The 144,179-nt window shown below is 37.9% G+C and overlaps 5 protein-coding genes and 1 long non-coding RNA gene across 17 annotated transcripts; 3 read left to right on the top strand and 3 right to left on the bottom strand.

Moving 5' to 3' along the window:
* Positions 1–24,528: 24,528 nt before the first annotated feature.
* Positions 24,529–26,501, bottom strand: LOC110600752 (glycine-rich protein A3). 5 transcript variants are annotated; one of them, XM_043951460.1, is made up of 4 exons: positions 26,344–26,500; positions 25,743–25,906; positions 25,497–25,682; positions 24,529–24,917 (listed from the first exon to the last, which is right to left on the bottom strand). In XM_043951460.1, exons 2-4 carry the CDS (start codon positions 25,888–25,890, stop codon positions 24,682–24,684), a joined length of 570 nt encoding a protein of 189 aa, XP_043807395.1. In that variant the 5' UTR covers positions 25,891–25,906; positions 26,344–26,500; the 3' UTR covers positions 24,529–24,681. The 5 variants fall into 5 exon arrangements, with proteins under 5 accessions (XP_043807395.1, XP_021593306.1, XP_043807396.1 ...); XM_021737614.2 differs by having other exon boundaries at positions 25,497–25,655; positions 25,731–25,906; XM_043951461.1 differs by having other exon boundaries at positions 26,304–26,446.
* A 6,267-nt stretch (positions 26,502–32,768) lies between these two features.
* On the bottom strand, positions 32,769–75,823 carry LOC110602407 (arabinosyltransferase XEG113). Of its 6 annotated transcripts, XM_021739910.2 has the most exons (15): positions 75,745–75,823; positions 75,308–75,546; positions 74,937–75,224; positions 74,651–74,856; positions 73,801–73,906; positions 72,419–72,675; positions 72,117–72,252; positions 54,419–54,513; positions 54,277–54,330; positions 53,638–53,678; positions 49,082–49,172; positions 48,700–48,798; positions 47,927–48,058; positions 38,800–38,886; positions 32,769–33,061 (listed from the first exon to the last, which is right to left on the bottom strand). In XM_021739910.2, the coding sequence occupies exons 2-15, from the start codon at positions 75,504–75,506 to the stop codon at positions 32,894–32,896; spliced, it is 1,959 nt and encodes a 652-aa protein (XP_021595602.1). In that variant the 5' UTR covers positions 75,507–75,546; positions 75,745–75,823; the 3' UTR covers positions 32,769–32,893. The 6 variants fall into 6 exon arrangements, with proteins under 6 accessions (XP_021595602.1, XP_021595603.1, XP_021595601.1 ...); XM_021739911.2 differs by lacking the exon at positions 75,745–75,823 and having other exon boundaries at positions 47,939–48,058; positions 75,308–75,738; XM_021739909.2 differs by lacking the exon at positions 75,745–75,823 and having other exon boundaries at positions 75,308–75,738.
* A 34,875-nt stretch (positions 75,824–110,698) lies between these two features.
* LOC122721887 lies at positions 110,699–119,668 on the top strand. Of its 3 annotated transcripts, none has more exons than XM_043950885.1 (6): positions 110,699–111,155; positions 117,870–118,181; positions 118,271–118,397; positions 118,471–118,764; positions 118,873–118,977; positions 119,057–119,668. In XM_043950885.1, exons 2-6 carry the CDS (start codon positions 117,871–117,873, stop codon positions 119,531–119,533), a joined length of 1,314 nt encoding a protein of 437 aa, XP_043806820.1. In that variant the 5' UTR covers positions 110,699–111,155; position 117,870; the 3' UTR covers positions 119,534–119,668. The 3 variants fall into 3 exon arrangements, with proteins under 3 accessions (XP_043806820.1, XP_043806822.1, XP_043806821.1); XM_043950886.1 differs by lacking the exon at positions 110,699–111,155 and adding an exon at positions 117,643–117,784; XM_043950887.1 differs by lacking the exons at positions 110,699–111,155; positions 118,271–118,397; positions 118,471–118,764; positions 118,873–118,977; positions 119,057–119,668 and adding exons at positions 116,539–116,888; positions 116,965–117,784 and having other exon boundaries at positions 117,870–118,012.
* On the bottom strand, positions 112,039–112,913 carry LOC122721888. The gene is made up of 5 exons (XR_006348674.1): positions 112,844–112,913; positions 112,536–112,582; positions 112,373–112,418; positions 112,169–112,249; positions 112,039–112,080 (listed from the first exon to the last, which is right to left on the bottom strand). It is a non-coding gene; the product is annotated as an uncharacterized LOC122721888 (long non-coding RNA).
* Positions 114,217–116,502, top strand: LOC122721980. Its single transcript, XM_043951404.1, has one exon. It carries the CDS (start codon positions 114,217–114,219, stop codon positions 116,500–116,502), a length of 2,286 nt encoding a protein of 761 aa, XP_043807339.1.
* A 4,542-nt stretch (positions 119,669–124,210) lies between the features above and the next one.
* Positions 124,211–126,561, top strand: LOC110608174 (pto-interacting protein 1). The gene is made up of 2 exons (XM_021747385.2): positions 124,211–124,648; positions 125,894–126,561. Exons 1-2 carry the CDS (start codon positions 124,228–124,230, stop codon positions 126,559–126,561), a joined length of 1,089 nt encoding a protein of 362 aa, XP_021603077.1. The 5' UTR covers positions 124,211–124,227.
* The last annotated feature ends 17,618 nt before the right edge of the window (positions 126,562–144,179 follow it).

A 144,179-nucleotide genomic window follows, 5' to 3' on the forward strand; every position in this document is an offset into this window, starting at 1 on the left:
AACTGCCATCCCTCCTTTGATCAACATCCATCTGATCCCCCATATCCTCTGACATACCTCCCTGCACTGTTCCTCTGACTGATCTGCTCCTTCCCAGATCTAAAGACCTTCTAGGGTCTCTCACTGCTCGGTCCCTGTTGGACCTACTTGACATTGCCCTAGGCAATGTTGAAGGACGGGCACCAATGCCCTCGTCCTGAGGTGGTATTCCAGTCAATCGTGCAGATCGACGGGTTCCTCTCATCCTGTTTTCTGAGAAACAGTAAACATCACATAAACATTAGCATTAAATGGTTCATGTCGGCAAGCATGAACCTCACAGCTACATTACACACATAGCATATCATCATGGTATATCATACAATCATAGCAAGACAGGACTCTACATCCTATCCTAGTGGACATGATTTTTGCCTATTGTGCTTGACCTTCTATAACATCTATGAGCCCGACACTCTAGGTCCGACCATATGAACCTAGGGCTCTGATACCACTCTGTAACGCCCCGGAAATCCGGACCGCTACCGGCGCTAGGATTCAGGTCGGCTTAAGGCCGCCGGAACCCGTAGCAAGCCTACATACATCCTGTTCACCTGTTTAATCCCATACATGATCATCAAACATACATAAGAATTAAAACCTTTTCTTTTTCTTCATTCACCAAACTCAACCTGTGCATGCACAATATTCATCATATACATAAACATTAATCCCTCTGTGGGATTTCATCAAAGCCTCAAGGGCTATACATCATATGGTGAGTTGGTTTACATCAATATCAAAACACAAGATCATGTACATACCAAGGGATTAACATATACTATGGTCAAGCACAACTCTATCCTCAATAACATAATTACATTACATTCTTATCATTTTTCATGTCCACATACTCTAGCTATTACATACATATGACTTTTCTCTTCTTTTCTTCTCTATCACTCCCGTACCTGCAAACCTGGGGTTAGGGGAGAGGGGTGAGCTAAAAGCCCAGTGAGCAGAAACTAAAAACATTATATTAAGGTTCATGCTTTCATGAAATGCATCATATCACAGACAATCCACATCAAGGGTGAACCTGTCACCAATTAGTCCCAACATAGTCTCATGCCAGGCCGTAGCATGGGGTCCTGGTCTTCCTGTCATAACATACATAAAGTCTCGTGCCAGGCCGTAGCATGGGGTCCTGGTCTTCCTGTCATATCATAAATAAAGCCTCGTGCCAGGCCGTAGCATGGGGTCCTGGTCTTCCTGTCATATCATATATAAAGCCTCGTGCCAGGCCGTAGCATGGGGTCCTGGTCTTCCTGTCATAACATACATAAAGTCTCGTGCCAGGCCGTAGCATGGGGTCCTGGTCTTCCTGTTATAACATACATAAAGTCTCGTGGACTAATTGGATCATACAGCATTCACCCACAACCACAAAATAAAATGCAATGCGACATATTCGTGAACTAATGCAATCAGCCTATTACATGTCATTATGATGCATGAAACATGCTCAAAACATTTAATTGCTTGATTTAAAACATTAAGCTTGTTTCCACTCACCTCTGGTTAGCTCTGACCAGACACTGAAGCAGCTCACTCACTGCTGGGGTCCTCGGTTCCTCGGGTCCGAACCTACACAGGTGGACTCCAATGAGGGACCAAACATATATAAACACAACTCTAATACATCCCCCAAAAACCCCTAAAACATCATGAAAACATCACAGAAAATATGCATGAAACGGCTGAACAGGGCACCTTCGGCGGCACCTTCGGCGGCCGAAAGTCCTGGACAGAGACGAAACTCAGCTAGGTTCGGCGGCACCTTCGGCGGCCGAAAGTGCCAGACAGAGACGAAAGTCTCTTTTCGGGGGCACCTTCGGCAGCCGAAAGCTGCCTTCACAAGAGGGGTTCGGCGGCCGAAACTCCCTTCGGCTGCCGAACCTGGGTTCTGCCAAACGGCAGAAACTTGGTTCAAATGAACCTCCTGCCTCCCAAAACCATAGATCATGCATATTTCTCAACCAAAACACACATACAAGTTCCTAGGGGTCTCAAACATGCATATACCCCATCTACAACACTTCATTCACACACAATCAAGCTACATTGCTCAAACATCATCAAAACCCCATAAACTCAACATATGTCCTAACATGCATTTCTACCCATAGATCTTACTTAAAACTTGTTTAAAACATAAAAAGGGTTCAAGATCGACCCTTACCTCTTGAAGAAACGAGAGGAAAGCGATCCTAGCTTGGAGATGGAGAGATTAAGCTCTTTGAACCTCCAAGCACTCAAAGCTTGCTCAAAGCTCACAAATCTTCAAAACAAGGTTATAAACTTGTTAAAACATGAAAGATCTAGAGGAAACACTCAAGATCGAGGGAGGAACGGTGGAGACTCACCTTGGCCGACAATGGGAGAGAAAAAGCTCGCCCGTGCGGACCAAGGGGACCCTTTTATAGTGGCTGGCCAGGCCACGTTCGGGGGCCGAATGTGCCTCCGCATCCATGCAATGTTCGGCGGCCGAACATGAGGTTCGGCGGCCGAACCTGCACTTCCCTCACTTAGACTTTCGGGGGCCTAACGTGCCTCCCAAAGTCCATGCATGTTCGGCGGCCGAAAGTGAGTTTCGGCGGCCGAACCTGGGTTTTTCCTTAAAGAATTTTCATGCAAAAACTTATTTAAGATCATGCTTAAAACATTAAAATACATGAAAATATTTTATAAAAACATGCTTTTACCCTTCTAGAGGTTTCCGACACCCAAATTCCACCGGACGGTAGGAATTCCGATACCGGAGTCTAGCCGGGTATTACAGAGGCCCATTCTACGCCCCTGGCACATTGGAATGTTATGTTATGTTATGTTAAAGGGAAAGACCAGAGGCCCAGTCTACGCCCTGGCACTATTGGATGATGTGGAGGACTATTGGTGACAAGTCCATCCTTGATGTGAATTGTTTATGATGTGATGCATTCCATAAAAGCATGTGTTTGAATATACTGTTTTACTATTCTGCTCACTGGGCTCTAGTAGCTCACCCCTTTCCCTTAACCCCCAGGCTTGCAGGTTCGGGATAGACCAGGATGTCAGCAAGAGTAAAGGTTCTATGGATGTAATAGTTAGTGGTGGACATGAGAAAATAATGAAAGACAATGTAATGTAAAAGTATTGTATTTAAATGTTATGAGGTTTAGTATTGTGCTTGGCCCTAATGTTATGTTAATCCCCTTTTGTACATGATCGTTATAAAATATTTTAATGTTAAGAAATGTTAGACCAAGCTTGATGTATGATATGATGTTCCACTAGAGCATTTGATGAGGGCTCTTGTGTGGGGTTTATGTTATGATTATGTTGCATGCACAGGTCAAGCTTGGTGAATGAAAAAATTTAAAATTTTTATGTAAATGTATGATCATGTATGGGATTATCAGGTATGACAGGTTGTATGTTAGGCTTGTTACGGGTCCCGGCGACCTTAAGACGATCTGGATCCTAGCTCCGGTAGCAGTCCGATTTCGGATCGTTACAGATTGATATTAGAGCCCTAGGTTCATATGGTCGGACCTAGAGAGTGTCGGGCTCATAGAGGTTCTAGAAGGGCAAGCACAATAGGAAAATCATGTCCACTAGGATAGGATGTGTAGTCCTGTCTTGAATGATGATGTGAAATGCCATGATTTTAATCTGTACCTAATGTATCCACTCTCACCTTTCTACCCAAATGTAACAAACCCTAATCAAGGGAATGTTGCACCTCCTCCACCACCCCCTAAATCTGTAGCTCCTGAAGTCTAAGTACCTAAACCTAGCTCATCTGGAAGGAGCAGAGTTAAGATGACTGATTACTTGAAGCTGGATGCTCCCAAGTTCAAGACGGGAGATGATCCATTTGAGTACCTGAAGATAGTAAAGATGATTACAGATAAGTTAGGGGCAGATGACAGCAGAGCCATTCAGATGGCGGGGTTCACACTTAAATGCAAAAAGGCCCGTGAGTGGTTCAAAAACTATGTGGACCCAAGATTGGACAGTTTAACCTGGGAGTAGTTTGCTAATGAATTTGCAGGATGGGTTTTCCCTGATAGCTCAAGGGAATTGAAGATAATTGAGTTTGAACAGTTGAGGCAGACTGAAGAGATGAGTGTTGATGAGTTTACAGAAAAGTTTTTGGAGCTGTTGCCGTTTGTGGAGCAAACTTATGATACAAATCAGAAGAAGGCAAAGAGGTATACCATGAGGCTCCACTATAGGTATTCCTCCCTGATTCTTGCAGCGGAGAGGGAGAGCTTCCACACTATGTGGATGCAGCATGGAAGATGGAGGCTAGTGCCATCATTCAGGGGACAGTTAAGCAGTCTGCGGCACAGTCTTCGGGTTCCAAGACCCCAGGCGGTGGAAGGTTAGATCCCTCTTCTCTTAGTACAACAGCTTCAGGCAGTAAGAAATGGAGTAAAGCCAAAGCCAAGAAGAATAAGTTCTGGAATCTCTTGAAATCAGGTCTGGGACTCGGTGGTGGCTCGAGCTCGGGTTCAGATGGTGCAGAATGTTTGAGGTGTGGTAAGCTACACAAGGGAGTGTGTCAGTTTAGGACTACAGCCTGCTTCAGATGTGGGCAAGAGGGACACATGGCACGGGAGTGTCCTAGGGCACCTTTTATGGCACAGTCCCAACAGACAGCTTCTGGCAGTGTGGCACAGCCAGCAGCTCCAGCCATGACTCAGGGCAGTGGTAGAGGCCGAGGGAGAGGGGCAGCCTCTTCTTCAGTAGGTTCCTGAGGTGAAGGTCCAACAACTCCAACTCGGATCTTCACTATGACACAGCAGGAGGCGAACACATCCAACACCGTGGTGTCAGGTAATATCATCATTGGTTGTTCAGATGTGTATGCTTTAATGGACCCTGGTGCATCTCATTCTTTTATTGCTCCGAGAGCCGTTGAGAGGTTGGGTTTGATAGTCTCTGGGTTAGAGTGTCCCCTCTGGGTCAGTGGACCCAAGTGTGATCCATCAGTGGCAGAGTTAGTCTGCCGGTATAGTCCAGTGTTTGTGGAGAGTAGATGCCTTCTAGCCGACCTTGTGGTTTTAGACTTGACGGATTTTGATGTCATTCTAGGGATGGATTGGCTATCTGCTCATGGTGCTACCTTGGAATGCAGAGACAAGGTAGTCAGGTTCAGAGATAAGGATGGATCAGAGGTTGTCTTCAGAGGAGACAGGAAGGGTACGCCTAGAGGTCTGATATCAGCCCTACAGGCTCGTAGGTTGCTCAGGAGAGGTTGTCAGGGGTTTCTAGGTCATGTAAGAGAGCTGGATAGTCAGGTTAGGAAGCCCGCCTCAGTGCCCGTGGTCAGAGAGTTTTTAGATGTCTTCCCAGATGAGCTTCTAGGACTACCACCTGCTAGGGAGATAGAGTTTGAAATAGAAGTGATGCCTAAAACTAGACCAATCTCTATCCCTCCCTACAGGATGGCACCAGCAGAGTTGAAGGAGTTAAAGGAGCAGTTGCAAGAGTTGGTAGACAAGGGTTTCATCCGACCGAGTACCTCACCTTGGGGTGCTCCAGTTCTATTTGTAAGGAAGAAGGATGGATCCTTGAGACTTTGTATCGACTACAGGCAGTTGAACAAAGTCACTACCAAGAATAAGTATCCGTTACCTAGGATCGACGATCTATTCGACCAGCTAGTAGGAGCAGGTTGTTTCTCTAAGATAGATTTGAGATCCGGGTACCATCAGCTGAGAATCAGAGAGGAAGATGTGCCGAAGACGGCTTTCAGGACCAGATATGGGCATTATGAGTTCCTAGTAATGCCGTTTGGGCTTACCAATGCCCCTACAGCATTCATGGATCTCATGAACAGAGTTTTTAGCCAGTATCTGGATCACTTTGTTATTGTCTTCATTGATGATATCTTAGTGTATTCCAGAAATGCAGAGGAGCATGCCCATCATCTGAGGTTAGTTTTGCAGACCCTGAGGGAGCACGGCTTGTATGCCAAGTTCTCCAAGTGTGAATTCTGGTTGAGGAGCATTTTATTCTTGTGGCATGTTGTATCAGAAAAAGGAATTGAAGTGGACCCCAAAAAGGTGGAAGCTGTAGCAAACTGGCCTAGACCCACTACAGTTACAGAGATTAAGAGCTTTCTGGGTTTGGCAGGTTACTACAGGAGGTTCGTTCAGGACTTCTCTAAAATTGCCACCCCTATAACCAGATTGACTAAGAAGAACCAGAGGTTCGTGTGGTCTGATCAGTGCGAGGAAAGCTTTGAAGAGCTGAAGAAAAGGTTGACGTTAGCACCGGTGTTAGCTCTGCCTACCAGTAATGAAGACTTCACAGTGTTTTGTGATGCGTCCCGTGTGGGACTAGGTTGTGTGTTGATGCAAAATGAGAGGGTAATTGCTTATGCTTCTAGGCAACTGAAGAAGCATGAGTTGAATTATCCTACACACGACCTAGAGATAGCAGCTGTGATCTTTGCACTCAAGATGTGGAGGCATTACCTGTATGGGGTAAAGTGTGAGATCTTCACAGATCATAAAAGCTTGCAGTACATCTTGAGTCAGAGAGAGTTAAACCTGAGGCAGAGGAGATGGGTAGAACTGCTTAGGGACTATGATTGCAAAATTCAGTACCATCCGGGTAAGACAAACGTCGTGGCAGATGCCCTAAGCCGGAAATCACTCGGCAGTCTATCCCATATTACAGCAGAGAGAAGACCAGTGGTGAGGGAGTTCTATAAGCTCATCGACGAAGGGCTACAGTTGGAGTTGTCTGGTACAGGTGCTTTGATAGCTCAGATGAGAGTAACATCTGTGTTTCTAGAGCAAGTAGCTCAGAAACAGCATGAGGACCCAGAGTTAGTGAAAATTGCCAAGACTGTTCAGTCGGGTAAGAATGAAGAGTTCAGATTTGACAGCAAGGGGATCCTCCGCTATGGGAGTAAACTATGTGTACCAGATGACATGAGTCTGAAAGGTGACATTATGAGACTCATAATGCCAGATACAGTGTTCACTCTGGAGCCACCAAGATGTATCAAGATCTGAAGAGAGTTTATTAGTGGCCAGCTATGAAGAGAGAAGTGGCACAGTTCATGTCCGCCTGCGAAGTATGTCAGAGGGTGAAGCTGGAACATCAGAAGCCGGCTGGAATGCTTAACCCACTGCCGATTCCGAAGTGGAAATGGGAGAATATAGCTATGGACTTCGTGGTGGGGTTACCGGCAACGTCCTACAGGTTAGACTCCATATGGGTGATTATGGATAGACTGACCAAATTGCTCACTTCATCCCTATCAGGAGTGGCTATTCTGTGGACAAATTGGCGCAGGTGTTTGTCGATGAAGTGGTCAGGTTGCATGGGGCTCCTGTTTCAATAGTGTCTGATAGGGGACCCCAGTTCACCTCTAGGTTTTGGCGGAGTCTGCAGAATGCTATGGGTACCAGGTTGGATTTCAGTACTGCTTTCCATCTACAGACTGATGGACAGTCAGAGAGGACCATCCAGACAATCGAAGATATGCTCAGAATGTGTGTGCTAGATTTTGGTGGTTCTTGGAGGCAGCATCTACCCTTAGTGGAGTTTGCCTACAATAACAGCTATCATGCTAGCATCGGGATGGCTCCTTATGAAGCTCTTTATGGGAGGAAGTGCAGGTCACCTGTTTGCTGAGAAGAACTTGGAGAAAGGGCCTTACCAAGGCCTGAGCTAGTAGAGATCACCAGCAGAGTAGTGCCCATCATCAGAGAAAGGATCAAGACTACTGCGAGCAGGCAAAAGAGCTATGCAGATGTCCGCAGGAAGCATGTAGAGTTTCAGGAGGGAGATTTGGTGTTGCTCAAAGCGTCTCCTATGAAAGGGGTGATTCGTTTTGGGAAGAAAGGTAAGCTAGCTCCACGGTACATCGGACCCTTTGAAATCTTGCAAAAGATCGGGAATGTATCGTACAAGTTGGACTTACCTGCATCAATGAAAAGAATCCATCCGGTTTTCCATGTTTCCATGTTACGGAAGTTCGTGTCAGATCCGGGCAAGGTTCTTAGTGAGCCTAATGTGGAGATCCTAGGAGATCTCACTTATGTTGAGCAGCCAGTGCGGATCCTAGACACGCAGATCAGAAAGTTGGGGAACAAGGAAATCCCGATGGTGAAAGTCCTTTGGAATCACCACAACATTGAAGAATGTACCTGGGAGACACGGGAGTCCATGCTCCAGCAATACCCTCATCTCTTTTAAGGTTAGTATCTATGTGTTTATGTGTGTCTTGCCTCGTATGCTTGTTTGGTGAACATTCGGGGACGAATGTTCTTAAGGGGGGGAGAATGTAATACCCGGCATCGGAATTCCTATTTTCCGGTGGAATCTCGGATATCGGAAACCTCTAGAAGGGTAAAATATATTTTTATAAATGTTTTAACTTGTTTTTATGATTTTAATGAAGAAATAATTTGAGTTTTGAAAGAAAATATTTTGGAGGAGAAACCCAGGTTCGGCCGCCGAACATGGTGGAGTTACGGAGGCACTTTTGGCTTCCGAAGGTGGTCTGGCCAGCCGCCTATAAAAGGCCCCCTGTCCGAAAATGGGCGAGTTTTCTCTCTCTATTTTCGGGCAAGGTGAGTCTCCGCCACCCCTTTTGTCGATCTTGTGTTTTCTCCTCAAATCCTTCAAGTTTTAACAAGTTTTAGCTTGGTTTTGAAGATTTTTAAGCAAAAATCGAAGTTTTGAAGCTTTGAGACCCCAAAGCTCGATTTCTCCCATCTCAGAGTTTGGATCATCTCTCCTCTCGATTTTCAAGAGGTAAGTGGAGATCCTATCTTTCATTTATGTTTTATGTAAGTTTTGAGGGGTTTTAGAGAGTTTTGATGCATGATTAGGTTAGTTGTAAATGTTAGGGTTTATGTGAGTTAAATGATGCAATGTATGTTATTGTATGATAAATGTGTTGCTATGATAATGTTGTTGGGGTATAGGCTAGTTTTAAGCCCTATATGCTTGTGAACATGTTTATACATGTTTGGGAGTGTTGTGCTTGAGTTTGGAAGGTTTGGGAGGCAAATGTGTGAGTGGGGCTTGAGTTCTACCATTCTGGAAGAACTCAAGTTCGGCAGCCGAAGCCAGGTTCGGCCGCCGAACCTGCCTGGGGAGGCAGTTCTGGCTGCCGAACCCTATCCCCAAAAGTTTGGACTTTCGGCTCTGGAAGGGAGTTTCGGCCGCCGAACCAGCCCCCGAAGGTTGGCGAGTTTCGGCTCTGGAACCACTTTCAGCCGCCGAAACTGCCGCCGAAAGTGGCTGAGTTTCGGCTCTAGAGGGACTTTCGGCCGCCGAACCTACCGCCGAAAGTGCCCTATTCAGCCTTTCTTTGCATGCTTTCTATGATTGTTTTAAGGTGTTTTAGGGGGTTTTTAAGGAGATGTTTAGAGTCATGATAGTGTATGTTTGGTCCCTCATTTGCGTCCACCTGTGTAGGTTCGGACCCGAGGAACCGGGACCCCAGCAGTGAGGTAGCTGCTTCAGAGTCTTTGCAGAGTCAGTCTGAGATGAGTAGAATGGATCTTTATGTTTCAAAGTATATAAATTTTGAGCATGTTCATGCATCACGAATGCATGATATATATTAGGTTGTTTGCATTAGAATTCACGAATATGATGCATTGCATTAATTATTGTTGATGTGGATGGTTATTGGATTATCCATTAGTCCTCGATATGATATGATATGGTATGGTATGGAAGTCCAGGTCGAGGCCCATTATACGCCCCTGGCACAGAGTAAGAGAAAGTCCAGGTCGAGGCCCATTCTACGCCCCTGGCACATTGGAATGTTATGTTATGTTATGTTAAGGGAAAGACCAGAGGCCCATTCTACACCCTAGCACTATTGGATGATGTGGAGGACTATTGGTGACAAGTCCATCCTTGATGTGAATTGTTTGTGATGTGATGCATTCCATAAAAGCATGTGTTTTAATATACTGTTTTACTATTCTGCTCACTGGGCTCTAGTAGCTCACCTCTTTCCCTTAACCCCTAAGCTTGCAGGTTCGGGATAGACAAGGATGTCAGCAAGAGTAAAGATTCTACGGATGTAATAGTTAGTGGTGGACATGAGAAAATAATGAAAGACAATGTAATGTAAAAGTATTGTATTTAAATGTTATGAGGTTTAGTATTGTGCTTGGCCCTAATGTTATGTTAATCCCCTTTTGTACATGATCGTTATAAAATGTTTTAATATTAAGAAATGTTAGACCAAACTTGATGTATGATATGATGTCCCACTAGAGCATTTGATGAGGGCTCTTGTGTGGGGTTTATGTTATGGTTATGTTGCATACACAGGTCAAGCTTGGTGAATGAAAAAATTTAAAATTTTTATATAAATGTATGATCATGTATGGGATTATCAGGTATGACAGGTTGTATGTTAGGCTTGCTACGGGTCCCGGCGACCTTAAGTCGATCTGGATCCTAGCACCGGTAGCGGTCCGATTTCGGGTCATTATATCTCTTATCCTTCCTTTCGAAATAAATGAAGCACTCGGATCCTGTGAAAGAAACCAGAGATTTTTATTTTTCTGCTGCGTGTTTTGGATTGCAGTAATCTCTAGGTTTTCTAACAATACAAACATATCAATATACACTGATAGATTTACAAAATTTAATATTAAATCTTAATTGAGTTCTCAACCTTATAAACATATAACAGGATGAACTAGGTGTTAGAAAACCTAGAGATTACTGCAACTCAAAACACGCAGTGAAAAAAAAAAACATTTGTTTCTCTTACAGGATCTAAGTACTTCGTTTATTTCGAAATGAAGGATAAGAGATTAACTTGTTAGATTCAACGAGAAGATACAGTTCTGGACTAATGTGCTGCTTTTGAAATGAACACGCTCAATGATATTCACACGAACGCTTTTCTTCTAAAGTACTAGCTCTCTCAACGGAAGGATAAGCTATGTGCTCCCTAATCTGCAGCCCAGAAAAATGATCACTCCAAAAATCTTGCTCCCAGTATTTGCAGAAGAAGTTTTATTCATTTTTCAGTCTTTTGTTTTTCCACACTTCTTTTCGTAAAAGAGTTGTGTTCATAACAAACTATCACAATCTTGCTAATACTCAAATATTTATGTGATAAGTCCCTTTTCAAAAAAGAAAACGAAAAAATCCTTTATCTGTAACAGTTACAGATAGACTGCAGATCTTTTAAATATTATTATCTTATAATAATAAATAATTAATATTAATAATAATAACATCTTTATTATTATTAATTATACTAATAGCTCGTCTTGTAGAATCTGGTACAGTGCTCTGCTTGGAACTTTTCCAACTAATAGCTCCACCATTTAAAGTGAATACGAATCTTGACTGTGGTCTGAAGTCATCTATGTCAATTTGGAAACTAGCATCTGTGTAACCTTTTTCAACTAGCTCGTCTTCCAAACCTCCATAAACTAGGAATGCATCCTTAGTCCTTCTAAGGTACTTTAGGATATTCTTAATAGCTTTCTAGTGACTTTCACCAGGATCTGCCTGATATCTACTTGTTGTGCTTAATGCATATGAGATGTCTAGTCTAGTACATAACATGGCATACATAATAGATCCAATAGCAAAAGCAGAAGGAATCTTATTCATCCATTCTCGCTCATCAAATGTCATAGGACATTGATTCTTGCTGAGATGAATACCATGAGACATGGGCAAGGATCCTCTTTTGAAATCTTGCATGCTGAACCTTTTCAGCACTTTGTCAATATAAGTACTTTAACTCAGGTCGATTATCCTCTTGGATCTATCCCTATAGATCTTAACACCAAGGATATATGCAGCCTCGCCTAAATCCTTCATTGAAAAAGAATTTCCTAGCCATGTCTTAACCTTTTGCAAGGTAGGGATATCATTTCCAATGAGTAATATATCATCCATAAGGTTCATCTTGTAAACACAAGGTTCATCTTCATTCTTGATGAATCCAAAGTCTCTGACTATCTCATCAAAATGAAGATTCCAACTCCGAGAGGCTTGCTTCAATCCATAAAAGGATTTTTGAAGCTTGCAAATCTTTCCCGAATTCTCAGGGATTACAAAACCCTCAGGTTGTGTCATGTACACATCCTCGAGCAAGTTTCCATTAAGGAAAGTTGTTTTGACATCCATTTGCCATATCTCGTAATCATAGTATGCAACAATGGCAATGAGAATTCTAACCGACTTAAGTGTTGCAATTGGTGAAAAAGTCTCATCATAGTCTATACCATGAGTTTGTTTGAAATCTTTTGCAACAAGCCTTGCTTTATAGGTATGCACAGTTCCATCCATGTCAATTTTGTTTTTGAAAACCAATCTGCAACCAATGGTCTTAACACCCTCAGGAGGATTAATCCAAACTCGATTGTCATACATGGATGCATTTTTGATTTCATGGCAGAAAGCCATTTCTCGGAATCTGGACCTGACACGGCCTCTTGATAGGTAGTAGGCTCATCTTGATAAATGAGCAAAACTTCACGACTATCAGTCATGAGAAATCCATATCTCTCAGGCTGATGACGTGTCCTATTAGATCTGCGTGGGACTTGTATCACCCTTTCAGCTTCCACAACTGTTTGTAGTTCTGAAAGTGGTTCTACCGGCGGTTTAATGCTCTCTTATAGTGCTTGAGTTTCCTCAAGTTGTATTGTACTCCCACTAATTCTCTGAGAGATAAATTCTTTTTCTAAAAAGGTATCATTTTGAGCAACAAACACTTTGTTCTCTGAGGGAATATAGAAATAGTATCCTTTGGTTTCCTTAGGATACCCCAAAAAATTGCACTTGATAGATTTTGGAGCTAGCTTATCTAAAATTGAGTGTTTCACATAAGCCTCACAATCCCAAATCTTAAGAAAAGACAAACTGGGCATTTTGCTAGTCCATAACTCATATAGTGTCTTTTCAACCGCTTTAGATGGTACTCGGTTTAAAATGAATGCAATTGTCTCCAAGGCATAACCCCAAAATGGTAAAGGGAGATTTGTTTGACTCATCATAGATTGAACCATATCTAATAAAGTTTAATTTCTCCTTTCAGAAACACCATTACATTGTGGAGTTCCTAGAGGAGTTAATTATGAAACTATTCCACAATTTCTAAGATGTTCATCAAACTCTTGGCTCAAATATTCACCACCTCGATCAGATCGAAGCATTTTAATTGTTTTTCCAAGTTGATTTTGCACTTCATTTTGAAAAGTGCTAAACATTTCAAAAGATTCATGTTTGTATTTCATTAGGTAGACATAGCCATACCTACTGAAATCATCAGTGAATGTAATGAATTACTGATAACTTCCCCTGGCACTAATGCTTAGTGGGCCACATATATCTATATGTACTAAGCCCAATAAGTCTGAAGCCTTTTGATCTTGTCCCGTAAAAGGGCCCTTTGTCATCTTACCAAGCAAACAAAATTCACAATTTTCAAATGAATCAAAATCAAATGAATCTAATAAACCATCCTTATGGAGCTTAGATATGCGATTATCATTTATATGGCTAAGACGACAATGCCATAAATATGTTGGGTTTAACTCATTTGGCTTAGTTTTCTTAGAAGTTATGTTATATATATTATTGTCTTTAGAATCATTTAGATTAAGGATATAAAGGCCATCATATGAATTTGCATTACAATAAAGCAAATCTTTATTATAAATGGAGCATTTCTTATTCTTAATGAGAAATGAAAAACCTTCATCGTCCAAAACAGAAATTGAAATAATATTCTGACTCAAAGTAGGAGCATAAAAGCAATTGTTCAAAATTAACAAAAGCCCATTGGGCACAACAAGTTCATAAGTCCCTACAGCTAAAGCAACAACTTTTGCTCTAATGCATACACATAGGTTCATATCGCCCTTTTTCAGTTTTCAACTCCTTTTGAGACCCTGCACATTTGTACAAATGTGAGAACCACATCCAGTATCTAATACCCATGAAGTAGAAATTGATAAATTAATATCTATAATATAAATACCTGAATTCGTAGTCTCACTACTCTTCTTCTTCTTGCACTCATCCAAATAGAGCTTGCAATTTCTCTTCTAATACCTTGGTTCCTTGCAATGGAAGCAGATTACTTCCTTAGGAACTATTTCCTTAGGAGCTTTTGCCTTGGCTTACGGTTTAGGCTTGCCTCATCCCTTAGGCCATTACCACCTTTAGACTTGGGCTTCCATTTATTTTTCATGGGCTTACCCTTAAATTTGGGTAGGCCTTTTCTTGACATTCACCTCAGCTATCTTTAGCATCCAATGCAGCTCAAGAATGGATTTTTCCATATTGTTCATGTTATAGTTCATGACAAAATGAGAAAAACTGCCAGGTAAAGAATGTAGGATCAAATCCGTGGAGAGTTCTAAACTCAGAGGATAGCCAAGTCTAGCACAATGATTAATGTAGCCTTTCATCTTCAAAACATGAGCACTAACTGATTCACCTTCAGCCATTTTACAATCATGCAATGCAATGGTGGTTTCATACCTATTATGCCTAACTTGCTATTGGAAGGCCTCTTTGAGATGGGCACTCATCTCATAAGCCTCAAGGTGCTCCAAATCCTTCTGAAGTTCTAGGCACATAGTTGCCAACATAAGACATCCAATGTCATTAGAATCATCCATATGCTTCTTATGCTTGTTCTTAACAGCATTAATAGCATCAGCAGGAGGTGATTCAAGAATTGCTTCATCAAGCACATAGGACTTTTTCTCTTGCTTAAGAACAATTCTCAAGTTTCTAAATCAGTCAACAAAATTAGTCCCATTTTCTTTCAGTTTATCCTTTTCAAGGATGGATCGCAGTGATAAAGTGAAATTGTTATTAGCAGCCATAATGATCTACAAAATATGCAACATAATCAATTTTAGTAAACAAATTAATATTAAGGTGACAATAATCTCCCACTAAAATATAACCCTCAACAAAATGAATTATTACAATAATAATATTTTAGTGGGTTAAGTTCCATATTTCACCTAATTCCAAGTCAGCTTTGGCATGACGCTTAGAATTAAGTTATTTAGATAGGTAACTCCTTATCAATTACATCTAATGTAACTCTTAGATTATGAGGTGTTGATAGCATATGTCAAATGCATGTTTTACCCTATCTAATGCTTTAGACCCAAAACCATTTTGATAGCCTAATTAAGTCCAATCAAAATTAAATAGAGCACTTGTCTGGAACCGTGCAGCACTTGGTTTGAATATCTTCGAGCCAAATCAGCCTTCAGGATCACCCGATATTCTGTGAATAAGAACAACTTGATGAGTCAAGGTTATATAAGCGAACAACGAAGCCAACATACCACATTCAATCAAAAGCCTCACTATAGACTCGATAGATAAGAACTGAACATGAGAATTCATGAACATGCTACTTATTTTATTCTAGGGGCAAAATAGTAATTATACATTATCATTGACCTGATTATTATAATAATTCTCACCTCCTTTGTAGACAAGAGAGACGGTCTACAAGCAGTGAAGGCACAGCTCAAGAACTCCATAGGCCTACAGTAGCCAACTGGGCCCACTCTTCGCTGGTAGCCAACTAGTCACTCCTCCCTAAAGAGCCTTAGAAACAACTAGGCTTGTGGTAGGAGGAGACATCAACATGTCTCATATGAAACCCCTCAAATTAAATACATAGAAAGGAATTATAACAAATTGTCTCAATCCTTATCTTCCTACTACTTTCTACTAATTTATCCCAATATTGCTTCCTGAGAATTTCAATGTTGGAAAATTATGATTTTGGTCCCTGAAAGCACTCTCCCACTTAAATGGTCGACGTCCTTATCAACTGAGCTTATTGGGATTTTTCAATCTAATAATGATGAAACTACAAAAGCTCTATCTTCGGTTGGTAAATATTATGCCCTTGATCCCTTAGTTTACTGTAAATTTTGCGAGAAATTACTTTACTCCTCTGCACGAACTTATTGCCTAAACTCGTTGATCGTTGGTTCTTTTCTCCTTAACTTGTCTCGCCATTACTTGTCTTTAACTTTCGACCTTACTCTTTTCCTCAAAAGTACAACCCCATCATACAACAAATCTATCAACCTGCATACACTCATGCCACAAGGCATCATGATTGATAGAGCCAAATTTAGACCAATTTATCATGACATTATTGATGTTCATTTACACTTTTTATGCCTAATTTTGTGATTTTAATCTTATTTTGCAGAAAATGGTGTAAAGAGATAATTTAGAGAAAATGCCCTTAAAACTGGCTAAAATGGAGCAAAGGAGAGCAAGCATGCCAAGTGCAACTTGAGAGGAGATAAATAAGGAAAGTAATTTGAAATTCAAATTTCAAATCTCCAAGAGCATTCAAAATTCAAAATTCAAGATTCAGCTTATTAAGGAAAGTGCTAAATAAGGAAAGTGGTAAATAAGGAAAGTGCAGTCAGCAGAGCAATTTGAAATTCAAATCTCCAAGAATCCCTTTCCTTATTGAGGAAGCCAAATCTCAAGAAGATGCACATTCAATTTTGAAATTCAAAATTCAGCTTGCTAAGGAAGCCAAAGAAGACACACATGCCACCTCAAGTCTTGCACATTCAAAATTCAAAATTCAAAGAGAGGCTCCACCTCATCACCTCACATGGGCGGCATGGGCAGCACCTTGGGCAGCAAGGAGATCAACTTGGGCAGCAAGGAAGACCTAGGGCAACACATAAATCCTATATAAGGATGCCTTAAGGCTGCCGCCCACTCTCTCTTAGACAATCTTCACCATTCGGCCACAAGGGCAGCCGCACCTCCCTTTGCACTCCAAGCTTCGGTTCCTCTTCTCCCTTCTTCTTCTCTTTATTTTCCTATTTTGGTTCAGCCATGAGTGGCTGAAACCTTTAATTCTAGTTGAATATTAGTTGAATATTGGTTGAAACTTTAGTTGTTTTATGGATTGTGAGATCTGAACATACATTATTTATCTTTGGTTTATTCAATATTTATGCAATTTCATGCTTGATTCCATTGTTGCTTTGTTATTATGATCAATGTGACCAATTGATTCTTGATTGCAAGGTAATATATTGTTAGTTTGAATAGTTTTAAGTCCGTAATTGCTTGGATTATTCAAACACAAGAACACTTAGTGTAAGAACCAAGGAAGTTGCATAATCTAGCAATATCACCATGCGTTTGGATAGCTAGAATTAGGTCTCTCTATTCCTTAATGCAATTGACAGTTGTTTAGATGCCAAAGGTCCAAGGACGTTTCTTGGCAACTTGTTGATTAGTAATTAATTAGAGGACATTCACTAATTGATTTATGCCTAAGGAGAGATATAGTGGTGAGAAGCGTCTTCCATCTCCATAAATAATCTATTGAATCAAATAAAGGAACCTAAATATCAATTATCAATTCCAACAACTAAAGTGGATCCAAGTCTTCAACTAGAACCTTCTCATTATTGAATCTCGTTTACTTTTATTAATTGCTTTACTTTATTGCTTTCATCATTAGTTTAATTGAATCAACTTCAAACCCCCCTTTTTACTTTACTTGCAGTCTATTTACTTTCAGTTTCTTTACTTTCATTTTATTTTCTTGGTCTTGATAAGAAAGATAGGTAAGTGTCAATTCCTTGTGGATTCAATCCTTTCACCACTATCTGCAGTTGTAAAATTATTGATAACTGAAAAGGTTATTTTTGACCGGCCTCGACAACCGACAGTCAGTGATTAACTTGTAATAGTCTCATAAAAAAGGTTAATACTAACTATGTTAGATTCAAATATGAATTAATATAGCAAGTCATCTACAATACGACACAATATGAATGAACAGGTGTGCCAACAACACTTGACCACTAAGACTTGAATTGCCTTTACCCATCTCCTTGACACACCACAACCTTATTCTACTTGTAGCGAAGCTCGGCGAATCTTCCTATGAAATCGGTGTCCCCACTTTTAAAAGAGTTCACTCAGCACTCTCTTCCTCTTTTGTACATCTTACGATCCTCCTCTTCATAAGCTCTGGTATTCTACACACTTTATCTCCTTTTTATCTACCTAAGAATGTAGTTTACCCAAATGCCACATCAACTTGCCTCAAGTAACCTGTGCTTCTTGACCTATCTCGGTCCTCCTCCATGTTGATCCACTTGTGAGAACTTTTTGTTTGGCCATGAGGTCTCTTTCCTTTTCAACGACAAATGTAGGACTAAACTTGTCCTTTTAATAATACACATTATTTTCCAATCCATTCTAAGGAAGCTATACACTATATGTTCAAAATATCTATTAGCACAAACTTGTCAAGTCCCACATCACGAGGAACCTGACTCAATAATACACAAAATATCTCGAAATAAATAAATAAATTAAGATAAAGAATGATATCAGGAAAACAAGAAACATTATACTCATTCAATGCGAGAGGGTTTCTTATCATTAAATTTCCTTCTCTCTACTGAATTATCATTAAGGATCTCAATCTCTCATCATTACCTTGAGCACCACACTCTTTTGACCGGTTCAATAGTCCTCACTTTTGTCTGTTTTCCCTTATCTTCCTCCTTCCTTTTGTCGTAGAATGAGTAATTATTTACTTTCGCAATGTTGTTACTCCCAATGGCATTTGATACAACTCTCGCCCAATGTTACCCTACATTCCTTTTGGTTGCCCTATTAAAATGTTCACTTACCTCAAAGAGAATGGACATGTGCTCTGTAATACCCGGCTATGCTCCAACGTCGGAATTTCAACCTTCCAATGGAATCTCTGTTGGAATCTGGAATCTCGAGGCTGGAATCCCTTAGAAGGGTAAAATAAGTTTTTATTAAATGAATTTTGAAAATTTTAAGGTTTTAAGAAAAGAGTATTAAAGAAAAGTTTAAAGGAGGGGAAAAGTCAGGTTCGGCCGCTGAACATGGTGCTGCCGCGGGAGCTCCCCTTTCGGCGCCCGAAGGTGGTCTGGCCAGCCACCTATAAGAGGCCTCCAGTCCAAAAATGGGAGAGTTTTCTCTCTCCATTTTCGGAAAAATGTGAGTTCTTGCCCTTCCTTTGATGATTTTATGTTTTTCCTTCAAATCCTTCAAATTTTCATGAGTTTTTCTCCTATTTTGAAGTTTTAAAACTTAAATCCAAGATTTTAAAGTTTAGAGACCGTTTCTCCTCAACTCCAAGCTTGGGTCGCATCTACCCTAGATCTTCAAGAGGTAAGTGTAGATCCTTGCCTTTTCATATGTTTTAAGTAAGTTTTAAAAAGGGTTAAGGGTTAAAAATGCATGAAATGGTTAGATATAAGGTTATAGGCTTTGAGATGGGTTTTTGTTGAATGTATGCTTATGTGATGTTTTTGTTGTTGTTGTTGGGGCTTAAGTTAGTTTTTATACCCCTTATGAATGTTGGGGTGAGTATGCATGTTTTGAGAAGTTGGGTGTGAGGATTTGAGAGTTTTGGGGCTGAAATGCATAAGGCAGAATCGGGTTCTACCATTCTGGAGAATCCAGGTTCGGCCACCGAAGCAGGGTTCAGCCGCCGAACCTACATGGGAGGCAGCCTTTTGGCCACCTAACATGCCCCCGAAAGCATGCACTTTCGAATCTGGAAGGGAGTTTCGGCTGCCAAACCTGCCGCCGAAAGTCCTCTGCCCAGCCTTCCTTTGCTTGTTTTATATGCATGTTTTGTGATGTTTTAGGGGGTTTTTGGGGAGTTGTTTAGAGTCTTGATAGAGATATGTTTGGTCCCTCACTTGAGTCCACCTGTGTAGGATCGGACCTGAGAGATCGTAAGGCCAACAGTGAGTCAGCTGCTACAGTTGTTAGGCAAGCGTCAGTCAGAGGTGAGTAGAACTGAACTATTTTTTTAAAGTAACTAAATTTTTAAGCATGTTCATGCATCACGAATGCCATGTTATGTAATAGGTTGTTTGCATTAGGATTCACGAATATGATGCATTGCATAATTTACTATTGTTGTGGATGGATATTGGATGACCCACTAGCCCTTGATATGTTATGATATGATATGATACGGAAAGACCAGGGCTTGCCCATTCTACGCCCCTGGCACGATCTAAGGGAAAGACCAGAGCTTGCCCATTCTACACCCCTGGCACAGTTGGATATGTTATGTTATGTTTAAGAGGAAGTCCTGAGGAGCTCCGTCGAGGGCCAGGCATTATTTAGAATATGTAGAGGGTTACTGGTGACAAGTCCATCCTTGATGTATATTGTTTGTGTTGTGATGCATTTTATGAGAGCATATGGTTATTAAATTGTTTTTCTTATGTTCTGCTCACTAAACTCTTGTAGCTTATCCCTTTCCCCTAACTCCAGGTTTACAGGATCAAGAATAGCTCGGGAGGTCGGCTAGAGGCTGGTATATGTTTATGTAATAGATTAGTAGTGAACATGTACTATGTAATGGATTAGATTTGTGCTTTGCCCTAGTTTATGTTTTGTAAATCCCAGTGAACATGTTTTTATGTAAAAGTTTTTATAATGAGTTATGTTGAACCAAGCTTGATGTATGTGATGTCGACCATACTAGAGCATTTGATGAGGGCTCTAGTGTGAGTTTTATATATACAGTTTATGTTGAATGCACAGGTCGAGCTTGGTATATGAAAATTTTAATTTTTTTATGAAAATGTATGTTCATGTCTGGGATGTTATCAGGTACACAGAAGGTATAGTAGGCTTGCTATGGGTTCCGGCGACCTTAAATCGATCCAAATCCTAGCGCCGGTAGTGGTCCGATTTCTGAGTCGTGACATGCTCAGCAATCATGGTTGGTTGATACTATCATGCATTGTTTTATTCTCTTGTAATTGTAGTTTTCTTTTTATCCCCTTTGAACTTCCATCTATTCCACTTTTTTATTCATTTTCATTATTATAAAATTTAGTATTATTTTCAAACAAAGAAATAACAACTCATCTAACAGACACTTGGAACCTATCTAAGATGGTTTATCATAATTAGTTGATGGACATCTTTTAGTAGGTCATATATATTTATTTTAATTTGATAACTTTATGCGATTTAATTGAATTAAATGCTAATATTGGGTTTAATGCTACTATATAGATGCCACCATTAGTAGTTGATTTTGGAAGATGTTCAAAATCTACACTTTATTTTGGATAGAAGATATATAGAAGATGGACGACCTTTATTTTGTATTTTTAGATATATATGAACTATATTTATGGGTATAAACAGTGTTGGTAGATAGATAGAATTTTTTTAAGTATATTTTGTACTTGGCTTCTGTATGGTAATAATTAAGAACAATGATATAATGCATATGGTTCATAATTAAATCAATGATTTTATTTGGTGTACTGTTACTTTTCATTTCTATTTAGTCATTGTTCTAATATTTTTTACAATAATTTAGAACTTCTATTTAATAATTTTGACAACTTAATCCCTCAGCCAATAATTTTGATAGCAATTAAGTCCCTTTATTATTTTTATTAAATCAAATTAGTCTCTAAATTAATAAATTTGATAGCAATTTAGTTCCTCTAACATTCTATATTTAACTTTTGCAAGAAATGTTTAATTCCAACATTTAAATTCAACAAAGTTACACAAATACATGAAAATTGAGAATGTATAAAACACTAATTAACATTCACTTGCATTGCAACAATATAGTAATTGAAGATCCCATTAATACACATACTACAAAATGATCCCATACATCAGATTTCATTAACCACAATCACTTACTTCAACAATTTAATCCTTTTCATCCATTTACTTATAACCAAAATAATATCAAAAAGCCACTGTTACAAAACTTATTACACAAAGCTCATTTTCCCTCTAATCAACACGATAATTAAAAGAAAAATAAATACTATTAATACCGACATAACAATCAATATAGTCTTTATATAATCCATCATATGTTCGACATCTTCCTTCTTCATTATTATCTTTCAATTCTAACCCTAAAGAATAAGCATATCTTCTTTTATATTAGCCAACTTTCAACCAAGATTTCTTTGTCTCGGCCTAATTTCAACTTTGTTTACACTTATTGTAAACCTCAATGCCGATATGCACTATCACAAGAACGAGCCACAAATGTTCTCACGGTAAGTATAGTACAACCACTTTTTTTTTAAATTTAGAAATCCTCACAGCAGCCTTGTACCATACCTACAATTCATGTTTAGATATCTTTCCTCCCATCCATTGGTATTGGTTGAGTAATTCGTGATCGACATCTTCACAATTTATACACGCAAAATTTTTGTTTTATAAGCTCTTAAATAGCTCTTTCTATAATTGAAGGGAAAACATCCTTCTCCCGCTAGATAAGGGCACTTTAAAAATTATATATATATATTTCTATTTATCAACTCAAACATTTAAGATTAAAAAGGAGTTAACTAAAAATTTAATGAGAGAGACTAATGGCATAATTTTTATAAATTACAATGACTAAATTGACGATTTTTAAAAACAAATAGATAAAATGTTATATTTTATTAAAGAGACTACATTGCAATGTATGATATATAGTTTTAAATACTACTTTAATCACTTATGGATTTTTAGCGAGTAACCTAATAGTATAAATGTATAGAAAGCTTAGCATACTTGATAGAGAAATATATCACTCGAGATAGAGATCGAGTCTATCACATACTCTTATTCAGACTTAAGTGTTAATTAGTATGGTTAAAAAATAACAGTATAAATAATTACAACTTTATAATTTACAATTCCATAATTAAATTTCATATAAGCCAACTTTGTATTGATTTTTAAACAAAGTATGAACACATCTTTTAAAAACCCAAGTAACTATAGAAAATGCACCCCTAAATAAGCTTTTATTTCTCTCTAATCTTTAGAGAGAAAAATTTTCTCTTTCTTTGTTTTTCATCTAAGATTTTAGTCATCTTGCATTTACCGCTCACTCAGCCTCCTCTGCCTCTCCCAGTATGGGAAGGTTGACGCCCTTCCTAGTCCGTACGTTATTCTCCCCATTGTTCGATGGTATATGTAATTTTTATTTTATTATTGTAAGAGCATATTTAACATATTTGAGAGAGTTTCTATTGATATGCCTATTGTGGTTGTTTTCGTTGTAGTTATTATCTTTTCTTTATGCTTGCAGGTTTTCTCTTACCGGACAACAGGGAAGTTTTGACTCAAAGGGTCTAGTTCTCCATGTGGTGATTTTAAAGAGGAGAGTATCAAGTGGGATTCTTCTTAGAGGTTCGTTTGCGGCCCTTTCTACTTTTGGAATCTTCTCCCCTTCTTTTTCTTCTGTTTTGAGCCTTTATTAATAGAAAAATATCAGATCTGGAGTTCTTTGTTTTAGTTGTGATGATGGGAAGCGAATATAGCAAGATTGTCAGAGGAAGGTCGCAAAACCAAGACCAATCTAGAAGGCGCAAGTGAGTTCACCAAAAAACCTTCCTCCTTCTCGTTGTAAGGAGTTAATTTGGGTTTTTCTGGTTGGCCTCTCCTTGCATGCGTCCTCCTTAGTAGATTCGCACCATTCTCCTTGTGGATAGCCATCCCAGTTTCTTTCAATGCTCAGTTCCCTTATTGGCTAGAAAATCTGTCTGGAGATGAGCACTTAGATGAGTGGCATTGTGCATATGAAGGCATTGCTTGGGGTTGGACTGCTTGGGTTGCCAGATCAGGGTAGATAGATTCCGTTCCTGATTCCAATTTAGACTTCAGCTTTCGGGATGTGGGCCTGTATACTTTGAGGTTGAATTGAACCGCTTTATAATGAGTTGGACTTTTTAGATACTTTAGGCCGAACGTCTAATGTACTGTTCTCAACTTTTTACGGCTTAATGAAACCACACTTCTGGCAAATGAAAAAAAAGAAACTATAGAGACTGCTATATATATATATATATATATATATATACATGAGAGAGAGAGCGGAGACGAGTAATCTTTTAAATGTTGCAGTTCTGCCAGCAATAGTTTCCTAATGCAAAATGTCTTTCCTCAAGGAAACGCCAACCGACTTGGCATTTTCTTATTTACTCCATGATGTTGGCTTCTGTTCACTTAAACTGAGAATGACTCATTTCTTTGTTTATTTTTTGCCTCATAGAGAGAGAATGCTACGTTTTCTTTGTTTATTTTTCTGCCCCCAAGACAGACTCAGACAAAATGGCAATTAAGTAGGTGCAATATCTTAACATGAATAAAGTGACATTTAAAATTATATGAGGGTAATTAAGTATCGAAATAACATGAATATAAACATATTGTTTATCACCAAAATGAAAAGATCCCTTCTCGCAGCTTTTTTTTTTTTTTTTTTTTTTTTTTCACTTGTAAGATTACGTGCTTATAAGATTCGAAAACATTAAAAATAAACAAATAAACAACTAGGTTCAAGTTTAATTAGTTGCCAAACGCCGTATTTCCAGACAGTCTATTGTCGCTCAAAAAGATTCTCGTATGGCAAACAGAAGAGAGCATAATTAAGAATCACAATATGCAATATAGAAATTAGAAGGCGCGAATTGAATTTATGTCATATTATCATATAACACAAAACTTTAGCATAAACAGCAAATAAAAAAATAGACCATTATCCAATATATGGTTTATTCAAAGAGACTTATCAGCAAGTAAGAAGTTAGTCATGTATGCTTTTCACTTCCATTTCTTAAACTTCCCTCCAAACATTCCATGTTTCCCTCCAAACTTTCCATGCTTCCCCTTTCCATGCTTCCCATGCTTGAACTTGCCTCCATGGTGCTTCAACTTGCCATGTCCATATCCAAAGTGACCACCGGGATTATGCGCACCATGCGAAAGATGGTGTGCACCATAAGCAGCTGCTGCTGCAGCAGCACCCCCAGCAAGCATTGCCCCCATGCCACCAGGTCCTGCCAACAAATAAAATGTATTTGGTAAACTTGCAAAGCTTCACTAAACATATTGGTGCTAATTGCTATTGCAACATCACTAACATCCTAAAACAATACATTTCATGTTTTCAACCAAAAATGTCACTGGAAAGATGAAAAGAAGAATAATTAGAATTTAGATGTTAAAAGTATAAACAAAAGGGTATATGTGTCTGTTTGGCATTATTGTTTAAATTGATGTTGAGAAACGATTTCAAAAATATTTATTAAGACACTTTAAATTTTAATGTTCATTTGAATTTGACATATTTTAGTTATAAAATCTACAAAACAGCAACATAATTTTTTTTAAACTCCTTTTTTCCAAACGCCTAAAAAAGGTGCTTTACAAAAAGCAATGTCAAACCAGCTTTTTAGCCTTCTAATCACAATCCCAAGTAAAATCATGTGCAGTGTTAAGCAAAGGCCACCATTTAAGTTTTAGCTGTGAGATTATAATATGGAGCAATTAGCACACAACTACATTTGCAGATCACTAAACACCAAACAATTCACAAATTTGAAGGTTTCTACCAGCAAATTAGCACAGCCACATACCTGAATGGTGTGGCGCAGAGGGACCAGGAGGATAACCGGCTGGTGGATAACCACTAGGAGGATAACCGGCTGGTGGATAACCACCTGGTGGATGACCACCTGGTGGATGACCACCTGGTGGATAACCACCTGGTGGGTAACCACCAGGTGGGTAACCACCAGGTGGGTAACCACCAGGTGGGTAACCACCAGGTGGGTAACCACCAGGTGGGTAACCACCAGGTGGGTAACCACCTTGAGGATAACCTGCTGGAGGGTATCCCTGTGGAGGGTATGATCCAGGTGGGTATTGTCCTGGAGGGTATCCAGGGACACCGTGACCATACCCATGGCCATGACCAAAAAGACCCTTATCATGGTCATCATGTTTGTCCTTGTCTTTACCACCTCCCATGTTACTGAGTTATAAACTGCATAATTGTATAGAACAAACAAATTAGTTAAAATTCAAAAGATCGTCCTAAAATTCCATAAAATTGACGAGTAAGAGAGATCCCACATTCGGGGACTACAATGCAGATCCAGGACATAACAAATTTAAAACTAAAATTACGCTGCTAGAATGATAGAGATCACAGAACTTGGTGCCAAAAATTAAAACCATATTGTTTCTAGGTTCATAAGAAATTTTTCAAGAACTAAACAGCTTAGGGCCAGGAAGAATTTAAAAATCAATTTGCCATGCTATTACAAGAACAATGATGTCAGAGTGATAAAAACTATACAAATCAGGGAATCTTAGTGCAAGTGAAAGAGAAAACAGTGATTTCCAGAGATTAATGAAATCAATTGAAAAACAAAACTTACAAAGATTCAAAATTGAAGGAAATATCAGAGAGCTGCATACCTAATGTGCGTATATACTGCGATGAGATTGATAGAGAAAACAAAGTGTCGGTAAATATGGAGGAAGTCGAGAAGGGAAGAGATAAAATATACAAGACACGAATGCACGCGTTTTCCTGACGCGATTTTCACGCGTCTAAGCACTAGCATTTGCGTGAATACTGCCACGTTTATTTTGGATAAAATTATAAATTATGGTAAACTAGATGCGTCAAAAACTATAATTAATATTTTTGGTCAAAACTCTATATTTAATTACAATTTTAAAATAATTTAATTTAATTACACAAAAATTTGAACCTTTATATTTAATTAATATTATAATTCAAATTTTTAAGTTTATATTCTAAAAAGGATTCAAAAAATTTTAATTAATTTTAAATTAATATACATGTCATACCATATTTATTTATCTTTTTAAAAATTAATTAAATCTACATAAATAATCTCTTAACTCTACTTCACGTATCCTAAAAAATCTAAATCTTATTATTTTAACCTTTAATTTGAAATATAATTCTCTATTTTAAATGAATACCTAAATCTATGTAGTTTTGAATTAAAAAATTTTAAATTTTAAATTAGATATTAGAATAATAAAAGTCACATATTTTTTAAAATATATAATTAACTAAAGGAATTATTTATATTGATTAACAAATGTTCGAAATTGAAATGGATTACCCTTGAGAGTCAATTCAATTCTATAAAAAACATGTCCGTGCTAACATCAATCCAATTCTATAAAGAATATGTACTTACTAAGGGACATATCATTTAGTTATATTGGAAAATAGGATAAAATAATGAAATTTGAGTCGTGTTAAATATTGTTCTTAAAAATTTATTTTGTAATCCTCCAGAATTAAATAAGTTCTTCTAGATTTAATGGGAGTCAATATCAAGAATTTATTTCTAATTTATAACACAATAGAAAACACAAGAAAAGAAAGAATAAAGTAGAAAAAATGAGAGTCAATATCTTTGTAGAGATGTAAGTTATTTATAGTGAAAAAATCGACTGTTATATATGGTTATAAAAATCTTGAGATAATATAATAGAATCATAACGGTGATATTTAATATTATATTTAAATCTCATAAATAAAATATTTAATGACTATAAAATCTTTAACGACCATAAAATTTTCAACGGCCATAAAATCTTTAATGATCATAAAATCTTTTGAAATCTAAACTAATTTTACAACAATCCCCCACAGATTTCAAAAGAATTTTCATTGCTGGTTTTAAAAATTTAGTGTATATATTTTGAATCTGGTGTCTTTTAGACTATGAACCAAATCTAGATTAATAAGACTTAATGACTGTGCAGTTGTCGAAACCGATCAAAAATAACTTTTTTGGTTATCAACAATTTTACAACTGTAGATAGTGGCAAAAGGATCAAATCCACTGAGAATTGATACTTACTTATTTTTCTTGTCAAGACCAAGAAAATAAACTGAAAATAAAATAAAAGAAGGGGTTTTGAGATTGATGAATTGAACTAGAATTAAAAGCAATAAAATAAAGCAAATAATAAAGTAAAAGAGATTCAAATATGAGAAAAGTTCTAGTTGAAGAATTGGATCCACTTCAGTTGTTGGGATTGATCGTTGACTCTTAGACTCCTTTGTTTGATTCAATAAATTAGTTATGGAGATGGAAGACGTTTCTCACCATCATATCCCTCCTTAAGCATAAATCAATTAGGGAGCGTCCTTTAATTAATTACTAATCAACAAGTTGCCAAGGAACGTCCTTGGCCCTTTGGCATTTAACAATTGTCAATTGCATTAAGAAATAGAGAGACCTAATTTTAGCTACCCAAACGTACGGTGATATCGCTAGATCATGCAATTTCCTTAGTTTTTACACCAAGTGTTCTTGTGTTTGAATAGTCTAAGCAATTACGGACTCAAAACTATCTAAACTAATAAATTATTATTTTGCAATCAAGAATCAATGTAGGTCTAAACAACAAAGCAACAATTGAATTAAGCATGAAACTGCATAAATACTGAAAAATAAAAGATAAACAATGTATGTTCAAATCTCCCAATCCATAAAACAACTAAAGTTTCACTTAATCTTCAACTAGAAAAAAGAGTTTTAGCTACTCATGGCTGAAACAAAACCAAAAATAAAGAAAAAGATGAAGGAGAGAGGTGGCCGAATGGTCTTGGAGAGGAAGAGAGTCTTGTGCGCCGAATGGAAGAGTGAAGAAGATGTGATGGGCAGCACTCCTTATGTTTTTATAGTGTGGGAGTGTTGCCCTAGATGAGGTGGAGTCTTCTTTTGAATTTTTTAATTTTGAATCTTGATTACTTGGGAGACAAGTATGTCTTCTTGAGATTTGGCTTCCTAAACAAGCTGAATTTTAAATTTTGAAGTTTGAATGTGTATCTTCTTGAGATTTGACTTCTTGAATAAGAGAAAGACTTCTTGAAGATTTGAAATTTGAATTTCAAATTACTCTACTGAATGTACTTTTCTTATTTACCACTTTCCTTATTTATCTTTACTTCAGCTGCAACTTGACTTGGGAAACAAGCTTGTTCTCCTTTATCCTTTTTTAAGCAGTTTTAAGAGCATTTTCTCCAAATTACCTATTTATACAATTTTCTGCAAAATAAGATTAAAACCATAGAATTAGGCAGAAAAAGTGTAAATTAACATTAATAACATCATGATAAAATAGTCTAAATTTGGACTGATCACTTAACATATAGAGGAATTGGTGAAATTTTTGTTTCTATGAACCAAAAACTCTTTTTTGTATGCTAATATCTCATCAAGCTCATAACACTCCACAGATCTTGTTGTCAAAGCTGTTTTGCTCTAATAGGCCATGCGCGTGCCTAGTAGTTCATAAGTGCTTTAGAGATTATGCCACAATCTCATAGAAGTGACCCCACTTCACACTTATATAGGTGATATCATCAAGTGTATACTGCAATTTATACATCACCCATAAGGGATATGAATATCATTAAGAGCTTTCATCTCATCATCTCATTAATGCAGCCTAACATTTCTCACACCATAGGAAGGGACAATAATAAATAATGCTATTAGAACTAACAAGTGACTTGTTATTACCCATATGAACCTTTTTCATGAGATCTCTAATCACAAAGGTTGAGTTTCCATCACTGTTAATTTCAAATTAGCTCAAGTCCGCCCTTGATCTTTCATCTATTAGTTTTCTCTCTAAAGGTTTTGTCAGAGTATTGGCCAAATTCACTTCTGACTTCACATAATCAATGGAAATAGTTTCATATTTCAGCAGCTGCTTAATAATATTATGTCTTAAACAAATATGTCTATTCTTACCATTAAAAGTTCTATACTTTGCAATGGCTATTGCCGATTGACAATCACAACGCATTGATACAGATGGTGTTAGTGAAAAATTCATTAAATATAACAGACTCCCAATGATCTGTGCATGATCAGATTAAGCAACAAAGTCACTTCTATTTTTCTTTAATTGACAGTTAGAATCATAAGGGGTACTCACTGGTTTGACATTGAAATATCCAAACTTCCTTAGAAACTTCTCAACATAATGCTCTTGTGATAACATTAGGGATAAAGGAGAACAAGTTGTTTGTCCAAGTCAAGTTGCAGCTGAAGTGAAGATAAATAAGGAAAGTGTTAAATATAAATAATTGCATGTACATGTATAACATCTCTCGATTAAATCTTGCCCAATTTGCCCTTCATCAAGCGCAAAAAGAATTAACAATTAAATTGAAATATCATCTTTGCTTTTTTCATTCTACAATATAAAAAATGTTAACGAATGCGATTTTAATACTACTGAGCAGTTGAAATATTTATAGTATGCATATCCACAATATTAAACTTTACTATTTTATAAAAATTTAATCACATTTCAAATAAGTAATAATTATCTGCTATTACATTTATTATTTAGCAATAGTAAATTTAATATATTATAAAATTTTAATTTTTAAATATTATAAATATTACTCAATTTACAATAATATTTAATATTTTTTTTAATAATGAATTAAGTTTTTATCAATTTAAATATTTTAATTTGTGAAGTTAATAAAGATAAAAGTTTTAATTTTTAATTTAATAGATCTATTTTTAAAATATATAACTGACTGAAATATATGTTTAAAAATTTAATTATTCTCATTTTTTTCTCGTTTTAAAATATAAAAAATATTATTATCATAGCTTATAATTTTATAAATAAATAAAATATTAATAATAACTTATAATTTTGTAAACAAATAAAAATATCTATTAATAAATTTTTTTATATTAATTAAAAATAATAATACAAATTTATCTAATCATGTAATGGCATTTTTTATGTTTTATTAAAAAAATTTATTCAACAAATTATTAATTTAAAATTATTTTTATATTTTTAAATAATTTTTTAATTCATTATTTTTTTAAATAATAATTTAATTTACAATAAAATTTTAATAAATAGAATTTCAATGTAAAAAAAATCTTCTATAATAAAATTTAATAAAAAATATTTTCAATCAATTTAAATTTAAATAGACTAATAATATAATTAAAATTTTTTAAATAATAACAAACTATAATTATTTTTTTAAAAAAAATTTATAGCTTAACATAATATAAAATTTGAATCCGAGTAATTTAAATTTTAAGAGAATTCTTTCTTGATAAAATTTAATCAATTATAATTTAAATATTAAAGAGATTTTATCAATCAATTTGAATTTAAATAAAATAATAATATAATTATATAATTAAATTAAAAATTTTTAAATAACAATAAATTTGTAATTAACAAAACATAATAGGAGTATTTTAGGAAGTCTCAATAGTTTCCTCTCTTTTCACTTTTATATATAATATAGAAAAGTGGTATAAAAAAAATTGATATATATAAAAATAATGATAGAATTATTTGATCTAATCTAATTATGGATTAGAAAAATTACCATTGATAAATCCTATTATATTTTATGATTAATTTAAAATAAAAAATTTTAAATAATAATAAATTTATTTATTATTTTTAATCAATCAAAATATATTTAATTTATAATGTAAATATGAGTATTTCAAATAATATTATTATCTACTCCTCTCACTTTGATATATATAATAAATTAAATGTAAACTAAAAATTAATAATAAAAAACTATATGAATTTATTATGGATGGTAATTCAATTAATTTTAAATTTAATTAAATAATTTTTATTTTATTTTTCAATTTAATATATTTTGAAATTTTACTTTTTCTTAGCATAAAATAGCCAACTTTTTATTAATATTATTGCAAATATTTTAATACTTTCTACAAAACTCCTTTAATTAAAAAGAAAAAAAAAAGATTTTTTTTTCCTATCAAACCGTTATAATTTTAATAGGTTAACACATCTATTTTTAAAATATTTTTAATTATAATTTATAATAACTTAAATATAAAGAGGTTAAGAATTTGAAATTTATATAAACTCTACTATTAATTTAATTAAAAGTTTAAATTAGATTAATTTGAATATTTTAAAAAATTTTAAATTCTGTGTCTAATAATATTAATATTTTTATTAAATCTAATCCACATAGAAAATGATCTAGTAAAACAATCTCATTAATAAAACTATAAAGGATAATTATATAACATGATTCAATAATTATATTAAGTATTTTAGATAATATTAAATTAAGATAGTTTTTAAGATTAAAATTAATAATATTTAAAATTAAAATAATCTATTTCATATATTATTTTAAATTCATCAATAAAATTATAACATGAATGATTTATAAACTAAATGCATAGTAGATTTAAAATTTCAAAAGCAGAAACAATCTGGGTTTTGTGAGGGATTGCTGATCTATTTTTGAATGGATGTTTTTTTCCTTTATTGCATGATGGTGATGAATGTCGAGTGGAGCAGTTTGCATCAATATCAAAATCTTCAGCTTATATGGAACAACACTCTCGCTGTTGAATGAATCTGATACCAAATAAGCACTGAAACATTTAAGAACACTCTGTAGCTGCAGGCACAAGTCGGCCTTGGGCGTAGACAAGCTCTAAGATGAGCAGAGCAGCTGCATTCCATTCGAGATTGATGTGCTGAAAGTGTGGTTTCTTTTCAAAGGACGAGGTGCAAAGCCACATGATAGCTCGTGTATCTTTTCATTTTGCTAGTTTTCATATTTGGCATGAGCCTTCATCTTCTGTTTAGTAATGAAGTTTTTCTTATATATATTTCATTTCTTTATTCGTATTATGGAAAATATTACAAAAATATATATATATAAAAATAAAAAATAAAAAAAGATGAGAATAAGTAAAAACCAAATTCCATCTAATGTTACAGTGACTACAGCAAATACATCAGCCCTATCTGAAATTATGAATGCAGGTCTTGGATTAATCTGTGTTAGGAATCTGCGTTCTCTTTAAACTTCCATCTAGCTCAGATTCTTCCTAAACTAGCTAAAGCCATTCTCCTTTTTGAACTTTTATATATTTTAATAAATAAAGAGATGCTTGAAGTTGGGGCGTTACCAGAGTGGGTGGTCTTGCTCTGGAGTCTCTGGTGGCATTGGTTTCCAATCAGGCTTCTCGTCCCAGTACATGTCATAGTATATATGTCCAGGTACGTGATTCTCCACGCAACACCATATACCAACATATCTTTTCACACGCTTCCTGAATTTTTCTTCTCTTTTCTAAGCACACAAATAGCATACCATTAATATATGATCAACGAGACTTCAAGTTTTAGGAAAATTACAAAAAAAAATTTTCAAAAATTTATATATATATATATATATATATATATATATTCTAAAATAGATTTAAAATAATCAATAAAAAATTAATACATATTTATCATTCTAACTATAAAATCTGAGAAATGATAAATTTAAATTTATAATCCATCTTTTGTAATTATATTTCTATCATTAGTAAATAATATATATATATAAACTTTAAAATAGATTAATGATGAATTGATAAGTCACACCATTAATTCTCTAAATATTTATGACATGTGACGTAAATATATTTATAATTTTTTATATATTTTTAATTTTATTTTTATATAAAATAATAATTAATATGTAATAAATACAATTTATTATTTTTTAATCACGACCTTTTAATTTCTTATTACTTTCTAATATAATAAACATAATTTTTATTATATTTATTATAATAAATACAATTTATTATTTTTTAATCACTATTAATGTATAACATTTTGATTTCTTACTACTTTCTAATAATAAATATAATTTTTATTATCACTATATGACCTTTTGATATTCTATTATTTTTTAATACATTATATTATTAATATTGTAATAAAAATTTTATTATATTTTTATTAATAAAAAAATTATTGTATTTTTATTTTAATAATAAACAAAATATTAAAAATATATTTATAATATTTTAAAATATTTATTTCTTATTAGTTTTTTAACATTTAGCACAGAATGCATGATTGTACTACTCTCCACGGCCCAACTCAACCCTCTTGAACCCTTTTGACTATTGAAATTGGAATCTAAAATATTTTAGAGAGATTATCTTATTCTTTCTAAATAGTGAAATACATATATATCATTGTTGTTGTGAAGACATTCATAGTAGTGTTCGCTTAACATGATTGATATATGATGTTTTACCACTCAAATTAGATAATATTTGTTGTATATCACAATAGAGATTATAACCTATTTATACAGGAGAGACACTAACTAAACAGGAAGGAAAATCAAGCCTATAATTATACAATCCCTAAGATTAAGTAACTGACCCATCTATCAATATTTACTTCCTATATTAACATATTTACTTTCTATAACTTATAACACTCCCCCTCAAGTTGGATCATAAATGTTAATCATACCCAACTTGTGACATATATAATCAACTCGAGTCCCATTTAGATAGTGAAAATATCTCCTAGTTGTTCTTCGGTTCGGATATGTTGATATTATCTTTTGTTGGACCTTTTCACGAACAAAATGACAATCAATTTCGATGTGTTTAGTCCTCTCGTGAAATACTGGATTGGAGGCAATGTTGATAGCTGCTTGATTATCACACCACAACTTAGCAGGCACCAAATTTGTGAACCCAACTTCTTCCAACAGTTGATGTACCCACAAGATTTCATAAATGACTTGTGCCATAGCTCGATATTCAAATTCAGCACTAGAACGGGAGACCACATTTTGCTTCTTACTTTTTCATGAGACCAAGTTACCTCTCACAAAAACACAATACCCAGTAATTGACCTCCTATCAACTTTCGAGCCTGTCCAATCAGCATCACAAAAGCATTCAATATTTGAGTGCCCATGGTTACCATAGAATAGGCCTCGCCCTGGGACCCCTTTAAGGTAACAAAGAATCTGTCCCAGAGCATCCCACTGGGCAACAGTAGGAGAAGACATAAACTGACTTACCACACTCACTGAATATGCAATATCAGGACGAGTCACCGTCAAATAATTCAGCTTGCCAACTAATCTTCTATACCTTCCAGGATCTGCAAATGGCTCACTGTCTTCTGTGGTAAGTTGAAGGTTAGGGGTCATTGGGCCATTACAAGGCTTAGCACCCAATTTTCCTGTTTCTGCCAACAAATCAAGAACATATTTTCTTTGAGACAAGAAGATGCCTTTCTTACACCGCATAACTTCGATTCCCAAGAAATATTTCAAAGAACCCAAATCCTTTGTATGAAACTGTGTTTTAAGAAATTCTTTTAGGGATGTGATGCCAGCAATGTCACTTCCTGTGATAACGATATCATCCACATATACTACAAGCAGAATTACTCCACTATCAGAATTTCTATAAAACACTGAGTGATCACACTTACTCATCTTCATTCCAAACTGTTGGACCACCTCACTAAACCTGCCAAACCATGCCCGAGGACTCTGTTTCAAGCCATAAAGCGATTTTCGAAGTCTACAAACCTTACCTGACTCCCCCTGAGCAACAAAACCAGGTGGTTGCTCAATATAAACCTCCTCCTGAAGATCACCATGAAGAAAAGCATTTTTAATATCCAGTTGATGCAAAGGCCAATCATGAGTAGCCGCCAAGGAAATAAACAATAGGATAGATGCGAGCTTGGCAATTGGGGAGAATGTATCAGAATAGTCAACTCCATAAGTTTGTGCATAACCTTTGGCCACTAAACGGGCCTTGAGGCGAGCAATAGATCCATCAGGATTTACTTTCACTGCAAACACCCATTTGCACCCAATAGCCCGCTTTCCTGGGGGCAAGGACATCAACTCCCAAGTACCATTAGTGTCAAGAGCCATCATTTCCTCTTCCATTGCAGCACGCCAACCAGGATGGGACAAAGCCTCAATAACAGTTTTGGGAATTGAAATAGAATCAAAAGCAATGACAAAACAACGAGAAGAGGAGGATAATTGATCATAAGAGACACAAGATGAAATAGGATAAGTGCAAGTACGTTTACCTTTGCGAAGAGCAATGGGCAAATCCAAATCAGACAATGAAGGATCAGTAGGAGCAGGATCGGTCGACGAAGAAGCGGGTAGCGGAACGGAGTCAGAGTCCTCTAAGCGTCTGGAATACACATGAAAGATGGGAGGGCGACCTGGCACATGAGCGAAAGGTGTAGGAGTAGTCTGGGGAGACGAAGAGCAAACAGTGTATAACAAGAGGTCATCTTCCTCCTCTTGGGTGTTATAAACAGATGATGACGGAAAAAACGGAGTGGACTCAAAGAATGTTACATCCGCAGACACAAGATACCGATTCAGATCAGGAGAAAAACAATGATACCTTTTCTGACGTCGAGAGTAGCCAAGGAAGACACATTTGAGTGATTTGGGATCCAATTTAGTAACCTGTGGACGAACATCACGAACAAAACAAGTACAGCCAAAAATACGTGGCTCAATAGGAAACAAAGATTTAGTGGGAAATAAAATGTTATAAGGGATATCACCATGAAGGACGGAGGAAGGCATGCGATTGATCAAAAAACAAGCAGTGGATACAGCATTAGCCCAAAAACATTTAGGTACCTTCATTTGGAATAAGAGGGCTCTGTCTATTTCAAGAAGATGTCGATTTTTTCTTTCAGCAACTCCATTTTGTGAAGGAGTGGCAACACAAGAGGACTGATGAATAATCCCTTTTTGTAACAAATAAGATTGAAATTCCCCATAGAGATACTCTTTAGCATTATCACTTTGCAATATACGGATGTAAGTATTGAATTGGATTTGGATTTCAGCATAAAATGCACAAAAAATAGAAAATAATTCTGAACGACTCTTCATTCAAAATAACCAAGTAGTACGAGAGAAATCATCAACAAAAGTAACAAAATACTTAAAGCCAGACTTAGACACAACAGGACAAGGACCCCAAACATCTGAATGGACTAACTCAAAGGGAGACGAAGCCCGTTTATTGACTCGAGACAGTGTAGGTAAACGATGATGTTTGGCAAATTGACAAGACTCACAATCTAGAATAGACAAAGAATGAAACTGTGGATATAACTTCTTCAAAACCGAGAGAGAAGGATGCCCTAAACGACAATGAACATCAAAAGGTGTTAAACGCGTGGAGCATACCAGAGATCAAGGAGATCGAGGTAGTTGCTGATCTAAGACGTAAAGACCCTCTGACTCGCTTCTTCTACCAATAATCTGCTTCGTCGAAAGATCCTGAAAAACACAGTGATCAGGAAAGAATGAGACACAACAATTCAATGCACGAGTGAGTTTACTCACGGAAAGTAAATTAAATGCGAACTTAGGGAGACATAACACAGAGGATACAGAAAGAGAAGGGGTTAAGTTGACATGACCAGAACCCATGACAGACGATTTAGTGCCATCAGCAAAAGTAACATAAGAAGGCGATGTATGAGACTCAAGATTGGACAAAAGGATAGAATTACCTGACATATGATCGGTAGCACCAGAATCAATAACCCATTTGGAGGATGAAGACACAAGACATGCAGTAGAGTTACCTGACTCGGCAATTGCAGTGATAGAGGAGGAATTAGAGGATTTTATAGATGTCTGGTATTGGATGAATTGTGCATACTCATCTGCAAATATCAAAATTCCCTGATCGGAAGATCCATTCAATTTGTGTTCCGTGATTTTACTCATAATAGGAATCACATCAGTTACGGTTGCGGTTTTAATTTCAGCCATAAGGACAACCAACCCAAAACGATAGCAACAAAAGAAATACAGAATCAGAAAACAGTACCAGGCGTGAACAATACCGATGAACAGTACCGCGTGAACAGTACCCGAGAACAGTACCAAAGAAAACACCTTCACCCAACACCCGAACGACAAACAAACCTCAAATCTGACAAGGGGTCGGTGTGGCGACTCCAGCGATGGTGAGATCCAATTGTTACCCTTTACGGATAACCCAAATGAACGGAGCCCTAAGTCTCCAAAAAAATTTTAAAACTTTACGAGAGAGAAAAGAGAAAAAAAATCTCTATAAGAAAGGCTCTGATACCATGTAGAAAGATAATATTTGTTGTATATCACAATAGAGATTACAACCTATTTATACATGAGAGACGGTAACTAAACAGGAAGGAAAATCAAGCATATGATTATACAATCCCTAAGATTAAGTAACTGACCCATCTATCAATATTTACTTCCTATATTAACATATTTACTTTCTATAACTTATAACAAAGGATATTGTCATAGAATATTATCATAAGACAGATGATTCTCCTCCACCATCACCACCACCAACAGTACCATCCACCACCGTTGTAACTTAATAAACTTTATTTTTCTAAAAATATAGTTTCTTAAATAAAATTTATTATTATATATTAATAATATATGATAATAAGTACTAAAAACTTTAATTTTCTTGAGTTTGATGGTACATAAATTTGTACTTAATTACTATTTTGAGTTTAAAATTTTAGAGGAAATGTTATGTTTCTCTTAGTAAGCAGAGGAAATTTATATAAAAAGAAATATTATTTTATAAAATAATATCATACTGTAATAATATAAAAAATTTGTCTGCAACGTGCAGACAAACGACTAGTTTGAAATAATAATGCTTCCGTCCAGTCATTAGCATCTGCTTAGTTGAAGGTTATGAGTGGCCTGTTCTAAGCTAAAGGTCTATTTTATAATATTCTTTCGAGGCTCACTCTGATTCAACAAAGGACTAATGTCCAATTAATGGAAGAACCTAAGAACGGCCACACATTTAAACTTCAAGGTCAAATATTATATGAGTTAGAAAAGGAAGAACACAGCTAAATTATGAAAAGGCAGGGACAGAAAAAACTCCCAAGTTTGCCCTGAGTTTCTCAAAATTTTAGTTTCGACAAGAAAATATAAGATAATAATAATAATCTAGAAAAAAAAAAAAGAACACTTGCCTTGTCCATGAAACCTAGGAATGCATCTTGCATTGAAGAGAACTGAATCACTTTGACATCCTTAAAGGATGAGAATATGGTCTTGAACTGCAGATTACAAGCACACAATTATAGTTTTAAGCTAAGTCTACATGGAGGTCAACATTTATAATTTGAATTTCTTTGTAAATGATTATGTTAAAGCATAACCACAGAAAAAGCACACAAGCTATTGAATGAACTGAACAAAAGACTTAAAATGACTAACCCTTAAAAATAAGTGAAACCAAATTGAAACACGAATTCAAAGGAGCAATCCCAGTTTCTGAAAAGCATGTGCTTACTCCACTTATATTCACAAATTGCCATCTCAAAATTACACCATTTTGCATGCTTATGGCCAAATTTTAAGGATTGAGAATTCTAGTAAATTCCACTAGAAAAGGATAAGAACAAAAACATACGAATAAAGAAGAGGAAAGTATACAAGTTGCATGAGTTAGATACTAGCTATACTATTGATTTTGAGTCATCATTGCTAATTTTCAATAATGTTGGCTGTAACTTTACTCTTTTGCCATTCGGGCAGTTTTTTTGGCATCTAATTAGGCTTCACTGTAGGGATTTTATTTTTTTCTTTATTGCAAATATTTCAAATTAAGTTTGATTCTTTGTGCATAGATACACGAAGCTTATAAAATCAAGATAATTGAAATAAACACAGAAAATTCTTTCTAAATTTATTCAAGGTATTAGAGCATGTGCCTGATTTAGGATTATATTCAATTTTAAATCTTCAAAATCTAGACAACTAAATTTGGTACTCTACTACTTAGATCTGTTTTTCTTCATCACTGCCACTTCCAACATGATAAAAGATTATTTAGACTCCGTCAGGAGTTTCAGCCAATATCGTTTGGCTAAGACAAAATAAGAGAAAAGATAGGATAAAAGACTAAAAGTCTTACTGAAATTCCTCAAAGATTGAAAAAGTATCTTTCTAATAGCCAAGAGAGGCTATTTATAATAGAAACAAAACCCTAATGTACAAAATTATGAAAATACCCAAAATATCTAAAAATAATAATTAAAATACAAAAGTTAGCCTCGGTCCAAGTCTGCCGTAAAATCCAAGACTAGTTACTCCATGTCATTCCCTTCCACTTGTAAAAAACTCGACCTCGAGTTGTCATCAGCAGGGTAGTACTGAAATAGATCTGCCACATTGAACGTCTTGAAAATTTTCATCTCATGTGGGAGGTCAAGAACATAGGCATTGTCATTGATCTTCTGAATGATCCGGAATGGACCAATCTTCTAGGCGTCAAGTTTTTTCTGTCCTCCACCACGCTCCTTGCGTAAATACACCATAACTTGGTCACCGATATTGAAGGACTTGAAACGCCTATGTTTATCAGCTGTAGCTTTATATTTGTCATTGGCTTCTGTAAGGCATTGTTGTACCTGTTTGAAAACACCCACATGCTGCTTTGCCAAGTTGCTTGCTACAATACTGTTGTGAGAACCTGTGGGAAGGGCAACAAGATCAACTGTATGCGCTGGGACTTTCCTGTACGCAACAGCAAATGGTGACATCTTTGCGGAGCTATTGACAACACTGTTGTTAGCAAATTCCACCAGGCCTTGGAGGATTTCACTCTCCTTTGGACTCATCTTGTAATGAGGCAAATTCAATAGTTTTGATCTAGGAATGAGATCAATCTGATATTGAATATCCCGCAGAGGTGGAAGTTTGGATGATTCCTCCACTATCTTAGGAAACTCCTTCAACAGCTCTTTAACGGGTGGTGTTAAAGATGTGCATCCTCCATTGTACCTTTTGCTCTCACCAATAAGACCAGTGTGCCTTCAGATTTCTCAACTGTGCCTGATAGCCTCTGTACTCCCGTGGAAACAGCAACAACATTCTTCCCTTCCACTTTAGAATGTTTAACAGAACCGGAAGGCAATATAGTAATCTTCTTTTGATTCCACGTGAACATGTATGAATTCTTTTTTCCTTTGTGCAACGCATTAACATTGAACTGCCAAGGGCGACCTAGCAAAATTCCACAGCAATCCATATCCACAACATCACAATTAACAAGTTCAGCATAAGATTTACCGATTGAGATAGGCACGCTGCAGATTTTGTTGACCTCAATTGTCGGACCTTCCTTAATCTATCCGACTTTGTATGGCGAAGGGTGCGGCTGTGTAGGCAACTGCAATTTCTCCACCAATTGCTTAGCTATCAGATTCTCACAACTGCAGCTATCTATGATTAGCCTGCAAATTGCCTCTCCTACTCGACACTTTGCCTGGAAAATCTTCCTCCTTTGCGTCTCATCCTCCTGTTTTGTTGAACATAAGATTTTCTTCACCATATAGGTGACCTCAGGATTGGCGGCCATAGGATTGGCGACTGGCTGGGGGTGTGCGGCGGCGGCGGGTTGGTGGATTCCCTGCTGTAGGGTCAATTGTCTGATCATCTCCCTCAATTCTGCCAAAGATGCCTCAATCGCAGCAAGTCGCGCCTCTTAGTTATCTGCCATGGTCGAACTTTGCTCTGATACCAATCTGATAAAGGACTATTTAGACTCCGTCAGGAGTTTCAGTCAATATCGTTTGGCTAAGACGAAATAAGAGAAAAGATAGGATAAAAGACTAAAAGTCTTACTGAAATTCCTCAAAGATTGAAAAAGTATCTTTCTAATAGCCAAGGGAGGCTATTTATAATAGAAACAAAACCCTAATATGCAAAATTATGAAAATACCCAAAATATCCAAAAATAATAATTAAAATACAAAAGTTAGTCCCGGTCCAAGTCTGCCATAAAATCCAATACTAGTTGCTCCATGTCACAACAGGTTCATGGTCTCCTTGCTGACCATTCTCCATTCTCCGATGACCCATATCCCGACGTGTGTGCCTCACACGCCACCTTCTATTAGCGCGTGACATTTTTTCACATCCGGTCTCCGTCGACTTTGGTCTTCTATTTTCAGCCTTTTCCTGCTATTTCTTGCTCTGTTGGATATTGGTTGGGTATTTCTTTGGTTTGGACAACATCTTTTCCCTGTTTTAAGTAAAATTTTGTCTTCTTTTGTCTGTTCTGTTGTTGCTTCTTTTACTCCTTCCGTGGCAAAAGAAAGAGAGGTTCCTGTTTCAAATTCTAATAACCCTTCATTGCAAATCAGCAAGTAGTAGCCAGATAGCACTAATCCAACCTATCCCCATTGGGATTCAGAAAATTATCTTATTATGGATTGGCTCTTCAATTTTATGCAATCCCAAATTTGTAAGTCTTATTAATTACTAAACATTGTTGTAATCACATGCAAGGTACGGGGAATGATGTTCAGATTTATGATATTTGAAACAAGATTCATTGTACTGAGCATGGAGAAATGTCAGTCTCTTAATATTTCTCTGAGTCGTGTATTTGGCTAAAATTTAATTATTATCAACACTTTCAGACAAAATATACTACGACATAGTCAAATTTCAGAAATTGCTTGAGTGCATCTATGCCTTCCTTGCCGGCCTGAACATTAGGGACTCGATAAAAATCCTTTTCCTTCCTTTGAACAAGCTTATTCCTATGTGCAGCAGAAAGAAAGAAAAAGAGGTGCCGTGCTCTACAACGCATCAGTAAAAGAAGCCGGGATGATTATCAATTTTGAACTACCAAAAGCCACTATTTCTGAAAAAATCACTTGCACTGTGATTATTGTGGGAAGCTAAAACATCCCAAAGAGACTTGTTAGAAGTTGCATGGGCGCCCTACTAAAAGTCAAGGAAAATGGAGTGCCTCAAAGACTCGAGCAAATTTGTCAGAGGCTTCCGGTCTCTGACACCTTGACTCTTTCTGGTGCAGCATCCAACTTTGTGAAGTTAGGGAAACCCTTGTTAGCCACTGCTTGCTAACTATGATAATGCACCCGCTTCTTATCTTGCTTCTCCGATTATTAATTCCGGAGTAAATAGACACGTGACATGCTCATCACAAGGCTTCTAAATTAATGTACATGTTCAAACCAAGTTAGTGTCAGAATAGCCAATGGCTCCTTTACCCCTATTTCTGAAATATGTATTTGTAGAAAGGTAATATTTGTTATTTATTGCAATAGAGATTACAATATATTGATACATAAGAAACCATATCTAGAAATGAAAGAAAATCAAACCTATGATCATACAATCCTTAAGATTAAGCAACTAACACATCTATCAATATTTACTTTCTATATTAACATATTTACTTCCTATGACCTATAATACTCCCTCTCAAGTTGGAGCATAAATATTAATCATGCCCAACTTGTTACATATATAATTGTAAAATGATAATATTAGTTGTTGTATTTTACAATAGATATTACAGCCTATTTATACATGAGAGACGGTATCTAAACATGAAGGAAAATCAAGTCTATGATTATACAATCATAAGATTAAGCAACTAGTCCATCTATCAATATTTATTTCATATATTAACATATTTACTTCCTATAACCTATAACACTCCTCAAATTGGAGCATAAATGTTAATTATGCCCAACTTGTTACATATATAATCAATTTCAACCACAAGAATAACCAACCCAAAACAATCAAAATAAACAAAGGATCAGAAGAAAAGAACTCGTAAACAATAACTCGTGAAACAGTGTCCGATGTCTCCAAATGTTACCCTTTATGGGTAACTCAAATGAACAGAACCCTAAATCTCCAAATGTTATCCTTTATAGATAACCCAAATGAACAGAACCCTAAATCTCCAAATGTTATCATTTGTGAATAACCCAAATAAACAAATTTCTAAATCTCCAAATGTTACCCTTTATGGGTAACCCAAATAAACAGAGTCCTAAGTCTCCAAATGTTACCTTTATGGGTAACCCAAAATGAACAGAGTCCTAAATCTCCAAATGTTACCCTTTATAGGTAACCCAAATAAACATAACCCCAAGTCTCCAAATGTTACCCTTTATGGGTAACCCAAATGAACAAAATTCTAAGTTTCCAAATGTTACCCTTTATGGGTAACCCAAAATGAACAGAGTCTTAGGAAATAAAACACGTTTTACCTATCTCAGCCGCTTCTGAAGATGTTGGGATAATTTTAATAATATGGGTTTTACTGTCAAAAATCATTTCAACCAAAATTCTATACTCATTTACCTTCAAACGAATTAAAGGAAGATAACAAAATTTAACCCGGTGAACAGTATAAAAACACCTCCACCCAACACCCAAACGGCAAACGAACCACAGATCTAACAAGCGCATTGCAAGGCAACTTTGGCGTCCTCTCTACGTGGACGATGAGAGACAAATATTACCCTAGATGGGTAACACAAAAGACCAGGAGCCCTAAGTCTCCAAAAATTTTAAAACTTGACGAAAGAAAAAAAATTAAATCTTTACGAGAATAGCTCTGATACCATGTAAAATGATAATATTTGTTGTTGTATTTCACAATAGATATTACAACCTATTTATATATGAGAGACGGTATCTAAACAGAAAGAAAAATCAAGTCTATGATTATACAATCATAAGATTAAGCAACTGGTCCATCTATCAATATTTACTTCCTATAACCTATAACAATAATCAACTTGAATCCCATTTAAAGCCTTAATGAAGATATCTCCTAGATGTTCTCCAGTTCGAATATATCATGTTGAGATAATATTTCGTTGGACTGGATTGGAGGCAATGTGGATAGCTGCTTGATTATCACACGACAACTTAGCAGGCAGCGAATTTGTGAACCCAACCTCTTCCAACAGTTGACGCACCCAACAAGACTTCACATACAGCTTGTGTCATGGCTCGATATTCAGATTCAGCACTAGAGCGAGAGACTACATTTTGCTTCTTACTTTTCCATGAGACTAGGTTTCCTCCCACAAAAACACAATATCCAATGGTTGACCTTCTATCAACCTTGGAGCCTGCCCAATCAGCATCAGAAAAACATTCAATATTTGAATATCCATAGTTACTGTAGAAGAGACCTCGTCCTGGAGCCCCTTTCAAGTAGCAAAGAATATGTCCTAGAACATCCCACTAAGCAACAGTAGGAGAGAACATAAACTGACTTACCACACTCACTGGATATGCAATATCAGGACGAGTCACCGTCAAATAATTCAACTTACTAACTAATCTTCTACACATTTCAAGATCTGCAAATGGCTCACTGTCTTCTGTGGTAAGTTGAAGATTAGGTGTGGTCATTAGTGCACTACAAGGTTTAGCACCTAATTTTCCTGTTTCTGCCAATAAATCAAGAACATATTTTCTGAGATAAGAAAATGCCTTTCTTACACTGCATAACTTCAATGCCCAAAAATTATTTCAAGGAGCCCAAATCCTTTGTATGAAACTGTTTTTTGAGAAATTCTTTTAGAGATGTAATGCCAGCAACATCACTTCCTATGATATAATATCATCCACATATACTACAAGCAGAATTACTCCACTATCAGAATTTCTATAAAACACTGAGTTATTACACTTACTCATCTTCATTCCAAATTGTTGGACCACCTCACTAAACTTGCCAAGACATTCTTGAGGACTCTGTTTCAAGCCATAGAGAGATTTTCGAAGTCTACAAACCTTGCCTAACTTCCTCTTGCCTAACTTCCTCTGAGCAACAAAACCAAGTGGTTGCTCAATATAAACTTCCTCCTGAAGGTCGCCATGGAGAAAAGTATTTTTAATATCCAGTTGATGCAAAGGCCAATCATGTGTAGCTGCCAAGAAAATAAACAATCGAAGATGCGAGCTTGACAACTGGAGAGAATGTATCAGAATAGTCAACGTCATAAATTTGAGCATAACCTTTGGCCACTAAACGGGCCTTGAGGCAAGCAACAGATCCATCAAGGTTTACTTTCACTGCAAACACCCATTTACACTCAATAGCCCACTTTACTAGGAGCAAGGACATCAACTCCCAAGTACCATTAGTGTCTAGGGCCATCATTTCCTCTTCCATTGCAACACGCCAACCAGGTTGGGATTAAATTTAAAAGAACATGAGCCCTAAGTCTCCAAAAAAAAAAAATTTTAAACTCTACGGAAGCAAAAAAATTAAATTTCTATGGGAATAACTCTGATACCATGTGGAAAAGTAATATTTGTTATATATTACAATAGAGATTAGAACATATTTATACATGAGAGACCGTATCTAGAAAGGAAAGAAAATCAAGCCTATGATCATTTGGAAGAAACTGAAATGTTAAGCTGCAAACTAGCAGAAACTCCCATTGAGGGCAATCACAAGTTACAAGCAAAAATTAGTGAATCAGTGGATATTGGCAGATATCAGAAGTTACTAGACAGACTGATTTATCTTTTGCATACTCGACCAAGCATAACATATACAGTCAGCTTAGTCAGTTAGTTTATGCATGATCCTCATGAGTTTTTACATGCAAGTTGTTTTTCGCATTTTGCGATACTTGAAGTTTGCTTCTGGAAAAGGTCTCCTATTCTCTAAACATGGTCATCTCTGTATATACGCATTCACAGATGCAGATTCAGATTGGGCTGGATAGAAGGTCGACTTATGGTTACTTTACACTTGTAGAAGGAAATCTTATCACCTAGAGAAGCAAAAAACAAAGTGTTATTACTCGATCAAGTGTTGAGGCGGAGTATAGAGCGATGGCACAAGGTGTTTGTGAACTTCTATGATTGCAGAGATTGTTGGAGGAATTGAAACTGTTGGAGACGGCCAAACTCCTCTTATACTGTGACAATAAAGCTACCTATCCGGTTCAACATGACCGAATGAAGCACATAGAGATTGATCGACACTGCATTAAAGAGAAATTAATAAATGATGTTTTGAGATTAAATCATGTGACTTCTGATGAAAAGCTAACTTAAGTGTTTACCAAAGGACTCACCAACAAAATCTATAATACCTTGGTTAACAAGTTGGGCATCCATGATATCTATGCACCAACTTGAGGGGGAGTATTGACCAATATAAAAGGTTTCTAATCAGGAGGATTCAGATTTTTGGAATTCTAATTAGGCTTCATTATAGAGATTTTATTCTTATTGTAAATATTTCTAATTTATGTTGATTCTTTGTGTATAAATACTCAAATCTTGTAAAGATTAATTCAATTGGAATAAAATAAAAAAATTTCTCTCAAAATTCGTACTGCGACGATAAAACTACCATCGATATAGCTCAAAATCTTATTCAACGTGACCGATTGAGGTGCATAGAGATTGATCGGTACTTCATTAAAAAAAGTTAATAAATGATGTCTTGAGTTTAGTTCACGTGACTTCAGACAAATAACTAGCTGATGTGTAAGGACTCAATAACAGGACCTATCACACCTTGGTTTACAAGTTGAGCATGTGTAATATCTATGCACGAACTTGAGACGGCAATGTTGACTAATGCATTAGAAGCCATTGTTTAGGCAGTTTTTGTAGCTTTAAATCAGGTTTGATTATGGAGACCTTATTTTTTGCCTTTAATGTAAATATTCTTAATTAGGTTTAATTTTTTGTGTAAAGTATCCAAAGCTTGTAAGGATCAAGATAATTGAAATAAACACTGAAAATTCTTCCTAAAATTCTTCACATTATCACATCGTTGACTGCAATATGGAACCATGTTAGGAACATGACAACCTAGGACTTTATCACACAACATGCAATTTGAGGAATTAAGAAGAGAAGCATAATCTTATTGAACATGACATCTTTTGTCTTTTAAAGAAATGGAGAATATTTTGATAACAGCAAAATAAATATTATTGGTGCTCAGCTATGATTGTCCCATCCCTAAAGGAAGATCCCAAACAATTAAATATCAAAATCAAATGCATATCTAATCCTACATCATAACCTAACACTTCAAAAGCACACTGATGATGCTTTGTTTAACACACGCACATACACTATAAACATTCACTTGCATTGTTTCCTTAATTTGCCAACCAGGTCTACATTAATGTAGGCCCTGTCCAATAAAGTCAATGAACCATCAAAGTTCCTTACGGTAGGTTGAGTAGATATGGCATGAGAAAGCATATTGGAAAAATCTATTATGAATTAGAAAATGTGATACCATAACAGATTAAGTTTGTATACAATTTGAAATACCGTTTCTTCATTGCTGTGATTTGGAAATCTGAGCACCCCTGATCTACTTGTATTGTTTGATGAAAAACAATCGTGTGTTCCTTCTTGACAAAGCTGGACATCAAGCCATGACTCTTTCACCTAGAAATGTCCAAAGGAAAGTTGATATAAGTAATGAGAATTGTGAAAAAGGGTGTTTAATCATCTGATCAAGATATCAAATTAAACTTTACTGCACTTCTGAAGTGCGTCCTGTACATTTATTTTTGAACTTGTAACTTTTGAAGTGTATTTTACAAAGTTTATGTTTTTCATACTTATGTTCTAGAAATACTGGAAAAATAAAGAGAAAAACTTGCTTCATGCATTTAACTATTGATGATTTCCTTCTCAGCTGCCAAGACAATCACAGCTACATTCATTGTCTGCAATGATTTTATGCCATATCATCCCCCATCAATGCCAGCATCACAACAGTTACCCCATTAGCATTACCCCATGTCATTACCACAGCCACCAGCATCAGCAGTAACAACCACAACCACCATTAGCATCATAAAGTGCCATTGACAACACTGTCATCACTATCACTTTTATGGTCTTGGTCATTTCAATGTTTCCTTTAATATTTTTCCAATTATGCTTATGGAAAAATATTATTAAAAGCATGGTTTATAATCCACAATTTCAGTAATTAATAAGTGTCAACAGTTCAGTTGCATTGCACCTCTTGATCTTCCAATTTTGTTGAAGACCAATAAATGTAATCATTAATCAATTACCTGTTTGGGCATTGATGGATTGTCCAAAAAAGAGTACTCTCTGATACTGATACCAGGGCCAAATTCCTCCTCTGGTAACCGTTTTAACATCACATTAACCTGCAAGTAATGCATATTCCTCAATTTTAAGACTAATAATGAAAATCAAACTATAGAGGGTGTCATGCATTTAGGTGCTATTCATATTTTCTTTTCTTCAATTTTCAACCCTAGTTCAACTTCAATTCTATTAGCTCAATTATAGAATTCAATTCAGAAGAAAGATATAAATGATGATTTCAATAAAAGCCAAAGGATACCAACGTTATCACTGGCAGAAACTTGCTAATTTACACTTAAAATAGATAACTACAGTTCACTGAGTCAGAATATGGGGAAAAACCTCAAAAACATGATCCAAAGGGCAGATAAAAGGTTGTCTAGTCATAGTTTCCTTCAAAACTCCAGGATGGGGAAACCATAGCCTATCCAATCTGCACCATAATGGAGGCATGATCTGAATTACACATCAAAAACAGAGAAAAATAAGATAAAGATATAGACTTCTTAAGCACTTTTAGCTATACAGTTCATTTAATCAAATATTATATACACCACTGGTACATGAAAAAGACCTTGTTAAATTTGGGTCAGGCTTAACTCACCCCAAAAACTAGCTCAAGGGGGAGGATTGCCTATGGCCCATATAAGGGGCACATTACCCTTTTCCACAACCGATGTGGGATTCAACACACCCTCTCACGCCCAAAATTTTACTGGTGCGTGACATATTTATAGGAGGTCCCATATCGGATGGGAAACTCTGATACCATGTTAAATTTGGGTCAAGCTTAATTCACCCCAAATGCTAGCTCAAGGGGGAGGACTGCCTATACCCCATATAAGGGCCACATTACCCCTTTCCACAACCGATGTGGGATTCAACAGACCTAAACTTAAATTAGAACCAAAGAAAAATAGGTTTGCTTGAATTAGCAGGCCATGTTTTTATGGCCCATTCTTAAATCCATTTTGAAAACAAAGGACCGTCTGTTGGCCTCTATTCTTGTTGTCCCAGGGGCATTAGAAACCTGGTAATTCCCCTGAACCCTTATTCAATGCTGTCAAAAGCCTCAAGGCCCCAATTGCAAAATGTGCTAGATGCTAGACCTGCCTATGGGCCAGAAACCCCACTTTGGCTGGCTTCACGGTTTGGAGCAGTTTCAATTTGAAACCATTTTTGTCCAAAACAGTCCTGATATGAAGTGTTAATGGTACGGTTCTGGTTCAGCAGTTCAGAACTTTTAAAATTACAATAATGTTAATATTCTATACATTATAAGACATAAGTTCACAAGATATCATTATCTAGTTTCTAGTGTAGAAAAATTAAAGGGAACCAATATACTTAAAAAAAAAAACGAAAGAAAAAAGTTATATTTTATTCAGCTAATTTTGGTTCAGAACTGTCAGTTCAAATCGACAGTTCAAGTTCAATAAACAGTGAACTGGACCACTATATCCTAGCTGTAGATTGATTTCATGAATCTCATGAATATGTAGAAGAGTAATCTTTGTTGTGTATTTTACAATAGAGATTTGAAGAATTTTGAAAAAATTTTGGGTATTCTTGTATTTCAATCTTAATATTTACAATTGGTCTACATTACTATTTATACACAAATAATCATACCTAATCAGGAAGCAAATAATCAAATAATAATTACAAAGATGATTAAGGATCCTAATCAGATCAAATTATATCCCTAAAATCAGCTAGGATCAGCAAATAAGTCAACACTCCCTTTCAAGTTGCTGCAAAAATGTCGCACATGCCCAACTTGCAAATCAAATTATTGTAGACCTTGTTGTTGAGCCCTTTAGTAAGCACATCCGCAAGTTGCCCAGTAAAAGTCACATGAACTAGGATCAAGACACCTTCTACTAATTTTTTCTTTAATGAAGTGCCGATCAATTTCAATGTGCTTCGCCCGGTCATGTTGGACTGGATTTTGTGCTATACTTATAGCAGCTTTATTGTCACAATACAAGGTTATCTTGTCTCTCTTGGGCAATCTCAACTCTTCCAATAACTTTTGCAACCATAAGAGTTCACACACACCTTGGGCCATTGCTCTGTATTCTCCTTCAGCACTTGACCGAGCAACAACACTTTGTTTTTTGCTTCTCCAGGTGACAAGGTTCCCTCCCACAACTGTGCAGTAGCTAGAGGTGGATCTCCTGTCATCAAGAGATTCTGCCCAATCTGCATATGTAAAAGCTTCAATTCAGAGGTGACCATGTTTGGAGTAAAGAAGTCCTTTCACTAGTGCAGACTCTAGGTATCTCAAGTTGTGAAGTACAGCCTGCATATGAGTCTCGTGAGGTGATCAAGCTAAAATTAGTCTCATTTTTCATGTTGTTGTTAATGTTAATATACACATTTTCTACCTAATTTTGTAGTTTTGATCTTATTTTGCAAAAAATGGTGTTGGCCTTAAAATTGTCAAAAGAGAATAAAAGAGAACAAGCTTGGTTTGCCCAAGTCAGTTTGCCCAAACCAAGTTGCAGCTGAAATGGGAGAAGGATGAAGTTGAAATGCAAGAATATATTGCAGTGGAAGTTGAGCTTCACCAACCCAAGGACATGGTTTCAATTATGAGCATGTCTCGACTCTATGAACAGAAAAATTGATCCATATGTGCTGCAAGTCCTTCAACCAATCATTCATTTCAACAAACAATAGAAGCAAAAGGAACCTAATCAGACCAAATTTAGACCTATTTATCATGTTGTTATTAAGGTTAATTTACACATTTTATGCCTAATTATGTGGTTTTGATCTTATTTTGCAGAAAACAGTGTAAAGAGGTAATTTGGTAAAAATGCTCTTAAAACTGCCTAAAAGAGGATAAAGGAGAATATGCATGGTTTGCCCAAGCCAAGTTGCAACTGAAGTGAAGATAAATAAGGAAAGTGCAGATAGCAGAGTGATTTGAAATTCAAATTTCAAATCTTCAAGAAGTCTTTCCCTTGTTAAAAATGTGAAGACACTTCAGCATTGAATTTAGCTTATTCAGGAAGCCAAATCTCAAGAAGACACACTTGCCTTCCAAGAATTCAAAATTCAAAATTCAAAAGAAGGCTCCATCTCAACAAGGAAACTTAGAGCAACACTTTCAGCTATAAAAGCATCACATGAAGAGCCGCACGCCTCCCTTCTTCTACACTTTCGGATTGCAAGCCGCACGCCTCACCTTCTCCAAGCCGCCTCTTCTTCTTCTTCTTCTCTTTCTTTTATTTTTGTGTTTTGTTTCAGCCATGAGTGGCTGAAACCTCTTTTTCTAGTTGAAGATTAGGTGAAACTTTGGTTGTTTTATGGATTGGGAGATCTGAACATATTATGTTTATCTTTTGTTTATTAATATTTATGCAATTTCATGCTTAATTCCATTGTTGGTTTGTTGTTTAGATCAATAGGGCCCATTAATTCTTGATTGCGAAGCAATAATATGTTAGTTTGGATAGTTTTAAGTTCGTAATTGCTTGGATTATTCAAACACAAGTAACTCTTGTTATAAAAACTAAGGAAATTGCATGATCTAGCAATATCACCATACGTTTGGGTAGCAAGAATTAGGTCTCTCTATTTCTTAACGCAATTGACAGTTGTTAGATGCCCAAGGACGTTCTTTGGCAACTTGTTGATTAGTAATTAATTAAAGGACGTTCCCTAATTGATTTATGCTTAAGGAGGGATATGGTGGTGAGAAGCATCTTCCACCTCCATAACTAATTTATTGAATCAAATAAAGGAATATTTGTGTCAATGATCAATCCCAACAATTGAAGTGGATCTAATTCTTCAACTAGAACATTTCTCATTATTGAATTTCTTTAATTTAATTATTTGCTTTACTTTGTTACTTTCAGTATTAGTTTAATTCATCAATCTCAAAACCCCCCCTTTTATTTTACTTTCAGTTTGTTTACTTGGTCTTGATAAGGAAAATAGATAAGTATCAATTCCCTGTGAATTCGATCCTTTTGCCACTATCTACAATTGTAAAATTGTTGATAACCAAAAAGGTTATTTTTGACCAGCTTCGACAACCGCACAGTCAATACCCGAATCATTAAACACTTGAACCGCGAGGAGATGGAGGAACAACGACGAAAAGGACTTTGTTTTAACTATGATGAACTCTTTGTTCGAGAACATTAGTGCAAGAAATTATTCTGGCTAGATTTAGCAAATGATGATCGGACAACCGTCGGCTCTAGCATCGCCAGCTCTTCAGCATCCTTCCTAGGTGAGCGGTGAGAGACAAATGTCACCCTATATAGGTAACCTAAAGAACAGCACAAATGGAGCCCTATGCCTCCAAACAAAACAGAAGAAAGGAAAAAAAATTCAAATCTTTTGTAGAAGAAGCTCCGATACCATGTAGAAGAGTAATCTTTGTTGTGTATTTTACAATAGAGATTACAGCATATTTATACATGAAAAACCTTATCTAGAAAGGAAAGGAAATCCTTTTATCAAGCCTATGATCATGCAATCCCCAAGATTAAGCAACTAATACATCTATCAATATTTACTTCCTATATCAACATATTTACTTCCTATAACAAAACCATTAACAAAATCTGCTTCATTGTTCAAACTGGTTCGTGGCCAAGTCTATTAGATGCTGCTCACTATGCTTGCCTGAGTAAGGAGCTAGTAAATGAAATACTTATTTTACATCACTCTTCTTCCTCTGCTTCCCTCATTTCTCCACTCGTATTTGTAAAAGCTTATGCTTTTTGCCCTAATAGGAGCAACGGGTGCATTTCATAATAAGTATCTCGTGATATGCCTCCTTTGTCTCTCCTTTCTATAATTAAGAATTGAATTATAACAAGTAACGGGAAATAAAATAGAAGAACTAAATATCAAGTGAGCGAGGTGGGTACCTCAGGCACCTAGCACTTGCACCTTGCATCACCCAGCTTGCCTTTGACAATTTAGCATGAATAGTGTAAGATTTTGACCAAACACTCGTCTCAAAGCCACTAGACACTTTGCCTTAATTTTTTTGGTCTTAAAACTAGAAAGCATTTAATGTGATGAATAAAAAATGAAGATATCTATTCAATTCATTTCGCCTTCTTCCTAAAAAGATAAAAAGAAAGGAATAGGGAAAAGCTTATATTTCAACGAATCACACGTAGAGATATGGATAACACACAAAGAGTTAATGGTATTTCATAACTAATCGATTGAGCAGCAGCTCGTAAACCACCCAAAAAGGAATATTTATTATTTGATCCATATCCTGACATAAGAAGTCCGATGGGAGCAATACTTGAAATGGCAATCCATAAAAAACACCAATATTTAGATCAGTTAAAACAAGGTGATAGCCAAAAGGAATTACCGAATAGCTTTTACCATTTAACCATGAAAATACTTGAAAGTCTGAATACAAGTATGGAAGTTATTAAAAGAAAAAAAAACTCAGTTATCATAAGAGAAAACAGACTTCCACGACAGTGAAAATCTATGACAACAACAAAATAAGCCAATAAGCATGCAGGATTGGAATCTCTTACCAATACACGATTTAACAAGGAAGCAATTGCAAGTGCTGTCCTTATTTGTTTAATCTGAACAAAGTCAAAACAACATAAAGTATTAACCAGGTAGTATGGAAATATTGGCAGGCACAAGTATTAAAAAGTTAAGCAGACATGCCTGGTGATTAATCAGGGAAAAGTGGGATTCAAGACTGTGCTCCCCTTCGAGTAACAAACTCTTTGGAATAGATGGCTTAAATGACAAAAACCCCCCTGCATATATTCCCATGAAATGTTAGAAAGCAGAATATTTCTGAAAAGGTCAAACTTCAACCATTAAATAATAGCAGGTCCAAATAAGCAAGCCAATATCTGTAAAACTGCCATATCTTGTGTTAATTGACAGTTTGGCATGAACTTGGCTGCCAAGGAAGAAATTAGGATCAATTTTCTTATAAGGAAAATTAAGGCTTCTTTTCATTAAAATGAGAAAATACAAGAGTAGTTGCAGATGTGATGAACTTGAAATCTTCAAATGAGATGACAATCTCCAACCATTAACTGAAAGCAGATGCTAAAATACATACATAAACATGTCATGGTGGACTTCTTGAGTGAATTATTTGTTAGTAGCTGCTATTCCAGAATTTCAATAATAACCAACTATTCCCCTCCTAATATTCTTCTTATAACCTCCCTGTCCCATTCCCATCTTGTTGACCAACATAGGAGGTTTCTAATTAGGAGGATTTAGATCTTTGGGATACTAATTAAACTTGATTATAGGGATTTTATTTTTATTGTAAATATTCCTAAATTAGGTTGATTTTTTGTATATAAATACTCAAACCTTGTAAGATCAATTCAATTGGAATAAAATTAAAAGGGTAAACTGTAATTTAGTCCCTCTAGTTTAGTGAAATGTAACTTTTTGTCCCTCTGTTTTAAAAAATCTTCAATTTAGTCACGGTGATTTTTAAAAACTATGACATTAGTCCCTCCCGTTAGATTTTCAGTTAAATCACCGTTAATTTTAGTTAAAAAGACTAAAATACCCATTCTCTTTCCTTCCTCTTCCTCCTCTTCTTCTTCTCCTTCCCGATCTCCTTCTCCTTCTGCTTCTTCTCCTTCCCGGTCTCCTTCTTCTTCTTCTTCTCCTACCAAAAAGATGAAGCAAGAACAGAACCCCGAGGTGAAGATGGTGGAGTGGTTGAAAATCTTTAATCTTTCTTGTTTTTGTTAGTTTCTCTCTTGTTCTTGCTTATTTGCAAAGGAAGCTGTGCTGGGTTGAGTTTTAAGATAAGAATCAGTTTAGAGAGAGAGAGAGAGAGAGGTTTGGGGATTTGATGCGTTAGATTTGTCACAAAATGCACTCACTGGTAGCTTACCTCCAAGCCTGTTTCAGCTTCAGAACCTGACAAAGCTTCTCTTAATTGCTAACGACATTTCCGGTTGGATTCCTCCTGAGGTGGGAAACTGTGTCTCTCTTATTCGTCTTCGGCTTGTTAATAACAGAATCAGTGGAGAAATTCCAAAAGAAATCGGGCTCCTGAAAAACCTCAGTTTCCTCGACTTGTCTGAAAACCATATTGGTGGAACGCTGCCAGCAGAAATTGGCAATTGCAATGAGCTGCAGATGCTGAACTTAAGCAACAATACCCTTCGAGGCACTCTGCCTAGCTCTTTATCTTCTTTGAATTTGAGTTGGAATGCACTCACTGGGACGATTCCAACCCAGATTTCTGCTCTGAACAAATTATCCATTCTTGATCTCTCACACAATGAACTGGAAGGAGATCTGATGGCACTTGCAGGACTCGAAAATCTTGTTTCTCTAAACATCTCTCACAATAATTTCACAGGCTATCTTCCCGACAACAAGCTTTTCCAACAGTTATCAAAAACAGAAATGGCAGGAAACCAGGGACTGTGTTCTAAGGGTCGAGACTCATGTTTCCTTAGAAAAGCCACATCGATGAGCATGTCAAATAACAGTAAATTGAAGAGATCACATAGACTTAAACTTGTCATTGCATTGCTTATCACCTTAACTATAGCAATGGCAATTTTTGGAGCAATTGCAGTTTTCAGAGCTCGGAAACTGATGAGAGATGATTGCGAATCCGAGATGGGAGGGGATTCATGGCCTTGGCACTTCACCCCATTTTAGAAGCTAAATTTTTCAGTAGAATGTAGAAGGATAATATTTGTTGTATTTCACAATAGAGATTACAATCTATTTATACATGAGAGATGGTATCTAAATAGGAAGGAAAATCAAGTCTATGATTATACAATCCCTAGGATTAAGCAACTGACCCATCTATCAATATTTACTTCCTATATTAACATATTTACTTTCTATAACTTATAACACTCCCCCTCAAGTTGGATCATAAATGTTAATCATGCCCAACTTGTTACATATATAATCGACTCGAGTCCCATTTAGAGCTTTAGTGAAAATATCTCCTAATTGTTCTCCAGTTCGGATATGTTCTGTTGATATTATCTTTTGTTGAACCTTTTCACGAACAAAATGACAATCAATCTCGATGTGTTTGGTCCTCTCGTGAAATACTGGATTGGAGGCAATGTGGATAGCTGCTTGATTATCACACCACAACTTAGCAGGCACCGAATTTGAAAACCCAACTTCTTCCAACAGTTGACGTACCCACAAGATTTCACAAACGGCTTGTGCCATGGCTCGATATTCAGATTCAGCACTAGAACGGGAGACCACATTTTGCTTCTTACTTTTCCATGAGACCAAGTTACCTCCCACAAAAACACAATACCCAGTAGTTGACCTCCTATCAACTTTCGAGCCTGCCCAATCAGCATCAGAAAAGCATTCAATATTTGAGTGCCCATAGTTACCATAGAATAGGCCTCGCCCTGGGGCCCCTTTAAGGTAACAAAGAATCTGTCCCAGAGCATCCCACTGGGCAACAGTAGGAGAGGACATAAACTGACTTACCACACTCACTGAATATGCAATATCAGGACGAGTCACAGTCAAATAATTCAGCTTACCAACTAATCTTCTGTACCTTCCAGGATCTGCAAATGGCTCACTGTCTTCTGTGGTAAGTTGAAGGTTAGGGGTCATTGGGGTACTACACGGCTTAACACCCAATTTTCCTGTTTCTGCCAACAAATCAAGAACATATTTTCTTTGAGATAAGAAGATGCCTTTCTTACACCGCATAACTTCAATTCCCAAGAAATATTTCAAGGAACCCAAATCCTTTGTATGAAACTGTGTTTTAAGAAATTCTTTTAGGGATGTGATGCCAGCAATGTCACTTCCTGTAATAACGATATCATCCACATATACTACAAGCAGAATTACTCCACTATCAGAATTTCTATAAAACACTGAGTGATCACACTTACTCATCTTCATTCCAAACTGTTGGACCACCTCACTAAACCTGCCAAACCATGCTCGAGGACTCTGTTTCAAGCCATAAAGGGATTTTCGAAGTCTACAAACCTTACCTGACTCCCCCTGAGCAACAAAACCAGGTGGTTGCTCAATATAAACCTCCTCCTGAAGATCACCATGAAGAAAAGCATTTTTAATATCCAGTTGATGCAAGGGCCAATCATGAGTAGCCGCCAAGGAAATAAACAATCGGACAGATGCGAGCTTGGCAACTGGAGAGAATGTATCAGAATAGTCAACTCCATAAGTTTGTGCATAACCTTTGGCCACTAAACGGGCCTTGAGGCGAGCAATAGATCCATCAGGGTTTACTTTTACTGCAAACACCCATTTGCACCCAATAGCCCGCTTTCCTGGGGGCAAGGACATCAACTCCCAAGTACCATTAGTGTCAAGGGCCATCATTTCCTCTTCCATTGCAGCACGCCAACCAGGATGGGACAAAGCCTCAATAACAGTTTTGGGAATTGAAATAGAATCTAAAGCAGTGACAAAACAACAAGAAGAGGAGGATAATTGATCATAAGAGACACAAGATGAAATAGGATAAGTGCAAGTACGTTTACCTTTGCGAAGAGCAATGGGCAAATCCAAATCAGACGGTGAAGGATCAGTGGGAGCAGGATCTGTCGACGAAGAAGCAGGTAGCGGAACGGAGTCAGAGTCCTCTAAGCGTCTGGAATACACATGAAAGATGGGAGGGCGACCTGGCACATGAGCGAAAGGTGTAGGAGTAGTCTGAGGAGACAAAGAGCGAACAGTGTATAACAAGAGGTCATCTTCCTCCCCCTCGGTGTTATAAACAGATGATGGCGGAAAAAATGGAGTGGACTCAATGAATGTTACATCCGCAGACACAAGATACCGATTCAGATCAGGAGAAAAACAACGATACCCTTTCTGACGTCGAGAGCAGCCAAGGAAGACACATTTGAGTGATTTAGGATCCAATTTAGTAACCTGTGGACGAACATCACGAACAAAACATGTACAACCAAACATACGTGGCTCAATAGGAAACAAAGATTTAGTGGGAAACAAAATGTTATAAGGGATATCACCATGAAGGATGGAGGAAGGCATGCGATTGATCAAAAAACAAGCAGTGGATACAGCATCAGCCCAAAAACATTTAGGTACCTTCATTTGGAATAAGAGAGCTCTGGCTACTTCAAGAAGATGTCGATTTTTTCTTTCAGCAACTCCATTTTGTGAAGGAGTGGCAACACAAGATGACTGATGAAGAATCCCTTTTTGTAACAAATAAGATTGAAATTCCCCAGAGAGATACTCTTTAGCATTATCACTTTGCAATATACGGATGGAAGTATTGAATTGGGTTTGGATTTCAGCATAAAATGCACAAAAAACAGAAAATAATTCTGAACGACTCTTCATTAAAAATAACCAAGTAGTACGAGAGAAATCATCAACAAAAGTAACAAAATACTTAAAGCCAGACTTAGACACAACAGGACAAGAACCCCAAACATCTGAATGTACTAACTCAAAGGGGGACGAAGCCCGTTTATTGACTCGAGGCAGTGTAGGTAAACGATGATGTTTGGCAAATTGACAAGACTCACAATCTAGAGTAGACAAAGAATGAAACTGTGGATATAACTTCTTTAAAACTGAGAGAGAAGGATGCCCCAAACGACAATGAACATCAAAAGGTGTTAAACGCGTGGAGCATACCAGAGATCGAGGAGATCGAGGTAGTTGCTGATCCAAGACGTAAAGACCCTCTGACTCACTCCCTCTACCAATAATCTGCTTCGTCGAAAGATCCTGAAAAACACAGTGATCAGGAAAGAATGAGACACAACAATTCAATGCACGAGTGAGTTTACTAACGGAAAGCAAATTAAATGCGAACTTAGGGAGACATAACACAGAGGATACAGAAAGAGAAGGGGTTAAGTTGACATGACCAGAACCAATGACAGAAGATTTAGTGCCATCAGCAAGAGTAACATAAGAAGGTGATGTACGAGACTCAAGATTGGACAAAAGGGTAGAATTACCTGACATATGATCGGTAGCACCAGAATCAATAACCCATTTTGAGGATGAAGACACAAGACATGTAGTAGAGTTACCTGACTCGGCAATTGCAGTGATAGAGGAGGAATTAGAGGATTTTAGAGATGCCTGGTATTGGACGAATTGTGCATACTCATCTGCAGATATCAAAATTCCTTGATTGGAAGATCCATTCAATTTGTGTTCCGTGATTTTAGTCATCATAGGAATCACATCAGTTACGGTGGTGGTTTTCACTTCAACCATGACAACAAACCCAAAACGACAGCAACAAAAGAAACACAGAATCAGAAAACAGTACCCGGCATGAACAGTACCGATGAACAGTACCACGTGAGCAGTACTCGTGAACAGTGTCGATGAACAGTACTCGTGAACAGTACCGATGAACAGTACCCGTGAACAGTACCGTGAACAGTTCCGATGAACAGTACCGATAAAAACACCTCCCCCAAAATCCGAACGGCAAATAAACCTCAGATCTGACAAGGGAACGATGTGGCGACTCCAGCGATGGTGAGATCCAAATATTACCCGTTATGGGTAACCCAAATAAACAGAGCCCTAAGTCTCTAAAAAAAAATTTTTTTTTTTTTTTTTCTTAAAAAAAACTTTGATGGGAGAGAAAAATTAAATCTCTACGAGAAAGGCTCTGATACCATGTAGAAGGATAATATTTGTTGTATTTCACAATAGAGATTACAATCTATTTATACATGAGAGATGGTATCTAAATAGGAAGGAAAATCAAGTCTATGATTATACAATTCCTAGGATTAAGCAACTGACCCATCTATCAATATTTACTTCCTATATTAACATATTTACTTTCTATAACTTATAACATAGAACAAGTTCTGAAATGCCTAGTGGAAGCCAATGTAATTGGGAAGGGATGTTCAGGAATAGTGTATCGTGCAGAACTAGAAAATGGAGAAGTCATTGCAGTTAAGAAGCTGTGGCCAACAACAATGGCTGCAGAGAAAGACTCTCAAAATGACAGGTTAGACATTAGGGGAGTTCGGGATTCCTTCTCCACTGAAGTAAAAACCCTAGGTTCTATCCGACACAAGAATATTGTCAGATTCTTGGGTTGCTGTTGGAATCGAAACACAAGATTGCTTATATACAATTATATGCCAAATGAAAGCCTAGGCAGTCTCCTCCATGAAAGAAGTGGAGGTTGCTTGGAATGGGAAGTGAGGTACCGAATCATCCTGGAAGCAGCACAAGGCCTTGCTTATTTACACCATGCTTATCGGGAAGAAGAAGATCGGGAAGAAGAAGAAGGAGATCGAAAAAGAGAAGAAGAAGAAGAAGAAGAAGAAGAGGAAGAAGAAGGAGAGAGAATGGATATTTTAGTCTTTTTAACTAAAATTAACGGTGATTTAACTGAAAATCTAACGGGAGGGACTAATGTCATAGTTTTTAAAAATCACAATGACTAAATTAAAGATTTTTTAAAACAGAGGGACAAAAGGTTACATTTCACTAAATCAGAGGGACTAAATTACAGTTTACCCAAATTAAAAATTCCTCCCACATGGTATCAAAGCCTTGTCACCTTAATTGACATAGGTCTCAAATCTATCACAAAGGGTTAACTAATAGCTCAAGCTTCTAGGCGACTATATCAAGGGAGTTGTTCGACACCACCCATCCCGAAGGAAAGAACATCCAATTTCCGACCAATCCCCAACGATGCGACCCCGCTCCGAGCATGCACATGACCTTACACACTGCCACAGCCCTCTGCGTGCGTCTCCTTTCACGTGCCAACGCGTGAGCTTTTCTCTAACATCCTTTTCCAGCAGCGCTCCTTTTCGACACATCGCGCCTTTGATCGGCCTAGTTCTATGACCTGGTTCTCCTTTCTTGCTTTTCGAGGAGTTTTAACAGTAACTTTGTCTCCCATCTAATATGTTCCTTTCTCTTTGTATTGTTGGCCCATTTTCCTATAAAATGACAGATAAGAAAAACACTAATGCAAGTAATGTAAGTGTTTTCAACATTGCTCTATGGATTATTAATTTCGGAGCAAATAGACATATAACGGGCTTCTCTTAAGGCTTTCTTAATTACCTTCCATATCTACAAAAGAATATGGTCATAATAGCCAATAACTCTCTCACTCCCGTCTCTGGAACCGAATCAATTATTTGTACTTCCAATATTAAGATTTCCTTTGTTCTTCATGTTTCTCATTTCCATATTAATCTTTTATCTGACAGTGTTGTTACTAAATCTATTAACTGCAAAGTTAAATTTTTTTTCTGACCGATGTATTATTTAGGACCTTCAAACCGAAAAGAGAATTGGCAACAATAGACTGCACGATGGGTTATATATGTTGGCAGGAAATCTAGGTTCGAATTCATATCAAGCTTCTTTTGGAAAGAATAAAACTTTTATCCTGACTTATTTTCTAAGGTTCAGTGTAATTCTTCAATTTGTAATGCTTGTGAATATGCTAAGCATACGAGAAACACTTACCCTTTGAGTAATAATAGGACTACAATCTCGTTATTGACTATCCATTTCGACATTTGAAGGCCTACTCAGACCGCCTCTCTATCCGATAATTGCTGGTTTGTTCTTTTCATTGATTGTTGCACCCAAATGACTTGGACTTATTTGATAAAGATAAAGAGTAATGTATCTTCCAGCTTTCTATCTTTTCACAAGACGATTTGTACTCAATTTAATGTTAAGATAAAAGTTTTTAGAACCGATAATGGCACATAATATATGGATAGTCGTTTTATTGCTTATCTAGAGTCTAATGGGATCCTACATCAAACTTGTTGTCCTTACATTACTGTCCAAAGTGGTATTGCTGAAAGAAAAAATAGGCACCTGTAGGGAGTAGTCAGATCTCTCCTTTTCACCGTGAATCTTCCAAAACCTATTAGACAGATACAGCCTTAGTTTATCTTATTAATAAAATATCTCTCTAAAGAATTTTAAGGAATTTTAAAGTATTTTTATATTTCACTCTTAATCTTTACGATTGGTTTACATGACTATTTATACACAAAAAATAATAATTAAATAGGAAACAAATAATCAAATAATAACTACAAAAATAAATAAGCATCCTAATCAAATCAAATCATATCCCTAAAATCAGCAAATAAGTCAACACTCCCTCTCAAATTAGTGCATAGATGTCGCACATGCCCAACTTACAAATCAGATTATGGTAGATCTTATTGTTGAACCCTTTAGTAAACATATCCGCAAGTTGGCCGCTATAAGTCACATGAACTAAGCTCAAGACACCGTCTGTTAATTTCTCTTTAATGAAGTGCCGATCAATCTTAATGTGTTTCGTTCGGTCATGTTGGACTAGATTTTGTGCTATGGCAGCTCTATTGTCACAATACAAAGTTATCTTGTCTCTCTCGGGCAACCTCAACTACTCCAATAACTTCTGCAACTATAAGAGTTCACACACACCTTGGACCATTACTCCGTATTCTGCTTCAGCACTTGACCGAGCAACAAACAATTTATTATTTGCTCCTCCAGGTGACAAGGTTCCCTCCCACAACTGTGCAATAACCAGAGGTGTATCTCCTATCATCGAGAGATCCTGCCCAATCTGCATCTGTAAAGTTTCAACTTGGAGGTGACCATATTTAGAGTAAAGAAACCCTTTCGACTTTAGGTATCTCAAGATGCGAAGTACAGCCTGCATATGAGTCTCGCGAGAGTCATGCATGAATTGATTGACTAAACTAACAGTATAGGTTATATCCGATCGAGTGTGTAAGATAAATCAACCTTCCTACCGATCTCTGATATCTTCTAATATCCACAAACTCATCAATTCCTGCTTGCATCTTGTGGTTACTTTCAACGGGAGATTCTGTTGGTTTACATCTCAACATACCAGTTTCTTCTAAAAGATCCATAGATGAAGATTCCTTTTTCTAATCTAGCCACCTCAATACCTAGGAAATATTACAGTTTTCCTAGATATTTGATTTCAATTTCCTAAGCCAACAACCTTTTAAGTTGAGCCATTTCCTTTTTGTCATCACCTATTACGACTATATCATCAACATACACAATAAAAAGAGTGATCTTACCCTTGTAATGTTTGATAAACAGAGTATGATCAGCATTGCTCTGTTGGTAGCCAAAGGACATCCTGACTCTGCTAAACCTGTCAAACCAAGCTCTGAGAGATTGTTTTAGCCCATACAAAGCCTTTTTCAACCTGCATACCTTTCCTTGTGCCTTCTCATCAGCGAACCCAGGAGGGATCTCCATAAACATTTTTTCCTCTAAATCTCCATAGAGAAAAGCATTCTTCACATCAAACTGTTGTAAGTCCAAGTCCAAGTTGGCTACACAAGATAATAGAACTCTGATTGAGTTCATTTTTGCAACTGGGGCAAATGTCTCTTGATAATCCACTCCATGGGTTTGGGTGAATCCTTTAGCAACCAATCTGGCCTTAAATCGTTCGATTGTACCATCAGCTTTGTATTTCACTGTTAACACCCACTTACAGCCAACAACTTTCTTCCCAGGTGGAAGACTAACAAACTCCTAGGTCTCATTTTTTGCCAATGTTTTCATCTCTTCAATCATTGCTTCCTTCCATTTACGATCTGTAAGAGGTTCCTTCTAATCCTGTGGAATAGACACAGAGAAAATAGACAAGGCAAAGGCTCTATAGAAGAGAGACAAATATTTATAAGAAACAAAGTTTAAAATAGGGTGTTTAGTACAAGATCTGACCCCTTTCTTTGTGCAATAGGTTTATCTAAGTCATTGGAGCATTCAAGAGTTGTGGATAACTCAACAGAAGAAGATTTTTTACTCTAAGTGGACTGCATAATGGCTTCTTCTGCCTTGTCTCTCCTTAAATACCTCCTCAAATCTGACTTGTCCAAACGTCTAATTCTCTCCCCCTAATTAGACATCTCCTCGTCTACCAGAACTCGAACTCTCTAACTGAACCATATCATTCAAAATCACATAATTTGGGATCACCTCTTTTTGCTCATTATTCCCCCTTGAAGAGGTGAGTGGGTGGTACTAAGGTAGGGTTCAGTTTCTCGGAAGGTAACATCCATACTGACAAAGCATTTCCTAGATGGAGGGTGATAACACTTGTATCCCTTCTGTATCGGAAAATACCCAACAAACACATTTTAAGGCCTTGGGGTCCAATTTTCCCACCATTCTAGTATGGACAAAGCAAGCACACCCACATACTTTGGTGAAACAATGTATGAATTCTTTCCTTTTAAAATCTCCAAATGACTCATAAAGTCAAGGACCTTGAAGGGCATTCTATTGATAAGATAAACAGATATAAGGACTGCATCTCCCCAATATGCTTTGAGTAGGTTCATGGTAAACATAAGAGATCGAGCTACCTCCAATAGATGTCTGTTTTTCCTTTCAGCAACGCCATTTTGTGCACTAGTATAAGGACAACTCGTCTGGTGTACAATCCCATTATTCTCCAAATAGGCAGAAAAACTACTATCCATGTCTTTTCTTTCATTGTCAGTTCTCAAAATTTTCACCTTAGTATCAAATTGAGAATAAATCATCTTATGAAAGGATTGAAAACAAGAAAAGACATCACTTTTAACTTCAATCAAATAGACCAAAGTCATTCGAGTGCAATAATCAATAAAGGTGACAAACCATCGAGTACTAGATAAGGAGACAGTTTGAGTGGGCCCCCAAACATCAAAATGAATAGCTACTATTGAATCCGACATCGGTTGTGGAAAGGGGTAATGTGCCCCTTATATGGGCCATAGGCACTCCTCCCCCTTGAGCTAGCTTTTGGGATGAGTTAGGCCTGGCCCAAATTTAACATGATATCAGAGCCTCCCCATCCGATGTTGGGCCTCTCATAAATGTGTCACGCACCAGTAAAAATTCTAGGCATGGGGGATGTGTTGAATCCCACATCGCTTGTGGAAAGGGGTAATGTGCCTCCATAAGCACTCCTCCTCCTTGAGCTAGCTTTTGGGGTGAGTTAGACCTGACCTAAATTTAACAGTTACAAAACGAATTTGGCTTTTATTATGACTCAAAGGATAGGAGGTTCTAATGTGCTTAGCATACTCACAAGCATAAAGAACCAAACTCAGTTCTAGCAAACAAACTAGGATAATGTTTTTCTAAGACAAAAAATGATGAATGCCATAACCGCTTATGCCACTATATTATTTCTTGATTGACATCCTTATTTTCTCCAAAACAAGCTTGAAATATAGGAAAACTTGGATCACCTTCCAACATGTATAAGTCATCATGCAACCTACTATTGTCAATCCTTTTCCCTATGAGAAAATCTTGAATAACACAATGATCAGGAAATCAATTTTACAGTTAAGAGCATAGGTGATAGCACTAACTGATAAAAGGTTGATAGGAAAGTGGGGAACATAAAGGACAGATGATAATTTAATATTGGGTGTGCAAATAACAGAACCTGTTCCGGATATGGAAGTAAAAAAAGTCATCAGCAATTCTGACACTATTTTTGGTTAGAGAAGGAAAATAGTTGAGAAAACCTTTAGAAGAGCTTGTCATGTATCTATTCACACTAGAATCAATAATCCATGGAATATTATCAAGAGAGGAAGCATTACCTGACTTTACAAAGTTAGATGTGGCACTAGAGGACGAAGAGGTATCAATATGAGACATGAGGCGCTTGAGACTCTGAATTTCATTAGGAGAAAGGAATTCAACTTGTTGTTGTCTCCTTAAAGGTCTCCTCCACAGTTTCTGCTAAATTAGCTTGAGTTCTGAAGGTGCCTCGTTTCTCCCTATGGCCTCTAGTGGGAGGACCATGTAACTTCCAACAAGTCTCCTTGGTATGCCTCGATTTCCCACAATAGTCAATGCAAGTAATCTTTCTCAAAATTAGGAGGTTGCAGTGTGCTCAAACTAGTAGCCAACCCAACATTTTCAACTGATGTAGTATAAAGCATAGCATGTCGACGACTTTCCTCTTGTTGAACATGGGCGTGGGCCTCTTCTAGAGAAGGAAAATGATTTCTTCCCAACACTTGAACTCAAATTGGATCATATTCATTATTTAACCCTGCAAGAAAATCATAGACCACTCCTTTTCAGTCATTCTCCGAAATTTGACTGCATCTCCAGTGCAGTCTGCCTGGAAGTCATGATAGTAATCAAGTTCCTGCCATAAGCCACATAACTCAGAATAAAATTGGAAGATAGTCATTTCTCCTTGCTTAATACGATGGATCTCATTTTGAATATCATAAATTTAAGCACCATTCCTAATCTTGGAATAAGTTAAAGACAAGGCCTTCGATATTTTTATAGTAGTATCAATCAACAAATAGGACTTAGAGATATGAAGTTGCATAGAGTTGAGTAATCATGTCATAACAAGACAATTATCCGAGTCCCATTGAGGAAAATCTATATCACTCTCATCCGGTTGCTTCTTATTACCAATTACATAGCCCTGCAGTCCTCTAGCCTTGATAAACAACAGTCAAGACCTTGACCAAGCAAGATAATTGGTTTCATCAAGTTTTACGGGACTAATTTGCAAGAAAGGATTATCAGAGTTAGTAATCGAAATCATTTTACCTTTTGCCATCGAGACCCTTTTATATTCTGCCAAGGTAAAGACAAATGAACCGTGAAAGAATAGGAGGTACCCAAGATTGTACACACAAGAGAGCCCAACAGAATCACCAAAAGACTGGGTAGCGGCACGAGAAGGCTGGAAAGACGGTCGGAATCTTTGCCGAAGTAATCAGAGCGGCGAAGCAACGTTGGGCGACGTATCACGCACTAGGAAAGGAGTGTGTGAGCCTCATGTGCGGGTTTTTCCAGCGATGGTCTGGCAATTCTCCTAGTGCCAGCAGTGAGAGGGAGAAAGGCTCCTAGATGGGTAGGGTTAGTACCAAAAAGGTAGATCTAGGGTTTTGGAACCCTAAAGAGAAAAAATTGAATTTAAACTCTAAAATCAGGAAAAAGCAAAGTGGTCAAGAAGAAGATGATGAGTGGCTCATTTATAGAATCATATCTGATGGTGAGAACTCTTCAAGTGTGCCTTCTACTGCACAATCTGATGGTAATATTCCTCTTAGGACTCAGCCTCCTGTTAAACCGTCAGTTGTTTAAGTTTACTCTCGGAGACCAGTACTTAATGATCCTACACCAGAGTCTTTTTCGCCATCGAATCCACCACCGAGTGACCTTAACCTCCCATTAGTCTTTGTAAAGGTAAATGACAGTGTAAGTCTACCTATTCTGTTGCTAACTTTCTTTCTTATGATAAACTATCTCCTTCTACCTCTTTAATTGCTTCTCTAGATTCAATTTTCTTACCTAAGACCGTTAAAGAAGTCATAGCCCATTCTGAATGGCGTGATGCAATATTTGAGGAGATCAAGGCTTTAGATGAAAATCATACTTAGAAACTAATTGATTTACCCTCTGGCAAGAAAACTGTGGACTGTAAATGAGTTTTTGCCATCAAAGTCAATCCAAATGGTTCTGTAGCAAAGCTTAAGGCCCGTCTTGTTGCTAAAGGTTATGCACAAACCTATGGCGTTGACTATTCTGACACTTTTTCTCCTGTGGCAAAAATGACCTCGATTCGCTTGTTCATCTCTCTGGCTGTATCTCAGCATTGGCCTTTACACCAGTTAGATATCCAAAATGTTTTTTTTACGTGGTGACCTCTAAGAGGAAGTATGTATGGAGCAACCACCAGGATTTGTTACTTAGGAGTGGAAAAGTCTGCCGCTTGAAGAAATCTTTATATAGTTTGAAATAGAGTCCTCGTGCATGGTTTGGCAAGTTCAGTGAAGTTGTTCAAGAATTTGGATTGAAAAAAAAGCAAGTGTGACCACTCAATCTTCTATAGAAATTCATATACTGGTATTATTCTTCTTGTTGTGTATGTTGATGATATTACTGAAAATGATATTGTAGGGATCTCTTCTCTTAAAAACTACTTGCATACGAGTTTTCATACCAAAGACTTGGGTCAACTTAAGTATTTCTTAAAAGTCAAAGTCTTGAGGAGTAAAAACAGAATTTTCCTATCTTAAAGGAAGTATATCCTTGACTTCCTTGCAGAAACTGGGAAGATGGGAGCTAAACCCTGTAGCATACTAATGATTTCTAATATATATCTCACAAAGGATAATAGAGACCCTTGTGATGATCCAAAGAGGTACAGGAGGATAGTTGGAAAGCTGAATTACCTCATGGTGATGAGTCGGCCAAATATTGCTTTTGCAGTAAGCGTTGTAAACTAGTTCATGTCTGCACCTACAGTTAAACATTGGGCCGCTCTAAAACAAATTCTCTATTATCTAAAGGGGACCTCTAGACTCAATATACTCTACAGTGATCATAGGCATACTGCACTCTAGTGTTTTTCTAATGCAGATTAAGCGGGATCTAAAAGTGATGCTTAAGATTTAGGGATGACTCACCAGATGGAGAAAAGGAAGAGCCATGACACTAAGTAGGCTGCATAAACCAATTGCTCAAAGAAAAGGAATTAGATCTTGCACAAAATACTCTATTTCTAACTTTTTCTCATATGATTCGTCTCCATCTTATAGAGCCTTTGTCTTGTCTATTTTCTCTGTGTCTATCTCACGGGATTAGAAGGAAACTCTCAAAGATTCTAATTGAAAAGGAACATTGATTGAAGAAATGAAAGTCATGGCCAAAAATAAGACCTGGGAGTTGATGTCTCTCCCATCTGGAAAAAATCCAGTTGACTGCAAATGGTTGTTCACTATTTATCAGGCATTACAAGAGTAAAATTACTCTTCTCATAGTCTATATTGATGACATAATAATGACAGGAAATAACACTGAAGAGATGACCCGGCCGAAGAAGCTTTTGGCTCAGGAACTCGAAACTAAAGATCTAGGAAAACTTCAATATTTCCTAGGAATCGAGATTGCTAGATCAAAGAAGGGAATATTTATTTCTCAGAGAAAATATATTCTAAATCTTATGGAAGAAACTGGTATGTTAGGCTGCAAACTAGTAGAAACTCCCATTGAAAGCAATCACAAGTTACAAGCAGAGAGTGGTGAATCAATAGATATTGGCAAATATCAAAGGTAGATATCAAAGGTTGATAGGCAGATCTTTCACATACTCGACCAGACATAGCATATGCAGTTAGCTTAGTCAGTTAATTTATGCATGATCCTCGTGAATCTCACATGCAAGCTGTTTTTTGCATTTTGCGATACTTGAAGTCTGCCCTTGGAAAAAGTCTCCTATTCTCTAAACACGGCCATCTCCACATACACGCATGTACAGATGCAGATTAGGCTAAATCCCTTGATGATAGGAAGTCAACTAGTGGTTACTGCACACTTATGAGAGGAAACCTTATTACTTGGAGAAGCAAAAAGCAAAGTGTTGTTGCTCGATAAGTGCTGATGCTCGATAAGTGCTGAGGCGAAATATAGAGTGATGACACAAGGTGTTTGTGAACTCCTATGGTTGCAAAGATTGTTGGAGGAATTGAAACTGTTGAAGAGGAACAAACTTCTCTTGTACTGTAACGACAAAACTGCCATCAGTATAGCTCACAATCCGGTTCACCATGACCGAACGAAACACATAGAGATTGATTGACACTTCATTAAAAAAAAAAGTTAATAAATGGTGTCTAGAAATTAGATCATGTGATTTTCAATAAACAGTTAGCTAATGTATTTATCAAAAGGCTCAACAATAAGACCTATCACACTTTAGTTTGAAAGTTAGGCATGTGTGATATCTATGCGCCAATTTGAGGGGGAGTGTTGACCAATATAGAAGATTCCTAATTATGAAAATTCAGATCTTTGGATCTTAATTAGGCTTGATTATAGGGCTTGATTATAAAAATTGTATTCTCATTGTAAGTATTCCTAATTAAGGTTGATTCTTTGTGTATAAATATTCAAACCTTGTAAAGATCCATTCAATCGGAATAGAATTAAAATTTTCTCCCAAAATTCTTCATCTTTATTAAAGCTCTAAATGGAACCAAGTTGACTAAATATGTAATAAGTTGGGTATGATTGACATCTTTGCTTCAACTTGATAGGAACAAGTAAGGAATCCAAACAGCAACAACTAATCAAATAGAGACGAAAAAGATGGCAATAGAAAGGAGAAAAGAAATTCTAATTCATATCATAAACTCAAAGAACACAGGTGGATTCAAGATACAAATCTCTAGCTCACACCCTAGCAGTATACTAACTGCCCCCAAGCTAGAAAAATAGCTGGAAGAAAACACAATTTAAAATCATACTCTACTCATCTCTCTCCCCCTCGATTTATAGTACTCTTTTCCACCTTTTCAGCTATCATCACATGCATTTAGGACCTTTTTTTTTCTGTTACAAACTTACAAATTCCTCTAGAATTCTCTAGGATTCTCCAGGCCCTACCCCACAATCCTATCAGAGTGTTATAGAAACTAAATATGTATAGATACGTACTTGATTGTAGGCTTGATCTTAGGGTTATTAGCTTGATTTTAGACTTAATCTAGGGATTCTCTTTCCTTCTTTAGCTAGGACTCTTGCATATGAATTTGCACTATTCTTTTACACAAGATATAGAAAATTCAAAGTTCACACTTTGTTTATTGGTGAAGCTAACTTTGCAATGGAAGAAGATAACTGATCAAAAAATCCAATTGCTTGGTTTATAGGTGGAGCTAACTTTGCAATATAAGAACTTGCTTGATGTTCCTTATTTATCTATTGATGATCTAACTTTAGAAACAATTATCTTTGATGCAAATGAATATTTGGAGATCGAATAGATATCTAGAGACAATAGTGTTGATCTAATTTTGTTTTATTTGATTGTATTTTGGATATTGGTTATTTATCTAGTCAATGGTTACTTTTACATAATTTTATATCTTTGATTTTTTATTTATTTCCATAATGTCTCCGAGCACCCATGTCTGAATTTAGATCTATATCACTATATTTTCTATCTAGGAAGTTGACGAGTTTGACACATGGATATGTATACATATCTGACACTCGTGCTTGAGTCCGAGTAACATGGCTTGTACCAACTAATGTAACTACCTCTCTAATAGATCTAACAACTTCTCCTGCTAACTTCTTTCCCTTCAAAACTAACTAACTTCTTTTCCTCCAATTCCCACCACCTTCTGGATATTTACTCTCATTTCGTCTCCCCTTTTCCACTTCTTCCTCCTACAAGTGACACCACACTACAGACAAACACTTCATTTGCCAAGAATGGAAGCCAAAGTTAACAATAAGAAATATGCTTACTATGATCTTTAATTCCATGTTAGAAATTATTGACACAAGAAAATGGAATTACCTGATGCATCATAGTAATCTGGAGGATCATAAAATGCCATTGCTTCCCGTAACCGGTGGCGCTTTCCCTCAGTACCTGCATACTGGTATGTAGTATGCACAGCATATGGCTCCAATCTGAGTTGTTGGTACATAGCCTGCCAAAATAAAGGCTCAAGATATGTTACATATACAGTTTATGTGTCCATAGTTGCTTGGTCCAAGCAAGATATTTTTAAGTTTGACAACAAAATCATGTAAAGCACAACAGGAACTATAAGATAAGTAGATCTAGGACCAACAAAACTAATATTCAGATTATACCTGGACAAAGTAAGTATGTCCATTACAAAATATACTTGCTGGTAAAATTCCCAGCTTGAGATTTCCATCAAAAGCATATACAAGTCCATTGTCACCATCAACAGCTGGTCCTAACTGCCTGCGGACAATGTCATTGAAACCATTCTGATCCCAAATATTTTCATCAGCAAGAAGCACATCTTTCCATACTTTTGCCAATTTTATTGAAGTCTCTGTTGGCCGCCAGTGGAAAATTCCAACGTTGTAGGCTGCACCAACTATTAAAGGAAAATACACAATCTTATTATCAGAGTAATTATAACAAAGCAAACAAACATCCATGAAGTATGATATATATATAATCAATAAGAGTTCCAAAACAGCCTAGTGGTAAGTGAAATGACTGAACCAAAATTAACATGGGTAACTTGGACTTGTGTCAAGTACATAAGACAGAATTAACAGTACTGAAGGGGCTTGTGTGAACCAATATTTTTCATACAGTAGCTAGTGTAATCTAACATCAATAAAGGTCAGAAAGTGGGAAGGCTGTCTAGGTATGCTTCAATTTCTAGCCTGGTCATAAGAGGCATCATTGTACACATACACAGATGAGTCCTAGAATACAAATCAACTGCAAAAGAAATAACTTGCAATCAGTTTTTCTAAAAATAACATTATTAAAACTTTTATATAAACAGTCATTAAAGCTTTTGCAGGCCATCCTATTGTCACAAAGGTGCTGTCAGAGACGGGATGCATTTTGCAAACAAGTTCTTAGCTCTGATTATCAAATAAAGTGAAGAATTTTTGGAGAATTTTAGAGTATTCTTGTATTTCTCTTTTGATCTTTACAAGGATTTACATGCCTATTTATACACAGAGGATTACAACTAAAAAGGAAGCAAATAATCAAATAATCACAAAGATTATTAGAAATTCTAATTTGTGCCTAGAATCAATAATCAATCAAATCATACCACTAGAAATCAGCAAATAAGTCAACATAAAGTAATGGTAATATTCCACCTTGGTTTCCATGCAGCTATGAAAAATGGTAAACACATAGCTACACCATCCTTAATGGCAATTAATGAATTGGGAAAGAAGGAAAGACATGTTTGTAATCAGAGTTACTATGAAGTATGAACTGCAACAAAGGTTAAGTCCCTTCCAGGTTACCAAACCAGGGGTCAAGAATGGTAGAACACAATTTGAAGCTAAAAATGTTTTGTAAAGTGCTTGACATGCCAATCAAAAAACAAAAGAAAATAAAAGAAAAAACATATTTCAACAGTTCAGCACATTATAGGAGCGGACAAGTACAATTGTACTCGCAGCTTTGCACATAAAGTTCACTCAAAGGGGACACAAACTAAATCTGTATTGTAATATAATTTCACCTTCTTGCCATATGTCCAACCTGTCATCAACAACAGTTGGTCCAGCTTGATCGCTTGAAGTTAAAATATCTGCATCAGGATAGCGAGCAAGATATGGCAGAGGGTTCTGTTCTCAGAAAGATAGCAGATAAAATATGGTAAACCACTTCATAATTTAGTAATATATATAAATGATGGAAAATAAAGGGGAAAAATTACACAAGCTACTGATTATTCTGCTTTTATATGCACAAGAAATTATTGGCCACCGAATATGAAACAAAGCACAAGCATATCTAAAGACTACATGAAAGTGAAATAAAAGATGGGGAAATTTGTTATTTTGTATATAGTTTCCAATAGTACAAGAATCCCCCCCCCCCTTGTGCTTTGCCCTACACATTAGGTTATATTGCTTAATCAAAATGTATGCATCCCATCCCACTATTAATTTATCCAAAAGCAGCACATCCAATGAATATTATAAAAAAGAGGGGAAAAGAAAAAAGTGCGGCATTAACCCAACCAAGGCATCTGTATGCTTAAAGCCTAAAGAGCATTCAATTAATTTAAGGATGTAAGTCTATAAGAACATAACTGGTAAATAGCCTTTTTTTTTTTAAAAATGCCAACTTCTATAAGGAAACAATTCGGAAATAGACTTTCTATTTGGAGCAGGCAATATTGAATGTAGTAGCAGCATTTCCACCAAATCCAGCTTAACCAGCCAAAAGAAGATACTAATAAACCAGTAGATTCCATATGTGTGATAAAAACATATTGAAACAACCATCTTGCAAGCATTATGCAGCTAAAGATAATACCTGATCCAGAAAAACAAGTTTTTTTTCTAAAAGTTTTTTCAGTATACCTTCAACCAAACCATGTCTGTGTCACACATGAGTAGCTCATAGCCAAAAGGGAGGATAGCATCTATCAGAATAACTTTTTCTCTCCCCATTTTGTGAAAGGTAGGTGACCCCCAGCCAACATCTGCTGTACTCATGTGACTTCCCATGTCAAAAACTGGAACACCTTTCCAGTACAAAGCTTCTAATAGCTTGGTATCCATAGCACCTAAAAAATAACAATTTTCAAGTATTAACCAGATAATGGGAAGAAAATGTACTACTGAAACTGTGTCCAAGATTACCTACCAACAAGAAGATTAGAAAGCCCCAAGTCTGTCAAGTGCTTAACCCAAGTAAGGATAAAATCCATAAACGCATAATTACCAAAGGTGACTATAATGACATTGTCCTTGACCCTTTTCTCAACCAGTTCTTTTGTGAGTCTAAATTTCTTGATAGGAGGCATTTTCGAGTTGCGTGGTGGAGCTACCCAAATGGGTTTCAACTCTAAGCTGCTGGGAGGCTGTGGCTTTGATGAAATCGAATCTACGGCTGGTGTTGCTTGATGAGAAAAGTTGACTGATTTATCAACATCTGAAATTGAAACAAATATGAAACGGAGAAAGAAAAACATAATTAATTAATTAATCAGAGAAGAGAGAGAGGTTGGAGCTTACGAGAAAGAGAAGAGGGAGGAGAGGAGAGCCAAGCAGTGAAGGAGAGAGAGGAAGATTTGGCGGCGGAGAAGGAGGAAAAAACGTAAAAGGAAGAAAAGAGGATCCCGACGACGACGGTGGCATAAATCGTAAGGAACAAAGGCTTTGTGTTGGAGACCTCCTGGTACGCATTCCTCCAAATGCCATTTCCTCCTCCCATTGCTGCTGCTGCTGCTGTTTCTTCCTATGGAGATCAATCTCTGCAAATCCAATCAATCATTTGCATATTTCTTTTTGTGACGATAATTATATCAACTTCTGATTACACGGCTAAATCAATCTCTCCAAATCCAATCAATCAATCAATAAGCTTGAATTTATTAATTTTAATTTTCTGTGTAATGGGTGGCAGTGAGAGTGCTTTTTTTTTTTTTATGGAAAGCGAGAGAGTGCTTCACCTGCCCCGTATCACTGTCTTCCAATAAACTTTCTGACTTGTCTTCTCTGAGCCATCGCCACCTCCTCTTTCCAATTTTCTTTTATTTTTAGTTAATTGTCTAGAAAGTAAACTTTTTATCTAGTATCGATTATGATGATTTTTTAAAAAAATTACTATTTAATAAAAATAATTATTAATTTTATTTTTATTTTAAAATCAATGAATTTTAATTCCATATAATCTATAATATTAAATTTTTTATTCCAAAAAAAATAAAATATTTTAAAATTTTTAAAATAAATAAAAATTATTTTATCACTAAAAAAACAGAGTATCTAAACTCAATTATTACATAAATCAAGAAAATCAATAAATTAAATATTTTAATTTTTAGGTAAATTAAACTTTATTTTTTGAAAGCTTCTTTATTTTTCATTTAAATTAATAAACTAAGAAAGTTAACCAATAAATATTTTATTTTAGATAATTGAGCATATATTAAAACTTCTATAGTAATCTCAACAAAAGGTTAAAATTAATTAAATTAAATAAAATATTGACATACAAGGGTGAAATAAAACATTGAGGGAGAAAGGAAGGTCTAAGAATTATAATATGTTGGACTCATAAATTTTGAAAGAAATTAATTTTAATGATATAAAAATTTAATGAACCTATATATCTACCTAATTTTTTGTGTTTAAAAGTTAAAAAGTAGAATATTTAGATAATGAAGAATAAAAAAAAAATTCTATAACGGAAAGAAAGAAATCTCTGTAGTCAACTCAAAATGAATCAAAGAAAGAATAATTAAGATAAGTGTATTTTTAGGATTCAATATAAAAGAGTGAGTGAGTTGATCTTTCAATATTAAATCTTAAATTTTTTACTCAAATTCCATTTAAATATCTTTTGAAAAATGAATTTTTATCCTTAAATCTTGAAAGAATTACGAGAATTATCTTATTTATAATTTTCAAAAACTAAAATTAAATTTCTAATTTTAAATACAGTTTAAATTTTGATATCTAATTTTTGCTTTTATAATTGATTTCGGTATGCATATCTTTTAATGTTATAATGGTTAGTTTTATTTTAGAGATCTATTCTATTCATAAATGCTTAGTGAAAACATTGATTTTCTGATAACATTTAAAAAAACTATTTTCTAGCTTTTCATTTAAGAATCTGATCTCCATATCTTCTCTCTTTCTTCTTAATAGCATTCTATAATAATTGTTGTAAGTTATTAAGAGTATTTTTTTTAAGAACCAAAACCTATATAGGGTTGATCCATTGTGTGTGTTCACTTGATAGAGATTTTAAGCACTTATTAAAACTTAGGTAGAAGTTTGAGAAGTGATTCAAACGTGTAAAGGTCTACAAGCACCTGAAAATCTTGTTGTACGAAAGGTTGTTCTCTTGCTAGTGTAAAAGAGGTTTAGTGGAGTGAAGACTCAAAAAGGTCCTTGGAGTAGTGTTTGATTTTCAATTTTTAATAATACTGATGAGAATATGCTAAAATTAATTTGCTAATTTTATTTTTGCTTCGTATTATTTGATTTGACTAGAACCAAGTTGTGTTTGATAATTTTGTAAGCTTGATTTCAAAAAAATATTTTAGCTATCTGTTTTAAACAAGTACTTATTCACACTCAGAATTAGCAGCCATAACTTTTCAATAAAACTTAAAGCAAGAGCTGAAAATTTGGTAAAAGTGACTAGTTCACCCCTCTTGGTCACTTAGTTTGGAATAACAAATTAGTCTTGGTTTTTTAGTTATTTAGCCATTGTATGATTATTATTCCATATGCTTGTGATGAGAACTTTACTTGTGATTTTGGAATTTGATTGTTAGCATTGCAATGGGTTTCTTTTAAGAATATTGTTCTAACCGAAGACGATGAATTTTGTTTGAGAAGAAAATTTTTTATTAACTTCGGTTCTCTGTGTTTCTAAACCGAATCAACCGAACTGATTTGATTCGGTTATTCTTTAATTTCAATTCAGTTTTGGTTAGCATTTTTTATAAAATCGATTTTTTAGTTTTTCAATTTCAGTTCGGTTCAAAACTAAACCGACTGAATGCTCATCGCTACATGTCACAGGAGCACCACATACGAATCTGAGTATAAATAGCCCCTCCATTCTCGAAGATGGGATTCCACTATCTTCTCAAAACCCTTTAATTCTATTTGTAATCTTAACTTATTCGAAAGACATACTTAGCACCATTACTGTAACGACCCGAAAATCGGTCCGCTACCGGCGCTAGGATCCAGATCGACTTAAGGCCGCTGGGACCCGTAGCAAGCCAAACAATCATCCTGTGAACCTGTTTAATCTCATACATGATCAACAACATACATAAAAATTTGAACTCTTCTTTCCATTCAATCACCAAACTCAACCTGTGCATGCACTAATCATAAACATTAACCCCTCCTTGGAGTCTCAACAATGCTCCAATGGGGTGACATAACATACATTGAGTTTGGTTCAACATAGTCATTTATTAAAATCATTACATTTAAAAGATCATGTAAACAAGGGGGATTAACATACAACTAGGGTCAAGCACATCTCTAATCCTCAATATCATCATTATCTTTCATAACTATACTAAACATTACATATCAACATTTTTCATGTCCACACTAGCTATTACATGACCATAACTTCATTACTCTTGCTGACCTCCTGGTCTACCCTGTACCTGCAAACCTGGGGGTTAAGGGAGAGGGGTGAGCTACTAGAGCCCAGTGAGCAGAATAATAAAACATAGCATTTAAAACATGTGATATCATGGAATACAACACAACACAAACATTTCATATTAAGGATGAACTTGTCACCACTTAGCCCTCTATACAGTCTAATCATGCCAGGGGCGTAGTGCAGGCTCGCCTGGACTTCCATAGCATACCATACATATCCAATCATGCCGGGGGCGTAGTGCAGGCTCACCCGGACTTCCATAGTCTGTCATATCATACTATATAAGGGCTAATGGATCATTCAACATTCATCCACATCAACAACATAATATGCAATGCAACATATTCGTGAAATTCTAATGCAAACACCCTAATATATCTCATGGCATTCATGATGCGTGAATCATGCTAAAACGTTCATTATTTACTTTGAAAACATAGAAAGTTATTCCACTCACCTTTGGCTAGCTCTGACAAGACTCGAAAGCAGCTATCTCACTGCTGGGGTCCTCGGTTCCTCGGGTCCGAACCTATACAGGTGGACTCAAATGAGGGACCTAACATACATAAACATGACTCTAAAATACTCCCCAAAAACCCCCTAAAACACCTCAAAACATCCATAGAAAACATGCAAAGGAAGGCTGAATAGGGCACTTTCGGCGGTAGGTTCGGCGGCCGAAAGTCCCTCCAGAGCCGAAAGTCATGCAGGTTCGGCGGCCGAAAGTCCCTCCAGAGCCGAAAGTCATGCAGGTTCGGCGGCACCTTCGGCGGCCGAAAGTGCCCTCCAAAGACGAAAGTCCATTTTCGGGGGCAGCTTCGGCAGCCGAAAGGCTGAACAGGGCACTTTCGGCGGTAGGTTCGGCGGCCGAAAGTCCCTCCAGAGCCGAAAGTCATGCAGGTTCGGCGGCACCTTCGGCGGCCGAAAGTGCCCTCCAAAGACGAAAGTCCATTTTCGGGGGCAGCTTCGGCAGCCGAAAGGCTTGCCTCACAGACAGGTTCGACGGCCGAAAATCCTTTCGGCTGCCGAACCTGGTTTCTCCCAAAGGGCAGAAACCCAGCTCTTCAATGCACACTTTCCTCCCAAACCTTCCAAACAAGCATCCAACTATCTCAAAGCATGCATACACACATACATCAACACCTAGGGGTCTCAAACTATCCTAAACCCCAACTACAACACATCAAACATACACAAATATCATACATTTTCCATAAGTTCACATAAAACCTAACCAAGCTCAACTACCCTAAACATGCATTTCTACCCCATGAATCAACTTAAAACTTACTTAAAACATAAAATGAGTTCAAGATCGGCTCTTACCTCTTGAAGATCGAGAGAGAGACGACCTAAACTTGGAGAACTAAGGAAAAGAGCTCCTGAGTCTTCCAAGCCTCAAAACTTGCTTAAATGCTCAAAAATCTTCAAAACAAAGTGAAATCTCATGAAAATCATAAAAGATTTGTAGGAAGAGACTCAAAATCGATGGGGGACGGCGGAGAGCTCACCTTGGCCAAAAATGGAGAGAAAAACTCGCCCATTCGGACATGGGGACCCCTTTATAGGTGGCTGGCCAGGCCACTTTCGGGGGCCTAACGTGCCTCCGCATGCATGCCATGTTCGGCGGCCGAACCTAGATTTCCCTCACATATGCCTTCGGGGGCCTAAAGCACTCCCGAAGCGCATGCATGTTCGGCGGCCGAACCTAAGTCTTCCTCCAAGGTCTATTTCATCCAAAACTCATTTTCCTTCTCTCTTAAAATCATCAAATACATTAAAACATTTTATAAAAATATGATTTTACCCTTCTAGAGGTCTCCGTCATTCGAGATTCCACCGGACGGTAGGAATTCCGATACCGGAGTCAGCCGGGTATTACAATTACTACCTCATCTATTAAGCCAAACACATTAATCTCCCAAGTCCTAGAGACCTAAATCCACGTGTCTGCATCTTGATCATCCTAAAACTCACTCTCATTAGTAAGTAAACAAAAAAGTGTAATTTTCTACTCCAATGTTTTGAGTTGTTTAGTAACTAAGGTAGACATAAACTCCATGGGTACTTTTATGTTAAAAGGCAGCTCAAAATAAGCGTATACAAATCACTTTGAGTAGTTTGATCTATTGAGTAACTGGATACTAGCATAAAAAATGTGGATATTCACGTAAAAGGATGCGTGTCAACTTATACAATTACAAAAAACTAAAATATTGAATAATAAAAAAATATATTCATCTATACACGGCAGAAACCATTAATTTTTTTTATATGCTCTTTTAACAATATAATTAATGTTTACATTTGATTCTATTTTAATATTGGTAATCGATTAAAATTAATTTTAAAAAAAACTCCATATGATAATACTTAAATTCCATATGACAAAATTTAAAAGAGTTCAATTGTAACGACCTGGAAACCGGACCGCTACCGGCGCTAGGATCCAGATCGACATAAGACCGTCGGGACCCGTAGCAAGCCTAACATGCATCCTGTATACCTGTTAAATCCCATATATGATCATATATATACATAAAAATTTTTAACTTTTCTCTTACCAAGCTTAACCTGTGCATGCACAAACTCAATATCATAAAACCCCACACTCTCATCAAATGCTCCAGTTGGGTCAATATATCATACATTAAGCTTGGTTTACATAATCATCATCATATAAACATTAACATACTATCATGTATCAAAGGGATTAACCATACATGACTAGGGCAAAGCACAACTCTAACCATGACATATCATTACATATCCTTACATTACAATACATACTTTTACATCATTACATAACTTTACATTACATCATGTCCACTACAATTCTATCACATAAACACGACCATAGCTATAACCTGCTGACTTCTTGAACTATCTCTGTCCCTGCAAACCTGGGGTTAGAGGAGAGGGGTGAGCTATAAAGCCCAGTGAGCAGAACTATATAGAGAAAATATTTAAACATATGCCATCATGAAATGCATCACATCATAAACAGTACACATCAAGGATGAACTTGTCACCAATAGCTCCCTACATATCTCATATCATAACTCGTCCAACTATGCCAGGGGCGATACAGCCTCACTTGGTCTTCTCTTACATAGCTCATATCATGACACGTCCGACTATGCCAGGGGCGATACGGCCTCACCTGGTCTTCTCTTACATAGCTCATATCATAACATATTGCCAAGGGCAATACGGCCACGTCTGGCCTTTCTATCTCATGTCATAACATATCATATCGTACCGTACAGAGGGCTAGAGATCATTCAATATTCATCCACATCATCATCATCGTATTATGCAATGTATCATATTCGTGAATTCTAATGCAAACAACCTATTACATAACATGGTATTCATGATGCATGAACATGCTTAAAACATTTGATTTATATTCTTAAACATAAAGCTCAGTTCTACTCACCTCTGGCTGACGCTTACTAACTCTGAAGCAGCTAACTCACTACTGAACACCTCGGTTCCTCAGGTCCGATCCTACACAGGTGGACTCAAATGAGGGACCAAACATACTCTAATAGGACTCTAAGCATTTCCCCAAAACCCCCCCCTAAAACATCATAAAACAACCATAAAAATCATGCAAAAGAAGGCTGAACAGGGCACAGGCAGGTTCAGCGGCCGAAAGTCCCTCCAGAGCCGAAACTCAGCCACTTTCGGCAGCACCTTCGGCGGCCGAAAGTGGTTCCAGAGTCGAAACTCGTGCATGTTCGGCTGCACCTTCGATGGCCGAAACTCCCCTCCAGAGCCGAAAGTCCAAATTTCGGGGGTAGGGTTCGGCAGCCAAACGAAGCCACCACAAGCAGGTTCGGCGGCTGAAAGTCCCTTCGGCGGCCGAACCTGAGTTCTTCCCGAAGGGCAGAACTCAGCCTCCTCATGCACAAACAGCCTCCAAGCCTTCCAAAACAACCCAAAGCCTCACATGCTCTCTCCCAAACATGCATGCACACTCCCTCATGCATATAGGGCATAACTAGCTTAAATCACCCAACAAAACATCATAAAAATATACATTGAGCATAAAACCCACATAAACCTAAATATGCACATCTACCCTCACACAAGCATCAAAACTTCTTAAAACTTACTTAAAGCAAAGAAAAGGGTGTGGATCTACACTTACCTCTTGAAGATCGAAGGTTGGTGCGATCCCTAACTTGGAGATAGGAGGAAATAACTCCTTAGGCCTCCAAGCTCCCAAAACTTGATCTTAGGCTCACAACTTCAAAACTCAAGCTAAAACTTGTTAAAACTTGAAAGATTTGAAGAAAGAACATGAAATCGGCCAAAGGAGGACATGAACTCACCTTAACTCAGAATGGGGAGAAAACTCGCCTATTTTCGGTCTGAGGGGCCTTTTATAGGTGGCCAGTCAACCACCTTCGGCGGCCTAATTTGCTTCCACAACTTCACCACCTTCGGCAGCCTAATGTGCCCCCTAAACTATCCCATGTTCGGCGGCCGAACCTGGGTCCTTCCTCCTTGGCCTAATCTTTTCAAAACTCATTTCTTTTTCATTTAAAACCATAAAATCATGTGAAAACATTTTAGAAACACACTTTACCCTTCTAGAAGACTCTGGCATCTTTAGAATTCCAGATTCTAACGGAGATTCCGCCGGAAGGTAGAGATTCCGCCGGAAGGTAGGGATTCCGATGCCGGAATCTAGCTGAGTATTACATTCTTCCCCCCTTAAGAACATTCGTCCCCAAATGTTCCTCAACTAGCACACGCAAAAACACAACAATAAACACAATCATAAAAACACATAAACTCTAGTCTAAAAAGAAACACGGTACCACTGGAGTATGAACTCCCGGTCTTCCAGGCGCACTTCTCATACTGAGGTGATTCCAAGGGACTTTCACCATCGGGATTTCCTTGTTCCTTAGCTTCCTGACTTGTGTGTCTATGATCCGCACTGGCTGCTCAACATAGGTGAGACCCCCTGAGATCTCTACCTCTGGTTCTTTAAGAACCTCACTTGGATCTGACACAAACTTCCATAACACAGGTGTTGGAAATAATCCTCTGCCATGATTGTAAATCAATCAGTTGTTGGAAAGAATCCTCTGCCATGATTGTAAATCAATCAGTGATCCTCTGTCATGATTGTGAATCAGTCAGTGATCAAATCTTACCATATTTAGCATAGCACGATTCTAGGACATAATTGAGGGCTCAATCAAAGGTCTAATTGTTCATATCATGTACTATATAAACTCTGTAACTTACTACACAAGAGGTAAGAAAATAAAAACAATTTTCTTCCTATAATCTCAAGATGGTATCAGAGCAGGTTTCGGTCTAAAATATAGCCATCCTGCAATAATCCTTTACCAGATACCCTTCCCAACTTCTTTCTCTCACCGAAACAACAATGGCCGACCTCCCCAGCCCGGTTGACCAATCCCAGGCAATAATTGATCCAATAGCAGACCTGTCACAAAAACTATTCCAGTTAATTCAGAATAGCCAAGATGGAAATCAGAAATCAGTGAACCAATTCACTCTTAATTCAGCACAGCCACCGTCCGACATAAAATTGAATGATTCCAATTATGTTGTATGGGCAAAGATGATGGAGATGTTTATCACGGCACTGCAAGGAGCCGCGAAAAGAGGAGGCACGGGTGTCCCTTATGATCGGAAAGGAGGTATTTTAGGGTTAGAAAGGAGGGCAAATGACCTTTCTACCCCTGTCTCTTTAAATAAATCTAAATGTGCCTCTGCTTGTTTTAATTCTAACAAGGTACAAAATACTAGTGGGTGGATATTTGATTCAGGAGCCACAGACACTATGACTAATGATTCTTCAGATTTTGTTGTGTCAGCCCCACCCTCAAAATCCAATATTCTAAACGCTACCGGTGGCTCTTTCCCGGTCATCGGTGGTGGTACCGTTTCTAAAACCCCCACTTTAAATGTCTCCAACAGCCTCTATGTACCTTCCTTATCTTGCAAATTACTCTCTGTCAGTCAGATCACCAAACAGTTAAATTGCAGAGTACTCATGTATCCTCATTTTTGTGTTTTGCAGGATATTCATACGGGCACGGTACTGGGCCGTGGTACTGAGAAAGATGGACTGTACTATGTGGAGGAGATCTCAAGTACTGGGTCAGCTCATTTAGCTCAAGGGTCCTCAACCCGACAGTTATGGCTCTGGCACCGGCTGTAACGCCCCGGAAATCCGGACCGCTACCGGCGCTAGGATCCGGGTCGACTTAAGGCCGCCGGGACCCGTAGCAAGCCTGACATAAAACCTGTAAACCTGTATAATCCCATACATGATCAACAACATGCATAAAAATTAAAACTTTTCTTCATACATACTGTCATCAACTAACTCAACCTGTGCATGCTCTGAACATATACATAACATAGTCCCTCTGTGGGATCTCATCAAGCCTTAAAGGCAAAACAACCTGTGTTGAGTTAGTTTACATAAACATCATAACATAAGATCATGTATATGCAAAAGGGATTAACAATATATTATGGTCAAGCACAACTCTATCCTCAATAACCTCATTACATAACATCCTGAATATTTTTACATTTCATCATAATACAATTGTCATGTCCACAAACTAACTATTACATACATATGACTTTTTCTCGTCTTGCCTTCTCTATCTATCCCGTACCTGCAAACCTGGGGGTTAGGGGAGAGGGGTGAGCTAGATGCCCAGTGAGTAGAACTATAAAAAGAATATTTAAAACATGCTATCATGAAATGCGTCACTGCACAAACAAATCACACCACGGATGGACTGATTCAAAAATCTCTCAGCTCCATGCCCGGCCCTATTATGGGCACCACAGGACTTCGTATTGCCCGGCCCTATTATGGGCACCACAGGACTTCGTACTCGGAGTTATTGCCCGTGTAACGACCCGGAAACCGGTACCCCTCAGTAACGGTCCGAACCATCACTGGCACTAGGATCCTGATCGGCTTAAGGCCGCCGGGACCCGTAGTCAGCCAACTATACTCTCTGTTTACCTGATAAATCCCATACATGATACAAAACGACTCAACAATCCTGTAAAACTCTGTAGGCTTAACTGCTGCTACTCAGACATGTCAATCTGAAATGGCCCTCAGAGCCTATACCAGGGACTACTATCTGCTGTGGGTCAAGGGATTGAAACCCTTTTAATCTGTAACACATCCCATTGGTATCTCATCAAAGCTATACGTTAAGCCCAACTCACACATTTCTCATCAAGAAACGTAAAACAGGATGCATGTACCAAGGGATTAATCATACATCACACTATGGCAAAGACACTAGAGAAAGCACAAGTCTATCCAGTAAATGACAGTACATATCGATACATTACATGACAACTAATCTTTTAATTACATCATGTCCACTCTGCTATTCCAAACATACATTCATGCATCACTGTTCTCTGTACTCTTGCTGACTTTGACTTCCCATAGCTAGCTATCTCAGAACCTGCAAAACTGGGGTTAAGGGAGTGGGATGATCTACTACAGCCCAGTGAGAAGGAACAGTAAACAGTTCATTAATTACATGCTTTCATGAAATGTATCACATCACAAACATATCACCTCAAGGATGAACTTGTCACCATAGCCCTCTACATACATAATAGTATGTCCAACTGTGCCAGGGGCGATTAGGCCTCACCTGGACTCCTCTGAAGTAACTCATATCATAACATGTCCAACTGTGCCAGGGGCGATTAGGCCTCACCTGGACTACTCTGATCTCTGATCTGACAGACTGTCTGTCTAACTCATAGTACCAGGAGCGACCTGGCCTATCCAGGAGCGACCTGGTATGGCTACCTCATGCCATAACTCTGTATCTGTACTCTGTGCTCTATCAAGGGCTAAGGATCATCCAACATTCATCCATACAAATATCATCTTATGCAATGCATCAAATTCGTGAAACGAATGCAATACAACCTAATATAACACATGGCATTTTATGATGCATGGAACATGCTAGAAGTATGTCATTTCTGAATTGAAAATTATAAAGTATAGTTCCACTCACCTGTAGCCTCTGCTTGGCTAACTCTGGGCTAACTAGCTCTGGACCAACTCTAACTCTGAAGCAGCTACTACTGCTAAATACCTCGTTTTCTCGGGTCCAATCCTACACTGGAGGACTTAAATGAGGTACCAAACATACTCTATACACAACAGATAAACATCTCTTATACACCTTCCCAAAACCCCTCTAAAACACCTCAAAACATGCATGCAAAACAAGCAAAGGAAGGCTGGACAGGGCACCTTCGGCAGCACCTTCGGCGGCCGAATGTCTCCTCCAGAGACGAAAGTCAGGCATGTTCGGCGGCCTAACTTGGACTTTCGGCGGCCGAACCTGAGTTCATCCAGAACTCAGTTTCGTGCACAAGGACGCCTGCCAGTCCCTCCATCATCTGCTCAGCCCTCAATACATGCATTTAACCCCTCTAAAACATGCATAAACACTTTAACAAGCATAAAGGAGCTTAAAACAACTTAAACTCCAACAAAACAAGCTCACAAGGCACACATCAAACATAAAGGATTCATAAACCCTATTATGCCCATCTCATGCAAACTCATGCCTAGCTCCCTTTTCCCTTTACAAAACTCATATAAAACATCATAAAAACCATGGATCAACACTTACCTCTTGAAGAACAAAGGCTGGTATGATTCAAACTCAAAGATATGGAGAAACCAAGCTTCAAAAGCATCAAACTCCAAAACCTTGTTTAAAGCTCATAACTTTTCAAAACAAGGGTCAAACTCATTAAAACCTTGAAAGAGTTGAAGAAAAAACCATGAAAACACTTCAAGGAGATCAAGAACTTACCTAGGCCAGAAGGAGAGAAGAAGTCTCCCCCTTTTTCTGCCACTCGGTGCCCTTATAGATGAGCAACCGCCTCAGGTTCGGCGGCCAAACCTGCATGCAAAACCATGCTACGTTCGGCAGCCAAACATTGCCTTCGGGGGCCGAAACTAGGGGACTTTCGGCGGCCGAACTTTAACTTTCGGGGGCCGAACCTGCATTCTGCCTCCTTGGCCTTTTCTCTTCAAAACTCAATCATTTTCACTCTAAACCGTTAAAATACTTGAAAATAGTTTAGAAAACCTTTCTCTTACCCTTCTAGAAACCTCTGACATCCTCGAATTCCACCGAACGGTAGAAATTCCGATGTCTGAATCTGCCGGGTATTACATTCTTCCCCCCTTTAAGAACATTCGTCCTCGACTGTTCACACAAGAAACACACATGCAAATAAGAAAGTAAGGAAAGCCTAACACCTTTCTCTACAAAGAGACACAGAGATTACTGACGGAAACCCTCTCGGGTTATCTATACTTCCTAACTCTATTGACCCTTAATTGCTTAATCTGTGTTCACACTTTACACTGATTGCTAACGTTTCTTTCTCTTTGACTCTTCTTAGCTGTCTTCATACTCTTCTACCCTTGCCTCTAGCTGCACCTGTCTATCTATTTTAGATTCAAACAGACATGCCCCAAAACCGAACTCGTCTGATAGAACTTGGCCTCGATGCCGTGTTCTCGTAAATTCTACACTACTTCCTAGATCATGGGCATGCTTCTCTACTTCGTAGATCATGGGCATGCTTCTCTCTTTTTTTTTTTTTCAACTGGCTTCTTCTCTTTTGATCCCTGCTAACTATACTAGACTATCTCTAGCTCTCTAGTTCTCTAGCTTTCGAGCTATCTGTTTCTATAGGATACACTGATAAACGACTTCTGACTGAGGGCAGCTAACATCTCATCTGCCTCACTCAGTAATATCTGTCTTGTATACTCAGAGTCGCTGAGCAGTTTATTGTACCCTTTACCTCTGGTATAGACTCGTTACTACAACTCTGATCTCAGCTCTATTCAATTGCTTTTCTCTACCTCTCAGCACATAGTGTCCGAATCTCAGATCTATCATCATCAATTCGACATGAGAACACCTGTCCTTGGTAGTGATTTTGCATCAACTGCTCACAGTCGTTACAAAATCTCAAGGTTTCATCCTTCGTTTCTCACACCAACACTGGAACATTTCAGGGTGAGGTACTAGGTCGGATAGAACCTTTATCTACCAAGCTTTTCTATACTACTCTGACTATGCTCTCTCTGCAGGTGCCATCCTGTAGGGTAGAAGGAAAGAAATAGTTCCGCGTCCAGACACCACTTCTATTCCAAATTCTGACTCCCTGACAGATGGTAAACCTGACAGCTCGTCTGGGCAAAAACATCTAGAACTCATTAGCAACGGGCATTGAGACTGATTCCCTGACCTGACTACTAAACATGCGCACAAGAGCTAGAACCCTTTGACAACCTTTCCTGTGTAAACGATGAGCCTAATGGGCTAACATTAACTTCTAGGCACCCCTATACTGTCCCTCTAACGGACTGCCTCTGATCCATCTTAGCCTTTGAACTCTGAACTCTCTTACCTTGTCTCTGCAGACATAGGTAGTACCATGAGTAGTTAGCTGATAGAGCCAAATTTAGACCCATTTTCTATATTGTTATTTATGTCAATTTACATATTTTCTGCCTAATTTTGTGGTTTTGATCTTATTTTGCAGAAAATGGAGTAAAATGGTAATTTGGCAAAAATGGCTCTAAATCTGCCCAAAAGAGAGTAAAGATGCACAAGCATGGTTTGCCCAACTTGTTTGCCCAAACCAAAGTGAAGCTGAGAAGAAGAAGAAAAGCGATAAGCTGGCTGTCCAGACTGTTTGCCCAAACAGCACTAGTCAAACAGCGAAGCAAGGCAGAATGTAGGCAGAAACTGATCCCAGACAGCCTGTTTGCCCAAACAGCGTCGGGCAAACAGCACCAGCAGGCAGAAACCAGCAGAAATCTGCCAAACTTGCTGACCAGGTCAACACGAATCCCCACGCACTCCAAACACGTGGGACAGCTCAGAAACACCTATTTACACCTCAGCACACTCTCCTACATATTCAGGAAGCCAAGAAATAAAAAGACAAGAATGCCCTCCAAGAATTCAAGACTAAATAGGAAAAAGAGTCCCAAACTAAAAAGGAAAATTAGGGCAGCCTCTTCACCTATAAAAAGGCATGCAAACCAGCAAAGAAGACATCGGGGAATCCTTGGATCATCTTTGGATCACCAGACTTTCGGCAGAGCCACACCAGCAGCTGCGCCCTTGCGCCAGCCCTTCTTTCTTTCTTTTCTTGTTTTCTTTCTTTTCTTTTATGTTAGTTTCAGCCATGAGTGGCTGAAACCCTTTTGCTAGTTGAAGAATAAGGTGAAACTTTGGTTGTTCATGGATTGTGAGATCTGAACCTTTGTGTTAATATTTTATTAATCAATATTTATGCAATTTTGTGCTTAATTAATTATTGCCTTGTTATCTTAATCAAATTGGCCTATTGATTATTGATTGCAAAGTTATAAATCTGTTTGTTTGGATAATTCTTAGTCCGTAATTGCTGGAATTGTTCACACACAAGAACACTTGGTGTAAAAAACCAAGAAATTGCATAATCTAGCAATATCACCATGCTTATGGGTAGCTAGAATTAGGTCTCTCTTTCTCTTAATGCAATCAACAATTGTTTGTTGCCTATGGCCCAAGGACGTTCCTTGGCAATTTGTTGATTAGTGATTGATTAGAGGACGTTCCCTAATTGATCTAAGCTTAAGGAGGGATTTGGTTGGTGAGAAGCTTCTTCCACCTCCTAAACTAATTTATTGAACCTAATAAAAGAATCTTTTGTGTCAATGATCAATCCCAACAACTAAAGTAGATCCAATTCTTCAACTAGGCTTTTCTCATTATTGATTTCTCTTTACTTTATTACTTGCTTTACTTGCTTGCTTTCAATTCTAGTTTAGACATCAAATCTTCAAAACCCCCAATTTTACTTTTATTGTCTCTTTATTTACTTGGTCTTGATAAGAAGAATAAATAGTATTGATTCCCTGTGGATACGATCCCTTTGCCACTGTCTACAAGTTATTAAATTGTTGGTAACCAAAAGGGTTATTTTTGACCGGCCTCGACAACCGACTGTCATTAGCCAATCCGCCCTAGATTGACATCACCAGTCAACTCTAGAACCATAAGGTCAGCTGGATTGCATCTACTCACCACAAACTCTAAGCTGAACTGACTGACGCTGCCTCAGATGGATCATACTCGGGTCCACTAACCCAGAGAAAACACTCGAAGCCCAGAAGTCATCAAACTCCCCTCTATCTAAGGCTCTCAAGACAACAGGGAAAGAAACATCAGGGTCCACGAAAACCTCCACATCTGAACACCCTCAAGTGAACGTATTTGACGTCACCGTGTTCGATGTGTGAGCCTCCTACTGAGTCAGGATGAAGATCCAAGCGAAAGCTAACGAATCTTCCCTCAGGACTCTACTGAAGAAAAGACTGACTCTTTTCTCTGCCTCAACTACTACAAACTGAAAGCTCCTCCTAAACTTACACTTATTCTTCCTCTTTTCTTTTTCTGTTCTCTTCTAGTTTACTTACTCTTCTCTTTTCCTTCATCTGCTCTCTTTCACTTCCTGTTATGCTGTTCTTACCCTTCTCTTTCTTATTTTATTCTCTGACTTCTTGATTATCCTTGAGGGCTGCACTCGGAGATGAGAGATCATTCTCCCTATACCTGGATAAAATCCAAGGCCATAGCATCTCATAGCAACACTCTCAAGCAGCTTTCCAGGCTTACGAACTCTAGTTACTTACTCGTTTGGCTTTTTCTATCTCTCTCACTCTACTGGTGTCATCCTGCAGAGAAGACGAAGAATGGTTCTGGGTTTAGACATCAGTCCTATATCCCATTCTAGTCTCTTAGCAGGTAGTAAACCTGACGGCTTGTTTGGAACAACATCTAAAACTTTTCTCTGGCTGCGGGCACTCAACCTGGTTCCCCTCATAATCTGACGAACTGCTATACTCTCTGAAATAAGCACGAAACCTCTGATAACCTCTCCTAACCAGTTTACGAGCCTAGAGGGCTGATATTACATTTCAGGCATCTCTACACTGTCCCCTCAACAAACCACTTGTGAGCCACCCTGATCTCTAAGCCTGACGACTCTGTCTCTGCTATCTCAAGCAAGACTATGAGTAGCTAGCCCATCCACCCCTAGAATGATGTCAATCAATCACTCTAGAACCACTAGGTCAGTTGGAAGGCACCTACTCACAACTAGCACTGAACTAACACCGAACTCAACTGGCAGACTACCTCTGCCGCTGATGGATCACACTTGGGTCTATTGACCTAATGAGGACATTCTAATCCCTCAAGCACGAAGGAAAACGAAGCATCAGAGTCTCTAAGAGCAGACACATCAAAACATATGGAAGTGAAAGGTACCTGTCACCGCCATGTCCGATGTGTCAGCCTCCTGCTGCGTCAAAGCGAAGATCCGTGCTGGTACTGATGGACCTTCACCTGGGGAACCTTTGGAAGAAGGAGTGATCTCGCTCCCTCTGCCTCTGCCCAACGCCAAGGCTAAAGCTCCTGGCTGAGTCACTCTGTCTGAGGCTGTCTGTTGGGACTGTGTTATCAAAGTCGTGGTGGAACACTCACGTGCTATGTGCCCCTCCTGTCCGCACCTGAAACATGCAGTTGTCCCTACTAAACAGACTCCCTTGTGCGGCCTACCGCACCTCGGACATTTGGAGTTGTTCAAACCAGAGCTCGATCCCTCACCTATTCCCAGACCAGACTTGATCTGCTTCCAGAACTTGTTCTTCTTTGATCGTCTGAGGCCTCTACCTCCCTTCTTCCTTTCTATACCAGCCTCGTGCAGAGGGGAGAGATTCACATCACTTGTCCCTGCAAGTTTGGCACTAGCTTCTCTCTTCTGTGCCATATCTACTATATCATGGAACCTCTTCCTTGCGCTATCTGGAAAAGTCCCTTCGGCAAACTCTGTTGCAAACTGCTCCCAGGATAAGCTTTCTACCCTCGGGTTCACATACTGGTTGAACCATTCCCTTGCCTTTTCACATTTCAATGTGACCCCTGCCATCTGAATGGCTCTACGCTCACTGGCTCCCAACTCATCAGTTATCATCTTGACCGTTCTGAGATACTCAAAAGGGTCATCACCAGTCTCAAACTTGGGACCATCTAACCGCAAATAGTCTGTCATCTGTACCCTATTTCCTCCAGGTGAACTAGGCTTAGGTATTTGGACAACTGGGGCTACTGGTTCTATTGGTGGTGGAGGAGGTGCAACATTCCCTGAGGTAGGGTTTGCTAAACTTGGATAACCAAAGAAGGGTGGAAACATGGTATACTGTGAATGTGGCGGTGGATATGGCGGATAAAAGGAAGGATAGGGCATAAAGGTGGGATATGGGTGATAACTAGGAAACTCTGATGTACCTCTCATCGGGTACTCTGCCCCCCACTGGTAGGGCGAATACTGCGGTGGAACAAATCTCGAGGCCTGAGTGCCTCCTTGAGACTCACCCATATCTCCTCCTAACCTGCTCCTGCCAAAGCTACCATCTCTGCTCTGCACATCCTCCTCTATGACTCTCATAAACCCTGACATACCACTCTGCACAACTCCCCTTCTACTCTCATCACTAGACCTTCTAGGGTCCCTTGATGTACCTTCTCTGCTTAAACTATCTGATGTTGCCTTTTGCAGAACAGGGAGTTGGGCATCCATGCCCTCATTCTCCGGCGGAGCTCTAGTCAATCGAGCAGATCGACGAGTTCCTCTCATCCTGCCTCTGACAAGCAAAACATCACACAAAAATATCATCAAATGATCCATGTGAGAACACATGAATCCGCAGCACATATTAAACATAACAATAATGCACATGCAGCTCATCATGGCATTTCACATCATCATGCAAGACAGGACTCCACATCCTATCCTCGTGGACATGATTTTACCTATTGTGCTTCCCTTCCTATACCAGACAACACCTCTTTCCGATGTGGGATATCTCTAGTCCTTGAGCAAAGATGCTCAGCACACCGTACTCTTGAGGCCCTAAGCTCTGATACCAATCTGTAACGACCCGGAAACCGGTACCCCTCAGTAACGGTCCGAACCATCACTGGCACTAGGATCCTGATCGGCTTAAGGCCGCCGGGACCCGTAGTCAGCCAACTATACTCTCTGTGTACCTGATAAATCCCATACATGATACAAAACGACTCAACAATCCTGTAAAACTCTGTAGGCTTAACTGCTGCTACTCAGACATGTCAATCTGAAATGGCCCTCAGAGCCTATACCAGGGACTACTATCTGCTGTGGGTCAAGGGATTGAAACCCTTTTAATCTGTAACACATCCCATTGGTATCTCATCAAAGCCATACGTTAAGCCCAACTCACACATTTCTCATCAAGAAACGTAAAACAGGATGCATGTACCAAGGGATTAATCATACATCACACTATGGCAAAGACACTAGAGAAAGCACAAGTCTATCCAGTAAATGACAGTACATATCGATACATTACATGACAACTAATCTTTTAATTACATCATGTCCACTCTGCTATTCCAAACATACATTCATGCATCACTGTTCTCTGTACTCTTGCTGACTTTGACTTCCCATAGCTAGCTATCTCAGAACCTGCAAAACTGGGGTTAAGGGAGTGGGATGAGCTACTACAGCCCAGTGAGAAGGAACAGTAAACAGTTCATTAATTACATGCTTTCATGAAATGTATCACATCACAAACATATCACCTCAAGGATGAACTTGTCACCATAGCCCTCTACATACATAATAGTATGTCCAACTGTGCCAGGGGCGATTAGGCCTCACCTGGACTCCTCTGAAGTAACTCATATCATAACATGTCCAACTGTGCCAGGGGCGATTAGGCCTCACCTGGACTACTCTGATCTCTGATCTGACAGACTGTCTGTCTAACTCATAGTACCAGGAGCGACCTGGCCTATCCAGGAGCGACCTGGTATGGCTACCTCATGCCATAACTCTGTATCTGTACTCTGTGCTCTATCAAGGGCTAAGGATCATCCAACATTCATCCATACAAATATCATCTTATGCAATGCATCAAATTCGTGAAACGAATGCAATACAACCTAATATAACACATGGCATTTTATGATGCATGGAACATGCTAGAAGTATGTCATTTCTGAATTGAAAATTATAAAGTATAGTTCCACTCACCTGTAGCCTCTGCTTGGCTAACTCTGGGCTAACTAGCTCTGGACCAACTCTAACTCTGAAGCAGCTACTACTGCTAAATACCTCGTTTTCTCGGGTCCAATCCTACACTGGAGGACTTAAATGAGGTACCAAACATACTCTATACACAACAGATAAACATCTCTTATACACCTTCCCAAAACCCCTCTAAAACACCTCAAAACATGCATGCAAAACAAGCAAAGGAAGGCTGGACAGGGCACCTTCGGCAGCACCTTCGGCGGCCGAATGTCTCCTCCAGAGACGAAAGTCAGGCATGTTCGGCGGCCTAACTTGGACTTTCGGCGGCCGAACCTGAGTTCATCCAGAACTCAGTTTCGTGCACAAGGACGCCTGCCAGTCCCTCCATCATCTGCTCAGCCCTCAATACATGCATTTAACCCCTCTAAAACATGCATAAACACTTTAACAAGCATAAAGGAGCTTAAAACAACTTAAACTCCAACAAAACAAGCTCACAAGGCACACATCAAACATAAAGGATTCATAAACCCTATTATGCCCATCTCATGCAAACTCATGCCTAGCTCCCTTTTCCCTTTACAAAACTCATATAAAACATCATAAAAACCATGGATCAACACTTACCTCTTGAAGAACAAAGGCTGGTATGATTCAAACTCAAAGATATGGAGAAACCAAGCTTCAAAAGCATCAAACTCCAAAACCTTGTTTAAAGCTCATAACTTTTCAAAACAAGGGTCAAACTCATTAAAACCTTGAAAGAGTTGAAGAAAAAACCATGAAAACACTTCAACGAGATCAAGAACTTACCTAGGCCAGAAGGAGAGAAGAAGTCTCCCCCTTTTTCTGCCACTCGGTGCCCTTATAGATGAGCAACCGCCTCAGGTTCGGCGGCCAAACCTGCATGCAAAACCATGCTACGTTCGGCGGCCAAACATTGCCTTCGGGGGCCGAAACTAGGGGACTTTCGGCGGCCGAACTTTAAGTTTCGGGGGCCGAACCTGCATTCTGCCTCCTTGGCCTTTTCTCTTCAAAACTCAATCATTTTCACTCTAAACCGTTAAAATACTTGAAAATAGTTTAGAAAACCTTTCTCTTACCCTTCTAGAAACCTCTGACATCCTCGAATTCCACCGGACGGTAGAAATTCCGATGTCTGAATCTGCCGGGTATTACAGCCCGGCCCTATTATGGGCACCACAGGACTTCGTATTGCCCGGCCCTATTATGGGCACCACAGGACTTCGTATTCAGAAGGCTAATGAATCATCATAATGTCCATCCACTGTCATCTATCACAACAATACAATGCGGCATAGTCGTGAATTCTAATGCAAACAACCTATAATATGATCATGATGCATGAAGCATGATAAAAGCATTTCATTTCTTAATTTAAAAGGTTAAGTTTAGTTCCACTCACCTCTGGCTGACTCTGACAAACTCTGTAGCAGCTGGCTCACTGCTGGGGTCCTTGCTTCCTCGGGTCCGAACCTACACGGGTGGACTCCAATGAGGGACCAAACATACATAAACATAACTCTAATATATTCCCCAAAAACCCCCTAAAACATCCTGAAAATATCACATAGAGATATGCATGAAGTGGCTGAACAGGGCACTTTCGGCGGCACCTTCGGCGGCCGAAAGTCCTGGACAGATCCGAAAGTCAGGCACTTTCGGCGGCACCTTCGGCGGCCGAAAGTCCCAGACAGAGACGAAACTCAGGTAGGTTCGGCGGCACCTTCGGCGGCCGAAAGTGCCAGACAGAGACGAAAGTCTCTTTTCGGGGGCAACTTCGGCAGCCGAAAGGCCTGCCTCCCCAGCCATGTTCGGCGGCCGAAAGTGCCTTCGGCTGCCGAACCTGGTTTCTGCAAAAGGGCAGAAACTTGGCTCCTTTGTGCATTTTCGCCTCCAAACTCACCAATCATGCATATATCTCAACCAAATCATGCATACAAATTCCAAGGGGCCTCAAAATATCAAATACCCCAACTACAACACTTCAAACACCCACAATCAACACACATTGACCAAAACATCAATATTAACCCATAACTCAAAATATAACCTAACATGCATTTCTACTCATAGATCTAGCATAAAACTTACTTAAAACATATAAGGAGCTTAAGATCGGCCCTTACCTCTTGAAGATCGAGAGGGAGACGACCTAAACTTGGAGATTCACGAAAATGAGCTCCTGAGTTCCCAAAGCTCCAAAAACTTGGTTTAAATGTTCAAAACTTGCAATGTGAGTTTAAAACTTAAGAAAAATGGAAGAGATTTGGAGGAAGAACACAAGAGTTGCAAAGGGAAGGCCGAAAGCTTGCTGTGGCCGAAAATGGGAGAAAGCTCGCCCATTTCGGCTAAGTGCCCCATTTATAGGTGGCTGGCCAGGCCACGTTCGGGGGCCGAATGTGCCTCCGCATCCATGCAATGTTTGGCGGCCGAACTTGACTTTCGGCGGCCGAACCTGAACTTCCCTAACTCATGCTTTCGGGGGCCTAACGTGTCTCCAAAACGCATGCATGTTCGGCGGCCGAACTTGACTTTCGGCGGCCGAACCTGGGTTTTCCTCCAATGCTATTTTCATGCAAAAACTCATTTAGTTTCATACTTTAAAACCATTAAAAACATGAAAACATTTTATGAAAGCATGGTTCTACCCTTCTAGAGGTCTCCGACATCCGAGATTCCACCGGACGGTAGGAATTCCGATACCGGAGTCTAGCCGGGTATTACATTCTCCCCCCCTTAAGAACATTCGTCCCCGAATGTTCCTCACTAGCACACGTCGCATGGCAAAGAACATAACACACATACAAGGCACATAAACACATAGGGATCTAACCTTAAAAGAGATGAGGGTACTGCTGGAGCATAGACTCCCGTGTCTCCCAAGTGCATTCTTCCAAGTTGTGGTGGTTCGACAGGACTTTCACCATCGGGATTTCCTTGTTTCTTAACTTTCTGATCTGGGTGTCTATGATCCGCACTGGCTGTTCAACATAGGTGAGATCCTCTTGGACCTCCACATCAGGCTCACTAAGAACCTTGCTCGGATCTGACACAAACTTCCTCAACATTGAAACATGGAAAACCGGATGGATTCTTTCCATCGAAGCAGGTAAATCCAGCTTGTACGACACATTCCCAATCTTTTGCAAGATTTCAAAGGGTCCGATGTATCGTGGGGCTAGTTTACCTTTCTTCCCGAAGCGAACCACTCCCTTCATTGGAGACACCCTGAGCAATACCAGATCCCCCTCCTGAAACTCTAACTGTCTTCTGCGGACGTCTGCATAGCTCTTCTGTCTGCTTGCAGCAGTCTTGATTCTTTCTCTGATTATGGGTACCGCCCTGCTGGTGATCTCTACTAACTCAGGCCCTGTCAAGGCCTTTTCTCCAACTTCCTCCCAGCAAACAGGTGATCTGCACTTCCTTCCATACAAAGCTTCATATGGAGCCATCCCGATGCTAGCATGATGGCTGTTGTTGTAGGCAAACTCCACCAAAGGTAGATGCTGCCTCCAAGAACCGCCAAAGTCCAGCACACACATTCTGAGCATATCTTCGATGGTCTGGATGGTCCTTTCTGACTGTCCATCAGTCTGGGGGTGGAAGGCAGTACTGAAGTCCAACCTAGTACCCATGGCATTCTGCAGACTCTGCCAAAACCTGGAGGTGAATTGGGGCCCTCTATCTGACACTATCGAAACAGGAACCCCATGCAGCCTGACGATCTCATCCACATATATCTGCGCCAACTTGTCCACAGAGTAGCCACTCCTGACAGGAATGAAGTGAGCAGATTTGGTGAGTCTGTCCACAATCACCCATATGGAGTCCACTCTGTTGGACGCCGCCGGTAACCCCACTACGAAGTCCATAGCTATATTCTCCCATTTCCACTCTGGAAGAGGTAGCGGGTTAAGCATTCCAGCCGGCTTCTGATGTTCCAGCTTCACCCTCTGACACACTTCGCAGGCGGACACAAACTGTGCCACTTCTTTCTTCATCGCTGGCCACCAATAAACTTTCTTCAAATCTTGATACATCTTGGTGGCTCCGGGGTGAATGCTGTATCTTGCATTATGAGCCTCTCTCATAATGTCTCCTTTTAGCCCAATGTCATCTGGTACACATAGTCTGCTCCCATAGCGGAGGATCCCCTTACTGTCGAATCTGTACTCGCTATCGTTGCCTGACTGAACAGTCCTGGCAACCTTCACTAACTCCGGGTCCTCATGCTGTTTCTGAGCCACCTGCTCCAGAAACACGGGTGCTACTCTCATCTGGGCCACTAAGGCACCTGTACCAGACAACTCCAACTGTAGACCTTCCCCAATAAGCTTGTAAAACTCCTTCACCACTGGTCTCCTCTCTGCCGCGATGTGGGATAGACTACCGAGTGATTTCCGGCTTAAGGCGTCCGCCACAACATTCGCCTTACCCGGATGGTACTGAATCTTGCAATCATAGTCACTCAGCAGCTCTACCCATCTCCTCTGCCTCAAATTCAGATCCCTCTGACTCAAGATGTACTGCAGGCTCTTATGATCTGTAAAGATCTCACATTTCACCCCATAGAGGTAATGCCTCCACATCTTGAGTGCAAAGATTACTGCTGCCATCTCAAGGTCATGTGTGGGGTAATTCAACTCATGCTTCTTCAGCTGCCTAGAAGCATAAGCGATCACCCTCTCATTCTGCATTAGTACACAACCCAGTCCCACACGGGACGCATCACAAAAGACTGTAAAGTCCTCATCACTAGATGGCAGAGCTAACACTGGTGCTGAAGTCAACCTCTTCTTAAGCTCTTCGAAACTCTCCTCGCACTGGTTGGTCCACAGAAACTTCTGATTCTTCCTGGTTAGTCTGGTCAGAGGAGCTGCTATCTTTGAGAAGTCCTGAACGAACCTCCTGTAGTAACCTGCCAAACCCAAGAAACTTCTAATCTCTGTCACTGAAGTGGGTCTAGGCCAGTTAGCCACAGTTTCTGTCTTCTTGGGATCTACCTCAATACCATTCTCTGACACTACATGCCCCAAGAACGAAATGCTCCTCAGCCAGAACTCACATTTAGAGAACTTGGCATACAAGCCATGTTCCCTCAAAGTCTGCAAGACCAACCGCAGATGATGGGCATGCTCCTCTGCATTCCTGGAATACACTAAGATATCATCTATGAAGACAATAACAAAGTGATCCAGGTACTGGCTAAACACTCTGTTCATGAGATCCATGAATGCTGCAGGGGCGTTAGTTAACCTGAACGGCATCACAAGGAACTCAAAATGCCCATATCTGGTCCTGAAAGCCGTCTTTGGCACATCCTCATCCCTTATCCTTAGCTGATGGTACCCCGATCTTAGATCTATTTTGGAGAAACAACCCGCTCCGGCTAGCTGGTCGAATAGATCATCGATCCTAGGCAATGGGTACCTATTCTTAGTAGTGACTTTGTTTAACTGCCTGTAGTCGATACAAAGTCTAAGGGATCCATCCTTCTTCCTCACAAACAAGACCGGAGCACCCCAAGGTGAGGTACTCTGTCGGATGAAACCCTTTTCTACCAGCTCTTGCAATTGCTCTTTCAACTCCTTTAACTCGACTGGAGCCATCCTGTAGGGAGGGATAGAGATCGGTCTAGTTCCAGGCATCAACTCTATCTCGAACTCTATCTCCCTAGCAGGTGGTAAACCTGGAAGCTCATCAGGAAAGACATCCTGAAACTCTCTGACAACGGGCACCGAGGCCGGCTCCCTGACCTGACTGTCTAGCTCTCTCACATGAGCTAAGTACCCCTGACATCCCTTCCTAAGCAACCTACGAGCCTGAAGAGCTGATATCAGACCTCTAGGTGTGCCCCTCTTGTCTCCTCTGAAGACGACCTCTGACCCGTTCTGATCTCTGAACCTGACTACCTTGTCCCTGCAGTCCAAGGTAGCACCATGGGTAGATAGCCAATCCATCCCTAGAATGACGTCAAAGTCTGTCAAATCTAGAACCACAAGGTCGGCGGAGAGGCATCTTCCCTCAATAAAAACTGGACTGTACTGGCAGACTGACACTGCCACTGACGGGTCACACTTGGGTCCACTGACCCATAGGGGACACTCTAACCCAGAGACTATCAGACCCGACCTCTCAACGGCTCTCGGAGCAATAAAGGAATGAGATGCACCCGGGTCCATTAATGCATACACATCAGAACACCCAATGACGAGATTACCTGACACCACGGTGTTGGATGTGTTAGCCTCCTGCTGTGTCATGGTGAAGATCCTGGCTGGAGCTGATGGACCTTCACCTCGGGAACCAGAAGAAGAGGCTGCCCCTCTCCCTCTACCTCTGCCACTGCCCTGAGTTGTGGCTGGAACTGCTGGCTGTGCCACACTACCAGAAGTTGTCTGCTGGGGCTGGCTCATAAAAGGCGCTCTAGGACAATCCCGAGCTATGTGTCCCTCCTGTCCACATCTGAAACATGCATTAGTCCCAGCTCGACACACTCCCCTGTGCGGTCTTCCACATCTCTGGCATTCTGTACCATCTGAGCCTGAGCTCGAGCCACCGCCGAATCCCAGACCGGATTTCAACTTGTTCCAAAACTTATTCTTCTTCGGCTTCTTGGTGGTGCTATCCCACCTCTTCTTACCTGAGCTCTGAGAAGAGAAACCTGGTCCTCCTCTGCTTGGGGTCTTAACCCCTGAAGACTGGGTCACTGACTGCCTCACTGACCCCTCAACTATAGCACTTGCCTCCATTCTTCGAGCCATATCCACCACAGTGTGGAAACTTTCTCTCTCAGCTGACTGAACCAACGAGGAGTACCTGGAATGCAGCTTCATAACATATTTCTTGGCTTTCTTCGTATCTGAATCTAGAGCTTGCCCTGAAAAAGGCAATAGCTCCAAGAATTTATCCGTGAACTCCTTTACACTCATGTGCTCTGACTGCCTCAGTTGCTCAAACTCAATCATTTTCAGTTCTCTAGAACTGTCTGGAAAAGCCCATCCAGCGAACTCATTCGCAAATTCTTCCCATGTCATACCGTCTAGTCTCGGGTCCACATAACACTTGAACCATTCCCGTGCCTTCTTGCACTTTAAAGTGAACCCTGCCATCTGAATGGCCTTGCTGTCACTTGCCCCTAGCTCATCAGTTATTGTCTTCACCACTCTCAGATACTCAAAGGGGTCATCCCCTGACTTGTATTTGGGAGCATCTAGCTTAAGGTAGTCTGTCATCTTTACCTTGCTCCCATCGACTGAGCTAGGTCTAGGAGGTTGAGTAACTGGGGCTGCTGGTTCTGTAGGTGGTGGAGGTGGAGGTGCAGCATTCCCCGAGGTGGGGTTTGCCGGGTTTGGATAGAAGGGTGAGGGTGGATAAGCTGGGTACTGTGTATAGGGTGGATAGAAAGGTGGATAAGGCATGTAGGTAGGGTAGGGGTTAAAGCTGGAGTAATCCGATGTGCCTCCCATCGGATACCCTGAACCCTGTGGGAAGGGTGGATAATGGGTGGAAAACCATACCCCGAGGCCTGAACGCCTCCCTGAGACTCCCCTGTCCCTTCTTCCTGCATGCTCACATCCAGGTTCCCATCCTTCCTCTGATCCTCTTCCATAACCTCCCTCACATTTGAAGAACTTCCTCCTCTATTTGTCCCCCTTCTGCTAGCATCAAAAGACCTTCTAGGGTCCCTTGACACTCTCTCTCTGTTGGCTCTACAAGACATTGCCCTAGGCAATGTAGGAGGACGGGCGCTCGTGCCCTCATCCTCAGGTGGCACTCCAGTCAATCGCGCAGATCGACGAGTTCCTCTCATCCTATTCTCTGAAAAACAGCTCATAACAAGCAAACATTAGCATCATATGGTTCATGTGGGCACACATGAACCCTCATCACATACATCATATAGCATAGCATATTATCAATGCACATGTACAAAATCATGGCATTTCACATCATCATACAAGACAGGACTCAACATCCTATCCTAGTGGACATGACCTTCCTATTGTGCTTGACCTTCTATAACATCTATGAGCCCGACACTCTAGGTCCGACCATATGAACCTAGGGCTCTGATACCATTCTGTAACGCCCCGGAAATCCGGACCGCTACCGGCGCTAGGATCCGGGTCGACTTAAGGCCGCCGGGACCCGTAGCAAGCCTGACATAAAACCTGTAAACCTGTATAATCCCATACATGATCAACAACATGCATAAAAATTAAAACTTTTCTTCATACATACTGTCATCAACTAACTCAACCTGTGCATGCTCTGAACATATACATAACATAGTCCCTCTGTGGGATCTCATCAAGCCTTAAAGGCAAAACAACCTGTGTTGAGTTAGTTTACATAAACATCATAACATAAGATCATGTATATGCAAAAGGGATTAACAATATATTATGGTCAAGCACAACTCTATCCTCAATAACCTCATTACATAACATCCTGAATATTTTTACATTTCATCATAATACAATTGTCATGTCCACAAACTAACTATTACATACATATGACTTTTTCTCGTCTTGCCTTCTCTATCTATCCCGTACCTGCAAACCTGGGGGTTAGGGGAGAGGGGTGAGCTAGATGCCCAGTGAGTAGAACTATAAAAAGAATATTTAAAACATGCTATCATGAAATGCGTCACTGCACAAACAAATCACACCACGGATGGACTGATTCAAAAATCCCTCAGCTCCATGCCCGGCCCTATTATGGGCACCACAGGACTTCGTATTGCCCGGCCCTATTATGGGCACCACAGGACTTCGTACTCGGAGTTATTGCCCGGCCCTATTATGGGCACCACAGGACTTCGTATTGCCCGGCCCTATTATGGGCACCACAGGACTTCGTATTCAGAAGGCTAATGAATCATCCTAATGTCCATCCACTGTCATCTATCACAACAATACAATGCGGCATAGTCGTGAATTCTAATGCAAACAACCTATAATATGATCATGATGCATGAAGCATGATAAAAGCATTTCATTTCTTAATTTAAAAGGTTAAGTTTAGTTCCACTCACCTCTGGCTGACTCTGACAAACTCTGTAGCAGCTGGCTCACTGCTGGGGTCCTTGCTTGCTCGGGTCCGAACCTACACGGGTGGACTCCAATGAGGGACCAAACATACATAAACATAACTCTAATATATTCCCCAAAAACCCCCTAAAACATCCTGAAAATATCACATAGAGATATGCATGAAGTGGCTGAACAGGGCACTTTCGGCGGCACCTTCGGCGGCCGAAAGTCCTGGACAGATCCGAAAGTCAGGCACTTTCGGCGGCACCTTCGGCGGCCGAAAGTCCCAGACAGAGACGAAACTCAGGTAGGTTCGGCGGCACCTTCGGCGGCCGAAAGTGCCAGACAGAGACGAAAGTCTCTTTTCGGGGGCAACTTCGGCAGCCGAAAGGCCTGCCTTCCCAGCCATGTTCGGCGGCCGAAAGTGCCTTCGGCTGCCGAACCTGGTTTCTGCAAAAGGGCAGAAACTTGGCTCCTTTGTGCATTTTCGCCTCCAAACTCACCAATCATGCATATATCTCAACCAAATCATGCATACAAGTTCCTAGGGGCCTCAAAATATCAAATACCCCAACTACAACACTTCAAACACCCACAATCAACACACATTGACCAAAACATCAATATTAACCCATAACTCAAAATATAACCTAACATGCATTTCTACTCATAGATCTAGCATAAAACTTACTTAAAACATATAAGGAGCTTAAGATCGGCCCTTACCTCTTGAAGATCGAGAGGGAGACGACCTAAACTTGGAGATTCACGAAAATGAGCTCCTGAGTTCCCAAAGCTCCAAAAACTTGGTTTAAATGTTCAAAACTTGCAATGTGAGTTTAAAACTTAAGAAAAATGGAAGAGATTTGGAGGAAGAACACAAGAGTTGCAAAGGGAAGGCCGGAAGCTTGCTGTGGCCGAAAATGGGAGAAAGCTCGCCCATTTCGGCTAAGTGCCCCATTTATAGGTGGCTGGCCAGGCCACGTTCGGGGGCCGAATGTGCCTCCGCATCCATGCAATGTTCGGCGGCCGAACTTGACTTTCGGCGGCCGAACCTGAACTTCCCTAACTCATGCTTTCGGGGGCCTAACGTGTCTCCAAAACGCATGCATGTTCGGCGGCCGAACTTGACTTTCGGCGGCCGAACCTGGGTTTTCCTCCAATGCTATTTTCATGCAAAAACTCATTTAGTTTCATACTTTAAAACCATTAAAAACATGAAAATATTTTATGAAAGCATGGTTCTACCCTTCTAGAGGTCTCCGACATCCGAGATTCCACCGGACGGTAGGAATTCCGATACCGGAGTCTAGCCGGGTATTACACCGGCGCTACGGCCATCCCTCAAGTGATTATCTTCGTACTTTGTTTCCTGAGTTTAAATCCATTGACATTCCAGTTTGTTCTTCATGTGTGCTTGCTAAGAGTCATAAGAGTACTTATCATATATCCACAAATAAATCTGATACTCCCTTCTCAATAATACACTCTGATGTATGGGGGCCTGCCCCGGAAACTGTCTCCCCTGATTATAGATACTTTGTGACTTTTATTGATGATTGCACTCGTGTTACTTGGGTTTACCTGTTAAGACAAAAAAGTGAAGTGGCTGAGAAATTCTGTGATTTTTTTCGCATGATTAAAACCCAATTTCACAAGAGCATTCAAGTCCTCCGATCTGACAATGGGGGGGAATTTGTCAATAACCATCTCCAAACCTTTTTCCGGGATAATGGGATCCTTCACCAAACTACTTGTCCTTATACACCACAACAAAATGGGGTTGCTGAAAGGAAAAATCGACATATCCTTGAGACTGCCCGAGCCCTATTGTTTGAAGCCCAAGTTCCTCCTAAGTTTTGGTCTGAAGCAGTTGCCACATCCATTTACCTCATCAATCGACTTCCGTCTCGCGTCCTTAATTTCCAATCTCCCTTGCATACCTTGTCCTCTCATCACACCATCCCTTCCTTTCTCAACCTTCCACCTAAAATCTTTGGCTGTACAGTTTATGTTCACATTCCTAAAACACACCGCACTAAACTTGATCCATGTGCTCTTAAGTGTGTTTTCTTTGGTTATGGTGTCCATAAAAAGGGCTATCGGTGTTTTGACCCAATCTCTAAACGGCTCTTCACTACCATGGACTGCACTTTTCTGGAAGAGGAATATTTTTTTCCCTCGCCAACTAGCAGTGAGGGGGAGACAACGGCACAATCACCACCACTGCCAAATTGGCTTAGTCAGGAGGGGCCAGAACTTGATCATTCTTCTCTTCCTGAGTCTACACCAGAACTGGGAGACACTGACCATCTAGTACAGTCCTCGGTCTCAACGTCACAACCAGAACCTGACACCGTAGAATATCCTGAGGAACACACAACTGAGGTATGTGAATCTGAACTTTCCCCTGGTTCTAATAACCTTACTACTGAACCCATTTCCCTTGAGGTTTCTGAAACAGGCCAATATGTCCTACCCCCTCGGAATAATAGAGGAATTCCACCCAGGAGATATGATCCAGAATTCGAGGCAGCCAGGTCCAGATACCCTGTGGCAAATGTTACCAGAGGAGAAAGACTATCACCTCAGTTGGTCAACCTACAGAAAAACATTTGCTCAGAATGGATACCAAAGGATGCCACAGAGGCCCAGAAGGACAAAAGATGGGTTGAGGCGATGGAGACCGAGATGGATGCCCTGGAGAAAAACAAGACCTGGGAAAAATGCTGGCTACCCAAGGGAAAACGACCAGTGGGATGCAAATGGGTGTTTACCATAAAGTATAAGTCAGACGGAACGGTGGACAGATATAAAGCTAGACTTGTAGCAAAAGGATATACTCAGACTTATGGAGTTGACTATTCTGAAACATTCTCTCCAGTAGCAAAAATTGATACAATACGGGTCCTATTCTCTCTAGCTGCAAACCTAGACTGGCCACTTCACCAATTTGATGTGAAAAATGCTTTCTTACATGGTGATCTGGAGGAGGAAGTATACATGGATGCTCCACCAGGGTTCATGAGTGGATATAGAAGGGGAAAAGTGTGTCGATTGAGGCGAGCCTTGTATGGGTTGAAACAGTCACCCAGAGCATGGTTTGGGAGATTTACTCAAGCAATGAAGAAAAATGGATATCGACAGAGTAACTCCGATCACACTCTATTCTTGAAGAGGCAAGGAAGGAAGATCACGTGTTTGATTATATACGTGGATGACATGATTATAACTGGAGATGATGTGGACGAAATCAAACAACTGAGGGACAACTTATTCTAAGAATTTGAGATGAAAGACCTGGGGATGCTAAAATATTTTCTTGGAATCGAAGTTCTCAGATCAAACCAGGGAATTCTAATATCACAGAGAAAGTACATTCTTGATCTGTTAACTGAAACAGGAATGATAGATTGCAAACCAGTCTATACTCCGGTAATGGTCAATCACGAGTTGAGCAAGGACTCAAAAGAAGGACCCACAGACAGGGGGAGGTACCAGAGACTGGTAGGAAAATTGATTTATTTATCACACACCAGACCAGACGTGGCATATGCTGTGAGTTTGGTAAGTCAGTTCATGCATGATCCAAAACAAGACCATATGGAGGCAGCATTAAGAATCGTTCGATATTTGAAAGGAACAGCTGGGATGGGCATATTGTTCAAAAAGAATGGTCATTTCAGTATCAGTGGATATACGGATGCAAGTTGGGCAGGAGATCTCTCTGACAGACGATCTACTTCAGGATACTTTACCTTTGTCGGAGGAAATTTGGTAACGTGGAAAAGTAAGAAACAGAAGGTGGTGGCACTGTCAAGTGCTGAAGCAGAATTCAGGGGAATAGCAAAAGGACTGGCAGAACTCCTATGGATCAGAAAGTTGATGTTTGAGCTTGGATTCCCATCAAAGGATGCAGCTGAACTCCGTTGTGACAACAAGGCGGCAATAAGCATTTCTGAAAATCCAGTTCAGCATGATCGAACAAAACATGTTGAAATAGACCGACATTTCATCAAAGAAAAGTTGGACAGTGGTATGATATCTTTACCATTTGTTCGATCAGAGGATCAATGGGCGGACATCCTAACCAAAGCAGTAGCTGGACGAATATTCCATGAGGTTTTGGGCAAGTTGGGTATGCTAGATCCACATGAACCAACTTGAGGGGGAGTGTTGGAAATAATCCTCTACCATGATTGTAAATCAATCAGTTGTTGGAAAGAATCCTCTGCCATGATTGTAAATCAATCAGTGATCCTCTGTCATGATTGTAAATCAGTCAGTGATCAAATCTTACCATATTTAGCATAGCACGATTCTAGGACATAATTGAGGGCTCAATCAAAGGTCTAATTGTTCATATCATGTACTATATAAACTCTATAACTTACTACACAAGAGGTAAGAAAATAAAAACAGTTTTCTTCCTATAATCTCAAGAACAGGAACATGGAAATCCGAATGGATTTTCTCCATCGAAGCAGGTAAATCTAGCTTATAAGATACATCCCCCTTGGGTCAGAAAAGAGTTTTTATTTTCACAAAAAATGTATGATCATGTATGAGATTTACAGGTACACAGAGAGTATAGCAGGCTTGCTACGGGTTCTAGCGGCCTTAAGCCGACCTGAATCCTAGCGCCAGTGACGGTCCATTTTGGGGTCGTTACAGTTGGGATAATTTTTAGTCCGTAATTGCTGAAATTATTCTAACATAAGAACACTTGGTGTAATAACTAAGGAATTGTATGATCTAGCAGCATCTCCATGCGTTTGGGTAGCTAGGATTGGATCTCTCTATTTCTTCATTCAATTGACAATTGTTTTGATGCCTAAGGCCCAAGGACGTTCCTTGGCAATTTGTTAATTAGTAATTGATTAGAGGACGTTCCCTAATTGATTTAATCATAAGGAGAGACATGGTGGTGAGAAGTGTTTTCCATCTCCATAACGAATCTATTGAATCAATCAAGAGAACATAAGTTTCAATGATCAATCCAAACAACCAAAGTGGATCCATCTCTTCAACTAGACCTTTCTCATATTAAATTTCTCTTTTATTTAATTACTTGCTCATTTAATTGCTTTCAGTAGTTTGCTAATCAAATCAATCTCAAAACCCCTATTTTTACTTTTATTGCACTTTACTTTTATTCCGCTTTCAGTTACCTGCTTTCTGTTTCTCATTCAGTTTAATCTCTTGGTCTTGTTGAGAAAAAAATAGATAAGTTTACAATTTTCTGTGGATTCGATCCTTTACCACTATCTGCAGTTGTAAAATTATTGATAATCGGAAAGATTATTTTTGACCGGCTTCAACAACCGCGAGTCAATGGACATCCAACAGATTTGTGTCCCACACTCTAAGAAGATCAACAACATGTTAATGCCATAGGAAGCTTTGAGGGGCATCAACAATAAACAAAGTATGACCCTTATTCTAACACATACAATCCAGGATAGAGGGATCACCCTAACTTTAGCTATATAAAGTCTAACAATTTTCAGAATTTTTAGCACCATTACCCTCAATAAGCACCTCCTCAAAAGTAAGGTATCCCTTTTGAAGATATTATTAATTCTCTTTCTAATTATGTGCAAAGTTTGAAAAATCAAATGAGCTAAATGGGTACATCCATAAGTATATTAGAGTCACAAGGAAAACTACCATATCAAATGGTAGTCAATCCAAAGCAAAGTGTAAGTGCAATAACTCTGAGTGGAAAAGAGTTGCAGGAAGTTCCACAAGGGCAAAGATTTAAGCAAAGATCAGTGACAAATTTGCATAATGCACTTGCAGAATTTTAGCACCCGAAGGAGACAGTTCCACGAGGATAGGGACTTGGGCAAAGCTTAGTGACAGAACTACAGAATACGTTTACAGAAATTCAGCAGAAAACAGAAAGAAGAAAAACTATTGCAAAATAGACCAGCAAAAGAAATTTGTCATTCCACCACCCTTCCCCAAGAGGTTTGCTAAATCTTAGAAAGAAAAAGAGGAAAAAAAAATTCTAGAGACTTTTTGCAATGTTGAGGTAAACATTCATTTACTTGATATTATTAAGCAAGTGCCTAAATTTGCAAAAATTTTTAAAGAATTCTGTACCAAAAAGAAAAAGCTATCCGAGAATGAAAAGGTAAGTGTGGGAGAAAACATTTCTGTAGTTAGTCAAAGCAAATTACCTCCTAAATGTAATGATAAAGGTATGTTTATTATTTCTTGCACCATTGGTAATGTTGGATTTAAAAAGGTTATGTGTGATCTTGGAGTCTTAATTAATGTCATGTCTTTATCCATTTATAATTCATTGAATGCTGGACTCTTAAAAAAACAAAGAAATAGCTTATTCTTTAAGTTCTGCATAGCCTCTAGACCAGACAGTCTTGCTCGAAGATTTGTCCGGATTTAACTCACAGCTACAACCATTTGTTATGAAGGCACTTAAATTAGAGTTAAAGTTGTTGCCCAATCACCTCAAAAATTTATACCTAGGAGCTGGAGACTCACTTCACTTAAAAGAGGATAAACTAATCATGTCACTTCATGAGTATAAGACAACAATAGAATGGGTTATAACCAATACAAATGGTATGCTACACTTTTTGCTTGATACACTACAAGATAAAAGCGGATCAGTAACGGAAATTAGTAACGGATAATATCGGTTTCTAAATAATAACGGATTAGTAACGGATATTAGTGTAGGAAACAAATTAGTAACGGATTACCAAATCCGTTACTAATTTGTTACTTATTTTTATAACGGATACTTATCCGTTACTAAATGGTTTTAATTTTCATTGTTTAGTAACGGATATCCAAATCCGTTACTGAAATGCAATTTGTTTACGTATTTTAGTAACGGATTTTAATATCCGTTACTAAATGATCAGTTAGTCACGGATTAGATCCGTTACTAAAGTAAAATTATGAATTTGACGATTTCCCTCTTTCTCCCTCCCGTTATTCACAAACGAGCTTTCATTAACAAAATCCCTAATTCCCTCTTTCTCCCTCCCGTTATTCACCTGAGCTTTCACTCCCCAAAATCCCTAATTCCCTCTTTCTTCCTCCCGTTATTCACCTGAGCTTTCACTCCCCAAAATCCCTAATTCCCTCTTTCTTCCTCCCGTTATTCACATTAGCTTTCTCTCCCCAAAATCCCTAATTCTCTCCCCATCAATCTCAGCTTCCCTCTTGGACTCATTGACATCGTTGCCCAAATTGATCGTCGTCGGTACATCGCCCAAATTTATCGTCGTCATCGGTACATCACAGCTTCTCCATCATCGTCGATACATCCCAGCTTCCCTCCTGAAGGCACTATTGTCGTCCCTCCCCTCCCGTCGATACATCGCATCTACTGCTCCTTTATTCTTGCTCTTCTTCAAGATCTGCATTTTCCATTCTCCAGGTACTCTATTTTCATTCTTTAAGATTTACTTTTGTTATTTTAGATTTGTTATTTACTTTTGTTATTTTAGATTTGTTATTCTGCTCGTGTTTTATTTTTGTTATTCTACTTTGTTTTGGATTTGAGTGTAGTTGCTGTGCATTTGAGTGTAGTTGCTGTGCATTTGAGTGTAGTTGCTGTGCATTTGAGTGTGGGCCTTTAAGATTTAGATCTGCTGTGCAATTGAGTGTAGTTGCTGTGCATTTGAGTGTGGTCCTGTGCCTTCATTATTTCCCAGTGTTCATAAGCAGCTTTTGTATATAATACACGTAGGAAAACTCAAGGAGGAAATAAGGAAAACTATTAATATTTTCTAAACAACAAATCAGTGACTCACAAAAGCTTTAAATGCTGGTTTGTGAGCAGCCATTTCAAATATGCATCATCCTGAAAAGAATGAGGAATGAGAATGAGATAAAGACAAAAAATAAGAACATATCACTTCTTTGAAGCTTAGATAATCTTCATATTTCAAAAAACAAAGTAGCCTACCCAAAGACCAAATATCTGACTTGGAACCATAAGGTATATCAACAAGAAGCTCAGGGCACATGTAACTGGGAGTTCCCACAACCTAATATTAAGAGAAAAATGCTATGAAATTAAATCAAGCAGGTTACGAAAATCTGAAATGAAGCCTATGTTAGTATCAGATTACTCACTGAAGAAGCAAAGTCATCAGAAGTCAACATCTTAGCAAGACCAAAATCACCTGCAACCAACATCAATTTGAGCAGTTTTGCTTAAGATAGTGAATAGTAGAAACCCAAAGAATTCATTTGTGTATATACTAAAAAGAAAAAGCCAATCGGCAAAGACTTTTACAATAGGAGGATTAGTTACCCAAGCGTATGTCTTGATCTCTTGTCAAAAATATATTTGAACACTGAAGCAATTTGGTAGTAGCATCAGCAAAACATAATTTATTCAGATGACCCAATTTTCAATATGTATCCAGACTATCTGCAACTTACTTTGACATCACGATGAAGTATATGGTTGGCATGCAAGTAATCTAGTGCCATTAGTAGTTGAACAAGCCACTTGCAAAGTTTCTGCCCAAAATTTTACAGTCAAGTGCACAACATCAATTGCCCAAAGCACTCTATCTAGTTTCCAAACTGAAAAATAGAACCATTAATTAGTTGACGCCCAAAAAGTGTCCATAAAAGTGATACCTCCTCAGGAAAATGAACACCATTAGCCTTTTTTATAGCTTCTGCCCTGTCCAAAAAAAAAATAATAAGAAAAGGTAAATAAGACAGCACAAAAAAAGTCATGAATCAGCAGAGGCTCAAACATTTCACAAGTCACAAGAGATGAGTAAGGATCAAAACTCACATGTCTCCACCTTCACAGTACCCTATGATAATGCACACATAGCATCCCTGAAAATGATTACAGCCAATAAGCAAGCGTCTATTGTACAACAACAATGAGGCATACAAATTCATAAACAGAAGGAAAGGAGGATAAGGTAAACAAATAAACATCACATTGGATTAAACAAGGTCCATGCAAATGCTTAATAAGCATTAAACTATTAGCTAATACCATATAATATGAGACAACTACAAAGAGAAAACTCATTAGTCAATGACATAAAGATGATCCAAGCAATACAGCTTCATAGCAGTACATATGCCTACCTTTTCTACCCATGAATCCTTGTACTCCACAATGAATGGATTTCTTACTTTTGAAACCAGTTCCATCTGCAGTAAAGAACAAAGTAGTATTTTAAGTTATAAAGGTAAAAGTTTAGGAATTAATAGATAATGTCTTAATAAATCAAAATTAAGTTTGAAAATAGACTGTATATCTTTTATGCTGACTAGTTTTTCCTTTTTAGATATAAGCATTATTGTGGTATTATTCAGCAGATTTAGGTGAGTCTCATCCCTTAACCACCCTTGACAACTTTTAATAATAGTATCACTCATAATATGCCAAACTTTTTTAGTAAAAAGTTGGATTCATCTTATCTGGTCCAATTGATTTATCTGGATGCATCAAAATTTACACAATCACCACTTGACTCATCAAATAACTCCTTTGAAATATTGAATCACAAGCTCTCTTATACCTTCCCTATTAGAAATTCAACTACCATTATTATCCTACAAAGCAACTTAGAGAATAAAATTATGAGTCATAAAATAACTGTGGCTTATAGTCTGTGGCTTAAATTAATACTTAAAATTAATACTTAAAATTAATTAAATTGAAATTAAATTAAATTAATTAATTTTAATACTTAAAATTAAATGAAATTAATTAATTTTAAAATTAAATTAATTAAAATTAAATTAAATTAATTAATTGTAATACTTAAAATTAAATTAAATTAAAATTAAATTAAAATTAAATTAAATTAATTAATTTTAAAATTAAATAAAAATTAAATTAATTAATTTTAAAATTAAATTAAAATTAAATTAATTAATTTTAATACTTAAAATTGATTAAATTAAAATTAAATTAATACTTAAAATTTATACTTAAAATTAATTAAATTAATTAAATTAATACTTAAAATTAATACTTAAAATTAAATTAATACTTAAAATTAATACTTAAAATTTATACTTAAAATTAATACTTCAAATTAAATTAAAATTAATTAAATTAAAATTAAATTAATACTTAAAATTAATTAAATTAAATTAATACTACTTTTGGAGATTAGATTGGAGATTATTTTTAGTATCATGCATGGTAGTCTGTGGCTTATTTTGATTTCTTTTCTCTCCTTATGATTCCTGTGGACTTTCCTTTGACTTGGGGCTTAGTTGCTTTATTTACATAACCATTACTTTATTTATTAATATTTTTTTGTTGGAAGTGTTTTATTATTTATTGCTTTAGGAGTTAATCATACCTTGGGGCTTAGTTGCTCATAATAACCATATTACTCTTATTTAAACACAACTACATATCAATTTATTTTTTTTTAGATGAGGACATCCTTCTGACCAACTCTTCATTTATTGTTATACATTCTAGGTATAATAGGTACAATATGCATTCTGATAGAGGTTGGATGTATGCAAGACTAAAAGATGGTCTACTAAATCCTTTATTCCTTGAAGGATTAAATGAATTCATATCAGCTGCCAAACAGTTTCCAGACTGTTTGAATGGAGAACTTATTAGGTGTCCATGTAATCAATTTAAGTGCCAAAATCGCAGTTTTGAAGATGAGAGTACAGTTAGGTTTCATATGATGAAATATGGGTTTGTTAGGGACTATTATGTATGGTATTTGCATGGAGAAATGCAAACCTACAATGAGGTCCACGGGAGAAGTAATGATTCAACTTACAACACTTGCAATGTGGAATATCAACATACTGAGTTCTCTAATGCTTATGAACAACTAGTTGTAGATGCAGCAGGACCGAGTTTCTCCCCATCAATTAGTAATGAGCCTCCAAATCAATCTACTCAGAGATTGTATGACATGTTGGCCGCTGTTAATCAGGAATTGTGGCCAGGTTGTGAAAATCATTCACAACTGTCAGCTGTGGCAAGGATATTGAATATCAAATCTGAACATCATTTGTCCGAACGTTGTTTTGACAATATTTGCCAATTCATCAAAGAAATTTTACCTACTGATAATTTGTTTACTGATAATTTCTACTCTACAAAGAAATTGCTTGAAGGCTTGGGATTACCAATTCAGAAGATTCATACTTGCTTAAATGGTTGTATGATTTATTGGGGTGAGGATAATGAATTGCTCAGGTGCAAGGTGTGTGATCATCCGAGGTACAAACGATTGCAAGTTAGCCAGAGCTCTAGTAAAACCCAAGTTGCTTATAGTAAAATGTATTACATGCCAATCACACCTAGACTACAAAGGTTGTACGCATCTAATGCTACAGCTAAGGATATGACTTGGCATGCCAATCATGGGACTAATGATGATTTAATGCATCATCCAGCTGATTCGCATGCATGGAAAGCTTTTGATAATAATTGGCCTCATTTCAGTGCTGAGAAACGTAATGTCCGTCTTGGACTGTGTACCGATGGTTTTCAACCCTTTGGACAATCTGGTCAGCAATATTCATCATGGCCTGTCATATTGACACCTTACAATTTACCCCCATGGTTATGCATGAAAGGTGAGTATATGTTTCTCACTATACTTGTCCCAGGGCCTAGAAATCCAAAAGATAAGTTGGATGTGTATTTGCAACCCCTAGTAACTGAGTTGAAAGATTTATGGGAGAATGGAGTTGAAACATATGATGCATTCAATAAAGAAAATTTCAACTTGCGAGCTGCTTTAATGTGGACTATAAGTGATTTTCCTGCTTATGCAATGTTATCTGGATGGAGCACTGCAGGACGGACTGCTTGTCCTTATTGCATGGAAGATAGTGATGCATTCACATTGACAAGAGGAGGTAAGCAATCATGGTTTGATAATCATCGCAAATTTTTACCTCCTAGCCATTCTTTTAGAAGAAACAAAACAGCTTTTAGGAAGAATGTATCTGTTACTAAGAAAGCTAAACCACCTATTTCCGGTGAAGAAATACTGAAACAGATTGATGAATTGGGGTTTAAGAGGGTTATAGATGAGGATGCATTTGAAATAAATTCCCGTCTATCAAAGCAATGCGGTTGGCGAAAAAGAAGCATCTTGTGGGATTTACCGTATTGGAAAACAAATTTGATTCGACACAATCTTGATGTAATGCACATTGAGAAAAAATTTTTTGAAAATATAATAAACACTGTAATGAGTGTTGAGGGAAAGACAAAGGATAATGCCAAGTCAAGGGCAGACCTAAATGTGATCTGTGATCGGCCAGAGTTGGAAATGGATCAAGTCACTGGGAGATATCCCAAAGCTTGTTATACTCTAGATAAGCAAAGTAAGCAAGTATTATGTGATTGGTTGAAAAATCTCAAGTTTCCCGATGGATATGTTTCCAATATGGGGCGATGTATTGATATGAAGAAGCTGAAGATGTTTGGTATGAAGAGTCATGATTGTCATGTCTTCATGCAGCGGATTATGCCAATTGCATTTCGTGAGTTGCTTCCGTCAAATGTGTGGCAACCCTTAACAGAGTTGAGTAATTTTTTTAAGGAGTTAACATCTACCACTATAAGTGAGAGTGATATGTTGCGGTTGCATGGTGAAATTCCTTTAATCATATGCAAGCTTGAGCGTGTTTTCCCTCCAAGCTTCTTTGATTGTATGGAACACCTCCCTGTCCATCTAGCATATGAAGCATGGCTAGCAGGTCCAGTGCAATATCGATGGATGTATCCTTTTGAACGGTAAGTTCTTTTAACTTCACTTTAATTAAGTTATTTAATAATGTTTACTAATGTTGGTCATATATTTTATAGATATCTGCGACGGCTTAAGAATAATGTCAGAAATAAAGCTAGAGTCGAGGGATCAATATGTAATGCGTACCTAGTAGAAGAAGCAACTTCATTTTGTGCACATTACTTTGAATCGTATGTCCAAACTAGACATCGAAAAGTGCCAAGGAATGTTGATATTTCAGAAAGTACTGAAAATTATGAAGGCAATCTATCAATCTTCATGCAGTCCGGTCGACCAATAGGAAAAGGGACAACCAGATATCTTATGGAGGATGAGTATAAAGCAGCACAAGTGTACATATTATTAAATTGTCCAGAAGTGAAACCCTATATTGAGTAAGTTATCGTAAATAAGTAATTTATATATTATGTTCTTAAATTACTTTTTCTAATGGAGTTGAGGTTTTTCCAGCATTTACATTGATCAATTGCGCTCAAATGATCCGTTGGTCAATGATTCTCAGATTGACATCAAATTGGAGAGTGAATTCTCTATATGGTTCAACAATTTTGCTCATGATTCGTGCAATAACATATCCAATAAGTTTATCATATCGCTTGTAATGGGTCCATTACGAAGTGTGACATCATACAATGGATATATGGTGAATGGATATAAGTTTCAATCGAAGTCATACTGTGCAAGTAGAGCAACAATGAACAGTGGGGTGTGTATTAAGGGGTCAAATTACAGCAGCGAAGAAAGCGATTACTATGGACAATTGCTTGAAGTTATACGTTTGGAGTATCCAGGTCTTCCAATCAAGCGAGTTGTACTTTTCAAATGCAATTGGTTTGACCCCACTCCAAATGTAGGCACAAAGATCCATAGTAAATATAAACTTGTCGATGTGAATCATAAACGATCTTTTAATAGATATGAGCCTTTTGTGCTGGGAGTACAAGCAATGCAAGTGATATATACTCCGTATCCTAGCCTAAAGCGAGATAAAATTGACTGGTGGGCTGCTATAAAAGTCAAAGCACGTTCTGTAATTCAACTTCCAACACAAGAAAATACACAACCTGCTGATGAACCATTTCAACAAGAGGAAATGGAACACACTGCCATAATTAGAGAAATTGATGATTCAACACAACAATTAAATGATCCAACTGGGGATGTTATTGAAATTGATGATGGTGAAGAAAATGATGAAGATGAAACTATAATAGCAACAGAAACAGATGATGATGATGATGATGACTTAGATGTAGATAGTGAATAGAAGGTATAACATAATTGATATCTATTTTTACTTTTAGTTATTAAATATGTTAACTACATCTTGATTTTTATAATGTAAATTTGTACAGGATGAGAGGACGAGGACGCGGATCTTCATCACGGGGTCGAGGAGACCATGGCAGGGGTAGTGTCCACACAACTGAATCAGAAAATGTCAATCAAGATTTGGTACAACACACTGCTTTGATTCCTAGACCAGACCAGGGTGAGAGATCCACACCGGGTGCTGCATCATCCACTCCTGCTTCAGTGCACACATCTGCTACTGCCTCAGCACCCATAGGTTTGCCACCTATTGCATCTACGGCTACATCTGCATCTGCTTCTGGTAGTTGTGCACCTACAGGGCTCAGACCACATATTCACTTAGTAAATTCAGTGTGAGTAAAATTTATAAGTATTTTTAACTATGCATTTAATTTTTTTGCTTATTTCAAAATTATTTTGTTTGTCAATTATTCTTTTACAGCATGCAGCCTTTTGATCCGATTGCTAGGCGGATTACCTTGATCTTCAAGGAAAAGTTAGTAGCAGATGACTTTTGTTGGAAGAATGTACCAGAAGAGGTTAAAGAATTCTATTGGCAAGAATTTAAGGTAATACAAATTATATTGTACATGTGATTATTTTTACTGTGCATTATTTGTAGCTAAATGTGAGTAATTACAGAAACACTTCTTATGGGAGGAGGCAATAGAACAACTGATGAAGATAGCTTGGAGGAAGAAAGCTGCCAAGCGATATCGTAGCCTTATGTGTAGCGTAAGGAATGGGAAGGAGAAGAGACTATCACTGACAGAAGGAGTAATGGATGCATGGCAATCCGCTTGGGGAGCAACTGAGTATAAAGAGAAATGCAAAAAATTCTCAAATAACAGAAAGAGTGAAACAGGTGGGCAAGGCGCTGGCCCATCAAGACATTGTGGAGGATCCATATCTCAGTATAGGCATCAACAACAGATGGTACGTAATATTCATTCTCACTTAAATTTTTTCAAATACTTTAAATTTATCCAATTTATTGTGAATTTATATTGAAGCATGTTATTACTATTTATATTTTACTTGCAGCGCGAAAGACTAGGCAGAGATCCTCTACCTCATGAGTTATTTGAGGCTACGCATAAGAAGAAGGGTTCCTCAGAGTTTGTTGATGCATGCTCAAAGTCCATTCATGTGAGAAATTAAATAAATTTATAGTAAATTATTTGATTTGTAGTTTATACTGTTATATCACATAGTATTTTTTTTGAAGGATCGCTTTCTGACTTTGAAAGAGCAAGCATCACAGACAGATAATGACAGTAGTCAGGCATCCCGCGTTGATGAGGCTCAGTTATACTTTGAGGCAGTAGGTGGAGAGAAAAAAAGAAGGGTGTACGGTCTTGGATCACAGGCTTCAGTTTTCTTCCCAAACAAGACTTCTGCTAATACATCCTTCACATCAGCTCAGCAAAATCAGGATCTTCAAGATGAAATGGCTGATCTCAGACGCAAGCTACAGGAGCGTGAGGATAATGAACAAGCATTGATTGAGCAAAATGTGCGGATTACCTCTGAGCTCTCACAGGTGAAGGATTTACTTATGCAGCTTGTGAGTGAAAGACAAGGCAACCAGCCTTCAGCTCCCGGTGAGGGAACTTCTGCACAGCCTGCACAGCCTGCACAGCCTCCTGATCAAGCAGATGAAACAAATGATGAGGACGAGGACGAGAACACTACACATTTATAGTTTCTTTTTTCATTACACATATGTACTAGGATAATAAAGAATTTGTTAATTTTTTTAGTTTAAAATTGAACAGCTGGATGTTTGGATATATGTTTGATTTGATTTACATAATATATGATATTGGATTTGAGTTCATTCATGACATTTGGTTTTTACATGTTGTTATTGAGATGAGTTGTAATATGTGAGTGTATTTACAGGTTAGTTGTAATATGTGAGTGTATTTACAGGTTTGTCTGATTAGATTATATAATTTATAATATTTTATTATAATTTTATAAATAGTAACGGATTAGTAACGGATTAAGTTGTTACTGATCCGTTAAAAATAGTAACGGATTAGCAACGGAAAAATCCGTTACTAAAATCAACAAAACGGAAACTAAATTTAGTAACGGATTTTTCCGTTACTAATCCGTTACTAAATTAGTAACGGATTTGTAACGGAAAAATCCGTTACTAAAAAAATCTGTTACTAAAATCAACTAAACGGAAACTAAATTTAGTAACGGAATTTCCGTTACAAATCCGTTACAAATTTAGTAACGGACTAGAAAATCCGTTACTAATGCATTAGCAACGAGGTTCACTGTAACGGAAAATTTCCGTTACAAATCCGTTACAAAATAGTTTTAGTAACGGATTTTTAATAATTAGTAACGGAAATTTCCGTTACTAATCCGATAAATTTTTGTAGTGATAATGTTGGGATCCCTTTCTTTCCACCAGTTACTTGAGCCTTGTCTTATACCTTGCCCACGTCAACTTAACCAGGGGAGTATTATTCTAACTTTCTTTGTATAACTTTTTATTTTTTAACACATTGAGAGCAATGTTTTGGAGTGGGGCTATATATGCTGCATTTTCTTATTTTAATCTGTAATTTTCTTTTCATTTCATGCATTTCCTTTTAATTTTTTAATGTATTTTGGTAGAAATTTTGGTTAAGTATGGCAATTTGATTATTCCACTCTTGAATTCTTGGAAATTTGGATTGAATCATAAATAATATGTTAGTATTTATGTGGGTGATTGTCTCGGTTTTCACTTTGCTTGCAATAGTTTTTGATAATTGTCTTGAAGTATAAATAGTTGAGTTTGAATAAGATGTGTGTGCTTGCATGATTAAGGTACTAATGGAGTATAAAAAATATAAATTTTTAATTTTTTTAGAACATTTATCAAAGAAATAAGGTGTTTAAGGTCAAAAAAAAAAAAAAGATAGCACAAAATAAATCTACTCCACTGGTTAAGTGACCATGAGTAGTGCTAATAGCCATTTGAAACTGTGACCAATTGAGTAACCAGAGATGGGTATCACAAATATGTACATTTGCATCAAAAGAGTTTGTGACATTCCAAGCAAGAAATGAAAAAGTCCTTATAAATAATAATTAAAAAAAAAATCTTGTATACTTTGTTTTTAGACTTAGGAACCAGCTTTAAATGATAATGGAATTGGCTAAGATAAGGTCTAGTGACTACTTCATGAATTCTATTTGACTATTTGTGTGATTGAGTGTGAATAGCTTGAGCTCTTCTATTTATGTCAAAGATTTTGTTAGGATTATTATTTGTAATACGACTCATTGTTAGTTATATGCATACTGGTATACTATTGTACTTCAATTCAAAAGTCTAGGTGAAAGAGTGGAGTTAATAATCTAAATTGCTTGAATGCTTGAGGGCAAACATGGTTCAAGTATGCGAAATTTGATGATACATATATTCAACACATATTTTAATTAAATATTTGATTAAATAAGATATGAATGCTATTTATTTTGGTAATTTTATAGATTTTATATAGAAATGTAAAGGATAGCAAAGATGAGCAAAAATCAAAGAGAAAAGAAGTTGATTATGTGTAGTGGCTGAACAGACTGGACCGAAGAGTTGCCCAAGTCTCCAAGCAAACTTCCAAACAGCAGCAGAAAATATTTGACGTGGAAAATTCATGATTCTTCCATTTAAACCATTTAAAGCAGTCCAGATTTCACGGGATTGTTCTCCAAAAGATTAGAAAATCTCTACCCTCTCTAAGAAACAAATCAAAAGAGTCATTTTACTAAAAATATTCAAATCAAGCTCTTTTAGGAAGAAAGTTCAATAGGAGTTCTTTAGGGTTTTGTTATTTATACACATTTTTTTATAGCAGTAGCCAACATCCTCTCTTCTGTCGAATTACTTTCTTTCTTTTTATGCTTTCTTTCATCCATGTATGGCTAATTTCTTTAATTTTAATTGATGATAGGTTGAAATTTCAGTTTTTTTCATCGATCGTGAGATCTAAATATTATTATTCGTCTTTATTCTTTTAGTATTTATACAATTTCAATTCTTCTTATTTTTATTGCTTTATTAATTGATCAAAAGGACCCGGTTCATATTTTTAAGATAATATATTGTTAGTTTGGATGTTTGAAATCCGTAATTGTTTGAGTTATTCAATAATAAGTAACGATTAGTATAATCCACTAAGAAATTGCATGATCTGCCTTAAGCTCACTAAGCGGTTTGGTTTGTTGGTTGGAATTAGGTCTCTTTAATTCTTAAGACAATTGATAAATTAAATCTACTATACATTTTTTGGGTTGTTTATTAACTAGGGTTAATTAGCGAGTATTTTCTAATTAATTTACACTTAAAGAGAAATTGATTACAAATAGCGTCTTCCATAACTAAAACTAATTTATTTAAATGAATAAAGGTATTTTGCTTCAATAATCGGTTCTCATAACTGAAATTGATTCTATTCTTCAACTTCAATTTATTTGTATTAATTTTCTCTTAACTCTTTTATTGCTGTCTTTAATTGTCTTATTTTTTATTTTAATTGAATCTTGATCAAAACCCCATTTATACTTTTTTGTTTATTTTTATTGATTGGAGATTTTTAATGTTAATTCCTGTGTGGATCCTATTCACCCTATACACAATTTATATTTATTGTATTTGGATAAATTATTTTTTTTATTTCGATGTCTATTAAATATAAAATCCTATAAAATAAAGATAATATTTTAATATAAATAATATTTTATTGTTATTAGAATTCTATTACTGTTAAAGGATATTTAAATAATTTAGGTTATTGAAACTTGAATTTAATATATTTTAAAATTGATCTGCATCACTAATACTAAACTTACATATACCATTCAAGTATTAAAATTCTCACGGTACAATGAAATAAAGTTTTTCAAAAATATGGTTTCATGAGATATCTTATCTCATGATTTTTAAACTTTAATAAATTTTTATTATTTAAAAGAAATAAAAGGTTTTTGAAAGTAGTGGGTTAAAGTTTGAAAGTTTTTGGAGATTTTAAAAAAATTTCACCCTGCCAAACATTGATTCAAAGTTTTTGAACCTTGTTAAACCTACCAATATTTTACAAAATCTCCACCCAATATTTTAAAAAATCTCCTCCCAAATAAAGGGTTAGTGTTAGTAAATTCATAGAAAAAATCTTAAGAATTTTTACTTTTTAGTCCTATGATATAAAAGAAATTCATTAATTGATAATTTAATTTTAAAAAATATATTACAATAATCCATAAGATTTAAAAAAAATATACTGATTAATTCTTTTATTAATTTTAACCGTTTAATATTAATAAAAAAATTTAAAATGCATTCAATATAAAATAATTAATTAATTAATAAACTTTTCAAAAATTTTAAAGACTTTTTAATATATTTTTTAAAATTGATAAAACTAACATTAATAGGTTTTTTATAGTATATGAAGTAGATAATAGATGGTAAAAACATAATGAAAAATTCATTAGTAGAAATTTTAAAATTTAAATATATTTTATTATATTTCTCAAAACCAAAAAATTAATCAATGATGAGTAGGGGTGAGCATTCGATCGGTTCGGTTAAAAACCGAACCGAACCGAATAAACCGAAAATCAAAATTTTAGTATTTATAAAAACCGAACCGAACTGATTTTTATCAGAAACCAAATCGAACCGAACCGGTCTGATTCGGTTCGATTCGGTTCGGTTTGATCGGTTTCGATTTTTAATAATTTTTTAACTTTTTACACTTTATTTTTAATATTTTAAAATTTAATTAAAATATTTTAATTTTAATATAATTTAATTTCTCTGTATTATTGAAAAAACATATTATTATCACTAATCGGTTCGGTTCGATTTTTCCGGTTTTTTCTGATAAAATCGAACCGAAATAATCAAAATTTCTGAAATTAAAAATCAAACCGAACTGAAATATATAAAAAACCGAACTAAATTTTTAAATCAATTCGATTCGATCGATTTTTTCGGTTTGAACTAAATACTGCGCACCCGAGTTAGTTTTGAGTTAGTTTCATACCATATTAAGTTTTCAATAATCTCATAATAAGGGAATCTTGCAATAATTATACCCATATAATTAAAATAATCCCACACTGTATGCCATTATCATTGGACAGAATTAGGACCTTTACGTTATGACGTTTATTATCCCACTCTGCGGCTAAAATCCAAATACATGAATATTTAAGCAAATTTCCCACACGCACCAACCTTTCTGGCTTCATGTTTTTAAAACTTTCTTCAACTTTCTATTCTCTATCTCTAATGCTTCTCTCAAAATAAAATCTTGTCATAAAAGAATAAAGAAAAAGCATAGGAATAGCTGATCAAGAACAAGGAAAGAAACCCCACAAAGCATTATCATGTGGCTCTTTGGATTCTCCACCAGAAATTTCTTGATAATTGTAGCTATAGTTGTCATTCTTGTGACCATAGTCTTAAGGTGGTTTTCCATCTACCTTGAGGGAGAGGTCCCCATGAGAAAATCCCAAAGAAAAGGTGAAAAACAGCAACAAGAAGTAAGGAAGTGTAGCCCTGGGATTATTAGGACATATGCATTAGAAGAGTTGAAGATGGCAACTAAGGATTTTAGAATTAGGATAGGAGTTGGAGCTACTTCTTTTGTTTATCTTGCAGAGCTTGGAGATGGGAAATTTGGAGCAGTGAAGAGAGTAATGGAGGATAGAGGTGGAAGCAAGAAGATTTTCTTAGACGAAGTTTCTGTTTTGCTAAGGATTTCTCATCCTAACTTGGTAGGATTGATGGGTTTCTGCTTGGAGAAAGGTAATAGTAAATTTTCATCACTTGCATATGTCAATGAAAATTTATTTTTATCCTGAGGTGATCCTTTGCATTGAGGGATAGATTTTGTATAAATCTTTCATTTTTTTCATAATAAAATGAAATGAAAATTCATAGATGGTTGAGTATTCCTCATTTATCAGAATTTCTCATTTTTAATACATGTAGAATTTTTTAAATTCTTCAATGTATAAACTTAAAGAAATTCAGTAATCTTTATTTCATATGTTTTATTAAATTCTATGAATTTTAAATTTCATCAATCCAAATATGTCCTAAAAAAATTTATAAAGATTTTTGAAAAAATTACTATTTAGACCCTATATTATGGAGAAACTCACTAATTGGTTTCTCGATTTTGAAAAATGCATTAAAACATCATGATATTTTAAAAATTTACTAATTAGTTTTTCTATTATTTTTAACCGCTAAATATTATAAAAATGTCTAAAATACTCTTAATGCGGAGGGATTAATTAGTAAATTTTTTAAAAATATGAGAAATTAACTAATAAATTTTTCAAAACTGTAGAGACTAAATAATAAAATACTTAATGAAAAAAAATTAACAGAAGGACTAACTAGTATACTTTTTAAAATATCAGGGACATTTTAACGCATTTTTCAAAATCGATGAACTAATTAGTGAGTTTCTCCACAGTATAGGCACGAAGTAGTAATTTTCTCAAGAATTTTTTTTGGCATATAAAATCATTTAGTTTTTTTATTTTTGTATTGTTTGAGAATTAATTTTGAACAAGATAGGAAAATTATTATACAGTCTCTATAGTATGAAAAATTTATTAATAAATCCCCTAATTTTAAAAAATATATTAAAATATTTTTAAAATCTACTGATTAATCCTTACCATTAGATTTGTAAGCTAATACTGTGATTTTTAACATTAAAAGGAGAGAAAAATTTTCCTCCTATAATTACTTCTTTTTATTAAATGAATAACTAAAATAGTTTATAGCATTTAGACTTTTTTTTACCATTAATAGTTAAAAAATTAATAGAATTACTAATTAGTAATTTTTTTTTAAAAATTCTATAATATTTTAATATATTTTTAAAATTAATGAACTATAATTAATAAGTTTCTCTACAAAATATGGACTAAATAGTAATTTTTTTAAAAAATCAGTGAAAAATGATAAATTGAGAATAAAAAGGAAATATAATTAATTAATGTGACTAAAAAGCATGAAAAATGAACTGTGCAGGAGAGCAACTTCTTCTTCTGGAGTATGTCCCAAACAAAAGCCTATTTGACAGGATTCATACACACCATGGCCAATCTTCAGGAATATTATCATGGTCTAACCGCGTAAACATTGCCTTGGACATTGCAAGAGCCCTTGATTACCTTCACTCACAGGCTGATCCACCCATTATTCACAGAGACGTAAAGTCCTCAAACATTCTCTTAATTGACAATAATCATGCCAAATTGGCTGATTTTGGGCTATGCAAATTGGGATATGACAAGCCTGGCTCACAGTCACCCACCACTATCAAAGGCTCATTTGGGTATGTTGATACCAATTATCTTAAAACAGGACTTGTTTCACCAAAGAGTGATGTTTATAGCTATGGAGTTTTGTTGCTTGAGCTCATAACAGGATTGAAATCTATACAAGGATCTGTGACACTTGCTGAATGGACAGATGAATGCAGGACAACTGATGATGTTGAGGTTTTGGCTAAGTTGTTGGATCCTAAACTTAATGGGAATGCTAATTTAGAGCAGCTAAAGGTTTTGATTGATATAGCTAACTTGGCTTTGTTAGATAATTCTGAAGAAAGACCAGAAATGAACTTTATTATAAATAGAATTTTATGTTGTATGGAAACACCTTCTCCATCCTTTTGCCTCTATAAATTACACTAATTCTGAAGAAAGACCAGAAAGACCATTTGCCTCTATAAATTACACTAATTGCCAAAATGTCTATATATTTTTTTAGTTATTTTATTCCATTCTTTTTTATGTTTAATAGAAAAACCCTCTAATAAGCAAATAACCTTGATAATGTATATGGAATAATTTGACTGGGATTGTGAGATTTTCTCTCAAAAGCTTTACCAATAACGGAAAATAAAAAGATTTTTCTTGTACTTAGAAAATTAAAAATGATAATGGACTATTTAGAATTCGTCTTTGAAAATTAAAAATGATAACTGACTATTTAAAATTCGTCAGGAGATTTAACCAATATCCCTTAACTAAAATGATATAAGAGAAAAAATAAATTAGAAGTTGAAAAATCTTATTGAAACTCTTTAAACATTGAAAAAATAATTCTAAAAACCTAACATGCAAAATTATAAAAATATTTTATAAAATAATTAAAATGTAGAATTGATCCCTAGACGGTGAAATTTTCATACCAAACTTTGTGACGGGTATGTGACTCTCGTCATAATAGAATCCATCAAGAAATTTAATTAATATCGCTTAACTAAGATGATATAAAAAAAAATAGGTTAAAAGCCGAAAAATCTTATTGAAACTTTTTAAAAATTGTAAAGTGAGTTTCAAATAGTCAAAAAATGCTATTTATAATAAAAAACAAACCCTAATATACAAAATTATAAAAATATCTAAAAAAATAATTAAAATATAAAATTGACCTCTATAAACGGTAAAATTTCTATATTGAATTTTGTGATAGAATTGCGGCCCTCGTCACAGTTTTAAAAATTATACGTTTTGAAATTTTCTTTCTCAAAAATCGTACGTCTCGAACCTCGTCACAGTTTTAAAAATTGTACGTCTTGAAATTTTCTTTTTCAAAAATCGTGCGTCTCGAAGTTCTATTTCCAAAAAGCTATCGTGAGTCTTTATCGAACGTCGGCAGTAAAAGTTAGGTCCGATTTAAATCTGCTGTAAAGTTCAAAACTAATTGCTTCGTATTAAAAAATTTATAAAAATTTAATTCAATTATTCTTTCTTTTATTGATTTTATCATGTTTAAAACGTGATTATTAAAGAATTTAATTATTTTAATTTAAAAAAATACATTTATCTTAACTGAAATATGAATTAATTAAAAAATGTAATTTCTTGAATATTAAAACCATTTCTTTTCTTATATGTAACTTATTCCAAATGAAGCACCAAGGTTTTCAAACTCATTTTAACATATGCACCAATTTTGAGATTGATGTCCAGATTCTACTTTTTGTTTATAATGTTTGTTTGTTTTGTTTTTCTCTTTATGAAATTGATTTGCTTTTCAGGGGTGTAAATGATTTTGAAATTTGAAAAATTGAATTATTAACCGAACATTGAATTTCAAATTTTGTTATTGAATTTTAATATAAAATATTTGTGTAAAAATTTACAAACGAATTTTTAAAATCTATTGATTGATGTTACTAAATGTCGGTTAATAATTTATAAATTTTATAAAATTATTGATATTGATAATTCATTTTGTATGTTTTTCCTATAGTGCAATCCTTCAACTGATATAAGGCAAAGACCTTTGTTGAAAAGCAGCAGCATTGGCTTACTAATGGTCGAGCCACCACTGCAAATCTAGACCTGCTATGAGCACTGTGGTCAAGACCTTGGAGTCTCTGCTAGAGCTAAATGACAAACCAGTTGTATTTGTTGGTCACAAGAACAAAAGGCAAATTAAGTTATTCAGATCTAGAGCTGTATATTCTGATAATTGGGTTTTTATTATAGGGCATATTGTATATTAAATTAGCTTCGTTTTTCTTTTTTTTGTTTTTTCGAAAAAAATTTTCACACCTTGAATGGAGTATTTTAATTTTATTTAATTTTATTAATATATGCATTTTTAACATGTTGGTTAAATTATGATGATTAATTTGTTATACTTTTTATTGAATTTAACAATAAATTATATAATCTGTCACAAAAAAAGACATAATGAGGTCAACAGCAACAATTTATAATCGTCACTAATTCATCGCTAAAGCCTTCAGCAATGGAGTAGTGACGGTAATTTAGTTTTCAGCTACGGAATAGTCCGTCACTGATATCTTGTTTTCTTATTGTATTTTTTAAAATATGTATTTATCCAATTAATTTATAAAATATATTTTTATTTTGTCAGTATAGAAAAATTTTTATTTAAATCCAAAAAAATATATTAATTAATTTTTTAATTTTAAAAAATATATTAAAATATTTTTGAGATATTAAAAAATTTACTAATTAGTATTTCTATTAATTTTAGTTATTAAATATTTTATTATTTAGTTTTTATAATATGAAATTATTTTTTTGAAATGGGGATCGAGATTAGGAGAATAAAATCTGGAATCTCTCAAATTTACTTAAATGCACTTACCACCAAGCTAAACTTGTACGTGCTTAATATGAAAAAATTTATTAGTCGATCTTTCAGTTTCGTAAAAATATCTATTAATTATTCCCAACATTTTGAATGCATTTTAGACTTTTTTAATATAGAAAATTTACTGTTTAGTCTCTGTAATATGAAAAACTCATAGTTGGTCCCTTAATTTATAAAAATATATTAAAATGTCCCTAAGATTTTAAAACTATACTAATTAGCATTTTCATTAGTTTAGACGTTAAGTGTTTTACTATTTAGTCTCCATAGTAGGAGAAATTTCTTTTGTTGATTCTTCAATTTTATAAAAATATATACTAATTAGTCCCTTCGTGTTGAAGACAGTTTAAAACTTTTTATAACACTTAATAGCAAAAATTGACGGAGAGATTAATTAATATATTTTTAGAGTTTTAGATACTTTAATTTATTTTTCAAAGTCAAATGATTAATTAGTAAGTTTTTCTCTACTATAGAGATTAAATAGTAATTTTTTATTTTTGCAATACTAGTAAATTTTTTAAAACTTTAGAGATATTTTAATATAAAATTCAGGGACTAACAAATATATTTTCTTAAACTTTAGAGACCAAATAGTAATTTTCTCTTATTATAATATTATATGCTTTGTAAAAATATTTTATTATTTATTTTTATTTATTTATATCCTTAATTTATTATTAAATATCATATTTCAAAAAAGCATTTTATTTCTTATTTTTATATAAAAATTTATAAATTTATTTTTTATAAAAACAATTTTTAAAAATAGTTTTTAAAAAGTATATGACAAAAATCAATTATTTTTAGTTTTGATAAAAAAATAAAAAACAGAAATCCTATAATATTACCAAACACATTCTTAGTTCTTGGCTTTTTTATTACTGTAAAAATAACCAATGAATCATCATCTAGAAGGGCAAGAGTAGATAATGAAATGGCAGATGATTTTCCATTAATCTTCACTAAAAAATTTAAGTTTTTGGCATAATTTGACCTTCACTTCTGTAACAATGGATTTTGCACAAACACGAGACTCACTGCTGCTCTAAAGAATAAATTAAAAAAAAAAAACATTAATTAATCACTTGAAACGAAAAATTTAGATATTTGCTCTATGCGAGAGCTAATGACAATTTGGAAGGTTTTTCTTTTTTTTTTTTTCAAAATTGTAAATCTTAATCATAATTGAAGGAGTAAAATTCTCATCTCTTGAATTATAGATCAAATTTGATACTAATAATTAATTAAGATATGCAGATATTCTGCCAAAAGTCATAAATATTGTTATTCCAGTTTCATCTCCAACAATGATACATGTCCCTTTCATGAAGTAAACTTAATATTCTATTCCATAAATAATGATAATTGTCACGACCGAACCTATGAATCAGATCGACATTAGGACTTGCACGGTATAAGACCTTATAAATCTATAGTAAATCTCAAATCACATTAAACTCTAAATTTACCTAAAAGAAAAGTCCAAATTTAATAAATTAAACGGACAGAATTCTGCTATAAATTAGACATACCAACAGAGAGAAAACTCACTCGACCTATATATGAATAAATCTCAATAATTTTGGGAGTTCAGTTCATCCTCACAATACATAACATCATCAAATAATTAAAATAATAGTAACACCATAGGAGCTCAGCTCTCCGAAAGAAATTCAATATCACAAGAATACATTAGCTGAAATAAAGATTTCTACAACTTAGGGATATCCTCAATAGTCATTGCAGAGTTCTAGAGTTAAAATTTCAAATATCAAAATATTATAAAAATATAGATAATCTTGCGAGAAAGAATTTTTAGGTCGACTCTTAAAAAAAACACTTGTCATCTGAAAAAAAAAATAAACTGGGGTGAGCATTCTACACAATGAGTATGGACATTAATTGTAATTATAAATTCTATAGTTGTTAGATACTAATTCAATCCTACTAATGAAAATGCATCAATCATTAACCACATAATATTTGCACAAGAGGATAAATTGGAGCTACTCACGCACTCATCCAAAAATAAATATAGAGAGCTTACCCCATATCTTGGCTCTCTCAATTCAATACGTTCATTTAAACTATTTTGTAAGAGTCAGTGAAATATAATGTCGTACCTATCCTACAGTGGCGAGAGTCACCGAAATATAGCGTTGTAGCTACTGCACCTATCCATATCCTCGAGAGTCAGTGAGATAATGCGCCGTACCTACCTTGGGAATCCACATTCATTCATCTATGTATATATATATATAAAAGCTCTAACTTATCCTCAAGACATCACAATACAAAATAAATAATGCAAAGAGTAGATGATGCTCCTAACATATCAACTAAGTATATAATATAAGTGATGCATGACCATGTTAGATAAATATCAATATTATTGAATTTACAAAAATAATTAATATTCAACTCACAAAATGGGATGACAAGTCGCCTAACGGTCTTGCTTGAAAGAAGATGGTTGATTTAGATTACCTATATTCGCAAGATTATCAAAGACAGGCCACAAGCAAAAGAATAAAGTGACAAAGACATTTTAAGTTTATGACGAAATATCGTTTCGAGTTTTCCCATACCTAGGACCTAACCTCCATGCAAACAAATACAATTTGTCTATCTCTACAAGCACAATGGCCTCAGGCCTACAATACAAAAATATATTACTCGTTTAGCGCTTACCAAAACTACCCAGTTATTGCGTCTTATAAACCTTTACTCATGCGCTTAACATCTCTACGGTCCAACAAAATACAAAAAGCCCTTTGAAAATTTTACAAACATTCTTTAGAGTTCTCAATAACGATACCTTATTATAATAATTAACTTTACTCAATTATAGCCAACATAAGATGTAACGACCCGAAAACCGGACCGCTACCGGTGCTAGGATCCAGATTGGCTTAAGGCCGCCGGGACCCGTAGTAAGTCTACTATGCATCCTGTACATCTGGAATAATCCCATACATGATCAAACATAAATATAAATGGTTGACCAAGCCACCTATAAAAGGCCCCTTGTCCGAAAAATGGGGGAGTTTTCTCTCCATTCTTGGGCTAAGGTGAGTTCATGCTCTCCTTTGGTTGTTTTTATGATGTTCCTTCAAATCTCTCAAGTTTTCATGAGTTTTATCCTTGTTTTGAAGAGTTTTGAGCTTGGAGCAAGGTTTTGGAGCTTGGAGACTTTTGGAGCTTGGATTCTCCATATCTTTAAGTTTGGGGTCGCACCAACCCTCGTTCTTCAAGAGGACTCTCCCACAAGCGCTAGAAACCCTCTGACGCCCTTTCCTGCACACACTATGAGCCTGTAGGGCTGATATCAAACCGCTAGGCACTCAACCTCTGTCCCCTCCAAGGACGACCTTTGATCCATCCTGATCTCTGAACCTTGCTTCCAAAATCTCACCACGTTCGGCGGCTGAACATGGGGTTCGGGGGCAGCAAAACTAAGCCACTTTCGGCGGCCGAACATCACTTTCGGCGGCCAAACCTGGCAAATGCCTCCTTGGTCTTTTCTTTCAAAACTCCATTTGCTCTTGCTCAAATCCCTTAAAACATGTAAAAACATTCTGCTTCCGAAAGTGCCTGACTTTCGAATCTGGAAGGAGTTTCGGCCGCCGAACCTGCTGCCGAAAGTCCCCTGTCCAGCCCTTCCTTGGTTGTTTTATATGCATGTTTTATGATGTTTTAGGGGGTTTTTAGGGAGATGTTTAGAGTTATGTTATAGTTGTTTGGTCCCTCATTTGAGTCCACCTGTATAGGATTGGACCTGAGGAACCGAGGTGATCAGCAGTGAGATAGCTGCTTCAGAGTCAGTTCAGAGTCAGCCAGAGGTGAGTAAAACACAAGTCTTTTATTTTAAAGCAAATGAACTTTAGAGCATGATCCATGCATCATGAATGCCATGATATGTATTAGGTTGTTTTGCATTAGAATCCACGAATATGACGCATTGCATTATTCATTGTTAATGTAACGACCCGAAAATCGGACCGCTACCGGCGCTAGGATCCAGATCGGCTTAAGGCCGCCGGGACCTGTAGCAAGCCAAACATTCATCCTGTGAACCTGTTTAATCCCATACATGATCAACAACATACATAAAAAAAATTTGAACTTTTCTTTCCATCCATTCATTCTTTCATTCATTCACCAAACTCACCCTGTGCATGCACTATACATAAACATAGTCATAAACATTAACTCCTCTTTGGAGTCTCATCATTGCCCCAATGGGGTGACATAACATGTATGAGTTTGGTTTACAATAATCATCATTAAACATTAAGATCATGCATTAGAAAGGGATTAACATAATACTATGGTCAAGCACAACTCTAAACCTTCATAAACATTATTACATAACATTTCCATATCATACTTTTACATGACTGTACTCAACATAACATAACAACATTTATCATGTCCACACTAGCTATTACATGACCATGACTTCATTACTCATGCTGACCTCCTGGTCTACCCTGTACCTGCAAACCTGGGGGTTAAGGGAGAGGGGTGAGCTACTAGAGCCCAGTGAGCAGAATAATAAAACATAGTATTTAAAACCTATGATATCATGTAATGCATCACAACACAAACATTTCACATCAAGGATGAACTTGTCACCACTTAGCCCTCTGTACAGTCTAATTATGCCAGGGGCGTAGTGCAGGCACACCTGGACTTCCATAGCATAACATACATATCCAATTATGCCGGGGGCGTAGTGCAGGCTCACCCGGACTTCCATAGTCTGTCATATCATATCATACAAGGGCTAATAGATCATTCAATATTTATCCACATCAACAACATAATATGCAATGCAACATATTCGTGAATTCTAATGCAAGCACCCTAATATATCTCATGGCATTCATGATGCGTGAATCATGCTAAAGCTTTCATTTAATTTCTCAATTTAAAACATTAAGTTTAGTTCCACTCACCTCTGGTTAGCTCAGACCAGACACTGGGGCAGCTGACTCACTGCTGGGGTCCTCGGTTTCTCGGGTCCGCACCTACACAGGTGGACTCAAATGAGGGACCAAACATCTATGATCATGACTCTAAAATACTCCCCAAAAACCCCCTAAAACACCTCAAAACATCCATAGAAAACATGCAAAGGAAGGCTGAACAGGGCACTTTCGGCGGCAGGTTCGGCGGCCGAAAATCCCTCCAGAGGCGAAAGTCATGCAGGTTCGGCGGCACCTTCGGCGGCCGAAAGTGCCCTCTAGAGATGAAAGTCCATTTTCGGGGGGCAGGCTTCGGCAGCCGAAAGGCTTGCCTCACAGACAGGTTTGGCGGCCGAAAATCCTTTCGGCTGCCGAACCTGGTTTCTCCCAAAGGGCAGAAACTCAGCTCTTCTCTGCACACTTTCCTCCCAAACCTTCCAATCATGCATCCAACTCAACCAAAACATGCATACACACATACATCAACACCTAGGGGTCTCAAACTATCCTAAACCCCAACTACAACACATCAAACATGCATATCCAACACACATTGCCCATATAATCACATAAAACCTAACAAAGCTCAACTAACCTAAACATGCATTTCTACCCCATGAAACAACTTAAAACTTGTTTAAAACATACTATAAGCTCAAGATCGGCTCTTACCTCTTCAAGATCGAGAGAGAGACGACCTAAACTTGGAGAACCAAGGGAAAAAGCTCCTGAGTCTTCTAAGCCTCAAAACTTGCTTTAATGCTCAAAATCTTCAAAACAAAGTGAAAACTCATGAAAATCATGAAAGATTTGAAGAAAGGGACTCAAAATCGGTGAGGGACGGCGGAGAGCTCACCTTGGCCGAAAATGGGGAGAAAAGTTCGCCCATTCGGACAAGGGGACCCTTTTATAGGTGGCTGGCCAGGCCACTTTCGGGGGCCTAACGTGCCTTCGCATGCATGCCATGTTCGGCGGCCGAACATGAGGTTCAGCGGCTGAACCTGGACTTCCCTCACTTATGCCTTCGGGGGCCTAAAGCACTCCCGAAGTGCATGCATGTTCGGCGGCCGAACTTGAGGTTCGGCGGCCGAACTTGAGGTTCGGCGGCCGAACTTGAGGTTCGGCGGCCGAACCTGAGTCTTCCTCTCAAGACTATTTTCATTCAAAACTTAATTCCTTTCTTGCTTAAAACCATAAAATACATTAAAATATTTTATGAAAACATAGTTTTACCCTTCTAGAGGTTTCCGACATCCGAGATTCCACCGGACGGTAGGAATTTCGATACCGGAGTCTAGCCGGGTATTACATTCTTCCCCTCTTAAGAACATTCGTCCCCGAATGTTCACCAAACAACATAGCATGGCATCAAACATGATCATACAAAGCATAAAACATTAACATATATATATATAACACATAACACTCACCTTAGAAGAGATGAGGATATTGCCGGAGCATGGACTCCCGTGTCTCCCAGGTACACTCTTCGATATTGTGGTGATTCCAAAGGAACTTCACCATCGGGATTTCCTTGTTCCTTAGCTTTCTGATCTGGGTGTTTAGGATTCGTACCGGCTGCTCAACATAAGTGAGATCTTCTTGGATCTCCACATCAGGCTCACTAAGAACCTTGCCCGGATCTGACACGAACTTTCTTAACATGGAAACATAGAAAACCGGATGGATTCTCTCCATTGAAGCAGGTAAATCTAGCTTATACGATACATTCCCAATCTTTTGCAAGATCTCAAAGGGTCTGATGTACCGTGGAGCTAGCTTACCTTTCTTCCCAAACTGAATCACCCCTTTCATTGGAGACACTCTGAGCAATACCAAATCCCCCTCCTGAAACTCTACTTGCCTTCTGCAGATGGCAGCATAACTCTTCTGTCTGCTTGCAGCAGTCTTGATCCTTTCTCTGATTATGGGCACCACTCTGCTGGTGATCTCTACTAGCTCAGGCCCTGCCAAGGCCTTTTCTCCAACTTCTTTCCAACAGACAGGCGACCTGCACTTCCTTCCATACAAAGCTTCATATGGGGCCATCCCTATGCTGGCATGATGGCTGTTATTGTAGGCAAACTCCACTAAAGGTAGATGCTGCCTCCAAGAACCGCCAAAATCCAGCACACACATTCTGAGCATATCCTCTATTGTTTGGATGGTCCTCTCTGATTGTCCGTCCGTCTGAGGATGGAAAGCAGTGCTAAAATCCAACCTGGTACCCATAGCGCTCTGCAGACTCCGCCAAAACTTGGAGGTGAACTGGGGTCCTCTATCAGACACTATTGAAACAGGGACCCCATGCAGCCTGACGATCTCATCAACATACACCTGCGCTAACTTGTCCACAGAATAGCCACTCCTGACAGGGATGAAGTGAGCAGATTTGGTGAGTCTGTCCACAATCACCCATATGGAGTCCAATCTATTGGACGTCACCGGTAACCCCACCACGAAGTCCATAGCTATGTTCTCCCATTTCCACTCTGGAATAGGTAGTGGGTTAAGCATTCCAGCCGGCTTCTGATGTTCCAGCTTCACCCTTTGACATATTTCGCAGGCTGACACAAACTGTGCCACTTCTCTTTTCATAGTTGGCCACCAATAAACCTTCTTCAAATCTTGATACATCTTGGTGGCTCCAAGGTGAATACTGAATCTGGCATTATGAGCCTCTCTCATAATGTCTCCTTTCAGCCCTACGTCATCTGGTACACATAATCTGCTCCCATAGCGGAGGATCCCCTTACTGTCAAATCTGAATTCACTATCTTTGCCTGACTGAACAGTCCTGGCAATCTTCACTAACTCTGGGTCCTCATGCTATTTCTGAGCCACCTGCTCCAAAAACACGGGTGCCACTCTCATCTGGGCAACTAAAGCACCTGTACCAGACAACTCCAACTGTAGCCCTTCATTCATGAGCTCGAAGAACTCCCTTACTACTGGCCTCCTCTCTGCTGAAATATGGGACAAACTGCCAAGTGATTTCCGGCTTAAGGCGTCTGCCACAACATTCGCCTTACCCGGATGGTACTGGATTTTGCAATCATAGTCACTGAGCAGTTCTGTAACGACCCGAAAATCAGACCGCTACCGGCGCTAGGATCCAGATCGGCTTAAGGCCGCCGGGACCCGTAGCAAGCCTGACATATAACCTGTAAACCTGTATAATCCCATACATGATCCACAACATACATAAAAATTAAAACTTTTCTTTCCACATACATCAACCAAACTCAACCTGCATAAACATAAACATAACTTTGATCCCTCTGTGGGATCTCATCTGTACCCTCAATGGGTGACATACATCTGTTGAGTTGGTTTACATACACATCATCAAAATCTCTAAGATCATGTATTAAAAGGGATACAACATTCTATGGTCAAGCACACACTAATCATCCATAAACCTCATTACATAACTATGCTGTACTTTTACATTACAATTTGATCATGTCCATTGCTAGCTATTACATAAACAGAACTTCTTTACTCTATCCGGACTCCTGCTCTATACTGTACCTGCAAGCCTGGGGGTAAAGGGAGAGGGGTGAGCTAAAAGCCCAGTGAGCTGAACTATTAAAACACATAAATACTATGCTCTATGAAATGCATCATAACACAGACAATTCACATAAGGGTTGGGTGAACTTGTCACCAATTAGTCCAAGCTAACATAGTGCCAGGCCGTAGCATGGGGTCCTGGTCTTCCTGTCATACATACATTACTTACCATTATTCTAGGGCCTCCTCTGGGCTCCTGGTCTTCGAGTCCACAATCGTGCCAGGCCGTAGAATGGGGTCCTGGTCTTTCCTTTCCGTGCCAGGCCGTAGAATGGGGTTCTGGTCTTCCTGTCATGGACTAATTGGGTCATCCAACATTCACCCACATCAACAACACATGATGCAATGCGGCATATTCGTGAAACTAATGCAATCACCCTATTGCATAATCATGATGCATGAAATATGATAAAACATTTAACTTAAAAGATTAAGTTTAGTTCCACTCACCTCTGGCTGACTCTGACAACACCGAAGCAGCTGGACTCACTGCTGGGGTCCTCGGTTCCTCGGGTCCGAACCTACACAGGTGGACTCAAATGAGGGACCAAACATACTTGAACACAACTCTAAAATACTCCCCAAAAACCCCCCCTAAAACATCCTGAAAACATCACATAAAAACATGCAAGAAATGGCTGAACAGGGCACTTTCGGCGGCAGGTTCGGCGGCCGAAAGTCCCTCCAGAGCCGAAAGTCAGGCAGGTTCGGCGGCACCTTCGGCGGCCGAAACTCCCAGACAGAGACGAAACTCATGCATGTTCGGCGGCACTTTCGGCGGCCGAAACTGCCCGACAGAGACGAAAGTCTTCTTTCGGGGGCAAGCTTCGGCAGCCGAATGCTGCCTCCACAAGGGGGTTCGGCGGCCGAAACTCCTTTCGGCGGCCGAATCTGGTTTCTGCCAGAAGGGCAGAAACTTGGTTCACATGAACCTCTTGCCTCCCAAAACCTCAAATCATGCATAAATCTCAACTAAAACATGCATACAAGTTCCTAGGGGTCTCAAGCAGTCATATACCCCAACTACAACACTTCAAACACACAAAATCCACACACATTGTTCAAAACATCAATATTAACCCATAACTCAACATATAACCTAACATGCATTTCTACCCATAGATCTTGCATAAAACTTATTTAAAACACATAAGGAGCTTAAGATCGGCTCTTACCTTTTGAAGATCGAGAGGGAGACGACCTAAACTTGGAGATCCACGAAAATGAGCTCCTGAGTTCCCAAAGCTCCAAAACTTGGTTTAAATGCTCAAAACTTGCAAACGTGAGTTTAAAACTCAAGAAAATGGAAGAGATTTGGAGGAAGAACACGAGAGTTGCAAAGGGAAGGTCAGAAGCTTGCTGTGGCCGAAAATGGGAGAAAACTCGCCCATTTCGGCTAAGTGCCCCTTTTATAGGTGGCTGGCCAGGCCACGTTCGGGGGCCGAATGCGCTTCCGCATCCATGCAACGTTCGGCGGCCGAACTTGACTTTCGGCGACCGAACCTGGACTTCCCTAACTCATGCTTTCGGGGGCCTAATGTGCCTCCAAAACGCATGCATGTTCGGCGGCCGAACTTGACTTTCGGCGGCCGAACCTGGGTTTTCCTCCAAGGACTTCTCATGCAAAAACTCATTTAATTTCATACTTAAAACCATTAAAAACATGAAAACATTTTACAAAAACATGATTTTACCCTTCTAGAGGTCTCCGACATCCGAGATCCCACCGGACGGTAGGAATTCCGATACCGAAGTCTAGCCGGGTATTACATTCTCCCCCCCTTAAGAACATTCGTCCCCGAATGTTCCTCAACTAACACATGCAAGGCGTACAACATATCATACACATAAAACACATAGAGACCAACCTTAAAAGAGATGAGGATATTGCCGGAGCATAGACTCCCATGTCTCCCAAGTGCATTCTTCCATATTGTGGTGGTTCCACAGGACTTTCACCATCGGGATTTCCTTGTTTCTCAGCTTCCTGATCTGGGTGTCTAGGATCCGTACTGGCTGCTCAACATAGGTGAGATCCTCTTGGATCTCCACATCAGGTTCACTAAGAACCTTGCCCGGATCTGACACGAATTTTCTCAACATAGAAACATGGAAAACCGGATGGATTCTCTCCATTGAAGCAGGTAAGTCCAGCTTGTACGATACACTCCCAATCTTTTGCAAGACTTCAAAGGGTCCGATGTACCGCGGAGCCAGCTTACCTTTCTTCCCGAACCGAACCACTCCTTTCATTGGAGACACCTTAAGCAATACCAGATCCCCCTCCTGAAACTCTACTAGTCTTCTGCGGATGTCTGCATAACTCTTCTGTCTGCTTGCAGCCGTCTTGATTCTCTCTCTGATTAAGGGTACCACCCTGCTGGTGACCTCTACTAGCTCAGGCCCTGCCAAGGCCTTTTCTCCAACTTCTTCCCAGCAAACAGGTGACCTGCACTTCCTTCCATATAAAGCTTCATATGGAGCCATCCCGATGCTAGCATGATGGCTGTTATTGTAGGCAAACTCCACCAAAGGTAGATGTTGCCTCCAAGAACCGCCAAAGTCCAGCACACACATTCTTAGCATATCTTCTATGGTCTGGATGGTCCTCTCTGACTGTCCGTCTGTCTGTGGGTGGAAGGCAGTGCTGAAATCCAACCTAGTACCCATAGCATTCTGCAGACTCCGCCAAAACCTGGAGGTGAACTGGGGCCCTCTATCTGACACTATAGAAACAGGAACCCCATGCAGTCTGACTATCTCATCAATGTACACCTGCGCCAACTTGTCCACAGAATAGCCACTCCTGACAGGGACGAAGTGAGCAGATTTGGTGAGTCTGTCCACAATCACCCATATGTAACCCCACTACGAAGTCCATAGCTATATTCTCCCATTTCCATTCTGGAATAGGTAGCGAGTTAAGCATTCCAGCCGGCTTCTGATGTTCCAGCTTCACCCTCTGACATACTTCGCAGGCTGACACAAACTGTGCCACTTCTCTCTTCATAGCTGGCCACCAATAAACTTTCTTCAGATCTTGATACATCTTGGTGGCCCCGGGGTGAATGCTGTATCTTGCATTATGAGCCTCTCTCATAATGTCTCCTTTTAGCCCTATGTCATCTGGTACACACAATCGACTCCCATAGCGGAGGATCCCCTTATTGTCGAATCTGAACTCACTGTCCTTGCCTGACTGAACAGTCCTGGCAATCTTCACTAACTCTGGGTCCTCATGTTGTTTCTGAGCCACCTACTCCAGAAACACGGGTGTCACTTTCATCTGAGCAACCAAGGCACCTGTACTAGACAACTCCAACTGTAGACCTTCATCAATGAGCTTGTGAAACTCCTTCACCACTGGTCTCCTCTCTGCCGTGATGTGGGATAGACTGCCTAGTGACTTCCGGCTTAGGGCGTCTGCCACGACATTCGCCTTACCCGGATGATACTGAATCTTGCAATCATAGTCACTCAGCAGCTCTACCCACCTCCTTTGTCTCAAATTCAAATCTCTTTGACTCAGGATGTATTGCAGGCTCTTATGATCTGTAAAGATCTCACATTTAACCCCATAGAGGTAGTGCCTCCACATCTTGAGTGCAAAGATTACTGCTGCCATCTCAAGGTCATGCGTGGGGTAATTCAACTCATGCTTCTTCAGCTGCCTAGAAGCATAAGCAATCACCCTCTCATTCTGCATTAGTACGCAACCCAGTCCCACACGGGACGCATCACAAAAGACTGTAAAGTCTTCATCACTAGATGGCAGAGCTAAAACTGGTGCTGAAGTCAACCTCTTCTTGAGCTCTTCAAAACTCTCCTCACACTGGTCAGTCCACAGAAACTTCTGATTCTTCCTGGTTAGCCTGGTCAGAGGAGCTGCAATTTTCGAGAAGTCCTGAACGAACCTCCTGTAGTAACCTGCCAAACCCAAGAAACTCCTGATCTCTGTTACTGAAGTGGGTCTAGGCCAGTTAGCCACAGTTTCTGTCTTCTTGGGGTCCACCTCAATCCCATTCTCTGACACTACATGCCCCAAGAACGAAATGCTCCTTAGCCAGAACTCACACTTGGAGAACTTGGCATACAAGCCATGTTCCCTCAAGGTCTGTAGAACCAACCTCAGATGATGGGCATGCTCCTCTGCATTCCTGGAATACACTAAGATATCATCTATGAAGACAATAACAAAGTGATCCAGGTACTGGCTAAACACTCTGTTCATGAGGTCCATGAATGCTGCAGGGGCGTTAGTTAACCCGAACGGCATCACAAGGAACTCAAAATGCCCATATCTGGTCCTGAAAGCTGTCTTCGGTACATCCTCTTCCCTGATCCTCAACTGATGATACCCGAACCTCAGATCTATTTTGGAGAAACAACCCGCTCCTGCTAGTTGGTCGAATAGATCGTCGATCCTTGGCAATGGGTACTTATTCTTGGTAGTGACTTTGTTCAACTGCCTGTAGTCAATACAAAGTCTAAGGGATCCATCCTTCTTTCTCACAAACAAAACCGGAGCACCCCAAGGTGAGGTACTCGGTTGGATGAAGCCCTTGTCTACCAGCTCCTGCAACTGCTCCTTCAACTCTTTCAATTCTGCTGGCGCCATCCTGTAGGGAGGGATAGAGATCGATCGGGTTCCAGGCATCAGTTCTATCTCGAACTCTATCTCCCTAGCAGGTGGTAAACCTGGCAGTTCGTCTGGGAACACATCTAAGAACTCTCTTGTAATACCCGGCTAGAGTCCGGCGTCGGCATTCCTGGTTACCGGTGGAATCCAGGATGTCGAAGTGTGTTATATGTGCTTAAGCTTAAGTGTTATTATGTGTTGTATGAGATGTTTTAAGGTTAAGGGAAATGAGTATTGAGTTGAAATGACCTAAGGCAGGTGAGCCAAGTTCGGCCGCCGAAAGTAAGTTCGGCCGCCGAAAGTGTTTGGCTTCCGAAGGGAAGTTCGGCCTCCGAATGTTGCATGGTCTTGCCTGTGATTGGGCAGCCGACGATGAGTTGGCCAGCCAAGTTGAGTCATGGCTTTTGACAGATGTTGGCCTCAGATTCTTGCCATGAATGAGCCACGTCTTCTATGACTCATCTGCTAGTATTTTGAGCAACTCATGCAGGAGTTTGCTCATTTACCAAGTTGTGAAGGTTTGCAGCAAAAAAAGTGAGCTTTGGAGAGTTAGTGAGAGTGACGAGAGTTGTCCGTTTTCCTTTGTTGAGATCACTCACCAGAAGGTAAGTGATGTGTTGCCTATGGTTTTATATGTTTTCTGACGGTTTTATGGGAGTTGTGAAGAGAGAGATGCATGTTTAGGTTTTCAATGGAAGATTTGCGGATATATGCATGAATATATGATTATGTGTTATGTTTGTTTTGTTGTTTGGGGTTATTAGCTAGTTTTGGACCCCTGTGATCATATACATGAGTATATGTATGTTGAGTAGATGAGATATGCATGTTTTGAGAGCTTGAGGGGAAGGAGAAGATGGTTTGCCGTTGAAACTGAGTTCTGGATGAACTCAGGTTCGGCAGCCGAAAGTTCATTCGGCCGCCGAACCTCCTGCATGGTAGCTTAGGCTGCCACAGCTTGCCCCCGTGAGTTTTGCATGTTCGGCTCTGTTTGGGGACTTCGGCCGCCGAAGGTGCCGCCGAAGGTTAGAGACTTTCGTCTCTGGAGTATGTGTTGGCCCCCGAAACTTGCCCCCGAAAGGGTTCGGCCGCCGAAGCTTGAGATTCGGCCGCCGAAGGTGCTTGAGTTTCGTCTCTGGAGAGGACATTCGGCCGCCGAACCTGCCGCCGAAAGTGTTCTGTCCAGCTTTTCTTTTGCATGTTCTTGCATGGCTAGTTAAGTGAGTTTCAGGGGAGTCTTGGGGAGTGTCATAAAGTGTACTAGAGGTATTGATAAGTTAGTCTGGTCCCTCATTTGATCTTATGTGTTACAGACCAGAGGAACCAGAGAGAGCAGCAGTGAGTACTGCTCCAGAGGTAAACCTGCAGAGTCAGTCAGTCCAGATAGCCAGAGGTGAGTGGAACTAAACTTATGACTTTTAATTGAACTATAAACTGCTTTTAGCATATCTCTCATGCATCATGGTTGCCTAGGTTGATTGCATTAGTATTCACGAATATGTTGCATTGCATTGTTATTTGGTGATGTGAGTGAATGCTGAATGATCCAATAGTCTCAGACAGGAAGACCAGGAGCCTTTGACTACGCCCTGGCACGTATAGCAAAGACCAGGAGCCTTTGACTACGCCCTGGCAGGTATATAGTAAAGTCCAGGAGCCTTTGACTACGCCCTGGCAATGGTAAGTTCACAGGTGTTATATACACATATACATATATGACAGGAAGACCAGGTGCTCGATTCTACGCCCTGGCACAGAGTTACTGGGACTATGTGGTGACATGTTTACTCTTGATGTGGCTTGTCTGTGATATGGCGCATTCCATGAGATCATATTTTACTAAGATATTTTACTGTTCTACTCACTGGGCTATAGAGCTCATCCCACTCCCTTAACCCCAGTTTTGCAGGTTCAATGTACAGTGTAGCAGAGACAGTTCAGCAGAGTACAGAAAAAGTAAAGAGATCTGTAATAGCTTAGAGTGGAC

The sequence above is a fragment of the Manihot esculenta genome, chromosome 15, assembly GCF_001659605.2.
Source record: "Manihot esculenta cultivar AM560-2 chromosome 15, M.esculenta_v8, whole genome shotgun sequence".
In the NCBI taxonomy this organism is placed as follows: Eukaryota; Viridiplantae; Streptophyta; class Magnoliopsida; order Malpighiales; family Euphorbiaceae; genus Manihot; species Manihot esculenta.

Bases quoted from the DNA above. Each gene is read 5' to 3' on its own strand.
- LOC122721980 (XM_043951404.1), top strand. From the start codon at position 114,217: ATGCATTCTGATAGAGGTTGGATGTATGCAAGACTAAAAGATGGTCTA.
- LOC110600752 (XM_021737612.2), bottom strand. From the start codon at position 25,890: ATGGGAGGTGGTAAAGACAAGGACAAACATGATGACCATGATAAGGGT. The intron at 24,918-25,496 runs GTATGTGGCTGT...ATTTGTTGGCAG, and splicing joins CTCTGCGCCACACCATTCAG to GACCTGGTGGCATGGGGGCA.
- LOC122721887 (XM_043950885.1), top strand. From the start codon at position 117,871: ATGAGAGGACGAGGACGCGGATCTTCATCACGGGGTCGAGGAGACCAT. The intron at 118,182-118,270 runs GTGAGTAAAATT...ATTCTTTTACAG, and splicing joins ATTCACTTAGTAAATTCAGT to CATGCAGCCTTTTGATCCGA. The intron at 118,978-119,056 runs GTGAGAAATTAA...TTTTTTTTGAAG, and splicing joins CATGCTCAAAGTCCATTCAT to GATCGCTTTCTGACTTTGAA.
- LOC110608174 (XM_021747385.2), top strand. From the start codon at position 124,228: ATGTGGCTCTTTGGATTCTCCACCAGAAATTTCTTGATAATTGTAGCT. The intron at 124,649-125,893 runs GTAATAGTAAAT...TGAACTGTGCAG, and splicing joins GGGTTTCTGCTTGGAGAAAG to GAGAGCAACTTCTTCTTCTG.
- LOC110602407 (XM_021739910.2), bottom strand. From the start codon at position 75,506: ATGGGAGGAGGAAATGGCATTTGGAGGAATGCGTACCAGGAGGTCTCC. The intron at 48,059-48,699 runs GTAATTGATTAA...GGACATTTCTAG, and splicing joins ATCCATCAATGCCCAAACAG to GTGAAAGAGTCATGGCTTGA. The intron at 33,062-38,799 runs GCAAGTGTTCTT...TTGTGTGCTTAG, and splicing joins TCCTAGGTTTCATGGACAAG to AAAAGAGAAGAAAAATTCAG.